This window comes from Rhineura floridana, chromosome 15 (assembly GCF_030035675.1).
Source record: "Rhineura floridana isolate rRhiFlo1 chromosome 15, rRhiFlo1.hap2, whole genome shotgun sequence".
Taxonomy (NCBI): Eukaryota; Metazoa; Chordata; class Lepidosauria; order Squamata; family Rhineuridae; genus Rhineura; species Rhineura floridana.
The window spans coordinates 12,194,210-12,338,388 of NC_084494.1; the positions used below are offsets into that span (position 1 = coordinate 12,194,210).

At 44.9% G+C, this 144,179-nt stretch overlaps 1 protein-coding gene and 1 non-coding gene across 3 annotated transcripts; both read right to left on the reverse strand.

The window, feature by feature from the left end:
* Nucleotides 1–1,952: 1,952 nt before the first annotated feature.
* Nucleotides 1,953–114,346, reverse strand: TFAP2E (transcription factor AP-2 epsilon). 2 transcript variants are annotated; one of them, XM_061596876.1, is made up of 7 exons: nucleotides 113,949–114,346; nucleotides 112,437–112,889; nucleotides 109,272–109,323; nucleotides 23,347–23,575; nucleotides 20,429–20,547; nucleotides 5,687–5,828; nucleotides 1,953–3,205 (listed from the first exon to the last, which is right to left on the reverse strand). In XM_061596876.1, exons 1-7 carry the CDS (start codon nucleotides 113,973–113,975, stop codon nucleotides 2,917–2,919), a joined length of 1,311 nt encoding a protein of 436 aa, XP_061452860.1. In that variant the 5' UTR covers nucleotides 113,976–114,346; the 3' UTR covers nucleotides 1,953–2,916. The 2 variants fall into 2 exon arrangements, with proteins under 2 accessions (XP_061452860.1, XP_061452859.1); XM_061596875.1 differs by lacking the exon at nucleotides 113,949–114,346 and adding an exon at nucleotides 112,991–113,146.
* On the reverse strand, nucleotides 23,993–24,111 carry LOC133371076 (5S ribosomal RNA). The gene has a single exon (XR_009759257.1). It is a non-coding gene; the product is annotated as a 5S ribosomal RNA (ribosomal RNA).
* Nucleotides 114,347–144,179: the final 29,833 nt, after the last annotated feature.

A 144,179-nucleotide genomic window follows, 5' to 3' on the forward strand; every position in this document is an offset into this window, starting at 1 on the left:
TTTTGTCTTTATTGGTATTATGATTGTTTATTTCTATTATGTTTTGAATCGTTAAGCTTATTGTTCATTGGATAGGTCATGAACAACTTTGGACACAATTTCGTGGGACGGTGACATACAAATAAACAGATGATGACGTTGACGATAACTGTGAAAATGGAAAACAAACAATTCTATTGCATCGTTTCTCTCACAGTAAAGGGGTGAAGTTGTTCACATATGCTTCCCTGTTGCTTCTCTATGGACAGGAAAGTTTTTGTATCCATGCCATTAATAATGGCCAGGCAGGCCTGTTAGGTGTAGCGAGATGCCCATTAAATGGTAGAAATTTGAATTCTGCAGCAAGGTATAACTCAGGATTTTAGAACATGCAAACTGGGGCAAGGATGGTGTGAGAGGATACTCATGTCAATTTCAGTTTCTGTCAATTTCCTATTTCCCCCCAGTTCATTTCTCTACATTTCCGCAGCAATTTCTGATTTCAAAAAATGCTCATGAAAATTTGTCAGCATTTTAGTGCAAATTCCTTCTAATAAACACATTTCTGTTTGCAGTTTTGACTAATGCACACTTTTATGCAAGTATTTCCCCCTAAAATGATGAATTCCTAAATGTTTTTCCCCAAAATGATGCATTTTTATGCATGGATTTTCCTAATATATGCATTTTTGTACATATTGGCTGGTTGGAGAACTGGGGAAGGGTGGATGCCAAAGAATAGTTGTGCTTCAGTTCGCATTTTCCTTTGAGAAGTGTGAACTTCTCATTAAACCGCAAACGCAATTCTATTTCTTCCCCCATCCTTACTGATGTCACAATAGCCATTAACGCTGCCTTGAGAGAGCCTTTCCCTTCCTGCTGACTGGTCCAAATGGGATGAGGCCATTTGGGAGGTTTCCATCCTAGGCCAAAACTTAAGATTCACAAACACAACAGATTGTATACCTTTCCCTCTTTCCTGTCTGTTTCCTGTGGGCACCAGTGAAGTTGTTCATAAGGAGAAGGAAGCAGATGGATGCGGCTATGTTTGCAGGTATCTCAGACATCTGGGAGCATAGTGGCAAATCCAGAAGTGCAGGACCCCTTCATGATAGTCATGCCATGCCCCTTTCCCCATTTCCCCTCATCTCTCTTCCTCTCTCTGTCATCTTACGAGTCCACACTCCACTGCGACAGACACCCCTAGGAGCCAATCAGCATGAAAGGGGAGATTGTGTGTTAGCTACTAAGAAGAGTCTTCTCAGTGGCTAACTCACCTCCTTTCACTCTGATTGGCTCCAATCAGCACAAAAGGACAAGGACTCTTCTCAGTGGCTAGCACACTCCCTTTTCATGCTGATTGGCTCATATACATGGACCTGGCTGTAACCCTGTTCCCAAAAGAGGAATGGGCTTACGACCCCCCCCATGACCCTGGATGACTACACCCCTGCAGATATCTCTGTAGAGATTTGAGTCCAAAGAATGTAGACATCATCTTTATAATCAAATAGATACTGTAAATATTTCCCCCCAAATATCAACTCACTCCAGAACACATTTTCTACCCTTGTGCTTTCAGATTTCCTTGAATTTTAATGTTTCGATTTTTGCTCTAGCAGATCCAACTCTCAGAGACTTTGACTGTATTCCATCATCAATATTACAAACACAGGGCTGGGGGTTTGTTTCGAAATAAAAAGAGGTTTTATTAAGATAATGACTGACATTTTTGTTGTGGTGGCATTGTACATCTATTGCAGCTTTTAAAGAGAAACAGCAGCAAGTACAAAAGGGGGGGGGACGGGTTAAATGTCTCTAATGATGAGCATCACAGGCTATCATCCATGCTACCAAGTTGTGTGTCCAAAACTTCATTCCAGAAAATTCCAAAGACCGTCTTATCTTTCAAAAAGAATTTTTTTTTTTAAGAAGTCCCAACTTAATTGGATATAAATAACGCGTACTGGACATTTTTAAACTTTTTGATTTAATTACACATAAATAAATATATACAGATTTCAAAACAGTTCGGTTTGGCCTCCTTCAAGTTCTGCTTCTTGTGCTTTAATCGTTTATTAATTTATTATTATTATTTATTCATTATTTAATATTATTACTAAGATTTTTGAAAACTTGGGGGTGGAGGCTGGCTGTATCATTTCATTCATCTTGGGTCAAGGTCAGCTGAAAGACACTTCGACAGAACAGAGAGTTTGCAGGGACTCTCTTCCTTTTCAGAAAACTGCCAAACATACTTATTGGTGCACCTGCCTCTTGTGTAAATTGTATGGAGAAAATGCACAGTGAGTTCCAATTGGTTGGAATGCATAAAAGAAGTCACAGAGCTGCTCAGTGACAGCATAACAGGTAAGCTCCCTCTTTCCTTGACCACAGGACTGTGACAGAGGTGAGCATCAGTAGACACCTCTCTCTCTCTTTCTGCCTTCTGTTTCCAGGCCTGTCTCATTAGACAATTTAAATAAAAAATCCTCTAGCCCTTTGACTCTTAAGCAGTTCTTGATTCCACTAAGATCTCTTCATTTTTTTGTTGCACGGTCTCTTGAAACAGCTCAATGTTTTATGATTGTGGACTTTACAAAAAAGTTTTTTAAAAAAGTAATTGCACATGTAACCTGATTTCCGGGTGGTATCCACTACTGAATATCGAAAGTGACAACAGAAACCCCCAACAGCTCATGATTTACTTCAGTCTCTGTCAGGTCCATATCAATGTTCTTTCTTCTGCAGTCTTCTTCATTTTTTGTAGACTTGGTTTCCGAGATACATCGGTCACAGTTCAGAAAACGTGGCGGGAGAGAGAGAGGGTCTGAACTGCTTTGTTCTTTTCCCAACGTTGATCAGACCAGGCCTCCTATCTCATAAACTGGGAAGGGGAAGAGCCCTCTTAGTGGGCAGGATGGGGAACTGTGGGGGTCATTTCCGATGTTTCACTTCTTTTTCTGATGTTTTGGAGTCACCGACTGAGTGGCCATTGCCTGTGCTGTTCATGAACATTTTATCGAGGCCTTTGAGTGACTCCACCAAGTAGTTCTGGAACGCTGTGAGTGCTGCACAGATTGCCGGCCCCCCAAAACCATGAGTTATTAAGCTGAAGTGGGTCAAGCAACTCTGAACTCCAGGTTCCAAGATGAGTGATGGGCGGCTGTTTCCGAGTGGAGAGCGATCTTGGGCCATCAAATCAGCAAACTCTTTGCAGATTTGCCTAGAATTAAAAAAAGGGGAGGTGTGCTCTTAAACAAAACCAACAGAATGACATGAAGAATGAACATTCCAAAAGCAATATAGTCAAAAGGATGAATTATAGCAGGAATGGCATCTGGGAAAGAGCTCCTACTTATAAGGCTTGTTGGAAGAGAAGGTCTTCAGTAGGCACTGAGAAGACAACAGGCATCATCTTTGTCATCTTTTTAGTGGCTACTGAAGACTTTCCTCTTCCAACAAGCCTTTTAAGTAGAGACCTTATCCCAGCCTGTGTCTGTATTGGAATTATTTTTTTAGTTATTTTAATTGTTTTATCGTTTATGCATTTGCCACCCTGGGCTCCTTTGGGAGAAGGGTGGGTTATAAATTTAATTAACAACCACCGCCACCCCTTGGACTTGTGGTCCGCTTCATTTTTCAGCCAGTGGTCTGGGTAGGTTAAGAGTTTAGGGCAGCCTTCCCCAACCCGGTGCTCTCCGTTGTCTTGGAGTCCAGCTCGCATGATCATTGGTCACGCTGGCTGGAGCTGATGGGAGTTGGAGTCCAGCAACATCTGGAGGACTACAGTTCGGGGAAGGATGGTTTAAGTTAATTGGCTATATGTTGATGAGCACATGATGACTCTATGGATGTGATCCAAGCACATTTATACTAAAATGTACTTAGATCATATCCATAGATTTGTCATACACACATCTACAAATATATGTTTACTCAAAAGTCAGTGAGTGCTGTGCTTCAGACTGCAGCCTTCAAGTTCCATTGATTCCAGTGGGAGAGAAATAAGCATATGCTTAGCTCGCTCTCATTGAAATGAATAGGATTTTAAGGCTGCAATCCTATCCATACTTACCTGTGTGGGCATAAGGTGTAACTTGCTTCTGAGAAGACATGTGTAGGAGGATGCTGAAAGGCTGCAGTCTTATGCGCTCTTAAACCCCATTGAACTTGGTGGAAATTACTTTTGAGAAAACCTGCATCGTCCTATTAAATTCAGTGGGATTTTCTTTCCAGTAAGCATACATAGGATTCTGCTTCAGTGTGCTTACTTTTAGAGAAGAGATAGGCAGAAGGTAGATTCGGATCTACTGCTAGATCTCCAGGTGAGTTGCACTAGATCAGCAAGGGTTTCTGACTCCCAGTGGCTCATCAGTCTCAACAACAAAATGCCTTTTCCCCACCCAAATTAGGCTGCTGAAATCCAGAAAGCTTAGGGCAGGGGTTGGGGAACCTCAGGCCCCCGAGTGAAATCCTGCCCTCCAGGCCTCTCTGTTTGGCCCTCAGAACTCTGCCTAGGCCACATCCCTCACTGGCCCTGCTTCACCAGAGCTTGGAAAAGTTACTTTTTTAAACTACAACTCCCATCAGCCCCAGCCAGCATGGCCACTGGATTGGGCTGATGCGAGTTGTAGTTTTAAAAAGTAACTTTTCCAAGCTTCACCCCAAGTGTTTTTGTCTGGCTAGAATGCATCCTTGAACTCTGGTAATGCCTGCTGCTTGACTGGCTGGAGGAAACAAGAGGGGTGGGTGCAGAAACTAGCCCACTGAGCAGAGGTAAAATCTGCATGCAGTGCCCCACCCATCTTTGCCTCTAGCCCCTCCTACCACTGGCATGGCATGTCACCCTTAGAAGGGTGCCCAGAAGGAAATGTGTCTCTCTGGCTGAAAAGGGTTCCCTGCTCTCAGCTTAGGGGAAACCAGGAGTACATATGTGAGCGAAAGGATGTGTTTCTGTTCTGCAGTTCTCTGCCCACCTTCCTGGACCACTATTTTGCACATGACTCCCACTGGTGAACCTCAAGGTTCCAGCGGAAAACAAACTAGATCTCAGAAGTCTAAAGTCTGCTCTTCTCTGCCTCAGAGAGCAAATAGGCTGGGCTCTTCACGAAGTATGTTTTGTGCACTTGTAAGAAATATAATTCATAGCTGGTGAACCTGGCCTCTGTTACAGGACAGCCTGAAAGTTTATAATTTGCACCCTGCCATATGTTTCACAGTTCTGTGAAATGATGCTTTCCTGATGGGTTTGGACATTAAACAGAGTTTGATGGGGAGAGAGAGAAATCTGAACTCCGGGACCGAACCGGTCTTACAGAATTTGGAAGACCAAGCAAAACACTAAAATACACATGTGCCTAGCAAATCGTTGAGCCCATTTAGGGACGTTTCCACTTGGGAGTCTGTACACAATGGAGGCAGACAGAGAGGTGTGCTTGGTGGCTGGGTGAGAACACACAGCTTCTTTCCCAGGAGACTCACCAGACTATATATATATCTATATATTTAAAGCATTGTAAAATGTTCTTTTCAATACTAAATCACTGCTCAATCCACAGCCGTGCTGGCTGGGGCTGAAGGGGGTTGTAGCCCCAAACATCTGGAGGGTCCCAGGCTGGCAAAGGCTGGTATAAGCTTTACTTTTCTGGAGACTCTCGTTCTAAGGGGAAAAGGCCAAAAAGCGTTTAATGGGTTTTATACTCACTTGGTCGCTAACAGCATGTTCTTCCGGGCATGGAGTTCGCCAGGGTCAGAGTGTTGGCGGCAGAGGTACTCTGCTGCAGCCTTCGCTGGAAACTCTGTTTCACACACATAACCAAAATCTCGAGCAAGGTGAACAGCTTCCCCTGCAAAAGGAATATATTTGTGAGCATGTGTGGACTTATCCGTTACTGATGCTCAACATAGTCAGCTCTGGGTGCGATGAGCCATAGAGATGGGCAAATTGGTCCATTTTAGTTTCTCTCTGTTTCTCATCTTCACAGGCCTAAGTTCAGTTCTCCACATTTCCACATCAGTTCGTTATTTAAAAAAAAAAGGCTGCATTAAAATTCATCAGCATTTTATTATTATGATTATTAAATTTATTTATACCCCACCTTTTGGCCAAAGGCCCTCAAGGTGGCTTACAAAGAAAAATAAACACAAGTATAAAAATTAAAGCAATACAATTTACAAAAATTAAAATAAATAACAAATAACAAATTGTAGTGCAAATTTCTCCTAATCTACAGTTTTGTATACAATTTTCCCAGATATACTTACTTTTGCAAAGCAGTATTCCTGAATATAATTCTCACTCGTGTTTGCACTGATTATATGCATTTCTGTGCACTTTCTTGGCTGGAGAACAACATTCCAAAATTCATAGAAGTATGAATTTCAAAGGATGGCTGCATTTCAGTTCACAAATTGTATTGCAAAGCATGGATTAGGTAAGTTTGCCTTTAAATGGGCGCTGAATCAAATATCTCCCCCATTCCTAGCTCTCTGATCTTCAAACAGCATGAATTAGCGACTCTACCAAACACCTATAAATCATCTGCCTTTTGATTGATCTAATTGAACAAATCAATTTGTACATCACCAAACCTCAACACAGGTGCCTTCAGAAGAAATGAAGTACGTACGAGACAAGTCACAATTTAGTACATAGAAGTTACTGCTCGTTAATAGAACTGTCTTTAATAGTTTTATATCATATACAGTATACCAACAAGGATCTCAATTCTCTGAGTGAGTCCAATGACCACTGAGCATGCTCAGTGATCATAAGGGAAACCGGTGATGGGGTAAAATGGAATGGAGTGTCTGGAACCCTGAACACAGAATCCTAGAACAGAATCATAGAATCGTAGAGTTGGAAGGGGCCTATAAAGCCACTGAGTCCAAACCCGATTCAATGCAGGAATCCAAGTTAAAGCATACCCAACAGGTGGCCGTTCAGATGCCTCTTGAATGCCTCCAGTGTTAGAGAGCACACCACCTCCCTAGGTCATTCGTTCCATTGTCGTATGGCTCTAACAGTTAGGTTTTCCTGATGTCCAGTCGAAATCTGGCTTCCTGCAACTTGAGCCCATTATTCCATGTCCTGCACTCTGGGACGATTGAGAAGAGATCCTGGTCATCCTCTGTGTGCCAACCTTTCAAGTACTTGAAGAGTGCTATCATATCTCCCTCAGTCTTCCCTTCTCCAGGCTAAACATGCCCAGTTCTTTCAGTCTCTCCTCATAGGACTTTGTTTCTAGTCCCCTGATCATCCTTGTTGCCCCCCCTCTGAACCTGTTCCAGTTTGTCTGCATCCTTCTTAAAGTGTGGTGTCCAGAACTGGACACAGTACTCAAGGTGAGGCCTAACCATTGCTGAACAGAGGGGAACTAATACTTCATGTGATTTGGAAACTGTACTTCTTTTGATGCAGCCTAAAACACCATTTGCCTTTTTTGCAGCGACATTGCTCTGTTCGCTCATACTCAGTTTGTGATCAACTACAATCTGAAGATCCTTCTCACATGTAGTATGCTGAGCCAAGTATCTTATAAATGTGCATTTGGTTTCTTTTTCCTAGCTGTAGAACTTTGCACTTATCCCTGTTAAATTTCATTCTGTTGTTTTCAGCCCAATGCTCCAGCCTATCAAGATCCCTTTGAATTTTGTTTTCTATTTTCCAGGGTATTAGCTATCCCTCCCAATTTTGCATCATTTGCAGATTTGATAAGCATTCCTTGCACCTCCTCATCCAAGTCATTAATAAAAATATTGAAGAGCACTGGGCCCAGGACCAAGCCCTGCAGTACCCCACTTGTTATCTTCCCCCAGTTTGTGAAGGAACCATTGATAAGCACTCTTTTGAATACAATTCGGTAGCCAACTGTGGATTCCATCCAGCCCACATTCAGCTAGCTTGCTAATTGTCAAAAGCTTTGCTGGAGTTGAGATACATTATGTCCACAGCATTCCCACAGTCTACCAGAGAGGTTACCCAATCAAAAAACGAGATAAGCGTCTGGCACAATTTGTTCTTGATAAATCCATGTTGGCTCCTAGTAATCACTGCATTGTTTTTCAAGGTGCTTACAGTCTGACCGCTTTATAATCTGCTCAAGAATTTTCCCAGGGATTGATGTCAGGCTGACTGGTCTGTAGTTTCCCGGTTCCTCCTTTTTGCCCTTTTCGAAGATAGGGACAACATTAGCCCTCCTCCAGTCAGCTGGCACTTCACCTGTCCTATACAATTTTGCAAAGATAATAGAGAATGGTTCTGAGAGTTCTTCAGACAGTTCCTTTAATACTCTAGGAAGCAATGCTTGCAGATCTGAACTCATTCAAAGTGATTAGGTATTCCTTGATCATTTGTCTATCAATCTCAAGCTGCAATCTTGAACAGAAGCAACCCACACTGCAACACTTTGTTGCAGGTCACACTTGTGAATTAAATATTAATTCCCAGTCACAGTAACACAGAGATGGATTGGCTTCTGCCTTACATGGTCATTAAATCACTCATTGAGCTTTCACTCTCTAGATCCGTTTTGGTCCACTGATGCATTTCAAATTTACAAAGCAAGAAATTCTCACTCAGGATTATTTAAACAGGGAAGGCATAATGAACGATCCCTGTGTGTTTCTGCATAGGCACTCTTGCTTAAGAACATGCCGGGCTGGAGCACACTAAGATCCACCCAGCAAGCACTATGCCAGGGGTGGTGGGGAATCTTTTTCAACCAGAGGGCCGCATTCCCTTCTATACAACCTCCTGAGGGCCACATTCTGGGTGGGCAGGGACAGAAGCAAGAGTCAGCAGAGCAACAAATGTTAATTTTACCTTTGAACAGTAGACTAGTTCCTCCACCCAGGCAAGTGAGAAGCATTATCAGAGTTCAAGGGTGCATTCTAGTCAGGCAGAAATATTCAAGGAAGGTGCAAAGCAGAGCCAGTAAGGGGGGGTGGGCTGGAGACAATCCCAAGGGCTAGACAGACCTAGAGAGCAGCATTCACCACCTAGGCCTGAGGTTCTCCAGCTCAGCATTAGGTGATTCACTGGAAATTAGCCAGTGGTTTACAGACTTTTTTTTTTAAATCCTCATCAGGGCCAGCACCAGAGGGCAGCCAGATTGGGCCATGGCTAAGGGCCCTAAAGGGCCCATCCTTGGGGAGGGGTAGCATTCCCTTCGGCAATCTGCGGCAGCATCGGCTCCTGACCCTGCTGCGGATTGCAGAGAGGGAGCTTCTAGGCACCCCCCTACTACCGCGCAGACCTGCAACGCCTGCCTGTACACCCCACCTACCTTTCCCTTGAAGTAAATGCTGGCTGCACTGTGGGCGCATGCCTGCCATCAACCAGGATGGTGGGTAAGGCTTCCCTAAGGGGCTGATGCCCCTGCCGCCATCAAAGATGGTGATAGGGCCTGGGGCAGGCTGGTGCTCAAGGGCCCCAGCATGCCTGGTGCCGCCCCTGATCCTCATTAACATCATTTTTGTGATTTTTTAAAAAATCATAACAGTTTAGTGGGAATTTCTCCATAGATATATATGTGAAATTTTGCCTAATATACACATTTTGCAAAGCAATTTCCCCTAGTATATTGCATTTTTGTATGTTCTTTTCACAAATGTGTGCACTGTTATGCACAGTTTACCCTGGTATGTGCATTTTGGTACATCTTGCCTGGCTGGAGAACTGCACTGCAAAATTTGGAGAAGGTGAATTTCAAAGGATGGCTGTGTTTTATTATTGTTTCAGTTTACTATTGTTTTGGAAAGTGCAAGCTAGGTAGGTCTGACTTTAAACGTGATCTGAAACGTGATTTACCTGCAATCCCTATCTATGGCCCATAAGCAGAGACCACTGGCCAATTTCTAGCCGGCCAACCCTCACCTGATGTTTGTTAGGGTTCTTGTGATGAATGCTGGAGTAAGGTGAGCCTTGGTCCAACTGCCGCAAGGGCTCTTTTATACTCCGAAGCAAGACTCTGGATCACTACATAACCCTGATGAGTAATGCCTTCACTTTTTACAAATTTTGAATATGCATTCAGGCTTTATCCATACAAAATACATTGGTGGACCAACGGGATGTTAGTTAAAACAAAAATGAGACAAGAGCCGTTAGCCTACCCCTGATCTAAAGTATTAGCAGGAGTGTTTGACACAATTAAAAAAAAGAACAGGATGGAGTCTGCAAGAGCTACATCATTGCTGAGCTCCTTGCAATTGCTCAACTTCTCTGCAAACTAGTTAATACAGAGTGATCGACATCAGCAAGGTAAATAAGTTAGTTTTTACAGAGCTGCTAGGCCTTACAGACAGAAGAGGACAGCAGTAGAACCCAGAGCAGCAGGGCTACACCAACAGATATTTCAAGCTCATGCAAAGCACCCTTTTGCTCCACCTTTTTCTCACCTTCCCCCCAAAAATATCCTATAGTTGAAAAATGGAAATGGACTCCCTTCAAGTCGATCCTGACTTATGGCGACCCTATGAATAGGGTTTTCATGGTAAGTGGTATTCAGAGGTGGTTTCACCATTGCCTTCCTCTGAGGCTGAGAGGCAGTGACTGGCCCAAGGTCACCCAGTGAGCTTCATGGCTGTGTGGGGATTCGAACCCTGGTCTCCCAGGTCATAGTCCAACACCTTAACCACTACACCACACTGGTTCTCTAATCCTATAGTTAGTGCCACAAAAATGGCCTTGCACAGGAGCTTAGATAAAACCCTGGCACATTAGCACTGACAGGCTGCAAGTTGAACTAGCTGAAAAGGGGTGCACTCAGCTCTCAGCACTGATAGAGAACATTCCCTTTGGGATGCTGGGGATCTTAGGCCCTATACCAAGCACTGCATCTCTGCAGTGGACTATTTATTTTTATTATTTTTAACCCGCTCTTCATAAGATATCAGAGCAGGGCATATTACACAAAATAACCAACCAAGTAATAAAGCAATACGAAATTCCAAAAGTACAGTGAAAATAGAAATGGATTGCCTTCAAGTCAATTTCAATTTATGGCGACCCTATGAACAGGGTTTTCATGGTAAGCGGTATTCAGAGGTGGTTTACCATTGCCTTCCTCTGAGGCTGAGAGGCAGTAACTGGCCCAAGGTCACCCAGTGAGCTTCATGGCTGTGTGGGGATTCGAACCCTTGTCTCCCAGGTCATAGTCCAACACCTTAACCACTACACCACACTGGCTCTACTTGACTGATAAGCTTCCTTTTTTGGCTCAAATGATGGTAGGAATAAATGTGTGTACAGCCATGAGAACTAGAAACTTGTTTCTTTTCAAACAACTTAAACACTGGTTTTGTTTGGCTATCCACCAGCAGATTCTGCTCAGAATTGCTAAGGAGCAGCCTAGCTTCCCACAAGGAAGGTGAAAGCAACACTGTGGCAACTAGGTTAATACACTTGGGATGGATGGCCTAATCCAGCAATCAGCAGGGGAGCTGAGATGAATTAACTCTGTCTGTCTAAGCAGGGTTTCAGGGGGCCGAACGTGATCGATTGCCATCAGCTCTGATTACTTCCGCAGGGATGCCTGAAGATGGATCAATTTCACTGATGAGAGGACATTTCTATGGAATGATGGATACATGGCCTGAGCACTATGCCCTGAGGAAGATTCGGTGCTCTGCACAGAGACAATAAGGACAGGGTGGTTTCTCTCTCTCTCTCTCGTAATCCTCTTCCATGTGAAAAGTCATCAGGTATGTACCCTCCTAGCCACCACCCAACCACAGTAAAAAAATAAAAATAAAAAATGCACTATTCTATGGCTCATTTGGGTTTACTCTATTTACTCATTTGGGGGTGGAGTAGCTGCTTATGGATTGCCACAACAGAGCAAAAGCGTCACCACAAAAAGAGGATAAAGATTTGCAGAACCTTTGCATATGTTCATTTGCATGTATAGATGCAAATTTAGAAACAGTGGGTCATATTATTTTACCTAATTAGTTATGTACTTGTACATTTATATACCACCTTTCCTCCAAGGAGTTCACAGTGGTTTCCCCCTCTCCGTTTCATCCTCACAGCAACCGTGTGAGGTAGGTTAGGCTGAGGAACAGTGACTGGCCCAAGGTGGCCCAGTGTGTTTGATGGCTGAGTGGGGACTCGAACCCTGGTCGCCCAGGTCCTAGTCCAACACTCTAACCATTATGCATGGCTCTCTTGTAGCCAACTAAGCACAACTCAGAGTAGACCCATTAAAATGTATTGCCCCTAAGTTAGTCATGTCCATTACTTTCAGTGGGTCTCCTCCAGAGCTTGGAAGTAACTAGTTACAAATAACAAATTGTAATTTATTACTTTTTTGAGTAATGAGTGGGTAACTTCATTACATTTTGCTGGTAATAGAAAGATTAGTAACTTCATTACTTTTGAGCCGTAACTGTAATGTTTCCAGAGTTACTTTGCGGCGTTACTTGCGGGGGGAGCAGGGGAAGTCTTCTGCTCCTCTGATTTGTGGATAAAAATCATGTGCTTTAAACTGGGCTTCTGTGCAGCATTGCTCGTCCCTCGTGCTCTATGAGTGCTTAGGAGGCAACGACGGAGGAGGTGGAGAGCGAGATTGGGTGGAGAAAACAATTGTTTAAAAAAGGACAGGAGTGGAGGGGGAAAAGAGCAAGAGGGCAAGGAGGCAGCAGGAAAATGGACATGAAGAACTGGCTGCGGAAGTGAGCGACGATGACGTGCAAAGCTCGAGGTGGCTTCTGCCTCCCTCCTCACCTCTCCTCTCTTACCAGCGGAGAGATAAAGTATAGCCCCTGAAATGCTGAAATGTATTCTGGTGGAGTCCAGTCCTATATATGTCTACTCCAAATTAAGCCTCATTGAGTTATAGGATTGCAGATTAATTTTTACCTCTGAAAGGAACGCACTGTCAGACATAGAATTTAAGAGACATACTTTTCTGGATGTGTTTGAAACACATTCCCGCTGGATGGGTAGGTCGGAAGAGAGTTGTGTTAATCTAATTGGGTCTTCAACATAGTGCCCTCCAGATGTTGTTGGACTACAACGCGCACCAGTCTCAGATAACATAATGAGGCTGAAGTTGGTTCCTAGTTCCCAGTTCCTTATTTGCTTGAAAGTTAAAAACACTAAAAAAAGAATGTTCACAGCTACAGTAACTTCAAGCCAAAGTTAACACGTCTCTGAACCCCAAAATGGGGTGTGCCCACGCCACAGTCTGTTCTGGGCCAGGAAAACTCATACACCCCAGGGAAGGGGAGGGTGTGCTCTACGAGATGCCAGTACGTCCTGCCTGGCCCACAACTTTTGCTGGGTGCAGGGCAGGGATAAGGGCATCTATGTACAACCCAAAGTGACAAAAATATGCAGAAAACAATAAGAAACTGGGGGTGCCCACCCAAAAATCTGCACTGTGCCAGGCAGTAGTGTAGTGGCAAATTGAGAAGTGCAGGGTCCCTTCATGATAGTCTCAGCCACAGCTAGACTCCCCCCTCCTTATTTTGCTCCTGGGTTGAGAATGAGGTCCTTGTTAATGCCTTCTCCCACAACTGATGTCCCTAGGAGACTATCAGTATGAAAGGGAAGAGTATTAGCTACTGAAAAGAGTCTTCTCAGTGGGTGACTCACCTCCTTTCACTCTGATTGGCTCCAATCAGCAGGAAAGGACAAGGAAGCATATTAGAAGGCTCTTCTCAGTGGCTAACGCACTCCCCCTTCATGCGATCATACGATGCTGGAGACATAGGGGCACTGTTCCCCAAAAGGTAAGGGGTCTAGGACTCCCTGAGCCCCTGGACAACTACACCCCTGCTGCCAGGACAAATCATACATTCCAGAAAGGGGGAGGGTGGCCTCTACAATATGCCAGTACTTCCCACCTGGCATATAGTTTCTGCTGGGTGCAGGGCGCTCATAAGGTCATCTGTGCAGAACTAAAATAATGAAGAGTAAGTAGAGAAAAATATGGGATTTGGGGTGACCACTCCAAAATCTGCTGTGGGCCATGAAACATCATTCACCTGAGTGTCCTCAACGAGATGCCACCGCATCCTGCCTGGAATGGATTTTCTTGTGGACACACAAAACGGATACGTACATCTATGCACAAGCAATGAAGAACGTATATAAGGAACTGCGGGTTCCCACCCCAAAACATGCGTTGGGCACCACAAGTCATACATCCATGTATGCAGGAGAGGGTCCCCACCCAATTCAGAGCTTCTTTTGTATGCAGGACCTGAGTGCATGAGCCGCACTCTCCTCACTTGTATTTCCAGCAACTGATATTCAGAAGCATATTGTCTCTTACAGTGGAAGCGGAACACAGCCATCATTGCTAGGTGCCGCTGATAGCTTCCTTATCGCTGAGTGGCCCTGTTCTGCTCCTGTACTGGTTTGCTATTATCTATATATCATGGTTGGGGAACCTTTTTATTAAAAAGTTGAAGACAGCTGTGGGCATGGCCAAAGCCAAGTGGGTGGGACATACACACCCCATTCACACCATCACTTAAATCACCCCCCCCCGGTTCTCTCTCCCTCCGCTCACTCTTCCTCACCTTACCTCCGGGGCTGCACTTTTCTTGGGGAGGGGAGGGAGGCAGCATGGGGTGGTGGTTAACCGTTCCCTCTGCAGTAGCCACTTCTTGAAATCACCACACACACACACACACACACACACGCACACACACACACACACACACACACACACACACCAATTAGACCTAAGAGAATAAGTCCTGTTTAAACAAATGGAATCTTTTTCAGTAAACTTAATTGCTGGGGGTGGGGGGAAAGGAGGGGAGACCATGGGCCAAATCCAAAAGCTCTCTGGGATGCATCTCGGTGGTGAGCCACCAGTTTCCCACCCATGACCTATATATTGATGTTGATCGCTGTTTTTAATTGTATTGTGTTTTATATGCTGTAACCCACCCTGGGACCTTCTGTTGAAAGGTGGATAAGAAATACAAAACAATCATCATCATCTAATAAAATTATAATCATGTCAACTATGTCATACATTCTCAAATATAGCTGGTTTCATCCTCTTAGAATTACAACCTCAACCAGCTTCTAGTTGATGAGAGGCTGCTATAGATGATGATGATGATTCTCAGCGTTGTTTTCTCTCCTTTGAAACTGGGAGGCACACTTGACTTTCGCAGCCCAAATGGAAGGAGGCAAACCAAAACCAGAGATTCATGCAGAGATACAAAGGGAAGACTCCTTTGGGAGTGGACATTTCCTCTGCACCTCTACATCAGGAGTGATTTAATGGTATCTTTGCACACTCGGTACAGAGATACACAGAAGTGGGGGAAGCTGATAGGGAAAGATCCAAGTGCAGAACACTGACTTTATTGCTAATAGTAAACTAATGTGCCCAAATCTGTCATCTGGGAATTATGTTCATCAAAATCAGCACTGTTTCCATTCCAGTACACTTCAGCTTCTGCTAAAATCTACATTATTTATCTTGCAGAATATAATACAGAAAATAATAACATTGTTTATATAATGTTTGCAGGCTTAAAAAAGATATTTGGCTTGTATTCGCTTGCGTGATTTTCGTTCCTGACCTCCGATGAACATGCAAATTGCTGCTCCTGTTTCTGTTTCCCAAAGAGTTCTCTGACATCCTTATGCATGACTGATCTTTATTCTTTATTCTGAACTACTCAGACCTCATCTGGAGTTACTGAATCCAGTTCTAGGAGCTATATTAAGAAGGACACAGAAAATGCCGCCCTGGGAGGAAGGACAGGATATAATAAATAAATAAATAAAATTGGAACTGGATCAGAGGAAGGCAACATAAATGGTCAGGGGTATGGAAAACATGTCCTACGAGGAAAGGGAGAAGGAACCAGGTATGCCGAGACTGGAGAAGACTGAGGGGTGCAGACTGAAGAGAAGACTGAGGCTATGGTCTGAAGGCACATGAGGCCAGCACCCTGCTGAAGCTAAGCAGGGTCAGGTCTGGATGGGAGACCGCCTGGGAGCCATATGTAAGCCACCTTGGGTTTCTCTCATGAAAAGAAAGGCGGGGTATAAATGTAATAAATAAATAAATCGTGCTCCTATCTTTGCCCTTTAGGGATGCCTGGCTAGTTATCATTCTTGAGCCCCTCTCCTGGAATCTGGGAAGTTTATGCATGGGGGAGGACCATAAATGGCTGCCTTATACCAGGTCAGACTGTCTATCCCCTTGGCCCACTTCTGACTGGTAGCATCTCTCCAGGGTCCCAGACAGAGAGGCATCTTCCCTATCACCTGATAACTAACCCTTGTAACCGGAGATGCTGGGCATTGAACCTGGGACCTTCTGCACGCAACGCTCTGGTACTGAGCTATGGAGGACACATCATGTTGTCTGTAGCACACATCCATGTATACTAAGGACCCTTGTCATTTTACCCTTTGTAGCTGCAGAGATGGATTTTGATCTGCCAGTAATGTAGTACAGAACAATGGTATTTTCCTAGTATATGTTTAACCCAAAGAGCAACCTTCCTTCTTGGCTTTTTAATCAGTGGGGGGCAGAGTGTCGCAGTTTAATAATAAACAACATGATAGCACTCTTCAAATACCTGAAAGGCTGCATGATAGAACAGGGCAAAAATGTGTTCTCTGCTACTTCAGAAGGCAGGACCAGATCTAATGACCACAAGTTACAGGCAGGCACGAAGGAGAAATCTGATTCAGTTCTCATTTAAAACTCAAAAACTACCTCATTCACACTTTCCGAAACAATACGAGAACCAAAACACGGCTGTCCTTCAAAATTCACACATCTCTGAATTTTGCACTGCTCTTCTCCAGCCAAGAAATATGCACAGAAATGCGTATCCTAAGATAAAATGTGCATAAACATGCATATCTTCATAAAAATAACATACAAAAATGCATTATATTAGGGAAACTGCTTTGTTAAAATGTGCATGTTAGGCAAAATTGCATAGAAATGTGTATGCTAGGAAATATTTACAGTAAAATGATGATGGATGTTCATGAGGACTTTTTTTTTTAAAAAAAGGTAAACTGATATGCAAATATGGAGAACTAAATTTAAGATCAGAAAAATGAGAAACAGAGAAATCAAGTCATTACGAGAGGGTACAGTTTGATTGAACATTAGGAGAAAATTCTTTATGGGAAGAGCAGCTCAGCAAGTACCTAGGGAGTGGGCTGTCTCTTGCTGGAGGTCTTCAAGCAGAGGCTAGGCAGCCATGTGTTGAGGACCCTCTAGTGCTGGTCCACCAATGAGCAGGGGGTGGACTAGATGGCCTTCAAGCACCCACTAACTCCTGTCTTTTAAAAAAATAAATAAAAGCAGCTGGTTGTGCTGCTAATTTAAAACTATTTTTGCTGTTTCATGAGATGTCTGTAAATTGCCTTCAGATGTATTTAAAAGGCAATTAATTAATTAATAATTTGATCAAGGAAACATAGTATTTGACTGCCTTTCCAAACTGTGTGCCTGACTAAAAATGTGCCCCTCCAAACTGCTACCTGTTCTGCAGGGCAGAAGGGATACATGCGCCTGTGTTCTGTCTATTATGTTCTCCCCACCAGCAAAGAGTGTTGGTGTTGGACAGCTTTTATTATCAAACTAGCAGTCTCTCCAGAGCTGCATTTAATTATTTTTTTTTAAAGAAGATTCTGATCTCTGATCTCCTGGAGTAACTTATAGTTTGGTCTTTATACCAGTCAACATGGTGCCCTCCAGGTGCTGTTGGACTCCAACTCCCAGAAGCCTCAGCCAGCCTGGCCAATAGTCAGGGTTGATAGGGTTGCAGTCCAACAACATCTGGACAGTATCATGTTGGCTACCCATGCTTTATACTGTCCGTGTCTTAACTGCTATCCGAAGCAAGTGAAGTCTTGGAACATCCCATATACATACATGCATGTGTGCATCTCTTAATTACTCAAAACGTGGTAACTCAGAGTCAGAGCTTAAAAAGTGAATTGACCCACTGTATTGGAAAGTCGTGAAAATTCATCCGAGTTTTGGTGCTAATTTCTCCTGATCTATACATTTTTGTATGCTATTTTGCCTAATCCACACATTTTTGCAAAACAATCCCCTAATATAAAGCATTGGTGCATGTTCTTTTCAAAAATATATGCATTTTTATGCACACTTTGTCCTAGCATATACATTTTTTGTACACATGACTTGGCTGGAGATTACTGGGCTGCATTGAAAAATTCAGAGAAGTGTGTGTCTGAAAGATGGCTATGTTTGCCTACTTTTTTGGAAAGCGTGAATTAGGTGAGTTCACCTTTAAATGTGAACTGATTCTTATTTGTCCCTTATCTCTACAGTTATTAGGATATTCCAGAGCTGAGAGCTTGTGCCATTGAAACCAAGACGCTGACAAGCCTCGGCTGAAAAGTAAACCCTTTCTGGGCACTCCACTGTCTATACAGTTCGCCTTGTTCTTTGGTCAAACATGCCATCGTCTGTAGTTTATTCAGTGAGAGTTCCCAGCTGTCTGAATCAGAAACGTGTCTTTTCACCATCCTCCTTTTCTTCTGATGCTAATCAACCATTCAAAGGAGCCTGGCCCAAGTGCCTCAGGAGCAACCGCTGCCTCCCAGACCTGTTCGTTTCATTTGCTGCCAAGAAAAGAGATGGGCTTCCTCTTCTATGCCTCCCTGGCAGCTGCTTTTTTGGCCACAATGAATTTCAGAGCGAAGGAAAAGCATGGCTCCAAAAACTCCCTGTGCTCTGGGCGTGCGTGCGTGTTGGCTTCTCACATCGAGGTTGCCGGGATGACATCTTCTTTTGTTTTGCATGAAGGCCAGAGAATAACCCTTCCCCTCCTCCCTGCTCCAAGCGCCTGGTAATTAATCTTTTCCCCAGATTAATCACAGATGGGCTTGGCCTCAAGGCCTATTTCTGTGCAGGACAGTGATGTCACAGGCCTCCCCCCCCCAAATCTCTGGCAAGGTGTGTGAAGCCAGGGAAGGGGGTAATAGCCACTTACACATTGCCAAAACAAAAAGGACAAATGAAGACACAGATTCACATAAAATTGGCATGAGCTAATGTATCCGTGCAAATGTAAGGGGGAAATGACTATAATTTAAATATAACCTCTGGGGCTGCTCAGGCTGGTGTGTGTTTTTTAATTACATTTATATCCCTCCCTCCCAAAGGAACCCAGGACGGCAAACAGTAAAAACATCTAAAAACAATTCCAACACAGTTGCAGATTGGGATAAGGTCTCCACTTAAAAGGCTTGTTGGAGAAGGAAGGTCTTCAGCAGGCACCGGAAAGATAACAGAGACTATGTTGAAGTGCTAAATATTGATGGGCGACTTCAAGACCCCTCCTGCTCTCTCTTCTGACAGTTCTTTATCTTTTAACTGGCCTTGGCCCTCACAAAGAGAGGACTGTCTTCTGTAAAGTAAAGACACAAGACCTCCTTATGGCCAGGTGGATCCAGCCCACACTGGGAGAGATAGAGGGTGTACAGCAGGCTTGGCCAACCTGATGCTCCCCAGATGTTTTGGACTACAACTACCATCAGCCCCAAAGCCTAGGATAGATAGGCCTAGGCCTCAACATTCCACCATTGATGTCACTGGGATCACACCAGGGCCTATTCAAGCTTGCTTCAGCCTTCCTGGCATAGATCAGATCCTCCCCACTGCCTAGGCCACCCCTCAGGGAATCTTTCTAGAGACAATGGTGGTGTGGAGAACCTGATCTTCACTGGAAGCAGGGTCCAGTCAGCTCACAGGCCTCGGGGCCTTGTTACCCTTCCCATACCATAAGTGGAGGAGGTATGCCAGAACATAGAGGTCTTGGAGAAGGTCCTGGTTTTTTTTGTGACCTTTTCAGAGTCATTTCAGAATCTGGGCATTTCAGATGAACTCCAAAACCGACTTCCAAGCCCCTTCCAGGCACAATTCAAACTTCTGGTTATTATCTACCAATCCCTAAACAGTGTATCTGAGGGACCGTCTTCTCCCACAAGAACAGCCCACCAATTGCATTTGTCTTTCTTGCTTCATTGTCCCGTAGTCTTCCAAGGCTCAGCTGGCTGGGACGCTGGACAGGGCTTTTTCGGTTGTGGCACCCAGATTTTGGAGCTCCCTCTCTAGACAGGCCCGCTTGGCTCCCTTTTTATTGACCTTTAGGCAAATGGTGAATTTTTATTTCACCAGGTCTTTGACCTTAATTGAGCCTGCTTTTTGAGGTTTGTTATTTTTGTGCTTTCACCTATTTTTATATTACATTTTAATTCTTGTTGTAAGCCACCTTGGGGGCTCTCTAATGCCTAAAGGCAGGATGAAGTATTTAAACAAACCTCTCAGATCCCACAGATAGGTAATGCAATATACCTGAGATGCAACCCTCTCATTTCCAATGGAAAGATAGGATAATTTGAGTGCTAAACATCCCATCCTCAAAAGAATCTGCTGTGTCCCCAAACCAAAAGATGCCTTACCTTCCACCAGTGATGTTAGCAAGGTGACATTTGCTGCTTTGCGTCTCCCAGCAGGTAGATTTAATCCTATCTTCTCCAATCTTTCCCTTAAACACCTTCCACCATTTTTAGATTTCGCCCTAAGAGACAAAAGCAGAGAGATAAGGCAATGGGTGGGAAAAAAACACGTTATTTTCACAAATTTCATTTGCCCACCCTGACATATGTATTTTTGTAAACATTGTTTGGTTGGCGAACTGCTAGGTTGGCAAAGTGCATCGCAAGATTAGAATAAGTGTGAAATTCATCGGTTGGCTGTGTTTCAGTTCTCATATTGTTTTGGAAAGTGTGAATTGGATAGATTCAGCTTGAAATGCAAACTGAATTTAATTCCTCGCCCATTCCTACCACTAACAGCTGTGCTGGCTCAGGCTGATCGGAGAGGTAGCCCAAAATATGCAGAGGGCACTACGGTAACTATCCTCATTTTCTGAATATTGTCAGAAAGGTGGTGGCTCACAATCCGGATATGCATCAGGGACCTGTTGGAACTGGGATATTTGGAAGCATTAGCCCGTCTTCCCTCAAGAAGTGACTGTCAGGGAACCAAAGGCTTGAACTTTGGGGAATGGCCACAGCTTGATAGTGGAGCATCTGCGTTAGGGTTGCCAGGTCCATGGCCTGAGACTGATTCTGTATCTTTAGGAGAAGAGAAAGTCAGCCAAGTGCTGTGTTCTTGCAACACTAATGGGAAAAACCACAAGGTGGAATTCTCCCTTCCCCCTGCACAACTTTTAAAGATACAGAAGACCTCTGGGAGGCTGGGCCTGGCAACCAAGAGTTCTTCTGTATCTTCAAAAGTTGTGCAGAGGGAAGGGAGGATTCCACCTTGTGGTTTTTCCCATTACAGAGTACACCTGCACTTGGCTGACTTTCCCTTCTCCTAAAGATCCAGGATCTGTCTCAGGCCATGGACCTGGCAACCCTAATCTGCCTTGCATGCACAAGGTCCCAGGTTTAATCCCCGCCATCTGGGAATGACCCCGTCTGAAACTCTGGAAAGCCACTACCAGTCAGCGTAGATAATACCGAACTAGAAGATCCAATAGCCTAGCTTGGTATTTCCTGTGTGCTTAAGAACCAGCAACCTTTTGATAACTGTGGCTCAGGCCTAGCCTAAACTGGTTTGGGAGTGCGCAATCCCAGACCTCAGAGCCCTCTTCAGGCCCCAAAGGGAATACAGCTGTGCATACAGTGGCTGCGTGTGGTACTTCGGAGTGCTCTGTTTGAAGGAGTTCTCTATCTGAAGGGCTGTCTGGTGCAAGACCAGTTTAGAGATAAGGGACCTTAAGAGCTGAGAGCAGGAGGGCCTGTAAGTTGCCCATCAACAAGTCAGCGCTCGGGCAACAGGCTGAACTGGCTTCCCCATTATGGTGGGATGTACTGTATTCCTATTTAAAGTAAACAAATCGTTTCGAAATGTGTATCATAGGGATGGGATCCGTCGGCCAGTGCGCACACAAAAGCATTCCATTGACCTAATAGACCTCTGTTGATTCGAATTTGCTCATTGCCTGCTACCTGCTGCTTTTACCAATCCAGGTTTTTTCCTTCCCCAAAAATATTGATATTGATACTTTAAAACGAACCATCGATAATTTTAAAAGAACTATAAATATATCTTTAAAGGATATATCAATAAATGAACGGAAATATCAGTAAATGAAAGGAAATATCAATATGATTTTCCTTCTTAATATCGATATTTTAGAGATGGAGTTGTTTTTTAAAAAAATCTTAAGATAGCCGTGGAAAATCCAATGTGCAACAATAGAGAATAAGCAAATTCATGGAAAATTCAGTACCAAATCCAAACTGGGTGGAGTTCTAACACATCTCTAGCGTATCTACACACTATGTATAGTGTATACACTATGTTTGCCGTCATTTGTCCTTTTCTGGCAGAAATATTTCTTCCTTTATGGCAATGTGTATGTGGCCACCCTAGGTGTTGCAACATCAGCCACCGTGATTGGCTGGCGGTATGAAGCCTGGTCAGGAAGTTACAATTACTCCATCTAGCTCAGCACTGTCTATGCTCACTGGAAGCAGCTCTCCAGAGTTTCAGAAAGGAGACGTTCCCAGGCCTACTTGGAGATGCCGGGAATTGAACCAGGACCTTGTGCATGCAAAGCAGACACTCTACCACAGCTTCTTGTTCTACTGCAGCCTGTAGAACAGTACTTTTTGGCTGCTGTACTTTACTTCCACTTCCAGGCACCCCAGATTACAGCTTCAGCCTGCAGCAAATGCCTTCAGACATCTTGGGCTGGAGAACAGGCCCTCAGGCCTAGTGTACTAACATCTCCACTTGGGCCTGCTTTTTTGAGGGGTTTTTGAGGGTTTATTGAAAATATTCCTCCCAAAACGTTCCTTATACAGTTCATGGAAGGGGGAGGGGTGGGAAAAGAGACAGAAACTAGGATGGGTTGTGGGTTGTTTAGTTGCCTGTAAAGTGGGTACCCTTTGTCCAATCCATCTGGAATTTTGCAGGTCTGATCCTTCAAAAACATAATAGAATTCTTGAACACACTGTGCCAACTGGATGAAAAACACAGACGTTACAAGCAGAGGAGAGCTGAGTCTCAAAGCAAAGGGAAGCTTATAGGATGTGTGTCTTTTAAAATTGCCTATAAAATGGTGAACCCTTGCCATATCTGTCTGAAAAATGGCAGGGCTGTTCATTTTGAAAGGAAGTTGTATGCCTGAAAACTTCATGGCAATAGGTTGGAAAACACTGATGTTACAGGCAGCAGAAGACTGGGGTGTGTGTCTGCTATTGAAATCAATTATAAAAAAAAATGAATGGGAGTGGCAGAAATGAATGAACTTTTTCCAAATCAGTTAACAAAACGAAATTGATCTCCTTGGTTTCTCACCTCCGGAGGACTCCACCGAGAAGGGAAGCATTTAGACATTCAGGGGGTGAGAGCCGTCTCTGGACCTCCCCAACAGTCACTTTGTATTTTGAGGTGGAACTGAGGAGAGAGAGGCGCCCAGGCACAGAGCAGAAGATTTCGTTGGGGTTTGTCACCCCTCCAATCAGGGTGTCCTTGCTCATCGTGAGGCCAGAGATGGTGGTGCCATTTGCTTTCGAGGGGATGGGCACTAGAAGGAAGAAATAAAAACACCGAGTGACCAGAGTGAAGAGGCGTGAAGCCACAAAACAAGGATTATATTGCTTTATTTTAGTAGATTTGTTTATATATTTGTTAATTTTCTATCCCACTCTTCCTCCCAAAGGAGCCCACGATGGCAAACACACAAACAATTAAAACAACTAAAACTAATTCCAGTACAGATGTAGACTGGGAAAGATCTCTACTTAAAAGGCTTGCTGAGAGAGGAAGGTCTTTAGGGGCCAAAAAGAATACAGAGAGGGCACCTGCTGAATATCTGTTGTTGTTGTTATATGCCTTCAAGTCGATTACGACTTATGGCAACCCTATGAATCTTTTTTGGATATACTGATAGGGTTTTCATGGTAAGAGGTATTCAGAGGTGGTTTACCATTGCCTTCCTCTCAACCTACGGCACCCGGTATTCCCAGGGGGTCTCCTATCCAAGTACTAACCAGGTCTGACCCTGCTTAGCTTCCGAGATCAGACAAGATCGGGCGTGTTCAGGGTAGTATGGCCGTAGGCATTGAATATTTAACAGGAGGGCATTCCAAAGGTTAGGTGCCACCACATTAAAGGCCCAATTTCTATATTGTACAGAACCAACCTCCTGATAAGATGGTATCTGCAGGAGACCCTCACCTGCAAAGCACAGTGATCAACTAGAGGTGAGGCAGTCTTTCAAGAATCCTGGACCTAACCTGTATAGGTCTTTATACACCAAAACTAGCACCTTGAACATAGCCTGGTAAGGGGCAGCCAGCAGTGGGGTAACATGGTGCTAATACCCTGCCCCAGTGAGCAGCTGAACTGATACATTTTGCACTAGCTGGAGTTTCCAGACCAACCCCAAGGGCAGCCCCACATATAGCAGACTGCAGTCTATCTCAGGAGTCGCTCTTATAATATGTGACCGGTTCCAGAGCAGCAGCCATCAGGGCCAGCACCCAGTATCCTCAGGGCACTGGATAGGACCCAGCACTGATGCTAGCTCTGGGCTCTCCATGCCAAGTGATCAGGTCTGTGAGCAGAGCTCGGAAAAGTTACTTTTTTGAACTACAACTCCCATCAGCCCCAGCCAGCATGGCCACTGGATAGGGCTGATGGGAGTTGTAGTTCAAAAAAGTAACTTTTCCAAGCTCTGTCTGTGAGCCATCTACCATTTTAATGATCTACAATGCTATGGATCCAGACTATTCTGAGGGCATTGTGGGTGATGAAAATGGCAGGCAACTCACAACTACTTGCCACATACTACAGTGCTGCTGCTTGCCACTTCCAGCAGCAGAAACATCCACCCTGGGGTCGTAGCGATGTGGGAAAAGGTCAACAGAGGACATGAGGGGGCGTCTTGAACCCAGAGCAAGCCCTAGAAGTCATATGAATGAGTTGCAGCAAAAATAAAGGCTAAGAGAGATTTGTTGTGATAGACGTTTTTATGGGCTACAGTCTACTTTTGTCGGGTGCATCATGAAGCATTGTTTTTTGTGAGCAGATCAAGATATATAGGCACTGGTACAAAGGAAAGCATTCTAAACAGTGGGGCCAAAAGGCCACGAAATGCAAGGGTATATATATATCTACCATTTGAGACTGAGACTTCATGCATCAGACAAAGCAGGTTCTAGTTCAAAAAACCCTTAACGCCATAAAAGTGGTTATTAGTCTTTAAGATGCCACAGTGAGTTTCCTCGTTTTTGCAGATGTGGCGATGTTGAAAAATAAACAAAGAGTGCAGAGAGACAGAGGTGTTGTACTATCTTCCTCTGAATGTGCGGAGACTACATTATCATCGGCATATTGAAGTTCTATGACAGAGGTTGTAATTACCTTACTTTTTGCTTTCAGCCTACTGAGATTAAAAAGCTTTCCATCTGTTCGATATGTGATTTCCACGCCAGTGGGAAGTTTCCCCTCAACAAGGTGTAGAATCATGGCGATGAAAATAGCAAATAAGGTCAGAGCAATGACACATCCCTGTTTGACGCCTGATCCCACTTTGAATGGATCACTTTGAGAGCCATTGTTATCCAAAATTGTTGCCATCATGTTGTCATGGAGAGTTGCAAAACATTCACAAATTTATTAGGGCATCCAATTTTCAGAAGGATGGTCCAGAGAGCAGTTCAATTTACAGTATCAAAGTATTCAGAGGTCGGTTTTGCTCCCTCCATTTTTCTTGAAGCTGTTGTGCAGTGAAGATCATGTCCACTGTCCCCCTGGAAGGGCAGAAACCATTTTGGGATTCAGGGAGGATGTCTTCTGAGATAGGTAGGAGGTGATTTGTGAGCGTCCTTGCAAGGATTTTACCTGTGGTAGCTAGAAGAAAGATGCCTCGGTAGTTCCCACAATCTGTTCTATCACCCTTCTTGAAAAGAGTGATAATTATGGCATCCCTAAAGTCTTCTGGGATCTCCTCCCTCATCCAGATTTTTTCGATGAGTTTATGAAGTTGTTGTGTAAGTTCAGGCCCACCTTCTTTAAAGACTTCAGCAGGAATCCCATCAGGTCCACTAGCTTTGTTGTTCTTCATTTGATTGATGGCTTTACTGACTTCATCCAAATTAGGGGATACTGCAAGCTCATCTCTAATTTGTTGTTGCGGGATTTGCAAGAAGACCTCATCAGCCACAATAGAGTTACGATTAAGGAGGTCGTGGTAATGCTCTTTCCAACGCAGTGCAATAGACTCTTTGTCCTTTAGAAGTTTGGTACCATCTATTGAACGTAAGGGATTTGTACCATAATTTGTTGGTCCATATATGGCCTTTGTGGCATTAAAAAAGCCCCGTGCATCATGGGCATCTGCAAAATGCTGGATTTCTTGAGCTTTCTTTATCCATCAGGCGTTCTTAAGTTCTCTAGTTCTTCTTTGGACCTCAGCCTTTGCACTGGTGTAGATTTTTTTATTAGCAGCACAGTTAATGTCTTTTTGCCATATCTGGAAGGCTTTCCTTTTCTTGTCAATGATATGTTCAATCTCATTATCATTCTCTCAGTCCTGATGTTTCTTAGTTTGGTATCCAATAGTTTGTTCACATGCTGCAATAATGGAAGTCTTTAGTTTAATCCAGTGTTCCTCAACGTTTTCAGGGAGTTCCGTAGGTAGATGTTTCTTGAGAGTTGTTTGAAAGCAAGCTCGCTTAATTGGATCTTGAAGGGCATGGATGTTCATTTTATGCCTTGGTTTTCTTCCTTGGAGCCTATGTTGAGGAACAATATTAATGGCCATAGTGGATCGAATTAATTGGTGATCTGTCCAGCAGTCATCGGCAATTGTCATGGCCCTGGTGAGGAGTGCATCATGATGATCTCTGGCACAGACAATTAAGTAATCCAGGAGATGCCAGTGCTTCGACTGAGGGTGCTTCCATGATGTTTTAAGTTTATCTTTCTGGCAAAAGAGTGTGTTTGTAATAGCAAGATTATGCTCTGCACATTTAGCCAGAAGAAAATTCCATTCAGGTTGCTATTGCCAACTCCTTCTTTCCCAATGGTTTCTGGCCATAAATCAAAATCACACCCAACTCTTGCATTGAAATCACCCAGGAGGATAATTTTATCCTCCTTAGGTATCTCTGATAAGATGGTGTCCAGATGGGTATAAAAAATTTCCTTGATGTCTTCATCAGCATCTAATGATGGTGCATAAGCACTTACAATAGTTGCCTGCTGGTTTTGGGCAAGTTTTAATCGAAGAGTTGAGAGTCATTCATTAATGCCAGTAGGAACTTCTGACAAGAGCTTCACAAGATCATTTTTAATAGCAAAGCCTACTCCATGTATTCATCGTTCTTGTTCAGGCAGTCCTTTCCAGAAGAAGGTGTAACCTCCTTTTTCTTCCTTCAGTTGTCCCTCTCCTGCTCTTTGAGTTTCTTGGAGTGCTGCTATGTCAATATTAAAACTCCTTCCTGCAATGATGCATTGACCACACCCTGGATCCACTCGGTCAAACCCCCAGAGCAAGCTTTAATAAGCCAAGAAGGGCAAGGGTCTAGAGTCAGGACATGTTGCTGGCCACATAATCACAAGCCCTTTTTCTATGTCATCAGGCTGCATTGACTGAAACCGTTCCCAAGAAGTTCAGCAGACGTTGCACTGGACACCTCACTGGGGACTACAGTAGATGTGGAGGGAGCATCAAGACTCCTACGGAGGCGAGCAACTTTACCCTCAAAGTGTCCTGCAAACAATTCACAGTGGGCCTCCAAAGGGTCTAAGACTCCATTTTCTGCAGTTGATGTCAACAGACCCCTGAAAATATGGAAAGGCTCCACCAGACGGCGACTTGAGGATGCCATGGAGGCAGAGAAGTGGGCCTTCTTTGCCTCCCTCACTGCCGCACAGTAGGCATGGTTATGATCTTTTATTCATGCCCAATCAGCCTCACAGCACGTCTTTCGCCACTTGCACTCTAGCCGTCGTCCAGCCTGTTTCGTTGCCCTTAGCTCACTGGTGTACCAAGGTGCAAACCGGGCTCCACAATGCACTCGGGGGAAACTGTATCAAGAGCCCGACGTGCCTCGCTGTTCCACAGCGCGACAAGGGCTTCAACAGGGTCATCTGCTCTATCTACTGCGAACTCCCCCAGGGCATTCAGGAATCCAGTGGATTCCATTAGTCTCCGGGGGCAGACCATCTTAATCAACACCCGTCAGGTAGGTTAGGTTGAGAGACAGTGACTGGCCCGAGGTAACCCAGCAAGCTTCATGGCTGAATAGGGATTTGAACCCTGGTCTCCCAGTCTGACGCTCTGACCAAGACCATTCTAATTCCCAGTTTGCAAATGGGGGAAGGGAAAATGAAGTGACAATTTAAATCCAGCTCTCCCAGGTCTACAGGAAAAAGTGGGTCACACTGAATCAATTGCCATTCTTCAGCTGATGGTTAACTTTCTCACACTTCTGTCTCTTTGACCTTTGTGGTTTTCACTTTTGAGAAAAAATCACAAGCCTTGCCGTTAAACTGCAAGATTTGGCAGCTGAGAGTTGCACACGTGATGACACTCACTCATTGCTTTCTTCTTTTTCTTGTCTTTTCTTTTTAAAAAAGCCTTTTCAGACACCATCAAGGATTGTTAGTTACAGCCAGCAAATTAGATTGACACCAAGATCTGTTTGGAACTCAGGCCCAGCTCTTCAGTGCAGGTTTTCAAAAGCATCCTTGCTCTTGACAAACGAAGCCTTGGCATTTGTTACAGTTTGCTGAGTACAGTAGCACAGCAGCAAATTCAGAAGTGCAGGGTCCCTTCATGTTAGTCACAGCCACAAATCCCCCTGTTTTGCTGCTGAGTTGAGAATGAGATCCTTGTTAATGTCTTCTCTCATAACAACAGAGCCAATAAGCATAAAAGGGGAGAGTGTTAGCTACTGAGAAGACTCATCTCCTTTCATACTGAGAAGGCTCGTCTCCTTTCACTCTGATTGGCTCCAAACAGCCAGAAAGACGAGGAAGCATGTTAGAAGACTCTTCTCAGTGGCTAACACAGTCCCATTTCATGCTGATTGGCTTGCAGGATGTTGGAGACATTGGGACCCTGCTCCCAAAAAAGTAAAGGGTCTAAGACTCCCCGAGACCCTGGACGACTACACCCCTGGCTGAATAGCAACTGCTCCAGAAGGTACCTTCTTTTCAATGGTGCACCTGGCTTTTATGGGCAGATCAACAAATTGCCACATTTTATAAAGGAAATGCCCATGCCCAAATTGGAAAGAGTAGCCTCAAAACTCAGTCAGACAAGACAAAGCAGCGGAAACCCGTTAAGAGGGCCATGACAGTCAGTACATTGTGAAGAACTGGCCGCTCCCCATCTTGTTAGCAGCACTATAAAAAGCCACCACGTGTTACATAAAAACGACTTAGCTTTCAGGGCTAAGAGATGAATGCAAGTAAGCTGAGGGGCAGGGAGTTCTTACTCAGCAGGAGACCCCACCAAAGGGTAGAGCTGCTGGCAGAGGGAGCCAAGAGCAGCTGGTGGCCATAGCGTCCCCTTCCAAATTCAAGGGCCCAGATCACAACCATGAGGCCTATGTTCCTGCTGCATCTGGGTAATAGGTGCTGAAGCGGCGGAGAGAGGGTCCAGAGCTCTGCCTAAAGAGTTGGTGCAGTGTAGTTGGAGTTAGGAAATCAAATAACCCCTCAACCCATCTTGAATCTGGCTGCATGGTGTGTACCCCAAGTGGTGGAATATTTCTGGGTAAGGAGGATGGGCATCTGTAGCCTGCTCTTCCGTGTCTGCAAACACTTCTGCAAAAAGCAGCCTCTGGGCAGGGGGGCTGGACCAGGCTGCTGGGGTAGGGGAGGCTGATCATTTCCCCCTTCTGCTGTTTTATTGGAAATGCTTCCCCTCCCAAGATGCTTTCTCTATCACGGCGTTTAGCAAGAGGTTCCTTGGAAAAACTGCAGAGGGGAAAGGCTTAACCCTTCCCTCTTCCCTAGTCTGTATTTACTATTTGTATTTTATGTGTTGACTTTACTGTACCCTGCCTAGATACATCAAGTTGAAGGGGTATATAAATACAGCAGCAGCAAAACAAATATAGTAATAAGGAGGGGGAAAAAACCCAATTAGATATCTCAGCAGTATTTTCTGTCTCGACTTACACCCATTTCTGCAATATGGGGATAATAAAAATAGCCTACCTTGCAGGGTTGTTGCAAAAATTACTCTGGTGATATATGTGATGTACTCTGATCATTCTTATATGCTATTTAAATGATCATTATCATAGCTCAATAGTGGAGTATTTAACTTCACACATAAATGGTTTTGGATTAAATTCCCTGGGGTTTCCATTTAAAGGATCTCAGGTAACAGGGCAGGGAAGAATTTCTTCCTGTGACCTTGGAGAGTTGCTGCTTATCAGAATCAACCTTTATATCATGCCTGGCCAACCTAAGGCATAATAGTATCAGACAATCAAAGGCGCTGATGTTGCATATGCCTATTTCCTTCTGTTCCTGCAGAGGGCTCTGAGACTTGAGCACACACAGTCCCAGGATTAGAGCTTAGTGGTTCAAATTTCTGGGAATGAGTAGAGATATCATTATCATCGTTTGTATGCTGCCTTTCCATAGCAATCTATGCTCAAGGTGGCTCACAGCATGAATAAGAAACATTATGCAATGTCATTGAGATTTGGATTTCCAAGCATGGAAATATGAGTCCTGGAAGCTCACAATGGTCATCAACTACAGGGTAGCATCATGACCTCCAAATTCTTCTAAGACTTGGATGTTAACCTGAGCCAAAGAAAATTTTCACTCCTTCCCCAAATCCCCACCCTTATTCCTCCCCAAATCCTCCCCAGTTCTTTCTACTGACACACCTAGATACTGCTACTGCTGCTGCAACAGCAGAAAGTGGGAAGGAGTTCTCTTCCTTTTATTTGCCCTCGGGCACTTGGCAGGTAGACCTAGGAAATGTAATATTCCCAAGGGGTATGGACATCTAGAAGCCCATGGGAAAATTACATTTCCCAAGTCTACTTTCTAGAAGGGAGAGCGCTTCCTGTCATTCGAGGAGCATCATCAGGTAACTGGATGCGGAGGAAAGGATTTGGGGGCTGGACCTAACTGGCTGGGAGGATGATATGAATGATACTAAGTTGTGTGGATCAGAAGCACAGCAGGATCTGAACTGATTCAGATTGGCTCAGGCTAAGCCAAGCAGTTTTCTGATGGCAGTGGTGGGGAATAATTTGGCTTAATCCATGGCAATCTGATTCGAGCCACCAGTTCGTGGCATGGTCTCTGCATCGTCCCATTCACACATGCACATGCAGATGATCACTGGGATGCTGCAGTCATTATAATATACATATGAACTGATTCAGAATCATGTTACCAGCTGGTTGACCCGGAAAGGTCAGGCCTTGCCATAAAGAACAGTCCAGGCCTGCTGCTATGACTCACTCTCTGCTACTACTAATACAATCAATCAGAATAGAAAAGAAATTGAAAACGGCATTGTGTGGGCAGGCAGGGTCCTCCCTGAATGTTTAATTCATCAATCATTATTCATTAGGAGCTCATGAATTCACAATTGACTGTTTTGGTGGCTGCAAATGGGCAATTCTGGTTAGTCATGGACTCATCAGTTGCCAGTTGCGGTCCATGAACTCTTATGTAAGTTGTTTTTGTCATGGCTGTTTGGATGCCTGGGTGTCACATGTGCCCGGATAGCTGTGGAAACAACTTTCATTTCAGTTTCAAGTTGTCAAAGTCCAGGATCATAGAATCACAGAATGGTAGAGTTGGAAGGGGCCCCCTTGTCATGGTCAGACCACTACTTGGTGAGGATGGACTTTTCGGTGCCACAAACCCTCCGTGGGGGTGGAGGACCTATTAAAATGGTCTGCCCCAGGCATCTGATGGATCCTGATGGATTCCTGAATGCGCTTGGGGACTCTTTGGAGCATGCACACAGCCACTCGGCTGAGACCCTGGTGGAGGGGTGGAATACCACAATCGCCAGGGCATTAGACCGGTTGGCTCCGAAACGCCCTCTCCCCCTGAATAGAGCTCAGACGGCACCATGGTTCACCCCACGGTTGCGAACTCTGAGGCAGGAGGTGAGACGGCTAGAGCGCCAGTGGCGGAAATCTCGCTGTGACGACGATCGGACACATGTTAGAGCGGCTGTGGCAGCCTATCATGTGGCAATAAGGGCAGCAAAAAAAGATTTTTATGCTGCCTCTATTGCATCTGCAGAGTGTTGTCCCAGGAGACTGTTCCAAGTGGTCCGGAGCCTGGTCGGTCCAGTTGCTCCGGAACCAATGGAACATGCTAAGGTCTCCTGTGACGAGTTTGCTAAACACTTTGCGGAGAAAATCGATCGTATTAAGAGTGTTGTTCCATGCGCTGTGGACACAGTGAGCAAGCCAGAGGTGACCAGTGGTGCTCTGGTGGCGTGGGATCGGTTCCAGCTTCTTCCATCTGATGAAGTGGACAAGGTGCTTTCAACCTTAAAGCCAACCACTTGCTTACTCGATCCTTGCCCATCGTGGCTCATTATGAGCTGCAAAGATAGACTGGGTGAGGGGATCAAGATGGTGGTAAATGCATCCCTCGAAGAGGGAGTAATGCCATCACCGCTCAAGGAGGCAGTAATAAAACCAATCTTAAAGAAGCCCTCCTTGGATCCCCAAGATCTGAACAACTTTCGCCCAGTCTCAAATTTGCCATTCTTAGGCAAGGCGATTGAGCGGGTGGTGGCAAAACAGTTGCAAGCGCACTTGGAGGAAGCGAATTATCTGGATCCATTTCAATCGGGCTTCAGGCCTGGACATGGGACTGAAACAGCCCTGGTCACCTTGGTAGATGATATGAGGAGGGCGTGGGATAGGGGTGAATGCACCTTCCTTATCCTCCTTGATCTCTCAGCGGCTTTCGATACCGTTGACCATGTTATCCTCTTGGACCACCTGGAGAGGTTAGGTATGGGGGGCACTGTATTGCAGTGGTTCCATTCCTTCCTCTCTGGTAGGTACCAAAGACTGGCATTGGAGGATGAGGTTTCGGATCCTTGGCCTCTCACTTGTGGGGTGCCACAGGGTTCCATCCTCTCCCCAATGCTGTTTAACATCTATATAAAGCTGCTGGGGGCAATCATCAGGAGATTTGGGCTGCAATGTCATCAGTATGCGGATGACACGCAGCTCTATCTCTCATTTAAATCTGCACCGAGGTTGGCTGTAGAAACCCTGTCCAAGTGCCTGGAGTCGGTGAGTGGCTGGATGGGAAGGAATAAACTGAAGCTGAACCCTGACAATACCGAGGTACTGTTTGTGGGAGACAAGGGAAGGCTGGGGGATGTGGACCTGGTGCTCAACGGGGTACGATTGCCCCTGAAAGACCAGGTCCGCAGCCTGGGGGTCATTCTTGACTCCCAGCTGACCATGGAAGCTCAAGTCTTTGCTGCTCCACGAGCTAGAGGGAGCCCCAGCTGACGAAGCGTCAAGGCGAGTTAAGCAGCAGAGCGAGCGTCAAGGCCCCAGCTGACAAAGCGTCAAGGCGAGTTAAGCAGCAGAGCGAGCGTCAAGGCCCCAGCTGACAAAGCGTCAAGGCGAGTTAAGCAGCAGAGCGAGCGTCAAGGCCCCAGCTGACAAAGCGTCAAGGCGAGTTAAGCAGCAGAGCGAGTTCGGCAGCAGGGCGAGGAGGCCAGGGCCCCCCACTCTGCCCTTCTGTTCCCTGACCTCAACTAAACCACAGTCTCCAACCTATTGACGTAATAAACCTCAAACAAAACTATGCAGGTAAGAAGCCAGCAGGCGTGTGGGGGCTTTCCAGTGTTTTGCACAGCCTGCAGCATGTACGACTGTCTGCCTGTTGGACAGCAGTCGTGGGTGTGCTCTTGGTGCAATGAGCTCCTGGCTCTCCGGGAACGACTTCATTTCCTTGAGGCCAAGGTGGCAGACCTGGAAAAGCTGAGAGAGGCAGAGAGGTGTGTGGAGGAGGCCTTCAGGGACGTTATAGCTGTGTCCCACTCCAGCGATGATAGCTCTCCTGCTATCATGGAGAACGATGGTCTCGGGGAAGGAGACCATCCAGCTGAGGAAGAGGGAAACGATCCCTTAGAAGGGACCCATTCCTTGGGGGATGAGCAGCTATCCTCTCGTGCCGAGGATATATCTCCAGGGGGTGGAGGGATCCTTGTAGTGGGTGATTCGATCATTAGGAACATAGACAGTGGGGTGTGTGATGGGCGTGTAGACCGCAAGGTGTTTTGCCTGCCTGGTGCGAAGGTTGCGGATATCGCCCGTTGTTTAGATAGTTTGGTAGACAGTGCTGGGGAGGAGTCAGTGGTTGTGGTGCACGTTGGCACCAACGACATGGGGAAATGCAGCCGTGAGGTCCTGGAAGCAAAATTTAGGTTGCTAGGTAGGATGCTGAAAGCCAGGACCTCCAAGGTGGCTTTCTCTGAAATGCTACCGGTTCCATGCGCAGGACCAGCCAGACAGGCCCAGCTTTGCAGTCTCAATGCGTGGATGAGACGATGGTGTCGGGTGGAAGGGTTTAGATTTGTTAGGCACTGGGGAACATTTTGGGACAAGCCGGGCCTGTACAAAAGGGACGGGCTCCACTTGAACCAGAATAGAACCAGACTGCTGGTACTTAAAATTAAAAAGGTAGCAGAGCAGTTTTTAAACTGACTGAGGGGGGAAACCCGACAGGAGCTGAGAAAGGTCCGGTTCGGAATAAACCTCCCCCCTGGGATAAAAACCAAAGAAATGATGAAATTTTAAAAGGGGTAGGCCTAGAAGCAGGCATTGTGAGAGCAGGGGCACAGGATATAAATTCAGAAGAGCAAAATTACCACAGGCCAAACCACAAGTGCCAAAGACACTTGAAGAGAGACGCTGCTTACAAGTGCCTGTACGCTAATGCTAGGAGCCTCCGAACCAAGATGGGAGAACTGGAGTGCTTGGTCTTAGAGGAGAGCATTGATATAGTGAGCATAACAGAGACCTGGTGGAATGGAGAAAACCAGTGGGATACGGTTATCCCTGGATATAAACTATATCGGAAGGACAGGGAAGGACGTATTGGTGGCGGAGTCGCTCTATACGTGAAAGAAGGCATTGAATCCAGCAAGCTCGAAACCCCAAAAGAGGCAGACTCCTCCACAGAATTGTTGTGGGTGGTGATACCATGCCGCAGGAGGGACTTAATACTGGGAATGATCTATCGTCCCCCTGATCAAAATGCTCAGGGAGACCTTGAGATGAGATATGAAATTGAGGAAGCATCCAAACTAGGAAATGTGGTAGTAATGGGTGACTTCAACCCGGACATAGACTGGCCGCATATGTGTTCCAGTCATGACAAAGAAGCAAAGTTTCTAGATATTCTAAATAACTATTCCCTAGACCAGTTGGTCATGGAACCGACCAGAGGGACGGCAACCCTGGACTTAATCCTCAGTGGGGACCGGGACCTGGTGCGAGATGTAAGTGTTGTTGAACCTATTGGGAGCAGTGACCACAGTGCTATTAAATTAAACATACATGTAAATGGCCAATTGCCAAGAAAATCCAACACGGTCACATTTGACTTCAAAAGAGGAAACTTCACAAAAATGAGGGGATTGGTAAAAAGAAAGCTGAAAAACAAAGTCCAGAGGGTCACATCACTTGAAAATGCTTGGAAGTTGTTTCAAAACACTATATTAGAAGCTCAACTGGAGTGCATACCGCAGATCAGAAAACGTACCGTCAGGGCCAAGAAGATGCCAGCATGGTTAACGAGCAAAGTCAAGGAAGCTCTTAGAGGCAAAAAGTCTTCCTTCAGAAAATGGAAGTCTTGTCCGAATGAAGAAAATAAAAAAGAACACAAACTCTGGCAAAAGAAATGCAAGAAGACAATAAGGGATGCTAAAAAAGAATTTGAGGAGCACATTGCTAAGAACATAAAAACCAACAACAAAAAATTCTATAAATACATTCAAAGCAGGAGACCATCTAGGGAGGCGATTGGACCCTTGGATGATAAGGGAGTCAAAGGTGTACTAAAGAACGATAAGGAGATTGCAGAGAAGCTAAATGAATTCTTTGCATCTGTCTTCACAGTGGAAGATATAGGGCAGATCCCTGAACCTGAACTAACATTTGCAGGAAGGGATTCTGAGGAACTGAGACAAATAGTGGTAACGAGAGAGGAAGTTCTAGGCTTAATGGACAATATAAAAACTGACAAATCACCGGGCCCGGATGGCATCCACCCGAGAGTTCTCAAAGAACTCAAATGTGAAATTGCTGATCTGCTGACTAAAATATGTAACTTGTCCCTCGGGTCCTCCTCCGTGCCTGAGGACTGGAAAGTGGCAAATGTAACACCAATATTCAAAAAGGGATCCAGAGGGGATCCCGGAAATTACAGGCCAGTTAGCTTAACTTCTGTCCCTGGAAAACTGGTAGAAAGTATTATTAAAGCTAGATTAACTAAGCACATAGAAGAACAAGCCTTGCTGAAGCAGAGCCAGCATGGCTTCTGCAGGGGAAAGTCCTGTCTCAGTAACCTATTAGAATTCTTTGAGAGTGTCAACAAGCATATAGATAGAGGTGATCCAGTGGACACAGTGTACTTAGACTTTCAAAAAGCGTTTGACAAGGTACCTCACCAAAGACTTCTGAGGAAGCTTAGCAGTCATGGAATAAGAGGAGAGGTCCTCTTGTGGATAAGGAATTGGTTAAGAAGCAGAAAGCAGAGAGTAGGAATAAACGGACAGTTCTCCCAATGGAGGGCTGTAGAAAGTGGAGTCCCTCAAGGATCGGTATTGGGACCTGTACTTTTCAACTGGTTCATTAATGACCTAGAATTAGGAGTGAGCAGTGAAGTGGCCAAGTTTGCTGACGACACTAAATTGTTCAGGGTTGTTAAAACAAAAAGGGATTGTGAAGAGCTCCAAAAAGATCTCTCCAAACTGAGTGAATGGGCGGAAAAATGGCAAATGCAATTCAATATAAACAAGTGTAAAATTATGCATATTGGAGCAAAACATCTTAATTTCACATATACGCTCATGGGGTCTGAACTGGCAGTGACCGACCAGGAGAGAGACCTCGGGGTTGTAGTGGACAGCACGATGAAAATGTCGACCCAGTGTGCGGCAGCTGTGAAAAAGGCAAATTCCATGCTAGCGATAATTAGGAAAGGTACTGAAAATAAAACAGCCGATATCATAATGCCGTTGTATAAATCTATGGTGCGGCCGCATTTGGAATACTGTGTACAGTTCTGGTCGCCTCATCTCAAAAAGGATATTATAGAGTTGGAAAAGGTTCAGAAGAGGGCAACCAGAATGATCAAGGGGATGGAGCGACTCCCTTACGAGGAAAGGTTGCAGCATTTGGGGCTTTTTAGTTTAGAGAAAAGGCGGGTCAGAGGAGACATGATAGAAGTGTATAAAATTATGCATGGCATTGAGAAAGTGGATAGAGAAAAGTTCTTCTCCCTCTCTCATAATACTAGAACTCGTGGACATTCAAAGAAGCTGAATGTTGGAAGATTCAGGACAGACAAAAGGAAGTACTTCTTTACTCAGCGCATAGTTAAACTATGGAATTTGCTCCCACAAGATGCAGTAATGGCCACCAGCTTGGACGGCTTTAAAAGAAGATTAGACAAATTCATGGAGGACAGGGCTATCAATGGCTACTAGCCGTGATGGCTGTGCTGTGCCACCCTAGTCAGAGGCAGCATGCTTCTGAAAACCAGTTGCCGGAAGCCTCAGGAGGGGAGAGTGTTCTTGCACTCGGGTCCTGCTTGTGGGCTTCCCCCAGGCACCTGGTTGGCCACTGTGAGAACAGGATGCTGGACTAGATGGGCCACTGGCCTGATCCAGCAGGCTCTTCTTAAGTCTCGGCTGTGAGCCGGGCGGCGCTGTATCAACTCCATCTGATACGGAGGCTGCACCCCTACCTTCCCAACCATCTGCTCCCACCGGTAGTACATGCCCTGGTCACCTCTCGCCTAGATTACTGTAATGCATTGTACGTGGGGTTACCCTTGAAAACGGTCCGGAAGCTGCAACTGGTACAGAATGCGGCGGCTCGTCTGATTAAAGGCAGCCGCCGGCAAGATCACATCACTCCAATGCTGAAGGAGTTGCACAGGCTACCGGTTGTTTACCGGGCCCAATTCAAGGTGTTGGTTTTGACCTTTAAAACCCTATACGGTTTTAGCCCAGTCTATCTGAAGGAGCGCCTCCAGCATCGTCAGGGATGCCGCTCAACAAGATCAGCCTCAGAAGACCTTCTCTTGATCCCACTGGTTAAAACAGCTAGACTGGTGAGGACTAGAGAGAGGGCTTTTTCAATAGTGGCCCCCACCCTGTGGAACTCTCTCCCAAATGATCTCCGCCATGCCCCTTCTATGATGAGCTTCCGCCGGGCCTTGACGACCTGGCTCTTCAGGCAGGCTTTTGGGGTGGGTTAGGTTTTTATTGTTATGGTTTTAAATGTTAACGTTTTAATGTATTGTTTTTATCTTGTACGTCGCCCAGAGTGGCTGGACATCCAGCCAGATGGGCGACTAATAAATTTATTATTATTATTATTATTATTATTATTATTATTATTATTATTATTATTATTATTATTATTATTATTATTATAAGGCCATCTAGTCCAACCCCCGTGCTCAATGCAAGAATCTCATTTAACACATCCCTGATAGGCAGCTGTCCAGCTGCCTCTTGAAGGCCTCCAGTATTGGAGAGCCCACCGCCTCCCGAGGTCATTGTCGTACTGCTCTAACAGTTAGGCTTCTCCTTTTCTTTATAAAAAGAAAGAAGTTGGATGGCCCTTCTTTCATAAAGACATAGAAACAAGATGCAATAAATAAATGTGGGGTACCCCAAACCACTGAGCTATGTACAGCCTGTCCCTTGTGCTTTCTGTGGATATTCCTAATGCAAAGAACGTAACTGGCATCCAGTGTCCAACACAGGAAACTGCCTTATACCAAGTCAGACCATTGGTCCATCTAACTTGGTAGTGTCCACACTGACTGGCAGTGGCTCTCCAGGATTTCAGGCAGAGGACATTCCCAGGCCTATCTGGAGATGCCGGCAATTGAACCTGGGACCATCTGCACGCAAACCTCTGATGCTCTACCACTGAGCTACAGCCCTTCCCCGTACATTTTCTATTGGAAAAGACAGAGACAGAGATCTTATTAACAGTCACTAGAGGGGGGTTGCAGTTGTAGGGCTGGAGTGAACAGAAACAAATGCCTGGTTCAGGGGCTGGTTAGCACAGCCCTTGGGATAGCACTTGTTAGCAGTGGACAAACTCCCCCAAGCTCGAATGTGCACACAGTCTGTATTTATTGATTAATTAATATACCACTCAATTAAAAAACAGTGCATTAGGCAATGCATTGCAACAATGTCGACAACAAAACTATTTACTGAGATGCATTTTAAAAAAAACACCAGCCCATAATCTCAAAACAACACTGAGATAATACTTCCATAGTCATCCTACTGCAATGGATGCAATATAGAGTGCTCAGCAAAACATCAAGAGGTCCTGAAGACCAGAATTTATATGTACGTCTAAGCAGATGGCGAAATTGGACTACTGATTTTCCAGAGCTTGGAAAAGTTACTTTTTTGAACTACAACTCCCATCAGCCCAATCCAGGGGCCATGCTGGCTGGGGCTGATGGGAGTTGTAGTTCAAAAAAAGTAACTTTTCCAAACTCAGGGGTGGTGACAGAGAGCCATAAGCAAGAAGCCCAGTCCTGGGTCACCACTCATTCGGCCTTGTCCACAGGAAGGGCCCCCTCTGCAGATCTTAGTGGCTGGGGTTGCACATACCAGGCAAAGTGGTCCTTCAGGTATTTGGGCCCCAAGCCATTTAGGGTCTTATCAGTCAACATCAACACCTTGAACTGGATTTGGAAGTTGATAGCAATCAAGTGTACAGAAACCAGGCAAAGCACATGGAGGTGTAAACCAACACTCTGATGGTGCTTTGTCATAACTTGACCTGTAGGCCCTGAGGGGTAAGTGAGAATGCACCTTCCAGTGACACAGATCTCAACACATTCATGAACCTCGAGGCCATAATACACATTACACAGAAGAACCAGGACCCACATCCCTATAAGTCCCAAGGGGGGGGGACAAGCCATCATAAAACCTAACTATCTAGGGTAGCTAGCACATTGTGTTTTTAAATTGTTTTTATATTGTTTTGAATTTTAAAATTGTGTTTTAAATTGTTTTTAAAATATGTTTTTAAATTGTATATTTGTTTTAATGTTTTTGATTGCTGTAAACCGCCCAGAGAGCTTCGGCTATGGGGCGGTATACAAGTGCAATAAATAAATAAATAAATTGTCCCTTTTCTCCAAAATTAACATTATTCATTCATTCAATTATTACAGGAAATCCAGACAATATCAAGGCCAAACTGTTGCATTCCAGGGTTTCCCCTGTTGCCCTCCCATCTTTAGGATTTGACCCCCTTCCCAAGGCTTCCAGAAGAAGGCATACAATCTCAGGATGTGAAACCAATATCAATTGGAAGGCAGCACTATTTTCTGATTGCCTGGAGATCCCATTTCTGATTTGCCCCACCCCATTAGGCTCAGCCCTGGAGCCACCAGCCATAGCCTAGTGGTTCTTCCCACAACTCCACCAGGCATGACAAGGCTCTGCCACATCCTATTAGGCTCCATCCCCTGAAGTGCGAAGAGCCACCCCTTAGTTCTTATGCTCCGCTCCCTGCTTCTCAACCATAACTCTGGCAACCCCTAACACTAACTCTAGTAACCCCTAATACATTGAAAGCCCATCCAATGCACATTTAAAGCACATAACTTCTCCCAAAGAATCCTGGGAACGGTGGTTTCCCCCTCACAGAGCTACAAATTCCCAGCACCCTTAACAAATAACACTTCCTATTCCTACTGATATTAGCTTTGCCTGTAGAATTTCCACCTGGTTTTCCACAACTAAGAACCCTGTCAGGAAAAATCAAAGTGGTATTCCTAATCGGAGGGCATCCCCAAAACTACTGAACATCAGTTTCACACTTGTTAGTTCATCCATGACACTTGCAGTCCAAACCACAATCAAAATATTTAGATGGAGAAGCTGGTTTCCCCCCTCTTCTCATAGGAAGGATGTATAGGAGATCTGTTTAAATTCCATGTGGTCTCAAGCCTATGAAGACTCATGCCATAATAAATGCATCATCTTTTAAGGCACTCCAAGACACTTTTGTTGCTATGCCACAACAAACCTAACTTGAGTACTCAGACAGAATTTACAAATTCTGGCCAGATGCAAAGTGAGGAAACAGATGCAACTAGATTTTTCAAAGTGCTTCTCATACATTATCTTGGTCATCCATACAACAAACAAGGTAGATGAGAATCATATCATGTGAACCTACCTGCTCACTTGGATCATCTTCAGGAGCCTTACCATCTGATACACAGTGGGTAGCTACAAGAAACGGGCTTTTCAGTGGTGGCTCCTAAACTGCTGAACTTCCTTCAAGGGGAAACTTGCCTGGCTTCTTCATTAATGGACTTCAGAAGTAAGTTTTAGACTCTGCTGAGTTAGAGGGTATGTGGATGACAGCAGGTAATGAAAAGAACTGGAAGAAAGAGCACTGCAAAGCCAAACAGGACACTGTCATCACAGTGTCCTGTTTGGCTTGCCAGTACTGTTTCTTCCTGTTCTTTTTATGATGATTTTGTCCTGTCATGTTTTTAATTATAGCGTTTTATGGTTTGGTTCAGCAGACTTGTGGATTGTAAGGAGTGGAATGGCAGGGTATAATTATGAATAAATAAACAAACAAATATGGCGAGGTATAGATATTTTAAATAAATAAATATTATAAAACTGCATGACTCTTTCAATCTCTCTTCCTCTTCCTCTCTCATTCCTCCCCCAACCGTTCTCTATTTAAAATGATAATGAAATTATGTGCAATGGGATGCTACTGGTGCAACTCTTCGGATGTCAGGACTCAATCTATTTCACCCCAATGAAAGATCAACAGTTTGTAGGGCTCTTCCATCAGGCCGTAGGAGAGGGAGAAGACCGCAGGGCCTAGTCCACCAGTTCTGCTAAAAGGCCAACACCTTTTTGGCTCCCCCTGTCCTTAGAATATTCCCATTCCAGCTGGTTGTTACAAGACCTGCATAACTAAGAAATAGTACCCACGTTTTCTTTTTTTCCCTCCCTCCCAATCGCCTTTCCTTTTGTGTTGTGACTTTTAGATTGCAAGCCTGAAGGCAGGTCCTGTCTTCTCACTGATAGCTGTAAGTCTCTCTGAGGATACAAACGCCAACTATACTCTAGCTGAACAGCTATTCTGTATTATTAATTAATCCAGTTTCTCTCAAAAATGATGTTTCGTACGGCTTTTTAATTTTCAGTCTGATGGAAAGTCAGTGTAAATCTTGTTTCTTTTCTGCCTGCCAGTACAAAACTGACTGGATTTTGCGATTAGGACTGCATCCCTTCCCTTGCACAACAGTTCTTGGTGATAGACGTCTTTGTTCACATCCCATTTGCAAATAAGGAGTTGTTTTTTAACTAAGACGTCCTAAGGGGACTAACAGCATGTCACACACACAAACACATACGAGAGCCACAGTGTCGTTTTACAAAACGAAAAGGTGCTTTGGGAGAGGTGAATGTAGAACACAGAGATGCAGCATGGAGGGCGGTAGGCAACCTCCCCTCTGCCCACAGTCCTTTCTCCACTCCAAATCTCTTCCTGGGATGGCTTTTGCTGCACCTCTGCGGTAGAGCATCTGCATAGCATACAGAAGGTCCCAGGTGCAATCTCTGGCATCTCCAGGGAGGATCCCTAACTGAAACCCTGGAAAGCTGCTGCCAGTCAGTGTAGACAATACTGAGCTAGATGGACCACTGTTCTGACTTGGGTCAAGTTCAAGGTTCTGGTTTTTTGAATGATCATCTTATTCCTTATATACCCAGTCGATCACTGTGCTCTGCAGGTGAGGGCCTCTTGCAGATACCATCTTATCAGGAGGTCCGTTCTGTACAACATAGGAAGCGGATCTTTAGTGTAATGTAATGCTTTTGTTTGCTGTCCTGAGCTCCTTCTGGGAAGTAGGGCAGGATATAATAATAATAATAATAATAATAATAATAATAATAATAATAATAATGCTTCCCATGTTCCTGGGAAACAGTAACCCCTTGGGGGCAGTCTTGAGTAGGCAAGGGGTGAGTGTCTGCTCCCTTGGGTCAGGAAGGCTGGAGCTTGGAGCTGGGATGAGAACTGTTGCTTGAAGCAGCTCAGACTGGGAACCCATATAAGTACAAATAGTGGAGAGTGGTGGCTCCGATGCCAGTGGAGCAGTGAATCCGCTCCAGGATTTACTCTGAACTCTCAAGGGGTTGTCTAAGATGCTGAAACCTATTCCCTTGAACGTTCAGACTGAAACCCAGAGCAGGTTTGCTGCCCTACTGACTTTGGAGCCACCAGTCTTCACTGGGTACATAAGAACATGGCTGCGTAAAGCACATTGAAAGCACATCCCCCTCCACAAGAATCCTGAGAACTGTATTTTACCCCTCAGAGCTACCATTCCCAGCACCCTTAACAAACTACAGTTCCCAGGATTCGATATGTAAGGTGTGTACACAGCCCATTAGAAGAGTGCTGGATCTCTGGTGAGTCCCCTCCTCCTGTTGGGCATACCTGGCAGCGGTGAGGAACCACTATACTCCATGTTGTGTCAAGCAGCTGGGTTGAACTGCGGATTTAATTTCCCATAATTCTCCAGGTTGACATTATGTAGGGGCAGTGCTTTTTTGGTCAAAGCATGAGGTGTCAGTACCCACATCTTGATAAAAGTGCTGTGGATGCCAGCACACAATAGTTGCCATGGACAGCAAAAAAAGAGGTGTCAGTACTCCATACTGGTGAGTACTGTCACACACACAAAAGCACTGTGTAGGGGCATTGTGTGAAATTTAAATGGCTGTTAGACAGCCTGATGTCACTCAGAGCTCTGAGCTGGAATAAAATATGTAAAGGGATGGGTTAGGGCAGGGGCCATCAGTGGACCCTGCCAGATGCTAGTGCCCTGGCAGGTGCCCAAGGCTGCCAGGTGCTGATGCCAACCATGAGTGAGAAATAAGTTTTACGTCCAGCCACTAAATGCCTCCTCCCCCGCATTATTTCTTGGCTCAAAATTTCCTTCTCCCAAAGCACTTTAGCATTCAAACCAAAATCCAGAGTGACTTTCTTTCATGTTGTGTGCTTAGTTAGCCCCTCCGTCACTAATATTCTTTCATCCAGAGAAAATCCCCCTTCCTTGCAAAAGGCCACTTTGCACTTCCCACCACAGCTGAGGTGAAACGTGGAGGGGGGTGGAGGGAGAAATGAGGGCTAGCCAGGACCATTAAAGAAGTGCCATTAGAAGGTGCCAAGGATTCCCCACAGGGCATCTCTTTCTCCTATAACTCCTCAAGCTTCTCTTTTTGATCCAAAGGTGCCTCAGAGTTCAAATTGTTCCATCCAGCTTGTGATCCAGCGGGGAAGGTATTTATGGCTGCACCCGCAGAGCAGGTCAGAGCCCTCAGCTATATTTCAAAGGTGTCCTCTGTCATTAGCCTTTATTTCCCCTGAAGGGATTTCTCAGGTATTCTGTCTTATCTTGAATGTGCAACCTGAGCACGGCTTTTGTGTCCAAGAGACCTCTTAGGTACCACAAGCCTTTGAAATGGAAGGGACAGCTCAGAATCTTCCGGAATCTTTCAAACCGCCCCGGATTCTATGCGTCATTCAGGTTTATGCAGTGGGGAGAAAACAAAATGTAAGACAAATGTCACCAGGTGAAGGAGGGAGTGTGCAAAGTGGCTTGCTTCATGCCAGATTACAAAATTCCTCCATAACAATGGCTTCTGTGTAGGAATCAAGTTCTTGCACACATGTGGATCATAAAGTGCAATGACCCAACAGATGTGTAAATAGTGAGCATGCAAAATGCTGGGAAACTGTGATTGGCACCCTCTGGGCTGTTTTCAAAATTCTGTTCCTAAGCATCCTGAGATATTTTGCTACCTGAGAAGGACAAGATGATCACACAAACACACACACACACCACCCTGAGATTCCATGTACTGAAGCTGACTGGATTGACAGCTCAGTCTTCTTTCAATACAGGTGGCTAAGGATGGATAAATCTGCCAGTTTGGGTTTCTCTCCATTTCACATTCTTCCAAGTTCAAGTTCAGTTTTCCACATTTCCACCTGTTTGTGATTTTTTTAAAAGTCCTCATGAAAATTCATTTCTGTGTGAATTTCTCCTAATATACACACTTTATATACAGTTTTGCCTAATCTACACATTTTTGCAAATTTACACAATTTTGCCTAATCTACACATTTTCCCCAAAGAATCCTGGGAACTGTGTTTTTCCCTTCACAGAGCTAACAACCTATACTTCCCATGATTCTTTGGGAGTAGTCGGGTGCTTTTGATGAGCGTTGGATGTGCTTTTAAATGTATGGGGAGGACCTGACAGTCAGTGAGTGCACTCATCCTGTTCTATGCCTTTGGTGATCCCAGCTACTGATTCTCAAGCCTTCCCCTTAATATGCTTAGCAAAGTGGCTGTATTGATTAGGTGCCTCTGGATCTTATCCCTGACTTGTTTAGAAGACTGACGATCGTGCCTGCTCCTGTAGCTGAGGAATGAAATATCTGTTTTGTGAACTCACCAGCATAGGTTCAAATCCTACCTGCTCCTTTTTGTTTTTAGGGAAAGGGACCACAGCCAGTAAACATTCAGAAGGTCCCAGGTTCAATATCAAGTTAAGAGGAAAGTTTTGAGAAAAGGTTACAACACTGGGGGCTTTTTAGTTGAGAGAAACAGCAAGTAAGAGATGACATGACAGAGGTGTATAAAATTATACATGGCACGGAGAAAGTGGACAGGCAAAAGTTTTTCTTCCTCTCCTACAACACTAGAACACGTGGACCTCCAATTAAGCTGAATGTTTCAAGATTCAGGACAGACAAAAGAAAGTGCTTCTTCACGCAGCACATAGTTAAGCTATGGAACTCACTCCCACAAGAGGCAGTGATGGCCACCAACTCGGATGGCTTTAAAAGAGAATTAGACATGGGGGAAAAAGCTATCGGCTACAAGCCACAATGGCTATGTCCTGCCTCCACAGTCGGAGGCAGCATGCTTCTGACACCACAGAAATTGTTGCTGGAAACTGCAAGAGGGGTGAGTGCTGTTGCGCTCAGGTCCTGCCTGTGGGCTTCCCATAGGCATCTGGTTGGCCACTGTGAGAACAGGATGCTGGACTAGGTGGGCCACTGATCCAGCAGGCAAAATGTAGGTTCTTTCGTAATTCTTCTTTGGCACCAGAAATAATCACAACTGGTCTGGACACACAATTATCAGATGGAGAAGACTTGTGTAAAAGAGCAAGGGGGAATTTTCCCAAGGGGGGGGACTTGTCAAACTTGTTTTGCTACCTTTCTCAGGGGCTGATCACTCTGTTTAGGGCTGAGAAGGAATTTTCCCTCAGGTCAAGCTAGCCATTTATTTATTCATTCGTTATGCTTCTATCTGGTCTATCTCCAATGAATTGGACTCAAGGTGAACTAGCACTGATGCTATGGAGTTGTTTTTGCCTACCTGCGCAGCACATTTGCTCAGCTTGTGTGTTTAATCTATCTGCTTTTTACCATATAAAAACCTGGGTCTATATATAAATCAATTCATTTATTTTGCGATATGGAAAATCAATTTCTGCTGGCTTCTTGCAATAAGATGACCCTATTAGCGGTGGCAGGTTTTGCCTTGGCAACTTCTAAAGTTTGATGCAATTTTCTACCTTCTCATGTTACTAGTATGATAAGTGAGATTACATTGCTATTGTGAACATTTTCTTTTGCTGCAATGATTGCTACTTTCTTTGTTCTCTGTTGTGACCCAAGGGTGAAAAAATAAAGTCTATTTGGAAGTAATGTTTTTCTAACTCTTTCCTGATTTATATATTGCAGATATTGCCTTCCTTATGCTGGCTGGGGCAGATGGGAGTTGTAGTCCAAAAGATCTGGAGGCTGGGATAGGGGAGAAATTCAGTTCATATCTAAAGGTGAACCTACCAAATTTGCACTTTCTGAAACTTTTGGAGGGTAGATATGAGAAGGTACCGAGAAATCAAAGATATTGCCTTTGTGGTATATGTGGAGTCGATTCTGCATGTCCTTTTTAAATGTAAATTGTACGCTCAAGTTAGAAATGATCTTTTATCTCCCATTACTCATGCTCTTTTACTAATTCTCCTCCAGGGTCTGGATAAAGATATCACCTTATCTGTAGCCAAATTTCTGAACCAGGCCATGACGATAAGAAAGAATCTGATCAAGTATAACCCTTGATTTGTGATTTTGATAACCTTTGCTTAAGCTCATATATCCATTGTCACTCTGCTATGTGATTATTGTTGTTATGTATATGATATGTTTGTGATGGTCTGTGGACTATGCAATAAAGATTGATTGATTGAAACAATATGGGAACACAACCAACCTTTGTAATTCGCAAATCTCCGAATTTTGCAATGCAGTTCTCCAGCCAGGTAATGTGTACAAAAATGCATTTATTCATGAACACAGCATACAATAATGCATCGTATTTGGGAAAATTGCTTTGCCAAAATGTGTTTATTAGGAAAACTGCATAGAAACGTGTATATTAGGAGAAATTTGCACTAAAATGCCAGCAAATTTTCTTTTTTTTTTCAATAATTTTTATTCAGATTTTCATAAAACATACAAGACGAAATCATAAAACATTCAAAGACAAAAAACAAAATCAAAAATAGTTAAACAAAAAGAAAAAAAGAAAAAAAAAACAAAAATAAAAAATAAAGAGTAAAATATTGACTTCCCATTTGTCAAAGATCAAATCAGTTATAAGTCTATAATATATAACAATCCTGTCTCTTAAGTCATATTATAAAATCACTTTCCTCCAGTAGTTATCTTACTTAATCATCAAATCTCATAAACATTACTTTATTCTTTCCACAAAAAGTCAAAGAGAGGTTTCAATTCTTTAAGAAATATATCTATCAATTTTTTTTTCCAGATAAGCATATCGATTAATCCATCTCATTACTAATTATGATAATCTTATTGTCATAACCATAGTCAAAATAAACATTTCAATTAATCCATCACATCAGAATCTGTTAGGTTCAGTAATTTCAGTAGCCATTGTTCTATTATCCCTATTAGTTCCATTTTCCATCTTCCATCTTCAGTAGTCTTGTTAAGTCCAGTAATTTCAGTACATTACTAATTATGATAATCTTATTGTCATAACCATAGTCAAAATAAACATTTCAATTAATCCATCACATCAGAATCTGTTAGGTTCAGTAATTTCAGTAGCCATTGTTCTATTATCCCTATTAGTTCCATTTTCCATCTTCCATCTTCAGTAGTCTTGTTAAGTCCAGTAATTTCAATATCCAATCTTCCATTATCAGTATTCCATAATAATCTTGCTGTCAAAGCCATAGTCATATAGTAAGAGTCTGATGGGAATTACCTCTATCCCAAATATTTTCTTGCCATCCATTCTGAATAGGTTGCTGAAATACTGCTGTAAAATCATATCTCTGTTCTTTTTTTCAAAATACACTGGGTCATCTCTTGAAAGTTTTTCCATTGTCACATGGCTGCAGTTAATTCCATAGATTTTCTCTATATTGGGCTCCATCACATCATTCCAGTCCAGAAGATTATCCATGCCATTGATAACTTTATCTCTAGAATCTTCATTAATTTCTTCAGAGATAACATTGAGTTCCAAACAATAGATTTTATTTCTAAAGTCCATAGACTCCAAATCTTGTTCCTGTTCCACGTTTGTTCCAATCTCCGGGATCTCCTCTCTCACAGGGACCCCTGTTCCAGTCTCCAGGGTCTCCTCTCTCACAGGGACCCCTGTTCCAGTCTCCAGGGTCTCCTCTCTCACAAGGACCCCTATGTCTTTAATCTCCTGTGTCTCCAAACAATAGATTTTGTTTCTAAAGTCCATAGACTCCAAATCTTTTTCCTGTTCCACGTTTGTTCCAATCTCCGGGGTCTCCTCTCTCACAGGGACCCCTTCCAGGGTCACCTCTCTCACAGGGACCCCTATATCTTTAATCTCCTGCTTCATTTTACTCAATTCAATTTTCAGCTCCTTACAACCCTGTCGCAGGTTTTGTTTTGTTATCTCAATCTCATCCATTATTTTCTGAAACATAGTTATTTCCAGCTTCTCAGCCACTTTCTTAATTGCCATTTTAAAAGAAAAATATAGGAAAACCACTTCTTATTTCAGCAACAATTGGGTTAATACTCCAAACTTGGTGACATCACAGTATAAACAGAGCAGACAGCCTTATCTCTCCATGCTTAAATAAACAAAATGCAGTTCCCAGGATCGAAACAATTAATGGCGGTCGTCAGGAAACAGATTCGTCAAAATAAAATAGACCAAAAAAAGAGTAGTCTCAGACAATATAATATTCTTCAAAATAAAAATCTGGAATAGAAATCCCTCTTCTGTGTATATCTTTAGAATGCAAATCCAGGACAGCTTTTTGCAACAAAAACAGAGATAAGCTATTAATTAGTGAGTAGCAGAGAGAAGTTATGGCTCCCCAGTGAGATGTCAAAAACCGATCAATCTGGCAAATCTCTTTTAAACAGCAACAATTTAAGTCAAGTAAAAGAAAAATATAGAAAGAAGGGTGCTTGCCTGTTAGTGCGTTCTCTCTTAGAAGATAAGATGAACGTTCGCTTTTCCAGATAGAGCTTGTTGTTAAAAATCCGTCCCACCTTCGTCGGCTGGACCTCGTCCCATAAATTAATGAGATCTGGTCGTCCCAACAAAAATAGGCTTTGAGGTTAATCTCTTCGTTTCTCCCTACCCGGGAGAAGTTTAATCAGTCAAAAAAAGAAAAAATCTGACTGATATATCTGAATAAGCTTCTTTTGAGGCAGGAGCCCGTCTCAAAAGCAGGCACAGGCTAAGTCACCCTTCCCGGAAGTCCTAAAATGCCAGCAAATTTTCATGAGGACTTTTTTTTTAAAAAAAATCACAATTTGCTGCAGAAATGTGGAAAACAATATAAGATTGGAAAAATGAGAAAGTGAGAGAAATGAAACAGATAGATCCATATATCCCTATCTGGGACGGGCACCAGGTTGGGGAAGGCTGGCATAGAGCTTAAGTATTGTTGTTACGCACTGGAACCCTTTTAAGAGTCAAGCCACCATGTAGGACCCCTCCTCCCTTGTATCAAATGTGATGGAGAGAATTTAATATAGCCTTAATATTAATATTGTATATTAATTTTTCTATAATTTGCAATGAGCTTAGGAAACTGAACCAAATGAAAACAAGCCTAAATGTACACCCAGATAAGGAACTATAAACCACCCAGACCGTAAAATTGTATGTCTAAAGCAAACAACAGAAACCTCTAACACAACTGTGATCCCCACCCCCTGCAACAAATCTCATTTTCCAAGTCTGTAATATTGAACACAGGCTATAGAGCTGCTTTCCAAACTTTTCCACATCATCCCTTCCTCTCTTGGTTGTGTGAGTATGTGTAGAAAAGTGCGCCTGTAGACATTTTTCTTAATTAAGTAGTGATTCTAAGGACATGTTTTCTCAATTGGCTGTTTATTTATTTAATGATTAAAAGGTTAAACACTTGCATATTGACTGGCTTACTTAATGATTCCCTTTTACAAACTTACAAATGTCTCTCTCTTTTTGCATTTGGTCCTTTTTAGGGCTAAATATGCACACTCATTTTGTATTCACTTTTTTTATAACAATTTAAAAAAATATATAAAAAGGTAAAGGTAAAGGTGTCCCCGCACTTATAGTGCGAGTCATTTCCGACTCTTAGGGTGGCGTCTTGCGGCGTTTACTAGGTAGACCGTATATATGGGGTGGGATTGCCAGTTCCTTCCCCGGCCTTTCTTTACCCCCCAGCATATGCAGAGTATTCATTTTATCGACCACAGATGGATGAAAGGCTGAGTGGATCTCGACCCCTTTTACCGGAGATTCGACTTCCTCCTTCCATTGGAATCGAACTCCAGCTGTGAGCAGAGCTCCGGCTGCGTTACCGCCGCTTACCACTCTGCACCATGGAGCCCATCGGTTTCCCATCATTTCCCTCAGTTCTACACTCCTGAAAACATAAGAAGACCTTTGCTGCTGGAACAAGCCCATCTGGTCAGCAGCCTGTTCTCAGAGTGGCCAAACAGATAAGTTCAGGCAACCTCAAGGGTGGTTGTGCCACAGCTGTTTTGTATCCAGTCAGGGTGCTTCCAGTCAACCTGCATTCATTCTCATTGGTTTGCGGGGAGGTTAGATGGCTTTGTGTCGAATCGAGTGTAATCCCACACTTTCCAGGGCATTTCCCTATCACTTTCCTTATCGCAAAATGTCTGGTATTTTGTGGAAGTGTGTTTGTTGCGCAAGACACCCCCCCCCCATTAACTATAATTGCACAACCTGAATTTGCTGGTATGTGACTGAATGAAAATAGTGAAGTTGAAAACAGCAACAGTCTGGGAGTGCCTTCAGTCACCCAAGCATTATTGTTTCGACCATGAGTCACAAGGTAGAAAACAGGTTACAACTCTCAAGGAAAAGTCCATTTTAATTGTGATATGTTTTTGTTTTTTTAAAAAACCCTAGCGCTATTCATTGAAAGGTGTGCTATAAGTACAAATCATAAATAAAGTCTGGAGATTATCCATTTCAGGATGACCTACTTTACAAACATCTCATAAATTTAAAACCAACTTGAATTGAGAGTTGTTTCAACTGAAGTCTCATATTTGGTTGTGTTGTTACATGGTGGCTTCTGGGGCCTCCTCTCCAGTTGTTCCTGTAGCTGTCTTCTTTGCACACACACCCTGCTATCATTTCAAACACTGGGTCTGCATGCACATTAAACATTTCAAGCTCATCCCCACCCCCCAAAAAAGAATCCTGGGAACTGCAATTTGTTAAGGGTGCTGGGAATTGTAGCTCTGTTGGGGGTAAACTATAGTTCCCAGGATTCTTGGGGGAACAGGGGAATGTGCATTAATTTAATGTACGGTCTGTATGCAGCCTGGGTCTACTTTCTTTACAGGCCAAAGGAAATACTTCTTCACCTGGCCCATAGTTAACCTATGGAATTCACTATCACAAGATGCAATAAATGGCTAGCAATCTGGGCAGCTTTAAAAAGGGACTAGACCAGCCTTTCCCAACCAGTGGGCCACCAGATGTTGTTGGACCACAACTCCCATCAGCCTCAGCCAGCAATGCCAATGGTCAGGAAAGATGGGAATTGTGGTCCAACAACATCTGGTGGCCCACTAGTTGGGAAACGCTGCACTAGACAAACTCATAGAGTAGAGGGCTATCAATGGCTACTAGCCATGATGGCTGTATACCTTTTCTAGTATCAGAGCCAGTATACCTCTGAACCAGTGGTGGCTGGTGGCTCCATGTCAGTGGGGCAGTAGAATCCACTCTGGGTTTTTGTCCGAACTTTCAAGGACCTGCTGGACAGCTTGATAGCTCGGACTAAAACCCAGCGTGGATCCCACTGCCCCACTGACATGGAGCTACCAGACGCCACTGCTCTGAATGCTAGCTGCGGAACGTGAGCAGGGCCTGCTTGTGGGTTTTCCATAGTCAGCTGTGTTTGGCCACTGTGGGAACAGGATGCAACACTAGATGGGCCTTTGCTCTGATCCAGCTGGGCTCTTCTTACATTTCTCTCCTGGAGCTTCCAGTTTGCCTTGTTCAGTCATTCAGCCTTGCAAAACCTCCAGGTGCATCTGGCAAGGTATATAGAGGAGGAGTCTTTATGTGGTTTTTCAAAAATATAATCCATTTTACAAACAGCACACTCAAGTCATAGATTCTGTTTTCTTTGCAGAAAGGCCTAGTTTTGCGTGGCTTTGCACGTACATGAACCCCAACAGCAAAGTCCCACTGTTCTGTGGGAGAAGGTGTTGTGTTCTGAGTAAACCATGGTAGTTTTGCTCTCTCCATTTGTTCAATGTATTTTGATCTCCTGGGGCCAAGAGGCCCTTCAGCTGAGATTATGCTTGGCGAATAATACTGACAACACTCGTAATAATCCTTACCCATGTACAGAGCTAGCTGCCAATCCAAAGGGAAACAGTTACAGTGATATTAGAACAGCAAACCCCAGAATGTAAAATACAACTTTTCACCTGCCATCTGGCCATTCTTGGCTAAAATTATTTGAAGCAAAATGTACCAGCATCTAACCGTGCCATGTACAAAGACCCTGAACAAAAGATGCAAAACCATTTGGATGGCAATCCTCAACTTTCTTTTTCCAGGACTGTACCTGAGTTGTGTTGACGACTTTGGTGAGATTACTCTGGAATAAGCAAGTTGTGAGGAATGTTATCCAAAGGTTTGTTTATACCACCAGAGATTGATTGCTTGTTTTCAAACCAGGGATGAGTTTTGATATGCTGGAGTTAATGTAACTTGAACAGAGAATGCATATAAACACATAGGCAATTATGCACAGTCACCGGATATCACAGATAATGCACACACACACACAAAAAGAACAGCGTCAACAAATGATTTTGCATATTGCCCGGTCAACCATTCCGTCAGGCTGCAGCTGCAGCAGACAGGGAGGACTGAAGCAGATCCTTTTGCCGCATCCTGTCTGAATTGTTTCCATCCAAGTTGGTCCTTACAAGAGCATTGTACCTTTAAGAACTGGTGCCTGAGTTGGTTTTATTTTCTTCTCCCTCCCCATGCCTTTGTCCTTTTGTGTCTTTTAGATTGTACTCTTGAGTGCAGAGGTGGTTTTGGCTTTTAAAATAATCTGTACCCTCTTCTGGGGGCCTTATTGGCTGACTGACCAGGAAATAAATCTCAGGGTTGTGGTGGATAGCTCAATGAAAACATTGACCCAGTGTGTTCAGCTGTGAAAAAGCTAAACCCCATGTTAGAGACCATTAGGAAAGGCACTGAAAATAAAACCACCAGTATCATAATACCTGTATACAAATCCGTGTTGTGTCTACACTTGGAATCAAGGGTGTAGTCATCCAGGGTCTCGGGGGGGGGATGTCTTAGACCCTTTAGTTTTTTGGGAGCAGGATCCCAGCAGGCTCCCTGTGTCTCCAGCATCCTGTGAGCCAATCAGCACAAAGGGGGAGTGTCTTAGCCACTGAGAAAAATCTTCTAACATGCTTCCTTGACCTTTCCAGCTGATTGGAGCCAATCAGAGTGAAAGAAGGGTGAGTCAGCCATTGAGAATACTCTTCTCAGCAGCTCTCTCCCCTTTCACGCTTATTGGCTCCTAAGGATGTCTAATGTGGGTGAAGGCATTAACAAGGATCTCATTCTCAACCCTGAAACAAAAACGGGGAGGGGGCGTGGCTTGGATTAATATGAAGGGACCTGCACTTCTGACTCTGCCACCACACTGCTGCTTGGAATACTAGGTACAGTCCTGGACGCCTTTGGAAACAGTTCTGAAAAGGGCAACCAGAATGATCGTGGGGCTGGAACAAGTCCCACATGAGGAAAGATTACAACATTGAAGCGGGGGGTAGTTTTGAAAAAAGGCAAGTAAGGAGGGGACATGTTAGAGGTATATAAAATTATGCATGGTGTGAAGGAAGTGGAGAAGAAGAACTTTGTCTCCTCTCAAAATACTAGAAGCTGCATGTGAAAGATAGAGAAAAGGATGGTCTATGGCAGGGCTTCCCAACCTGGGGGTCATTAAGAAATTTAGTTCTGAGCAGACATGTATATCTTGTACTATAAGTTAGCTACGCAGTAAATTGTTAAGGAGGGCCCAAGTGCGCATTTGTGAGCGGACGCTACAGTACTTGGTCCCGTTACTTTTTTTGGCAATGGCCACGGATGATGGAAGTTGTAGTCCAACAACCCTCTGGGGACCCAAGTGAATTCTGTGGAATGATGAGGAAAGACTACGTCGTGATCGCCACCAACTTGGATGGTTTTAAAAGAGGAGTAGACAAATTCATGGAGGATAACACTATCAACTAATGCAAGTATGATGGCTGGGTTCTGCCCCTCCAGTATCAGGATGCTTCTATCTGAATACCAGTTACAGGGCTGGCTGCAGGAATGCCGGGGCCCTTGGGCATCAGCTTGCCCTGGGCCCCAGCGTGTGCGTGCGTTTGCGCTCGCATTCACATTTGCATTTGCACACGTGCGTGCGCGCAGCCCACCCCACCCCACCTACCTGTCTCCTGTCTTTTACTATTGCCATTAACCAAGATGGCGTGCGCATCTCTGCCATCAACTAAGATGGTGGCAGGGGCTTCAGTACCTTAGGGAAACCGCGGCTGCCATCTTTGTTAAGGGCAACAGTAAAAGACAGCAGACAGGTAAGTGGGGAGACGTGGGGGGACGTGCAGGGGCCACGGATCATGGAAAGGGAGAGGAGGGGCGGCTGAGGGACTCCCTGTAGCTCCAGGGGCCATTGGGCCAGTGCCCAACCTGGCCACCCTTTAGAACCAGCCCTGACCAGTTCCTAGGGAACTCAAGTGGGGAGAGTTGCTGCTGTCCTCAGATCCTCCTTGTGGGCTTCCCAGAGGGGCATCTGCTTGGCCACTCTGAGAGCAGGATGTTGGACTAGATGGGCCTCTGGCCTGATCCAGCTATAGGGCTCTTCTTACACTCTTACAGATGTACGATCAAGCTCTGAGCTCTGCTGCTGGGACTCACCGTCTGGCTCCAGACAAAAGTCTTGCTGCTTCAGATCTATGGCTGTGAAATGGGAGCCACAGAGGCGAGGCAAATGCACAGAGACTTGCAAACACCTTCTCAAATTAAAAATGGTAAGTAGCAATATAAACAGCAGCAAGGCAGGCTAGTTCAGACAGCCTGACACCAAAGGCAAACAGGTATGTCAAAGGGCACGCACGGTGGCTTCCAGTAGCTGAAGGGAGTTCCCCGGGGTTGAAGCTTGTTTCTGGATGAGCCTCATTCCTCAGAGCGGCACCAGAGGCTGGGAACCGGTCAGTCGTGCCTCTTGTAGCTACAATGACAGTGCAGATGCTTTGTTGGATCGTCAGTTTTAATAGGACGATTCGCCAAATGTGTGAAAAGATCTGTCTCTACATAACTCTTAGACGTGATTGGTCAATGGAACCTCCATTTTCAGAGGCAGTCCACCACTGAATACAGTTGCCGGGCAGCAACAGAAGGAGAAGGCTGTTGCTTTTATGCCTTTTCTGGGAAGCGTTGGAAGGGAGACCCTAATGAATCCCATTTGCTGGAAACTGCAGGATGGGAGAGTGCTCTTGCAGGCTTCCCAGAGGGATCTAGTTGGCCACTGTGAGAACAGGATGCCAGGCTAGATGGGCCACTGGCTTGATCCAGCAGGGGCTCTTCTTATATTCATACACAATGCTGACACAATACCACACATTCTTATGGGTAGAATTTTCTTGCACTTCAGCTTGCCAAGACAAATGTTCTGATATTAACAAGAAAAAGGAGGAACATTTCAGAGTTCTAGTTTGCAACAAAGCTGGCACGGTGTTCAAGTGAGAATCGCTCATTCAGGTAACACATATCTGAAAAGTTACAAGGGCTTCTGGCACCAGGGCAAATCCGTCAGTTTTGGTTTCTCCCCATTTCTCATTCTTCCAGTCTAAAGTTCCATTTTCCCCATTTCCAAATCAGTTTGGGATTTATTTTTTTAAAAAAGTCCTCATGAAAACTCATCAGCATTTTGGTGCAAACTTTTCCTACTATACCCATTTTTGCATGCAATTTGCCTCATCAACCCATTCTGGCCAAAGGCCAAAGCAATTTCTCCTAATATAATGCAATTTTTTTTGGTATGTTATTTTCACTGATATATGCATTAGTATGCACCCTTCACCCTAGCATATGCATTTCTGTGCACATTGCTTGGCTGGAGAGCTGCCCAGCAAAACTCAGAGAGATGTGAGTGTCAACGGATGGCTGCGTTTCTGTTCTCATGTGGTTTCAAAAGTGTGAATTAGATAGGTTCATCTCTAAATGTGAACTGAATCGAATTTCTCCCCCATCCCTCGTGGCATCTTTGTTGTGAACCGAAGAGAGTGCATTCATCGTATTTGAATCCCACCCTTCCTTCAAGGTGTGCCTGCTGCTCCGTAGTGGACATCATTGTCCACTAGTGGACCCTAGTGACATCATTAAACATGATACATTGTATCAACCACAGTTGCTTGGAGCATACCATTCAAAAAAAAATTCTCTGGAGATTAAAATAGAAATCTTATCTAAAATAGGGTGTTCCTAGGTCCATCTGAAGTGACAAGGTCATTCTTTCTCACAAGCTTAGGGTGATGCAAAATGGAAATGGACTGCCTTCAAGTTGATCCCAGATAGGATCTTCATGGTAAGCAGTATTCAGACAGAGGTGGTTTACTATTGCCTTCCTCTGAGTCTGAGAGGCAGTGACTGGCCCAAGGTCACCCAGGGAGCTTCATGGCTGGGTGGGGATTCGAACCCTGGTCTCCCAGGTCATAGTCCAACACTTTTAGGGAACATTTAATCTAGCTTACTTGCTTCTGGCTTTATAAAGTACACAATGTCACCTACATATATTTTCAGGGGACTATTTATATACCATTTCATTGTTCTAAAATAACGCAGAGGTGTGTGTTCTCTCTCCCCCACCCCCCATTTAGGACTTGCCTCATTAAAAGATAAAGAATATGCATATATGTGTATCACTTATGTTTCCTGCCAGTAGCATACTATCGTCATTATCTGTGGGCTCGTGCTGACTGGCCAGCAAAGAGGAGTATCCACAGTCCTCCTTTCCATTGTCCATTTCACTAGCATTCCCAGCATGCCTCCACAAAATTTGTTGTTTTTCTTTGTTATTATGTAGAGGTTTTCCTTCACTTTTGATGTCAACACTCTTGGGGCTTCCATAGTGCTGGTCACTATACAATAGCTTCTCTGATACTCTTTAGTGCAGTCTTTACAAAACTCCTTATTATAATTAGCAATACAGAGCTCTTCTGATCTTTTTTCTGTTCCAAATGGTTTTAACGGTGAAAGTCCACAGTGAACAGTGTGTCCTTCCCTGTCCACTTTGGAACCCGTTTCTTCACTTTCGTGTTATGTCTGGCCCCGAGATCTCCCTCGCCTCCCCCATCGCTTCTCCCTTTCTCTCTCCGCCCGCCCCCTTTCCCTGGTAATAACGACATGTATGCCCTCCTGCCCACATTCTAGCAACCGGGAATGTGCCAAGCGCCGCAGCAGGCAGCTACTGCCACCCACTCGCCTTGCCTTGCCTTGCCTTGCCCTGCCCCCTCACGCAATGCAACGGACCCCCACCCCGGAATCCTGTGCCCCCTCCTCTTTCCCTTGGGAAAAAGGGGTGAGCCGGCGAGGAAGGGGGCTCTCTTTCAGCCTCCCCCCCTCAATTCAGAGCTCACAAAGGCTCCCGGTCTCCTCTCCCCGCCTGCCAAGCTCCCGATCGGGGGGGCAAGGCTGGCATCAGCCGGCCTCCCTTCCCTTCCCCTCGCCTGCTGGTCCCCGGCCGGCCCGTGCGGTGCCTGGGGTGCGCGCCTCCGCCGCCTGCGATGCAGCCACTTGCGGCTGTCAACCTCTCACTCAGCCCCTCCCTGCCGATTGCAGCTCTCACACACTCACACGCACCCGCTCTCACACACACAGCGCCAGGAGGGAGCACGGCGGCACAGTCAGGGCTCCCAAAGGCTCCCGGTCTCCTCTCCCCGCCCGCCAAGCCCCCGATCGGGGGGGGCAAGGCTGGCATCGGCCGGCCAGCCAGCAAGCTACCCATGCCACCCTCCCAGAGCATGCTGCTCAGAGAAGCTGCAGCTGCAGCTCCCGCTCGGACTATAGCAGCGGCTCGGGCTGCCTCGCTCGGTGTGTGGGCACGCACGCATGCGCGGTGACAGCTCCGGGCGTGAGTGTTCGCCCACCAGCTTCGCCGAGTCCGGCTCCGCCTGTCTGACTGTGCCGCCGCGCTCCCTCCCGGCGCCGTGTGTGTGAGAGCGGGTGCGTGTGAGTGTGTGAGAGTTGCAATCGGCAGGAAGGGGCTGAGCGAGAGGTTGACAGCTGCAAGTGGCTGCATCGCAGGCGGCGGAGGCGCGCACCCCAGGCACCGCACGGGCCGGCCGGGAACCAGCAAGCGAGGGGAAGGGAAGGGAGGCCGGCCAATGCCAGCTTTGCCCCCCCCTCGATCAGGGGCTTGGTGGGCAGGGAGAGGAGACCGGGAGCCTTTGGGAGCCCTGAATTGAGGGGGGGAGGCTGAAAGAGAGCCCCCTTCCTCGCTGGCTCACCCCATTTTCCCAAGGGAAAGAGGAGGGGGCGCAGGATTCTGGGGTGGGGGTCCGTTGCATTGCGCGAGGGGGCAGGGCAAGGCAAGGCAAGGCGAGTGGGTGGCAGCAGCTGCCTGCTGCGGCGCTTGGCACATTCCCGGTTGCTAGAATGTGGGCAGGAGGGCATACATGTCGTTATTACCAGGGAAAGGGGGCGGGCGGAGAGAGAAAGGGAGAAGCGACGGGGGAGGGGACAGGGGAGGGAGATCTCGGGGCCAGACATAACACGAAAGCGAGGAAACGGGTTCCAAAGTGGACAGGGCTAAATCAAGGCAGCCTCACCTTGAACAGTTTCCTGTGCATTTGGGCTCCGCTAGCCGAAGCAATTGGGGTCTCTGAATCCAGGCGAGAGTCGCTGCCTTCTCTCCACCGGGCGAGCCAGCTCTGCAGGGCTGCTAAGCTTGAGCTGCCACCGGAAAGAGTTCTTTTCCTTTCCAGAGCAGGGGAACTGCCTAAGGAGGAGCCAGCCCAGCCTGGCCTCCACAGCCACCGCCTCTTCACGCATGCGTGGTTGAGGGGGCCGCTACAAAGCCGGAGATCCACCAGTTTGACTGACATATGGCCGGAGGCCGGAGACGGCCCCCTTTTCCCTGAGACTCCGGCAGAAAACCAGAGACCTGGCAACCCTAGTGGAGACTCATGGCATCTGGCCGAAGGTCACCAGATGACCATTGTATGTCTGAGCAGGGATTTGTACCCAGGGATCCCTGGTTCGAAGTCTGACAATCTATCCAAGAGATGGGTAATGGGAGGCCCAAAGCCAAATCCAATCCTGAAAGGCTTGCTGTCTGGCCCCTGCTGCACCCCCAAATCCTGTGTCCTTGGGCTCAAAATAGGATCCCTGTTTAAAAGAATCTGCCAAGCAGGGACTCACCCTGTTGATGACACTGCCACATCTTGCTGGTGACAGAGTAGAACAGCCTTCCCCAACCTGGTTTGGTGTTTTGGTCTACAGTTCCCATCAGCGCCAGCCAGCCAGCCACCTGGAGGGCACCAGGTTGGATAAGGCTGGGGCAGGAGCATTGGGCAGAGAAATATGGGCATGGGATGGAGATGGGGGGCTATAGAATATGATGCACCAGTAGGTTCCCCAAGGCCTTCAGTAATCTCTTTCAGCCTCCCCCCCTCAATTCAGAGCTCACAAAGGCTCCCGGTCTCCTCTCCCCGCCCGCCAAGCTCCCGATCGGGGGGGCAAGGCTGGCATCAGCCGGCCTCCCTTCCCTTCCCCTCGCCTGCTGGTCCCCGGCCGGCCCGTGCGGTGCCTGGGGTGCGCGCCTATAGAATAGAATATGATGCACCAGAAGGTTCCCCAAGGCCTTCAGTAATCCATTTGGCAGTACGAGCCATGTCTGCTAGGGTGTGGCCCCACATTGTATCTGGTTTCTGGGAGATCTGGTTTCAAGTCCCACTTCTGCTATAGGCTCAGGCTAGATTTTAAAAGTGATGCCAGGCATGCGCAGAACATCTTACCTGTGCAGAGTCCACCATTCTGAAATCTAAACCAGGTTACTGGGACAGCCTTAGCATGCCACAGAGTTGTGGTATGGGCAGATGCAGGGGTGAGGGAGAATTTTTATGCTGTTTGCACTGAAAGGTGAACCTCCCTAATTCAGTTTCCAAAACAATACTTGAACTGAAAACACAGCCACCCTTCAAAATTCACACATCTCTGAGTTGTGCAGTGCAGTTCTCCAGTCAGGTAACGTGGACAAGGGTGCAAGTGGGTGGCCAGGTCGGGCACTGGCTGAGGGTCCCTGAGGCTGGCCAAGGGTCCCTGCAGCATTGGGTCATAGGGCATGATCACAAATTGTAACCAACTGATGTCACATATTGTAGAATAGGAAATGACACCAGCTCTGCATGTGCACACAGCCGACATGCACTTAAATACTCCTGGCTGCACCACCTCTGTGTTGCCACATCTGCACACTGATGCAATGACACAAGTGGTGGCACGACTGGGTCTTATTTAAGCACAAGCCCACACAGGGGGACAGAGGTCCACTGTGGTCTAATGTCCAAGGCCCCACAGCAGTCCGGTGCTGGCCCTGGGCTTTCAAACTGTGGTGCCTGCACCGCTAGAGGTGTGCGAGCCTCAGTCACGGGGTCTGCAGCATGTCCCCATTAAACATTCATATTGATTTTAATTGTATTTTAATTGTTTCTCTCATTTCTTATATTTTATTGTATTTCAATATGAATTCTATGGAATAAAATAGAATACAGTATATAAGATATAAAAGAATCAATATAAATACAATTAAAAGTCATACAGCATCTAGCACAGTGCATTACAATTGTTGCAACAGGCAGAAAGATTGTTAAGTGGTCTGCCAAGACCCTTAGCAATTTTAAAGTGGTCCCGGGGGGGGGATTGGGAACCACAGTTCTAGGACAAAATGTGCATAAAATTGCATTATATTCAGGAAATTGCTTTGCAAAAATATGTATATTAGGCAAAACTGCATGCAAACATGTACACAGTATTAGGAAAACTTTGCACTAAAACACTGATCAATTTTCATTTAAAAAATTGCAAACGTGGAAATGTGGAGAACTGGACTTAAGAAAAATGAGAAACAAAGAGAAATAAAAGCGGACAGATTCACCCATCCTTAGGCAGGTGTACTCCTTGTGTGCCAATGGCAACGTTGCATATGACTGCAGCAGTCGGCAACGTGGCATAGACATGATGCCAAGCACATGGAACTCTGCACCGATAAGTTTTTTTACTCACACTGCAGCATCACATTTAAATCAGGGCTCACATTTAAACTAGGACCTCAGGCTGTTCTTATCTGCAAAATGACAACAAGATTAACCTGATCACAGGGTTGTTTTGAGGGCAAATGCAATAAAGAGGATAACACAGTTTGCAAAAGGTTATGACCTATACAGAGTGCTCAGCCATTTTCTGGATGCTGTAGCCATTTCCTTCTTTATGGTCCATCTCTCCTCTCTAGGACTCAACTCTTTCATTTCCAAATGCCATGCCTTAAAATCCCAATTTTCTTCCCCACTTCACCCTGCTCATAAATTGCATCAGGGGGCGGGGGGAGGAAATCATGATCCAGCGTGCAGAGATGGGTCAAAGGAATCTATCTCCACACGCAATGGTTCCAGGGCAAATTACCACCCCCCCAACATCTGGGGCTGATGAAAGACGAATTGACCACTTGTCTACAGCAGAGGTTCCCAAACTGTGGTCCATGGACCACCAGCAGCCCTCAAGCTTAGATGATCCACGGTGTGTCTGTGGATTTGTGGTTGAAGGTGGGAGATTCATATTGATTTTTTAAATTGTATTTTAATGGCGTCTTTTATTTCTTATACTGTATTGCAATTTGAATCCTATGGAATACAATAAAATACAATAAATAAATGAAGCAATAAATCTACAATTAAAAAAATCATACAGCACCTAGCACAGCGCATTAGAATTGCTGCGACAGGCAAAAGAATAATTAAGCAGTTCACCAAGGCTCTCAGCAATTTTTAAGAGAAATTTTTCAGGAGAAAACCACTGGTCTGCAGAGTATTAAAAGTTTGTAAGCAGAATAGCTATTCCACGTCCGCTTTAAAAGAGAACAGCAATGATTTGGTACTGCTGAATCCATGCTGAGAAGCCCCATCAGATTTTTTATGATTTGGATAAATCAATCAATCTCCTGCACTTCCCATTGTGTCCTTTGTGTGGAACAGACCCTTACCCTTGGTCAAATATTCCCCCTCTTGTCAAGGCCCTCCTCAAGATCATCTCCTTTTCTTTTAGATATGAGGTCAAAGATGTCCTGATCACCTCCTGTTTATGCTAATGTTGGATTAATACTTCAGTCCTAGGGATGGGGGAGAAATTAGATTCAGTTTGAATCTATCAAATTTGCATATTCCAAAAGAATAGGAGGACCAAAACATAGCCATCCCTTGAAATTCGCACTTATCCGAATTTTGCTATGTACTTTTCCAACCAAAAAAAGTTTACAAAAAGGCATATATTAGGAGGAAATATGCATGAAAATGAATATATTAGCATACAAAATGCATACACTTATGAGAACCTGCTTGCAAAAAGTGCACATTCCTCAACAGTGCATACAAAAATGTGTTTAGTAGGAGAAGTTTACACTAAAATGCTGAAGAAGTTTCATGAGATTTTTATTTTTTTTTAAACATATTGCTGCAGAACTGAATTTAAGCCTGGAAAATGAGAGAGAACCAAAACTGACAAATCTTTCCATCCCTAACACCAGCCTTGCAATCTGATGCCCTCTAGCCATTTCAGGCTACAACTTCCATCAACCGCAGAATCACAGCTGTGATCTACTATTGTCTTTCCCAACTTTTGGATCCCCAGATGTTGCTGGACTACAACTTCCATAAGTGCCTGCCAAAGGTCAGGAATTATGCAAATAATCTTGAAGACTCAACAGTAGACAGTGGACCTAGAGCTACCATTAGGTACGATGGAAACCTGGGGAAGGGTTTGGCAGCATGCTTTGGCCCCCAACTTTTGACCATTCACTAGACCATCTGTGGGGAGCCCCTGTCTGGCCATCCGCCTGCTTCCCACCTCCGTCCCCACACATAATGGACCTGAGAAGGGCTTCCAGCACTGTACAGCAGTTAGATGAATTTTTTTTTGCCATCCACAGAATTTGGCCCAATGTTCTCTCTCTCTCGCACATGCACACACACACACACACAGAGTTCATTGGCAAAACTCACACAGGTACAGACAAAAGGAAAGAATGGAACTGTTGGGATTTTTGCCCCTCACCAACAAAACATGTTCTCCTCCCCTCGAGCACAACGACAACTTCAGAGGCCCTGTTGTGAAAAACAGATGAAAACCGCCTACATCGCACAAATGAAAGCCATGCAAATGAGAGCCCATCCCCCAAAAAACAAAACAAAAACGTGTTGTTGTTTTAAAAAAAATCATACCTACAGCAAAACTCCCACAAAATACCAAAACAGATTCGTTGCTACACATGCCTCTAATTAGACAAGTTGTAACAAAGTATGTTGGAACTTTGTGATGAAGTCTTGCAGGCGTGTCAGTGGCAGAGGGAAGGCTGAAGGCCTTCCACATGGCCTAGAGTGCTTTCTCTTATGTACACGCACCCATATGCATGCACACCTTGATTCTGCAGTCTTCTTAATTAAGCATTATAAGTATCATATTAAAGAAAGGGACAGCTATTGGGGCTTAGCCCTGGAGGAGAAAACTCTCTTTTAAGTGTTCCTTTGTTTTGCTGATTAGGTATCTTTATGCAGCGTTACAGCAGTGAAATACACAATGAAAGAGAGACAAAGGGAGTTGCATTACATTTGGAAAATGCTGAATTTGGAATGAAAACACGGCAACTCACAATTAAGCCTTTTAACATCACCCACCTACCCATTTCCCTTCGTGCCATAGGTAGCCAACAACTGAGACTGAGCCATCACTTTTTCCCTACCAAGAGCTGCTGCTGAGGTTCAAAGAGTTGTTCCTTGTGCCTCCAAATTGCTCACCCATAAACACATATTCGTGGGGGCTGGTTGTGGGTAGTAGTGTTATTCATAGGGTCGCCATAAGTCCAGATTGACTTGAAGGCAGTCCAATTCCAATTATTTATTTGTTTGTTTGTTTATATAATTTATATCCTGCCCTTCCGCCCAAAGGAGCCCAGGGTGGCAGACAAGTCTGCAATAAAAATAAAATAAAAACATTTTAAAACTCTTAAAAACTTCTAAACACACACACACACACACACACTAAAACAGGTGAACTGAATCAAATTTCTCTTCCATCTCTGCCCCAAACTGAGCTCTGGAAGTGAATCTAGATAGGAAAGAAGAATGCTGGAATAACACAGTCTTCAAGCAGGAAGCTGTGGAAAGGAATACTTTAGCCTTGAAATCAGGGTTGGCCTTGCAGGGAGTAAGCTGAGCAGTTGGCCGGGGTGCGGAGCTGGGCTCACTGGCTGTGTTGTTTTAATGCACTCTCTGCAGTGAGCTAGGGTGGCAAATAGCAAGTGTCTGTAACCTTTTTTTCAAGGTTCTACTGGGTGTTTGGGTACTAACGAGAAAAATGATATTCCTTCCATTAGCTTTAAAGCATGTTTGCTTTTCAGTGTCCACTTTGATGTCCTATGCGGTAGGTAGAAATCAGTGGCACAGAGCTTTACCTTGAGGCAACGTTATTCATCACTTAGCACTTCAAATACTGTAAACACTGCAAGCACCACATAAATAAAAATAAAATAAACCCATAAGCCCTGCAGTGCTGACCATGGGGGGAGGTGCTGAAGGCACTCCTTGCCCAGGGTGCTATTTATCCTGGGGTTAGCCCTCCTTGAGATGAAATCTCCGCCCTCCGTTCACTACGAAGAAGTCCCTGCTTTATCCATAACTCAGGGAGATCCCGTTCTGCTTCTGCCATGTCTAGCTTGAGCCGAAATGAAAGAAAATTAGTCACAAGTGGGGTAGCAAGCAAATTGAATATAGGAAGATGCATTATGCTGAATCAGACCATTGGCTGGACTAGCTCAGAATTGTCTAAAATGACTGGCAGCGGCTCTCTGGGATTTGAGGCATGGGGCTCTCCTAGCCCTAAATGGATATGTCAGGGATTAAATCTGGGACCTGGGGAGACTGGTGGCTCCAGTGCCAGCGGGGCAGTGAATCCACTCCAGGAAGAATGGAAATGGACTGCCTTCAAGTTGATCCCGACTTATGGCGACCCTATGAATAGGGTGTTCATGGTAAGCATTCAGAGGGGTTTACCATTGCCTCCCTCTGCGGCTAGTCCTCCCCAGCTGGCTAGGGCCTGCTCAGCTTGCCACAGCTGCACAAGCCAGCCCCTTCCTTGTCCGCAACTGCCAGCTGGGGGGCAACTGGGCTCCTTGGGACTATGCAGCTTGCCCACAGCTGCACAGGTGGCAGGGCACGTAACCCCTGAGCCACTCACCGTGGGGGTGATCCTTAGCTGGCCCTTGACACCCAGGAGACACGAGCGGGGATTTGAACTCACAGACTCTGGACTCCTAGCAAGGCTCTCCTCCTCAGTGTGCCAAATTTTCAAGGAGCTATCCAAGGTGCTGAGATCCAGGCCCAAAATAGGGTCAGCACTTTGGATAGCTCCTTGGAGGTTCAGGCCAAAACCCGGAGCAGATTCACTACCCCACTGACATCGCAGCCACTGGCCTCAAATGCCTAGGCCCTTCTGTGTGCCAAGTAGATGCTTTCCCACTGAGCTATAGCTCTTACCCTATTGCTTCACCAAGCTCCCTCTCCAAGGGAGCTGTGTTGCGGGCACAACCCCGTGAGAGAAACCTTCAAAAGATAATGTTTCTTCACCTCCCATAAAACTCGCACATTACGATAGCAAAGATCTGTACAGGTTTGGAAACGTGAAGAGTTTTGTAATGGCCAAGGGCTAAACAATAAAAACTAACTGAAGAAAATGTGAATATTGTGAAATCCCAGATTTGGAGTTGTTGGGGTGGTACTACCAAATTACGGGATGGTGCAAAAATACATTTCAGTTTGGTAATTCTAGCAATGCTACAACGAGGTTTTACTGCAGATTAGAATATGCTCCATGATTAGGTACAAGGTCAAGATTACAGGCACCAGCAATCTGTATGAAGAGCTGAGAAAACAGGCATCATATTTAGGAACTAGGGGCAGCTGTGGTGGTGATCTACAACAGACCTCAGCATGTTGAAAGGCCTGGAAACAAATTTCCTGTTACAGGGTCTTTAAGCAAGTTGTTGGCAACTCACCTCCTCAGCCTTCCACTGCTGCCTCACAGTTCAATTACTCCATCACTAAACAGATTGTGTTAAATACTCACTGACTCAGTGTAAGTATCAATTTGTGCAATGGGAATATGGATCCACTCCAACCAGATCTATAATTACAGCACTGTACTAAAGAGACGGGGAATAATATACCCCAGGGACTCGCAGGCAGGCAGATCTTCTTGTTTACAAGCTCGCTCGGAGGTCAGTAATGGAGAGTTTCCTTTTCTTCCTAGCTTGGGTTTGCTGTTACCCAAATAAATGCCTCCCTGGCTTGAAAAGCAGCCATCTTTCACGCACATCAGTTACCAGGCAGGCGAGAGAGGGGCAGCAGCCTTAAAAAAAAAAGCCTTAGGATTTCCAGAATCAGCAATTCTGAACTGCAAGGCTGGCTTAAAAGATGGCAAGATTGTTACTAAAATGACATAGATCCCACCCTCCATTTCTTTCTTGCTTTGGAGCCCCACTCTCGTGAGATTGCTTGCCTCCTCCCGCTTATGCAGAAACAAAAATTAATTAATGATACATAATTCATCCCTGGCGGATATTTATCCACCCTTTAAAATAAAAGTCCTCAGCTTGCTTGGCAAAAGGTTGGAACAAGTACGGGCGGGAGGGGAGCTTGTTTTTCCTTTTTCCTGTCAGCAATCAGCACAGAAAAGGTGAAGCTGTAGAGACACAAGAAAGGCGGGCTGTTTTTTCATCACAAGGGACTCCGACTTATTTTGTAACGTTTCCCACATCTGTAATTGAAATGTCAAGTCTGTAAAATGACTGGGATTGCAGGTTTCAAACCTCTTCCCTCCACCCCAGGACCCTTTTCTGCAGTCATTTATCTGCTGAAGTGCCCCTGCTCACTGCCTACAGATAAGGACGGGAGAATTTGTTGTTTTCATTCAGTTTCTCATTTTTCCAGTCTTAAGTTACCCAACACCAGAGGTCTTCAGGAGGCAGCTGGACAGCCACCTGTCAGGGATGCTTTAATTGGGAATCCTGCATTGAGCGGGGATTGGACTCGATGGCCTTATAGGCCCCTCTAACTCTATGATTCTAAGTTGAGTTCTCCACGTTTCCACACCAGTTTGTGACTTTTTAAAATAAATAAATAAATAAAGTCTTCATGAAAATTCATCAGCATTTTAGGGCAAATGTATCCTAACATACACATGTTTGTAGGCAACGTTGCCTAATACATACATTTGCAAAGCAACCTTCCACATTATAATTCATCTTTGTATGTTGTTATCATGAATATATACCTTTTTATGGACATTTCCCCCCTGGTATATGCACACTTGTACACATTTCTTGGCTGGAGAACCGTCTTCCAAAATTCGTAGAAGAGCCAGTTTTGAAAGACGGCTGTGTTTCGATTGGTGCATTGCTTCGGAAAGTGCAAATCAGGTAGGTTCGCCTTTCAATGTGAACTGAATTGAATTTCTCCCCTGCAGAACTCTTCCTGCAAACCCTCTAACATTTCACAAGAATAGGGAGATGTGTGTAGCACTTTCTATACCGAGGATCACTCCCTCTCCCTGAAGCCACCATTACCTACTGGAGAAAAAACTCTGACTTCTGCATGTGCCCTCTGCATTTACTCTGCAATAATCTCTCTAAGCTGCGGGCATTCTTTTTTGCCAAAGAGATCTACTGGAAAAACAAAATTGTCTGTAATAAACCATCAACAGGTTCAAAATATACTTCAGCAGCTGCGACATGTGAAAGACTGAGGACTGCCTGGTGCCCAAGGTCCATTCTAAATAGGACAGGATACATGCAGGCAGCCACTGCGTGCATGATATGTGTTTTTAAAAGTAAAAATAATGGGGGTCCCAGTCCAGATCAGGGCCCTGTGGAGGAGAGGAATGTGGCAGGGAGGCTTTAGCAAGTCCTGTCAGCTGATCGGTGGGGCCTGTCGACCCCCTTTCAGCTCAGCTGCATCTTTACCTGCCCCATACCTGACATCAGATGTAGGGCAGATGGGGCTTGGCTGAAGTGCCTTCGTAGGCCAAATGGGGAGGCCTGGCAGGTGCAACAAGGTCCACAGGCCTGAAGGTCCCCCTCTGCTGCTTTAGCCTATGGATGGGGAAACTGTTGCCATTGATGAAGGCCACTTTTCCTCTCTCTCCCCAGCCAGTGGGAGGGGCAGAGCACTCTGCCCACCTCTGTTCGAACCCTCAGACCACTGCTCCAGTCTAGTGGCAGCTGGAGGCTCCATGTCAGTGGGGCAGTAGAATCCGCACCGGGTTTTAGTCCAAACTTTCCAGGAGCTATCCAAAGCAACATCTGGAGGGCCAAGTGTTCCTCACTCCTGATATAACCCAACACTGTCTACTTCAGGGATGGAGAACTTGGGACTCACCAGATGGTCCCAGGCTATGGTCTGAAGGCACATGAGGCCGGCACCCTGCTGAAGCTAAGCAGGGTCAGGTCTGGTCAGTGCCTGGATGGGAGACCGCCTGGGAACCATATGTAAGCCGCCTTGGGTTTCTATCATGAAACGAAAGGCAGCGTATAAATGTAATTAATTAATTGACAATGTTGCTGAAATACAACTTCCTTGATCCCTGACCATTGGTCATGCTGGCTCAGGAAGAGGGGAGTTGGAGTCCAACAACATCTGCAGGGTTACAGCTTCCCACCATCCCTAAGCTAAGCAGCCTTGCTTACTGAGTCTTTTCCTTTCCATAATGGAGCCACCACTGGCCCTTCTTTCCTCCCTCCCTCCTAGTCTGACTTAACGGATTTGATCTACATGTAAAACACCATTAATATTTGAAATCTCAATATCACAAGAGTAGTAATAAATTTATTTATTTATTTATTACATTTATATCCCACCCTTCCTCCTGGAAGGAGCCCAGGGCGGCAAACAAAAACACTAAAAACCACTCTTAAGACATTTTAAAAACAAAAGACTTTAAAAATGTTTTAAAAAGCAATTCCAGACGCAGACTGGGATAAAGTTCTCTACTGAAAAGGCTTGTTGAATGAGGAAGGTCTTCAGTAGGCACCGAAAAGACAACAGAGATGGCGCCTGTCTAATATTTAAGGGGAGAGAATTCCACAGGGTAGGTGCTGCCACACTAAAGGTCTGTTTCCTATGCTGTGCAGAACAGACCTCCTGATCAGATGGTATCTGCAGGAGGCCCTCACCTGCAGAGCGCAGTGATCGACTGGGTATATAAGGGGTAAGACAGTCTTTCAGGTAAATTGGTAAATTTAAAATGTGTAAATCTGAATTTGGATACTGCAAGAGTTTAAAAGCAAGCATTTTCGGTGTGCTTTCTGTCTTAATAGGGATGTGGCTTTTCCCAGTCTACAGAAACAATCAGCTTTCCAGCCCCCCAACACAAGAGGATTGTCTCACTGGAGTCTGACAGGCAGCAGCCCCTCTGGGCTGCAGTCGCGCTCAATTAATTGCTCATCTGCCCATGACTTCTTCTGAACCGACCGATCCACCCAAATCCCTTCCAGGATAGCTTCTATCTCTTTAAAGAAGGGCTGTTCCTCTTGCAGCAGCAACATCTCTTTAGGCGAGCAATATGTAGGTGGAGATAAGCAGAGAAGGGAAGGATGATGCAATCATACACAAAAATAAACGTGGCTGCAAGGGAATTAATTCTGCTAGATGCCAATTAAGGGTCCAAATGTTTTCATTAATATTTTTAGGAGCCCAGGCTGGACATGCAACATAACAAAGCATTTCAGCCCAGATAAAGGGCCTTCCAGATTTAATCAGAATTGTGTTTTCTCCTGATGCAAGAGCTATGCTTGGGATAGGTTGATTGGGGCAGGTGTCTTGCTACAGGAGGGCTTTGACAATTAAATGAAAACATGCAGAAAAACAGCAAGGGGTTCCACTATTCCTCCCCTGCCCCCTTGCAAGGCCTCATATTGGGCAAAGGGTGTGTATGTTTATTTAGAAAGATTTATAAACCACTTAATCAAAGAGCTCTCTAAGTGGCGTGCAACAAAAACTGCAGACAAAGAAAGCACAGCTAAAATCCATAAAAAGTTTTAATCCTCTGATGTTTAATTTATGTTTTAAATGTTTTATACTGCATGTTTTTAATTTGTAAGCCGCTTTGACCCCGATGGGGTGCAAAGCAGGCTATAATTTTTTAAATAAATAAATAACCTGTATTAATTAATTAATAATTTAATAATTGAAATAAAGCAATTTAAAAAACAAGTGTACCTAAATTAATGATAATTGATAAACTCAGTAAAACTTTTAAAATGGCACTTTGAGAGAAGCAGGGAGCAGGGAAGAGAGAAGAGGGCTAACTAAGTCTGATAAAGTGTTCTTTCTTTCAGAAAGAAATTATGTTCATTTCGTTACAAGGCTGCCACTTTTTGAGTATTATGAAAGGCTTATTAACAATCACTTTTGTAACTGTTTCTAACTCTCACACGCAGGACATGACGGTAGGGTGTCCATGTGTTCAGCTTTACAGAGGACAGGCCTTTATTTGGAGGAGTCCTCTGTTTGAAGGGTTGTCCCCCCAAAAACCGTTTTAAAGATGAAGAAGCCTAAGATGGGGGAGCAGCAGCAGCCTTGCAGTTATTCTTTTGTACTTGGAGAGCCAGTGTGGTGTAGCGGTTAGAGCGTTGGACTGGGATCTGGGAGACCAGTGTTCAATTCCCTACTCGGCCATAAAGCTCACTGAGTGACCTTGGGCCAGTCACTGTCTCTCAGTCTAACCTACCTCACAGGGTTGTTGTGAGGATACAGTCAGAAGGGGAAGAACCAAGTTTTAATGGCCCCTTGAATTCCTTGGAGGAAAGGTGGGATATAATTGTGCCCTATTGTAGAGTAGAAGGGCGGGATAGAAATATTTTAAATAAATAAATGTAATAATAATAAAATAAATAATAACGCAGAAAGCTGCCTTACGCAATCACACCATTGGCCCATCTAGCTCAGTACTGCCAACACTGACTGGCAGCAGCTCTGCAGCATTTTAGGCAGGACACATTCCCAGTCCTACCTGAAGATGCTGGGGGTTGAACCTAGGACCTTCTGCTACCCCTGAGCGACTGCCCATCCCCAAAAGCTGTTAGCAGCTGGACAGCAGACTGAGCAGGAACATAAAACACCTCATCACAGACTTGCTATCTCAATGAGTTGTTATTTAGAAATTTTCCCTCTATGAGCTTGCATGATCCTTAAAGCTACCACCAAAGCTCACATGGAAGAAAAATGCAAGGATTTCCTTTCCAAATTCCCTTGGAGATTTAATATTGCTCATCCTAAATCTCAGTGTGTGTGTGTCCGCGTGTGCACACATGCTGAGGAGTTTGGGTGGTAATCAATGCTATTCCTACCCAGAGTAGACCCACTGAAGCTAATAAACATGATTAACAAGTTCATTAATTTCAATGGGTCTATTTTGAGTGGGACTTGAATACAGTCCTTTAGCCCAGGACTGGGGAACCTTCAACCCTCCAGTTTAGGGATGGGGGGGAAATTTGATTCAGTTCACATGTAAAGCCAATTTTATCAAATTTGTACTTTACAAAACAACACAAGAACAAAACACAGCCATCCTTCAAAATTCGCACTTATCCAAATTTTGCAGTGCAGGTCTGCAACCAAGTAATGTACAAAAATGCATGTATTAGGGGAAAGTGCTAGAGAGCCAGTGTGGTGTAGTGGTTAGAGTGTTGGACTACGACCTGGGAGACCAGGGTTCGAATCCCCACCCAGCCACGAAGCTCACTGGGTGACCTTGGGCTGGTCACTGCCTCTCATCCTCAGAGGAAGGCAATGGGAAACCTCCTCTGAATACCGCTTACCATGAAAATCCAATTCTTAAGGTCGCCATATGTTGGGATCTACTTGAAGGCAATCCATTTCCATTTTCCAGGGGAAAGTGTGCACAAAAATGAATATATTGGTGAAAATAACATACAAAAATGCATTATATGGCAAGAAATGGCTTGCAAAAATGTGTACATTAGTTCATACTCCCTACAAAAATGTTTTTATTCAGAGAAATTTGCACTAAAATGCTGGAGACTTTTCATGAGGATTAAAAATCCACAAATTTAGTTATTTATTTATTACATTTATATACCGCCCCATAGCCGAAGCTCTCTGGGCGGTTTACAGCAATTAAAAACATTAAAAACAAATATACAAATTTTAAAAAACAATTTAAAAACACAATTTAAACAAATTTAAAAACAATTACATGAATTGAACCCTGTGCTTGCAGGCTCTGATTCCCTTTCACTACCAATTTAGTGGTAAGCTATAGTTTGCCTTTACATCTAAGTTGGATAAACTGTGATTAGTTGTGGCAGAAATGTGGAGAACTGAATTTAAGATTAGCAAAATGAAGATCTGAGGGAACCAAAATTGGCAGATCTTTCCATTCCTACACCAGATGTTGCTGAACTACATCAACCCAAGCCAGCATGGCCAATAGTCAAGGCTGATGGGAACTGTAGCCCAAGAGCTTCTGGAGGGCCAAAGTTTCCCCACCCTGCTTTAGCCTGAAAACCGCAATAGTTTAAAAGGCACAGAAATGGCAGACAAATCAAATGGGCAATCACCCTTGAGCTTCCTCAACATGCATTTCTTTAAACAAAGACTGCAAAAAAATAAATAAATCCTTGACACATGTCATAAGGGATCATAACTCCATGTGATGGAATAAAGGGTGGGTTGATTTTCTACATAATCATGAATTTTGACAAGGATTTGAACCAAAAACAAACCCCATCATTGTGATTACAGCCAAATTTTCCAGTCTTGTAATAAAAAATAAATAAATTGCTGAAGCATGTTATCTACATATTATCTCTTGCTTGCTTGGCGTGCTTGCAGAAAAAAGCAAATGGATGCAAGTAATGAATGCACAAACCACACACTGTGTACCCGGCTGGTAAACCATTTCTTATTCAGCAGTATTTAATGAAAAGCCTGTTCTAATTAAAGCAAAAAAAGTCATTACGGTTGTTCGTGCTCAGCTCGCTTTTTTGTTTCTGCTTTTTTTTTGTAACGTAATGGATTTTTTTATTTGCAAGAAAAACAATTTCCCTGCAGAAAGAGGTTACAAGATTGCTGGTTCCTTGTGGAACCAGAAAAGGCTGAGTAAAATGACAATGACAATAACAGCTGCATCTTATTTATATGTGCTTTCAACTTCTATCATTATAAGTCTTTAAAAAAAAAAGTGAATAGGGAACAGGAGATGTTTTGATGCTTTTCCCTTCCTGGTGCGAAAATGCCTTTGGCTGGGCGTGAAGGTGCAGGCCGTAATAGCTAAGCAGAAGCTCCGTAAGAACATAAGAAGAGCCTTTCTGCTGGGATCAAGCTACTGGCCCATCTAGTCCAGCATCCTGCTCTCCCAGTGGCCAACCAGATGTCTATGGAATGCCCAAAAGCAGGGCATAAGTGCAATCTTCCCCTCCCCAGCAGCGACTCCCAGTAATTGGTCTTCAGAGGCTTACTGCCTCCGACAGTGGAGGTACAGCATGGCCATCATGGCTAGTAGCCAGGGCTGACATATCCATTAGGCACAGTAGGCACAGTAGGCACAGTAGGCACAGTGCCTAGGGCCCACAATTCTTTTAGGGGCCCACAAAAATGTTTTAATTTCTTTTAAAATCAGAAGGAAAAAAATGAGCTTTTAGGGTCGAAGAAAATCTTTTTCTCACATCAGAAAAAAATGAAATTTTCAGGGCCCACGAAAATCTATTAAATTTTGCCTAAAACAGAAAATAAAATAAAATGTTGAAGTATTTAAAATTATATCAAAAATAATGTTTAATATTGATATTATAATGGAGGAAGGGGCCCACGAAAGTCATAATGCGGCCCTGCTAGTAGCCACTCATAGCCTTACCCTCCATGAATTGACCTAATCCTCATTTAAAGCCATTCAAGTCAGTGGCCATCACTCCAGACAGGGGACGTGCTAATTCAGATATGGTCCTGAATTTTCCATTAATTCGCTTATTCTCTATCATTGTAGGTCGGATTTTTATGTAGCAATTTTCCACAGCGATTTTCAAAAAATGATTTTAAAAAAATCCACCTCTAAAATCTCGATATTAAGAATGATACTTTTATCTTTATTTCCTTAAATCTATCGACATTTCCTTTCAAAATATCTATATTTCCTTTAAAATTATTTTTATTTCCTTCCAAAATATTGATACTAATACCAAAAGTTGTTGTTGTGGGGGGGAAATGGATTGGTAAAGCAGCAGCTAGCAGACAAAAAACAAACTCAAACTGATACTGGCCTGTTAGGTTAACGGAATGCTTTCGAGCTGGCACTGGCCAACAGATCCCATCCCTGCCCCACATAGAGAAGCAGTGTACCTGTGAAGACCAGGGGTTGTATTCAACTAAGTACGATTCAGAGTAGACCCACTGAAATTAATGTACATAAGTCATGCCTATTCACTTCAACAGGTCTACTCTGGATAAGATTAGCATTGAATACCACACTAGATTCTGGAGAGAAGCAAGATCTGGAGAGAGGGCATTTTCGATTGTGGCCCCCACCCTCTGGAATTCCCTTCCTTTCGACCTTCGCCATGCCCCCTCCCTGATAGGCTTCCGCCGGGCCTTGAAGACCTGGCTGTTCAGGCAGGCCTATGGGATCTCTGGGATGGGTTAGTTTTAATGTGGTTATTAATTGGAAGAGTTAAATTGAGCTGAATTACAGTCCTCATTCATGGATTTTATTGTATGTATGTATGTATGTATGTACGTCGCCTAGAGTGGCCGTTAACTCGGCCAGATTGGCGGCTCAAAAATAAAATTTTATTTATTTATTATTATTATCATTGTCATAAATATCATCTCTGGGCCATGCTTGTGGGCCTCTGGAAAAAGCTTTCTCGACTGGATGGACTTTGGCCTCATCTGGCATAGCAGTTCTCTGGACCCATGGAAGGCCTTTCTCAGGGCCTGTTCCTACATTATGGAGAAGTAGGGAATTCAATTTTCTAAAGTAAATGTGTTAACAGGCATCCACAGTCTAGATCAGGATTTGACTGGGAAAGCCCTGCATGATTGACAGCAGAGCAAAAGGAGTTTCTGATATCCACACACACTGTATTAGGCTGCTGGAATGAAGGGCACTGTTCCACACAACCTGTTTATTTGAACATGCATTCTGATTTGTTTGTGTGGAGGTTATATTACGCCGTCCTTACTCCCACATGTTCCAGGGCATTTTCCCATCGCTTTTCTTACCACAAAAATTCTGCTTGTTTGTTTTGGAAAGTGGGCCTTATTGCACAAGAGCCCCCAAACCCACTTTAATGGCACAACCCAAATGTGCCGGTATACAGCTGAAGCATCCCCACATAGTAGTGAAGGGTTAGGGTGCAGCCAAAGGAAGTGGGAGGAGGAATGCCAGGAGTGGAGTTTTGCGCAGAAAGACTGTCAACTCAGGTCTGGTACCAAACACCAATTCCTAGGCGGAAAATGCGCTCCGAGTACGGATGGGAAGATACGTTCATTTCAGTTTTTCTCCATTTCTCATTTTTCCCGTCATAAGTTCAGTTCTTCACATGTGTACATCAGTTTGCAATTTTTGTAAAGTCCTCACGAAAATTCATCAGCTTTTTTGTGCAAATTTCTCCTCGTATACACAGTCTTGCAAAGCAGTCCCCCCTAATTCCTAACAGAAGGCATTTGTGAATTGTTATTTGCAGAAACACATGCACACTTTGCCCACATTACTTGACTGGAGAACTGCACTGCAAAATTCAGAGAAGTGCGCATATTGTTTTGGGAAGGGCAGATTTGGTAGGTACACCTTTATTTAAGACATCTATATTCCTGTTTAATTATTAGCATTTCTAAGCGAGCTGAATCAAATTACTTCCTCCACCTCTAGCTCCAAGGCTCCCTACCCCTTAATTCTGAATTTTAATCCATCACCTTTGACTCAGGGTGCTTCCAGATTTGCAGGCCATCCCTGTGTGTATGGTTCATGAGGTGCAGAAGGTAATTGACTCTTTCCCGTTGAGTCACCATTTTTTGTCTGCCTCCGGTCAGTGGATCTTGGGTTCTAGCAAAGACAACAACAGTGAAGGAAATCCTGCTAGCTCGAAGCCAGCTTAGCCCTCATCTAAATATGTCAAGGGCTGTCACTCCATCACATACATGATGGAGCAAGACCTGAAACAACAGGTTCCAATTAAATGAAAGGGGATTTTGACTGAAGGAAGAACATCCTCATGATATGAGCTGCTTGAGAGTGGAGCAAACTGCCTCGGAAGGTTGGGCACTCTCTTTCCTTACAAGTTTCTCACTAGAGGCTAGATGGCTGCAGCAGCGGATTTCCTGTATCAACAGTGGGGTTGAGCTAGAATGAGGTTTCAGGTCCTTCCAAACCGATGATTCTACCATCCCCAGGTGAGATAGGTCACATCCACATGTCCCCTGGGGGCTCATAAGAACATTAAGGAGAGCCTGCTTGATCTAGTCCAGCATCTCGTTCCCACAGTGGCCAACCAGATGCCTACAGGAAGCCCACAAGCAGGACCTGAGTGCACCAACACGCTCCCCCTTCTGTGGTTTCCAGCAACTGGTATTCAGAAGCATATTGCCTCTGACAGTGGAGGTAGAACATAGCCATCAGGGTTAGCAGCCTTGATAGCCTTATCCTCCATGAATTGATCCAATCCTCTTTTAAAGCCATCCACGTTGGTGACCATCACTGTCTCTTGTGTAGTGAATTCCATAGTTTCAGTATGTTCATTCCAGGTAAGTTACATGGGTTCAATTTGGCACACTGCAATGGAAACTAGGAATGCTGCTGGCACGAAGGAAGACATGGGCTTTGAAGTAATGCAACCTTTGGACAAGACTCAGGTGCTTTCTTTGCAGCAAAACCCAGGCACCAAAATCCTGCACGAAAGCCATGCAAATTTTGCATCCGGACAGGCGGAAGCCTGCATCCTGGCTAAATTATGCAAACTAAGCTAATTTGAATGTTTTTACCCTCCCCTCACAAATCAACTAGAACACAGTGATTTTCAAGCTATGTTTAGAAATTTAGAAATAACTGTTCTAATTTAAACAGAAATTACAATCAATCTCTCACCATAGCGGGGAAGACTAGGGTCAGGTGACCTGTTCAGTTTCCTGTTCAGGTTCTTACTATTGATAGGCAACTACTCCAAGCCCCTCCTCTGCCTCCATTTAAATACTGTTTGTCTTTAAAGCAGATTCAGACAGGACAGACCTTCAAAAAGAAGGCACCTTCAAACAGAGTGGGACGTTCTGCCATCCTAGCACAAATACAACTCTGAGTGAAGGACACTTCTAGATTTCTGGTGGTGGGGTTTTTTGGGGGGTGGAGGGATTCATGCAGAAAGGGACCAGCTGATAAACATAAGAAGTAGGGTTGCCAGGTTCATGTCCTGAGACTGATCCTGTATCTTTAGGAGAAGAGAGAGTCAGCCAAGTGCAGGTGTTCTTGCAACACTAATGGGAAAAACCACAAGGTGGAATTGTCCCTTCTCCCTGCACAACTTTTAAAGATACAGAAGACCTCTTGGAGGCTGGGCCTGGCAACCAAGAGGTCTTCTGTATCTTTAAAAGTTGTGTAGGGGGAAGAGAGAGAATTCCACCTTGTGGTTTTTCCCATTACAGGGTTGCAAGAACACCTGCCCTTGGCTGACTTTCTCTTCTCCTAAAGATACAGGATCAGGATCAGCCCAAGAACCTGGCAACCCTAATAAGAAGAGCCTTTGTGCTGGATCAGGCCACTAAAGGCCTATCTAGTCCAGCATCCTGGTCCTCACAGTGGCCAACCAGATGCCTCTGGGAATCCTGCCAGAAGGTCCTCCAAGCAGCACCAAGGCCCCACACTTGTGAACCTCAGCAAGTGGTGTTCAGAGGCATGCCACCTCTAAGAGTGGAGCTGGCTGCCCATGTGCTACCAGGCCAGGTTCAAGGTTCTTGTATTAATTTACCAGCCCTTTAACAACTGGAGTCCAAGATATCTTAAGGAGCGCCTGATTCCTCATATGCCGACCCAATCACTAAGATCAGTTAGTGGTTACCCGTGGCCCAGATGCACGGTTTGGAACTACTAGAAGCCATGCATTCACTGTTTTGTGGGCTCAGGCCTGTGGAACATCCTCCCAACTGAAGCTCCATCTGCACAATATATTTAAAGCAGTATTATACCACTTAAACAGTCATGGGTTCCCTCAAGGAATCCTAGGAACTGTCATTTGTTAAGGATGCTGAGAGTTGTTAGAAGACTCCTATTCGCCTCACAGAGGTATTTCTTTGTTTATTTGATTTATATCCACCCCTTCCTCCCAGTAGGAGCCCATGATGGCAATTTGCAAAGTTTCCTGGGAAAAAGGGATTGTTAAACCACTCTGAGACCTGGAACTGTGTAAGGGGAATCAGGGTCTCCTCTCAGCACCCTTAACAAACTACAGTTCCCAGGATTCTTTGGAGGAAGCCCTGATTGTTTAAGGTGGTATGATACTGCTTTAAATGCAGAGTGCAGATGGCTGCTGAGATTAGAAAGGCACTCTCCTTGTTCAACTTCAGGCGCATGACTAAGGCTTTCTTGTTCCAGCAGGCATTTTAAGGTAGTGTTTGGTTTTGGGATACATTTTTGTTGTTTTATTTTCTGGATGGTTTTGCTCGTGATTAAGTGGTCTGCAAGTGTTTTAAATAAATAAATAATAGCACATAGCCATCGTGGCTAGTAGTAGCCACAGATATCCTTTTCATCCATGAAAATCCAGTGCACCACTTGACACTGACTGCACACATTGGAAGAGGTGTTGTTGCCATGTGGCTTACTTGTTCCATCATTTCAAGGTCAGCCAGAGGGCAACTCTAGGCAGTACCGAGGCTGGAAAGGGAGCAAGGGAGGAGGATCCCCTCAATTCCTCCCCACTGCAACCACCACTGGCATGCAAAGTGTCATGATGCTGCTGAGCTCCCCCCCCCCAGGTTTTCTGAAGAAATGCTTCCGAGTTGTCAGTCTTGCATGAGCATGTGTAACATATGACCTGCTTCAGTCATATTGCCCGGAGGGACATCCAAAATATTAAACTCATCTTTCTCTCCCTCTGCAAGAATCACAGAGCTTGTGCAGGCTCCACAATGACTCCCCATCATTCACTCTTCTTAGCTTGGAGCTTCAGGCCCTTCTGCTATAAAACTCCCCATCCTTCTCTGGGGCTCCCGCCTTGCGCGCGTCTGTTCCTCCCCCACCCACTCAAAGGTCTGGGAGTCTTAGGAAAAAGAATGCAGTTGCAGAATATGCTTAAGCAAATGTAGACTTTAATATTCAGATTCTCTCCCTGCATACCACAACAACTCCCGCTCTTTCTTCTAGAATGACTGCTGTCCTCCCCAGGGCCCCTCCAGACTGGTGGGTGGGTGTATTCTGCAACTTTGGCCCCATCTGCATTATAATTTAAAGCATTTTTATACCACTTTAAACAGTCATGGCTTCCCCCAAAGAATCCTGGGAACTGTAGCGTGTTAAGGGTGTTGAAGATTGTTAGGCACAGACCTGGCGGGCAGCCAGCTCAGGCACTGGCCTGATGGCCCAGGAGTTCATAGGGCCCACCACCCACCAGCGCTGAGCCTGGCTCTCCTCCTACTGCCTGTCTTCATTGCTACAGGGAGCCACCAATATTGCTACCACCTTCACAGAGCTTGGAAAAGTTACTTTTTTTAACTACAACTCCCATCAGCCCAATCCAGTGACTGGGGCTGATGGGAGTTGTAGTTCAAAAAAGTAACTTTTCCAAGCTCTACACCTTCACAATCACTTGCCCATCCCCTTCAGCAGCTGGAGGCTCCGGGTGCTCCACCGCAAGCCCTTCCACAGCCACTGCCACCAGAAACAAGTCAGGCCCCACCCCGTCAGAAGCAGCTTCCACGGCACGGGAAACTTTGACTTGCGGACACTGTAGCCACTGCGTGAGGCACCATGGGAAAGCAAGGAGAAATTTCCCATGCCACGGAAGCTGCTTCTGAGGGGACAGGGCCTGATGTGTTTCTGGCGGTGGTGGCTGTAAAGGATCGCAGCCGAGCACCCAGAGCTTCCAACCGCTGAAAGGATGGGCAAGCAAGTGCAGAGGAGGAAGAGGAGGTGACAGCGGTAGCAGTAGCGGCGGGGCCCCACAGCACTGAAGACAGTGATTATATCCAGCTCTGTTTCTCTGTAATATGGATCAGGAGGGAATAAACAGTGGAGATTGGTGACTCCACTGTCAGTGGGGCAGTGGATCTGCTCCATGTTTTAGTCTGAACTTTCAAGGAGCTCTCCAAGGTCCTTGAAAGTTCAGACTATAACCCGGAGTGGATTCACTGCCCCATTGATATTGGAGCCACTCGTCTCCACTAGGGACTAAGCAAGTCCTAAACATGTGCCTGGATCCAGTCATGGGCTGGATCAGGAATGATCAACTGCGACCAAATCATGACAAGACAGAGACTCTGTGGATGGATGGTTTCCCTTTCCAGGAATGGGGTTGTGTACCAGCTCTGGACTGGGTTGTACTCCCTGTGAAGAAACAGGTGAGAGACAGCCTCAAATCACCACACAGCCATGAAGCTCACTCTGTGACCTTGGGCCAGTCACTGCCTCTCAGCCTCAGAGGAAGGCAATCACCATACCTGATGGCATGCCTCTCCTGACAGGAATCCACCCATACACTATGCTCAACATCCAAAGCCCTCCTCCAGGTGCCTACTCCGAGGGAAGCTCGGAGGATGGCAACAAGGGAGAGGGCCTTCTCAGTGGCGGCCCCCAAATTATGGAATAATCTTTCTGATGAGGTGCGCCTGATGCCAACACTGTTATCTTTTTGGCACCAGGTCAAGACTTTCCTCTTCTCCCAGGCATTTTAGCATGTGTTTTAAATTTTTTTAAAAAAATGTGTTTTTAAATTTGTATATTTGTTTTTAATTGTTTTTTAAAGGTTTTAATTGTTGTGAACAGCCCAGAGAGCTTCAGCTATGGAGCGGTATATAAATGTAATAAATAAATAATACTGTACGGGACACTCCTAGATCCCTTGCCATCACTAGAGGCCCAGGTGACCTCAGTGGCTCAGATCACCCATTACGAACTTTAGTTACTGTGCCAACTATGACTGTTCCTGGACAGACAGAGATAGCTTTGCCACAATGGTCCCTACACTGACAACCTCACAATTAGGCTACTGTAATGCAGTGTATGTGGGGCCTGATTCAGAAGTTGCAATTAGTGGAAAATGCAGCTGCTAGGGTGCTTAGTGGGACCTCCATCTTCATACATATTACACCAGTGTTGAAAGATCTGCACTGGCTGCCAATTAGCTACAGGTTCAAGGTTTTGTGTTGACATTTAAAGCCCTAAACAACTTGGGATCAGGCAGAGCTTGGAAAAGTTACTTTTTTAACTATAACTCCCATCAGCCCAATCCAGTGGCCATGCTGGCTGGGGCTGACGGGAGTTGTAGTTTAAAAAAGTAACTTTTCCAAGCTCTGGGATCAGGATACCTAGCAGACCGCCTCCTCCAATACAGACCAAATTGATCTTTAAGATCTTCTGAGGGGACCCGGCTAGTTGTTTCATGACCAAGTTGGTGACAGTGTGGAACCAGGCCTTTGCGTTGATATCACCCACCATCTGAATACCCTTCCCCAGTAAATTGGTTAGGTGGAGGTGGTAATGATCTTTAAACTCCTCTTAAAAATGTGTATGTTTAGCCAAGCTTTTCTGGACTCTGACCCTTACTTTTTTTTGTTTTCTTTTGTATACTGATTGCTTTTATTTGGGATATACAGTTGCATTTTCTTTTTATCTCATTTTCATCTAGTTGTTGGGAAATTGTATTGAATGTTGTTGTACTTTCATTGTTTTAATGTAAACTGCTCAAGAGATTTCATCATATTAAGCTGTATAATTTTTAAAAGCAAAAAGAAACAGATATCCGGCATCACTTCATTAAATAACAGGTGCCTTTTTTTTACCCTGGGACTTTACCCTGTTTAGGGAGCGGGGGCACAAATGAAGCCCCAAGTGAATAGCAAGCAAAGCTTCAGTCAGTCAAGGTGATATCCATGGTACATAAATGAAAAATAACACTAAACTAAATTACCAAGCTGTCCTAAGGTAAGAAGAGCCCTATAGCGGGATCAGGCCAGAGGCCCATCTAGTCCTGCATCCTGTTCTCACAGTGGCCCACCTGATGCCCCAATAGAAAGCCACCAGGCAGGGCCTGAGGGCAACAGCAACTCTCCCCACTTGTGGATCCCAGCAACTGGTATTCAGAGGTGTACTGCCTCCCACTGTGGAGGGAGAGCAGAGCCGTTGTGGCTAGTCTCAGGGTATGGTCTGAAAGTACATAAGGCCAACTCCCTGCTGAAGCAGGGTCAGGTCTGGGCAGTGCCTGGATGGGAGACCGGGTGGGAGCCATATGTAAGCCGCCTTGGGTTTCTATCATGAAAAGAAAGGCGGGGATATAAATGTAATAATAATAATAATAATTAGTAATCACTGAAGCCTTATACTCCACATTGTCTAATTCCCCTTTTACAGCCATCCACTGTTGAAAGGATGATGCCTTTGGGGGGTTGTATGAACCAAACCATCCTACCCAACTACTGGGCACTTCAGTCTTTTAGTAAAAATTCACTTGTTTCCTCAGGATTTCCTTGGCCATGTTAGCACTGGACCAATTGCTCTCTGTTGCTGATATTTGGAATATGAGCTTCTCTCTCTCTTTTTGTATCAGTTGGTTTTAATCTGTTTTAATATTTTTAATCTTGAAAACCCCTTTGAGATTCTTCATTAACGCTAAGCGGTGTATAACTATTACCCAAAACTTAAAATTAAAACAAAAGCCAGCCTCTGGCTGTAGTAACAGCCTCTTCACTCAGCTTTCGCCCAACTGCATCGGAGGGTTTGTGATTTTGCTTTGGGCTTGAGACAAATTGGAAAACGTTCAAAGGAGGATGATTAAAAGGTCTGGAAGGCATGGCCCTATGAGGCAAAGAAGAATTCAGTGCGTTCAGCCCAGAGGTGTGGGGGGGATGTACAAAAGAATTTGGGAAGGAGGCATGTTGACAGTTATGAAATATTTAAAAGAATGTCAGAAAGAAGAAAGAGAGCTATCTTTTACTGGATCCACTAGGGATCACAGGACATAGAGCCTGGGGTTTAAATGACAGGATGATGTGTTTAGGAGAGGAGAAAACTTCCTAGCTGCAGAGCAGTTCAAGAACAGAGCTGGCTGTTATAAAAGGCCTTGTAGATACAGTCATGCCTGTGTCACTGTTATTCAGGAGAGCAGAACATGAGACTGGCCCCGAGTTTCATCTTCCTGAGAATCTCAGCTGTCTACCCTCCCCCAAACAAAAGAGTCCCACAAGTTTCTAGCCCTTATGGTAGCAGAAGTATGCTCGAAACCTCCAGAGCCAGAGCCAGAGCAGGTGGCTGATGACCAGAGGTCCAAGGATGGGGCTTCAGCTCCTTGCTCTGCACTTTCTGCCTGGCTAGGAAGCAGGAATAAATTATGCAAAACAGAACAAATCATGCAAATTTATTCAATGTTCAAAATGTATACAGGTGACAGAATTCAGGATTTCTTGACATCAAATCCTGATAACAGACAATTGTCAGGGATGCTTAAGAGAAAATCCATGTTTTGGGGGGTGAAAAACATTTTTGGTCCATACGCAATGGTGTTTCAACACAGTAAACTGCAAAAAGAAAGAGATGCTTATTTGTAAAAACACAGCTGTGTGCATGCCAGGTAGCTGTGGCTAATAGTGGTTCCCCTGGGCACACCCAGTGCCTGTTCCGCCTTACACTTCTGCCCTTCACACATTATGAAATTCCCTGGGAGACATGCCACAGACATATCTAAGAACATAAGAACATAAGAAGAGCCTGCTGGATCAGGCCAGTGGCCCATCTAGTCCAGCATCCTGTTCTCACAGTGGCCAACCAGGTGCCTGGGGGAAGCCCGCAAGCAGGACAAGAGTGCAAGAACACTCTCCCCTCCTGAGGCTTCCGGCAACTGGTTTTCAGAAGCATGCTGCCTCTGACTAGGGTGGCACAGCACAGCCATCATGGCTAGTAGCCATTGATAGCCCTGTCCTCCATGAATTTGTCTAATCTTCTTTTAAAGCCGTCCAAGCTGGTGGCCATTACTGCATCTTGTGGGAGCAAATTCCATAGTTTAACTATGCGCTGAGTAAAGAAGTACTTCCTTTTGTCTGTCCTGAATCTTCCAACATTCAGCTTCTTTGAATGTCCACGAGTTCTAGTATTATGAGAGAGGGAGAAGAACTTTTCTCTATCCACTTTCTCAATGCCATGCATAATTTTATACACTTCTATCATGTCTCCTCTGACCCGCCTTTTCTCTAAACTAAAAAGCCCTAAATGCTGCAACCTTTCCTCGTAAGGGAGTCGCTCCATCCCCTTGATCATTCTGGTTGCCCTCTTCTGAACCTTTTCCAACTCTAGAATATCCTTTTTGAGATGAGGCGACCAGAATTGTACACAGTATTCCAAATGCGGCTGCACCATAGATTTATACAACGGCATTATGATATCGGCTGTTTTATTTTCAATACCTTTCCTAATTATCCCTAGCATGGAATTTGCCTTTTTCACAGCTGCCACACACTGGGTCGACATTTTCATCGTGCTGTCCACTACAACCCCGAGGTCTCTCTCCTGGTCGGTCACCGCCAGTTCAGACCCCATGAGCGTATATGTGAAATTAAGATTTTTTGCTCCAATATGCATAATTTTACACTTGTTTATATTGAATTGCATTTGCCATTTTTCCGCCCATTCACTCAGTTTGGAGAGATCTTTTTGGAGCTCTTCGCAATCCCTTTTTGTTTTAACAACCTTGAACAATTTAGTGTCGTCAGCAAACTTGGCCACTTCACTGCTCACTCCTAATTCTAGGTCATTAATGAACGTTGAAAAGTACAGGTCCCAATACCGATCCTTGAGGGACTCCACTTTCTACAGCCCTCCATTGGGAGAACTGTCCGTTTATTCCTACTCTCTGCTTTCTGCTTCTTAACCAATTCCTTATCCACAAGAGGACTTCTCCTCTTATTCCATGACTGCTAAGCTTCCTCAGAAGTCTTTGGTGAGGTACCTTGTCAAACGCTTTTTGAAAGTCTAAGTACACTATGTCCACTGGATCACCTCTATCTATATGCTTGTTGACAAGCATCTATCTATATCTATATCTATCTATATGCTTGTTGATATCTAACATATCAAGTGTGGACTTGTAGCCTGCGGTGGCACAAGGTGATCCTTTCCACAAAGGAACAGATGTATTCTATGTTTCTTTACTCCTTTCCAACAAAAACACATCTACATCTTTTAGTCTTGCCAAATTTTGCACTGCAGCAAGCAAAACTCGCCAGGAATTGAGCCTAGCCATCTTGTAAATTTCTTCTTTTCCTTTTGGAATGTTATAATGTTCATGTTTTAACAATCTTATCTTATCCCATTTTATCCTGTTTTACTGCATTTTATTCTCCTGTATATTTGGATTACTGTCTCTTTTGAGAGTTTTATGCCTTTGTTTTATGCTGGTCATTGACTGTGTCCAGTTCTGTGATAAGTACAGTTTTGTTTTGCTTTAAGACTTTAATGCCTCTGTTAAGTTAGTCACTTTCATAAATATACGGTTACAGTGATTGACTGTATCCTTCTGGGATCCACCACAAATTTGTCTTAAGTGCAGTTTGATGCTTTAAAAAGTTGGAGTGATTGCATTAATATCCCACCTTTTCTCCAAGGAGCTCAAGGTGGCAGACATAGTTCTCCCTCTCCCCATTTTATCTTCACAACCACCCTGTGAGGTAGGTTGGGCTAAGAATAGGGATGAGGGAGAAATTTGCTTCAGTTCACATTTAAAGGCAAATTTATATTATTCACACTTTCTGAAACAATCTGAAACACAGCCATCCTTTGGAAGTCATACATCCCCTTATTTTGCACTGCAGTTCTCCAGCGGTCATGTGTACAAAGGTGCATATGCTGGGGTTAGCGTGCATAAAATGCATATATTAGTGAAAATAACACACAAAAATGCATTATACTCTGAGAAATCGTTTTGCAAAAATGTGGATATTAGGCAAAATTGTATATGTGTATATTATGAGAAATTTGCAATAAAATACTGATACATTTTGATGAGGACTTGGACAACAACAACAAAAGCAAACTGACGTGGGGATGTATAGAACTGAATGAAAGATTGGAAACCTGAAAATCTGGGAGAAACCAAAATGGACAGATTTGCCCATCCCTAACTGACAGCGACTAGCCCAAGGCCACCCAGCAGTAGTGTGGTGGCAAATTCAGAAGTGTGGGATCCCTTCATGTCAGTCACAGGCATGCCCCTCCCCCTTTTTGCTACTGGATTGAGAATAAGATCCTTGTTAACGCCTTCTCCCACAACAACAGAAGTCCCTAAGAGCTAATAAGCAAGAAAGGGGAGAGTGTTAGCTGCTGAGAAGAGTCTTCTCAGTGGCTGACTTACCTCCTTTCACTCTGACTGGCTCCAATCAGCAGGAAAGGGCAAGGAAGAATGTTCTCGGTGGTAACACTCTACCCTTTCTTGCTTATTGGCTGAAGGATGCTGGACAACAGGGACCCTGCTAGGACCCTTCTCCCGAAAAGGTAGGGGGTCTAAGACCCCTTGAGACCCTGGATGACTACACCCCTACTGCCCAGTGAGCTTCATTGCCTTCTCTCCCAGGTCCTAGTTCAGTATCCTAACCACTAACCGCTATCCTAACCACACTGGCTCATTATGGATAGGTGTCTGTGTGCATTTGCTATCTTCAAAGCTGCAGCTCAGGGAGACCCTAGACAGGACTTGAATATTTCATGCCTGCTATTATCCTCACACAGCAGCATAAACCAATCATCTGCCTTAACTCCCTCCCAATGATCCGCGAATAAACATTTTTTATTGGGAAGATATTTTACATGGAGCCGAGCTGTTCCAACAAGAGGTCTTGGCACAGCTTTAAGCAGATGGCCTCATAACAGGCAGGGAGCAGTGTAGAGGGTAAATCGGGGCACGCAGTGATGCCCCAGATGCTCATCCTGCTTTCTTTCCCTGTGCTGCATGTTGTCCCTTGGAATTCTTGCACGACAGCAAATGTTTATGACTTGCTGGCAGTGGCAATCGAGGTCTGTTTTCCGAAGCATCTCAGAAAGCAAATGAGCTAATGGGGGTGTGTGTGTTGCACTTTAGATGGTAAGCCTGACAACTACTGCTGCATCTAACCATTCCCGGTTTTCATTTTACAGGATGAAGCTAGCAGAGTTTTTTTCTAAAACCCAAACCAGATTGTGTGAAAATATTCCGCTTCTCCCACTCCTGTTTGGTACTGTTGTTTCCCTGGCTGCTGTTGTGGTGTTGATGTCATTTTATTCCATTTGCTGCTCCTTTATTATTATTATTATTATTATTATTATTATTATTATTAACTGCCCTTCACCAAACAATCCCGGGGCAGGTTACAACCATTTTAAAATACAGCCTTCAGAACATTTTAGGTGACATACACCCCATTGAAATCGCATCTCCTCTCCTCCAAAGAACCCTGGAAACCTTAGTTTACCCTTCACAAAGCTACAGTTCCCAGCACCTTTAACAAACTACAGCCAGGAGACAATTCCTACATTAATTCATGGAGAAACTACCTGGAGGACAAGGCTATTTTGGCTATTACAAAATTCCTCCTTGGAAAGCATAGACATGTAAAACTGTAAAATGAAATCCACATGCAGACCACCCTGCCTTACATTCTTGCTCATAGGATTGTAATGTGTAAAGTGGCACGGGCCATGGGGAATGGCTCTTGCACACATTGCACTGACGTGGCTGGAAACTGCATGAGAGTGTGGATATGCAGGTGCCACTCGTGTTAGTGGGGTGTGTGCAGGAAACACTGGGCTGGGTCCAGACTGTTCCCCCCCAAAATCCCACTCATTTCAGTGGGACTAAGTTGTCCCATTGATTTCCATAGCACCTAAGTTCAACTAACTCACTTGGGGGAATCCACTAAAATCTTGGGCGCAGTGTCCAAAGGAGCCCTGCATTCAAATTCTACTTTCAACCTCTTGTAGTAAATTATCAGGTCAAAGGCTGGCCTGGCCTGAGACATTTTGCTGCCTGAGGCAAAGCACGATAAGCTTCCCCATACAGAAGGCAACTGACCTGGCATTTGATTTAGAATGCAACACAGGTGATGGGAGAGCGGCGTCCTCCACCTAGGGATGGGCGAGAAATTCTACTCCGTTTGCACTTCAAGCCAAATCTATCCAATCCACACTTTCTAAAACAGTTTGAAAACTGAAATGAAGCCATCCCTTGACATCCACGTTGTTGAATTTTGCAACGCAGTTCACCAACCAAAGTTTACAAAAATGCTTATGTTAGGGGGAAATGTGGATCTATGAGTGAAAACAACATACAAATATGTCTTCCATGAGGAGAAGTTGCTTTCCAAAATGTCTGTCTTAGTCAAAACTGCCTACAACACGTGCATCATAGGAAACATTTGCACTACGTTGCTAGAGAAATTTCATGACGATTTTTTCCAAGAAAAAGTTGCAAATTGCTGCAGAAATCTGGAGAGCTGAATTTACAATTGGAAAAATGGTAAGCTGAGTGACAGAACTCTCCATTTCTACCTCCACCACACCTGTGGCAGCAGGCGCAGGGTGGGGGGGGGGAGGACGTGCCATATTGCAAACAGAGCTCTGTCCTCCAGCAGAGGGGAATAGCAGGGGTGGGTAGGGGGGCTTAGCTAAGAGGAGGAACAGCAAGGGAGCTACTGCTGCCACCCCCCAGCATCTCACACCTGCAGTGGTCACCGCCCTTTGCCTAATAGTAGGACTGGCCCTGATAAAATATTACAATATTTGGAAACAGATTTCCCACCAGAAACTCATGGACTCGTTTGTGGGGGAGTTGTATATTCCTCCCCATACACACGTGCCCCAAACAATTGTCCTGAAACTCCAAAAGCATTAGTGTGCATACTCAGTCAAGCCATTAGCATCTCAAGTAGCATCTAGTGGGGTTGGGCAAAATCATTTATTCATCCGTTCACTGAAGATATTTATATCCTGTTCCTTTTGCAACCAGGGTGTTTTCCTACATACATAAAACATCAAGCTCATATTAAGCATAATTAGAAATCAACAATCTATGACTTGCAGAGGGTGCAACAGAGAACAGGATTAAACGGCAGCAGAGACATGAGGATTTGGGTAGATGATGTGCAATTTAGTTTCGCCAGACCAGCGGTAGGGCAACAAGCTGTGTTTGCCATTGTAGTGCAGTGGTTACAGTGCCAGTTTAGGACTGGAGAAAAAATGAAACGGACTGCCTTCAAGTCTATTTTGACTTATGGCGACCCTATGAATACGGCTTTCATGGTAAGCGGTGGTTTTACCATTGCCTTCCTCTCAGGCTGAGAGGCAGTGACTGGCTCAAGATCACTCAGTGAGCTTCATGGCTGTGTGGGGATTTGAACCCTGGTCTCCCAGGTCACAGTCCAACACCTTAACCACTACACCACACTGGAGAAAGCCAGGCTCAAATCCCCAATCAGCTAGTCACCCTCTCTTGTCCTAACCTGCCTCACAGGGTTGTTGTAAGGAAGAAATTGGGAAATAACTATGTGTCCCACTCTCAGTCTAACCTCCTTGGAGTGTAGGCAGGATTATGTAATCATAATTAAATAAATATGTGGAAAGCCTCTCCTCTACACAACTTTTAATGGCATGGAGACCTGTCTACTCTTGCATCTAGAATTCTAGATAAAAAACCAGGGGTGTAGTCATCCAGGGTCTCAGGGGGTCTTAGACCCCTTACTTTTTTCAGAACTGGGTCCCTATGTCTCCAGCATCTTGTGAGACAATCAGCACGAAAGGGGAGTGTGTTAGTGACTGAGAAGAGTCTTCTAACATAATTCCTTGTCCTTTCCTGCTGGTTGGAGCCAATCAGAGTGAAAGGAGGTGAGTCAGCCACTGAGAAGACTCTTCTCAGCAGCTAACACTCTCCCCTTTGGGGCTTATTGGCTGCTAGGGATATCTGTCGTTGTGGGCAAAGGTTTAAAAGAGATCTCATTCTTAACCCAACAGCAAAAAAAGAGGGGTGGTGGTGGCTGTGGCTAACCTGAAGGGACCCTGAACTTCTGAACTTGCCACTACACTACTGTACAAAACAGTTGGCAGATTAGCCAATATGGCCAGTGGAATCCATTGAAAATACTTTTTTCTTGGACTGTACCACTTCAAGATAGAGGTGGGTGCTCCCCTACAGATAAAATGCTTTGCACATGTAAAACTAATGGGTCAGATCAGACAAGAATTCACCTTCCTGCAGGGAGGACTTTTCTCCCCATGGGAGGTGGAGTATTCAAACGTGTGGCTATGTCCCCCCATTCACCCACCCCCCTGAACCTGAAGTGGTACGGTACTCATAAAACCTCACCACTTGTTTCTGCTGGTTGTATAAAACAGCACTCTTGGAGGTGCAGTGGTCAATTCAGCTGTATTCTATATTAGCACCTAGCACACAACTGACTTGTAACAGCTAAATAATAGTCTCTTCTCTGCCTGGAAAGATGAGAGAATCCTGATGATAGCATCCCATCCACATCATCAAGCAGTTTGGTAACAGCAGGAGATAAACATGTAGATGCTGAATCAAGTGATTCAAGCAGTATCTCTTAACAGTGAGAAAGGGCAGTCAAATGGTAACCATGAGTGACAAAGAAGCAGAAAGCAGTGTTCAAGACTGGCCAGATTTTTCTATCGTTTCAGAAGGTTGTATAATCTTAGAAGGGGGAGTGGCTGTGACTATTATGAAGCGACCCTTCACTTCTGAATTTGCCACTACACTACTGCATTTAAGTGGCACTGTCACCCTGTTAGAGACTCTCTTTCTATTTTGATGCTGCTTGGAAATCTACCTCCATTAGACCCTCAAGCACTGCACCTTCCATCTAGGTTCCCCATACTGTGAGCAGAATCCAGCATTGTCTCAGCGGACTGTCAGTTGTGCAACAGGACTTCACTTTGCTCTCCGCTCAAATGCATTTTCCCATCTGAAAAATCTGCTGTGGAGGGTCTTCCCCAACTCCCCAGAGCAGATTTGGAAGGCACTCAGGGGAGCACAGGAGAGAAAGGAAGGCGAAATCTTGTTGCACAAGCAGAAATCCGTTCTGCTTGTGCACAGATAGCACTGGAAACACCCCTGTATGTGTGATGCTATATATGTCTGTGCATACAATCGTTTAACACATGCATTTGATGTATGCACCTGTATGGGAGTTGTGTCCTATTCTAAAGATCCTCCCATACCTTGTGTGTGTGTGCATGCGCTGGGATGACTGTGGGAATCTGCTGCGCAAACACCCAACATGCAAATTACATTGCATGTGCAATAGAAGCCATATTGATTACATGGTGCTTTGACATTTTTGCAACTTTGTGATGTGAACCGGCCTTTGCCTAATCCGCCCGAAGTAAGTTATTCAAGTTTTACACAAGCGATTGCAGCCAGTGTGACGATGACCAAAGCCTATCAACTGCAAGCACACCTGGATGAAAGGGATTCTGTAGTCTAGTTTAATCCAGCTTCAGGCCTGGATATGGCACTGAAACACCCTTAGTCGTCCTCATTGATGGTTGGGAGTGAGACAGGGGGAGTGCTGCCCTGTTGATTCTGGTCAACCTAATACCATCAATCTGGGATATCTCCAATGTGTTGGAGAGGCTGTTATCCACACTTATCCACCTTTGGTGGTCACGTAATCATATAAAAGATTTCTGGGATACGTTTTTTTCAGATCTACCAGTCAAATTGTGCAACAGTCCCAACATTAGCTATCCTATCTATAACCAGGGGAGAAAATAATGCCACCATTACGAACAAGGATTTGGTTCAGCCATTGGTCATAGCAACCAGACATGCAATATTTGCTCACTGGAACGATCTCGTCGCACTGTCAGTTAATACCTGAAAGCAAAAATATGGCAGCTGGCACTCCACGAAAAATTGACTCAGGAATGTAGGAAAGCCAGGAGTGAAATCTCAGAAGCCAAGTTCTCAGCTGTTTGGTTTCACTTTGTTACATATGTAAACTCTTTGGATAAGACAATCTGCCCACCAATAACCCACTTTTCCTTCTGGTGTGACTCCATAAACACTGAATAACTAACATGTTATGTGGGGGTGCAATATGTACTGATGTTTTATTTGTAATCTGCGCATTGATGCTAATCTACGTGACACTGTAATAAGGTGTGTTCTAATGTTAATGTTATTGAAAAATCAATATAATTTTTTTTTAAAATATACCATTGACCATTCTTCTACAGTAGCTCTGCAGGAAGGAACGTGAAGAGATTACATTTTGGATTTGGAACATGGTCTCTTCAATATGCAGATGACTCATATCTCCCTCTCCCTATTCTACTTGAATCAGGAGAGGCTATGGGCATGGCAGGGGAGAAATTGGAAACAGTTGGCATTTCAAGCCACACCTATCCAATTTGCCCTTTCTGAAATGATCCAAGAACTGAAACACAGCCATCCTTTGAAATTTGCACATATCCTAATTTTGCGATGCAGTTCTTTAACCAAACAATCTTTGCAAAAATGTGTATATCAGGGGGATGTGGGCATAAAAATGGGTATATTAGTAGTCACTACCCTAGCAGTGGACCAGCCATGTGCCAGAGAGACAGTCACAAGCAGGACCCATAATGACTGTGTCAGTCTCAGGATGGATTCCCAGTATTTGGTAGTCTGAGAGAGATGCTCTTTCATATGTTAGCTTTGATTCCCGCAAAGGCAATTAAATCTGGGTTATACATATGACCTGGAAATAAGTAGCTGAATATTCAGGAAGGAGGCTTGGGATATTCGAAAGGAGGGCCAGGGTCCCAAAACACACTCACAAAGGAGTAAGGATGGACAAATCTTTCAGTTTTGGTTCCTCTCCATTTCTCATTTTTCCAATCTCAAGTTCAGTTCTCCAGATCAGTTGACGAATTCTTTTTTTAAAAAGTCCTCATACAAATTCATCAGCATTTCAATGCGAATTGTTCCTATTGTTTTGCTATTTACCCTAATAACATACATTTTTGTATCTCATTATCATGAACATGCATTTTCATGCACATTTACCTAGTATATGCATTTTTGCATACATGACATGGCTGGAGAAGTGTGTTGCAAAATTTGGAGATGTGCAAATTTCAGAAGATGGTTGTGTTTCAATTCACGTATTGTTTTGGAAAGTGTGAATTAGGCAGATTTGCCTTTAAATGCAAACTGAGGACAGGACAGAACTACATTTGTTGAACACAACAACACAATGAAAATCATTTCAAAGTCAGCTGTGGGAGATGGCAAGCGATACCCTACGCAGACAAACTGTAGCCTGGACACTGTGTGAGATCTTGAATTTTATGTAGAGAGATGTAGCATAATGGCTAAGAGGCTGAGCTATGAATTGGGAAGCCCAGGTTCAAATCTCATCTCTGCCATAACTCACTAGGTGGCCTTAGGAAAGTAATTCCATCTCTAATATGGAGGATAATAATGCCGGCTTACCTTACAAGGTTGTTGTAAGGATTACTGCCAGACCATGCACGTGAAGTATTTTGAACACTTGAAAGTACTATACACCTTTTAATAAGGATTAATCTTGGGTGGGTGGAGGTATTCAACCAGTGGATAACTACCTTGAAATGTTGGACAATCAAATCTGGCAACGGGGTGACTAATATGAATGTTGTCTTTTGGGGGGAATTTAACTACATAAGCAGAAATATTAACTTGAACATTGCTTCTTTTTTAATTGTGCCTTTAAAACAGAGTTATTGACAGAGGTAAAACGTTTGGGTCCTTTGCACGGAAACAAAGATGTATTACATGCGGATACATAGAGAGCCTGCTCATCTTTGGTAAACTGCTGTCAACAAAAAGCTAATCTACTTTCTCTCTCTAGTAGCCTCCAATCCTTTCAAAAGAGCAGTGTATGCAAGCAGCCACCCCAGATACCCTGTGGCAAGAAGTTCCAAAGATTAATTGCACAAATTGTTAATCTAGGCATTCTCTTTGTATTTGGCTTAAACCTGTTGCCTGTCCATACATTAAAAAGTGGAGGAGTATGCCTTCACCATGTCTTCACTCCATTCTTGAACTTGCAATCCTTTATCCTGTCTCTCCTGTAGTCTTTTAAGATTAGAGTCTGTATCTATATAAGCCTTTCTTTATAATGAAGATTATTTTGCACAGACACAGAAGCCTGCCACACCAGTTTTATTTATGTTTTCTCTCCACTTTCACTTGCTACTATTTCCAATTTTGTTTACCCAGGGTGGCTAAAATCCCTAGTTAAGTGTGCAGGTCCTGTTCAGATAGAGCATACCTAGGACTACAGTCCTGACCTGTACACAGTTACCTATAAAGCACATTCTCTCATAAGAAAAGAATAAAGCTAGGCTGCTTTGTATGATATATACAGTAGCACTGACTTTCTCTCCACCTCTTTTTTTGCAGTTTTCATAATCTGGCAATCCTACAACATAACTTATTTTTATTACCCACGTGCAAGCTATTTTTAAAACATGGGATAAATAGACAAATATTCCCTGTGTCCATTTTTTAAAAGTACCACTTAACACATGTCACATTTCAAATGCAGTCAACCGCCCCCTACAAATAAACCCTTGAGTTACTTCTTTCCAAGAATCAAGCAACCAACTGCTGTGCAAAAAGCTATTCAATATGAATCGCTTGTGGTTAACCACTCGCGGGTACATCCCTTTGAGTCCTCCAGAACATTTTCAATTAATTTTTCTCCATGATGAGTTTTTCAGTTATACAGTGAAAGGCTGCTTCAATCAAGCTAAGAAGACCAATTTACACACATACACACAAACCTAAAAAAAAGTATTTTATCTTTCAAAAATTATATTCCATCTCTCAGCCAAAATTTCTGAGGCAACGCACACAATGAATTTTTTTTATTAAAAAAACCACCAATATCAGCTACCATGACGGAAGCCTTGTCTTCCTATCCCCCTACTCCCTGTAGGAAGGGGAAAACAGATATTTTATGCTGCACCCAATCTGGACAGGGATGGTTTTGGGTGCTTAGCGGGAGGGGGTGTCTTTAAAATGCAAGGAAGTAGATCCATTTGAAATATGATTTGAGACTGGGGAGGAACCATGCACCCCTGTATAACAGAGACAAGGATAAAGGGATGACGAAAGAAAGATTGCAACAGTCTCAATATATTCAGTGATTACTTCTGCAAAATAATGTTTATTCAAGGGGCTTGGCTTTGACTGGGCGGTAGGGTAGACCGGGCTGACTAAGACTGAGGTCCCAATCCAGGAACTGCCCAAATCAAAGCAGGTTTGCTCAGAAGCAAGCCACATTTACTTCAATGGAGTTTACCCCCAAGCAAAGGTACATGGGGCTGGTGCCTGATTTTAGCCACAGTTGACAATGCAGTCCTATGCACTAGAGTCAGGCATGTGGGTACTGGATTCTAAACGTACTTGCCCCGTCGGTATGGCTAGACTTGTAGGCAATTATAGAATGGGAGTTGTCCCTCACTGAAGTCAGTGGGACAACTTACCCTGGAGTAAACAAGCCTACAATCTCTGGATCCTGGTCTCCATTTAACAAATAGGATTGGTTCTAATGAGAGTTAATCATAAGCCCCCTCCTAGACTGGGATCTCTGTGTTGATTGGAACGGAAGAGATCCTGAAAACATTTGTTGGAAAGAAAGAAAGAAAGAAAGAAAGAAAGAAAGAAAGAAAGAAAGAAAGAAAGAAAGAAAGAAAGAAAGAAAGAAAGAAAGAAACTGAAAATCTATAGGCACACTTACATGGAATTCTATATAACTCAATGAGACTTCTGAGTATGTGTGTATACGGTAAAGGGTGTGTCCAGCTAAATTGCCCCATTAATGAACCTAAGTTAGTCCTATTCACTCCTTTCAATGGGTCTACTCTGGATATGACCAGAGTTGCAGTGTAATTCCAATAATGCCTACTCAGAAGTAAGTCTAATGGCTGCCTATTAGCTACCTGGCTAAGTTCAAGGTTCTAGTTTTGGTGTACAAAGCCCTATACAGCTTGGGACCAGGATGCCTGAAATATCATCTTACCCCAGGCAATCGCTGCGCTCTGCAGGTGAGGGCCTCCTGCAGATATCATCTCATCAGAAGGTCTGTTCTGCTCAACACAGGAAGTGGACCTTTAGTGCAGTGGCACCTACCCTTTGGAATTCCCTCCCCTTAAATATTAGACAGCCACCATCCCTGTTATCTTTTGGGTGCCTACTGAAGCCTTTTAGAGACAGTCTGCGTCTGAGTTGGAATTGCTTTTTCATATGTTTTTAAAACTTTTTTTAAAAAGGTGTTTTTAAAGTTGTTTTGTTTTAATATATGTTAATGTCTGTTTTTATGTTTTATAGTGTTTTTAGTGTTTTTGTTTGCCGCCCTGGGCTCCTACTGGGAGGAAGGATGGGCTATAAATTTACTACTAATACTAATGCTAATACTCATGGACTTAGGACTCCCATATAAGTGGGGTTAGGCTTGCAGCCTTCCTTGGGAGAAAGCCCCGTTGAACGTAAATGGCGCCTCCCTCTGGAGCGGCAGCCAATTTAGGGCGTCCCCTCCCTCCGTGCATTCCGATCAGACTTTCTGCTGCTGCTTCGAGAAGCAGAAGGCCGACAAGCGACCTCCTACCGCGCTCTACGGAGCCAGAGCATAACTGCGCTCGGGTTGCGCTTGCAAGGAGGAACCGAGCGTGCAGTCTTCGCTCGCCTCGCCGCCGCAATCGTCAACACCGTTCGTCAATTTCACCCTATGTTTAAATCCGTTCCACTGCTACCATGTTGTCTGGTTTTGTTTGATTCCCTTTTAACAGATCCATCAACCCGCAGCAGAAAGAGAGAAATTCCAAGGCTGTCTCACACACACTCACACACCAGGCATCCTTCCTTGCGAGAAAGCCCCGTGGAAACCAGAGATTTCGAGAGATTTAATGGTTTTCTCGGAACTTTGAACGGGAATTTTCTTGTTGGCAGTCAGATTTTCGGATTTCTTCTTTTTTTCTCTCTCCTTATCTATTAGGTGTCATACTCAGAGTAACCCCAATGAAATCAATGGGCTTAAATTAAGGCTGCAATGCGATACACACTTACCTGGGAGTAAGTCCCATTGAACCCAATGGAGCTTACTTCTGAGTAGGCATGTATTGGATTGCAACCTAATTCACGTCCACCGATTTCACTTCGTCTATTCCTAGTCTTTACTTATTTTCTTGCCGGGACTCTGAATGTAGATTCTCCTGCGAATTTTGAACTAAACTTTCATTCTTTGTTCAGAACTGTCTTCTTTTCAACCATTTCCAACCATATCTATCCTGTGCTTTTAGAAAGAAACACGCGCGCGCACACGAAACATTCCGAAGGTTTTGGACGTCTCAAAGACAGTCCTGAGAAATCGTTTAGACTTCCCGAAGATGCCTCTTTCTCAGTTAAACAAGCAAAAATAAAATAAAATTTTGGATATTTCTTTATTTTTGCTTCAGATACGTGCGACTCCTGAGTGCCCTGAGACGGATGTCTCTAGACGAATACGATCGCACCCTCGCCGCGCAATTCCAAGACATGCATACTCTAAAGTAAGTCCTATCAAGGGCAATAGGCCTTGCTCCCAGGTAAGCGTGCATAGGACTGAAGCCTTCTAACATTCACCCATTTCCAAAGAATGACTACGATCCTGTGCACACTTACTCGGGAGTAAGGTTGGACAGAGCGGAAGAAAACACGGACAGTTTTGGAACTTCACGGCCAGACTCGAAGAGGCTAAGTTTTATTTATAAAAGCAGTGGGGTGGTATTCTTTGCTTCCCGGCATGGTGAAGCCGTTTAAAGGCGCTGTCATCTTCGATTTTCCTTTTCAAAACCATGTCCCCTTCGGCTACAAATTGCTTAGCGAACACCTGGACGCGCCAAGAAAATTGTTTCTCTGATGGGGGGGCGGCAGGTACTTTTTTTTTCTGGGGCATTGTTGGACTTTGGAAAGGAGGTGAGCCATAGGAAAAATCTGGGCTGGGGGGGGGGGTCCTATTTCACCCTAAGAGGCTATGGCTTGCAATCTAGTGATGGCACGCTTAACACAACCTTGGTGTCCTGCAGATGTTTTGGACCACAACTCCCATCAAGGCCAGGTGTGTAGGGGCACCTTACTTAGACCCCTTACTTTTTTGGGAGCAGGGTCCCAATGTCTGCAGCGTCCTATGAGCCAATCAGCATGAAAGGGGAGTGTGTTAGCCACTGAGAATCACCTTCTAACATGCTTCCTTGTGGTTTCCTGCTGATTGGAGCCAGTCAGAGTGAAAGGAGGTGAGTCAGCCACTGAGAAGACTCTTCTCAGTAGCTAACACTTCCCTTTCTTGCTTATTGGCTCCTAGGGACATCTCTTGTTATGGGAGAAGGCATTAACAAGGATCTCATTCTCAACCCAGCAGCAAAAAAAGAGGGAGGGGCATGGCTGTGACTATCATGAAGGGAGCCTGCACTTCTGAATTTGCCACTGTGCTACTGATCAGGTCTGATGGGAGTTGAGGCCCAGCACCTCTGGAGGGCACCAGGTTGGCAAATGCTGTGTTAACATGATGAGCTGCAACACATTTACTAGGAAACCAGAGGCAGCATTTCTGTTGCAATTAAACAATCTGTCCAAATTTACACTGCAATCCTATACAGGTCTATTCAGATTGCAACTCTAGCCCCCACGTACCTGGGAATAAGCCCCATTGAACGGAGTGGGGCTGACTTCTCTCAAGTAAGATGTGGCTGGGATTGCACAGTCAAGTCTAGTTGGTGTCAGTAGAGCTTGCTCTCAGGTTGAGTGTGTGCAGGATTGCAGCCTCAGCCACTTAGGAGGCTCATTCATGTCAATGGGGCAATCAGTGTGCTTTCAAAAGCGCTTAATTGTGGCTGGATCCTGCCTTATTCTTCTAAGGGCCTTCCATTAAGGGTACTCTGTAGTCTGACTATTTGGAAAAGTGTTGTCCATTGATTGATGCTGCAACGGAAGGGGGCAGGGGGACCCTTTGAGCTGGATCCAGGCTGTGCTTCTTAAATTTAGTTCTCACTGAAATAAATGGGACTGAAGCCAATACTAAGTCACCCCATTGCTTTCCATAGGCCCAAACTCACTGGAGCCTCGATCCAACCAGCTTATTTCCTCTTCACCCCAAGTGTGTTTATGTTGGAAGTGGGGCAAGAGCAACTCCTGTTTTGTTCTTTTGTTTATGTTCCAGAAGGGAGGTAGAACGAGGGTCCTCCAGATGGATAGGCTTGATTACCTTTACCTGTGATGCTCTGACTGACTTCCTTCCATTGTTAGACTGATAAGTCTTAAGGAAGCTTATCTGCCCCTCCTCCTTGTGCCCTTTCCTCCTCTTCTCTTCTCCGACTGGACTGTCCCAGAGAGAGGAGACGCCTTTGTCTCTGCTCTCTCTCTCTCCTAGCCATGAGGGCAATTTCCAAGCCTGGGTGTTGCGCCTCCAACTTAGTTAGAACTAGGTATGCCTTTCTATCTACTATGTATTTCTATAAATAAAGTAGCTCTTCTTATTTTACTAAGTCTGAAGTCTTAGTGATCTCAATGTAGGGTAAAAGCCTGCTTTCTTAGGTAAACACACACACACTGGCACCCACCCACCCACCCACGGGTTTAATCAGAAGAGGAGAGAGCTATGGCCCTCCAGATGTTGCTGGACCCTCTCATCTCTGACCATGGGCCACCGTAGCTGGGGCAGATGGGAGTTGTAGCCCAACAACTTCAGGAAGCTGCCTTATACAGACTCAGACTATGGGTCCCACCAGCTCAGTAGCATCTCCACCGACTGGCAGAAACTCTCCACATTTCCAGCCCTACCCGAAAAAGGCAGGGATTTAACTTGGGACCTGGCACATGCAAAGCAGAGCATCTACCACTGAGCCACAGGGTCCCCACCCATAACTTTGTGTTGCTGTTTTTTTTTAAAAAATCCCTTATATTTATATCCCTCCTTTCTGCTGTCATGGAACCCCAAATCAGCATACAGGTGGCTCCTCTAGTGATCCCCCATCCAGACACGGAGCAGGCACAGGCCTGCTTAGCTTCAGCCAGGTGGTGGCCCCATGTGCCTTCAGACCATAAGAAATACTATGCTAAAAATGCACCCATTTTGCTCCTGCTCCAGTTCTGCTACTGCCATGCTACTGGGAGTAAAGCCATGATTTGGCTCACTACTTCATGCTCATTGTTTGCCTCATTCCAAACAAACCATGAGCTGTCACCAAGGGTTGTTCTTGGCTTACTACTGTTGGTTTGTTTGTGGGAAACAAAAACACAAGCCTGGATTCAGACATAATACCAAGCCAGACCATGGCTTAGTTCCTAGCTGTGGGGAAAGAGTGGAGTGGACACCATTTTTACCCTATGCACCAGCACACTTGCTTGTTATTTAACTTTTGGAAATTGTATTTTGTAAATTGTATTGTTTTATTGAAGTATTTTATATTGTATTTTTATATTTGTGTTTTTTGTAAGCCACCTTGAGGGCCTTTGGCCGAAAGGCGGGGTATGCATGTATGCATGTATGCATGTATTATTATTATTATTATTATTAATACTAATACTAATACTAATACTAATAATAATAAATGCAGAGATGTAGTGGTCCAGGGTCTCAGGGGATCTTAGATCCCTTCCTTTTTTGGGGAGCAGGTTCCCAGCAGGGTCCCTATGTCTCCAGCATCCTATGAGACCTTCAGCCTGAAAAGGGAGTGTGTTAGCCTCTGAGAAGAGTCTCCTAACACACTTCCTTGTCCTTTCCTGCTGATTGGAGGCAATCAGAGTGAAATGAGGCAAGTTAGCCACTAAGAAGATCTTCTCAGTAGGTAACCCTTTAATGCTTATTGACTCCTAGGGATGTCTGTTGTTGTGGGTGAAGGCATCAACAGGGATTTCATTCTCAACCCAGCACCAAAAAGAAGGGGAGGGCTTGGCTGTGACTGTCATGAAAGGACCCTGGGCTTCTCAATCTGCCACTAAATGGTACTTATTTGTGGGCTGGGAGGAGACAAGTTGTACACACCATCATCACAAACATCTTCCAGGAGATACTGCTTAGACCAGGGGTTCCCAACTTTTTCCCTCATGGACCACTTGAAAACCGATGAGGGTCTTGGTGGACAGCTTCATGAGGGTTTTTTCTGCCCTAGAAGCTTGCTGACCACAGTTTGGGAGCTCCTGGTTTACACCACATTGATCCACGGAGGAGTGACGGTGAAATTCTTTGTGTTTTGTAACTATACAGAGGGTGCGAGGGTTGCACTGCCAATTCTGATGTTGGAGTGTGGCAAAGTCCATTTTCATGGGAAGCAGGAGATGGGGCTTTAATCCTGCCTAAAAGCATTTTGAATATACTCTGTTTTCGATGGCAAATTCTTTGGGACAAAGACCCAAGGCCAGTAGGCTTATGCTGTAAAGCTTAATCTTATGCTGTAAAGCACATCTTACACAGCTGGCCACCAGAATAATCTCATCTGCACCCATAGAAGCCTGATAGCACAGATGACTAATCATTCTCATTTTATAGACAGGGAACTTGACCGATGCCTACCAGTGAAGCAGTAGCATGAGCAAGGAATTTGAACTCAGACATCCCAGCCCCAAGCCACTAGGCAGAGTTTTTAAAGTGGAGCCAGGTAGCCCCAGAAATGTGTAGGCATCAGGCAACTGCCTTAAGTGATGTCATGATAGCAACATAGTTAGCACATGCCAGCTGTCCCCCAACCTGATACTGTCCAGATATTTTGGGCCACAGCCGTGCTGACTAGAGCTGATAGGAGCTGTAGTCCATACCATCTGGAGGGCAGCAGGTTGGGGAAAGTTGGCATGTGCAAAGTGTTTTTGTCTCTCACCGCTGCAACCAGGTCACAGGAGCCAACAAAGGGAAAGAGCTCCTAGATCAGAATAGTAGGGCCCAGGAGACCGGGGTTCAAATCACCACTTGGTCATGAAGCTCACTGGGTGGCCTCAGGCCATGCACTGTCTCTCAGCCTAACCTACCTCACAGGGTTGTTGTGATAAAATGGGGAGGGGGAGAACCATGTCTGTACACCACCTTGAGCTCCTTGGGAGGAAAGGTGGGATATAAACGTAATATATAAACATGTAAGGATTTGAGTGGACTGCACCCCTGTGTGCACCCAGGAAGGATTCTAAGTGTTCCTGAGGTAAGGAACACTCCCTCCTGGGAGGAAGGGTAGGATATCAGTCAATCAATCAAATAAATAAGGGATTAAGCACACCACTCAGGCCAAGGCTTATTTCAGTTACAAACTTCTTTGCCTTTGCTTGCTCCAGGACCTACCTGTAGCTCGAGGACCTACCTGGCTTACGACAGTCCACAGTCCACAGTCCACAGTCCACAGTCCACACGGGGATGGGGAACCTTTTTGCTACCCAAGGACCACATTCCCTTCTGGGCAACCTTCCAGGGGCCACATGCCAGTGGTGGGCAGGGCCAGAAGCAAAAGTGGGCAGTGGGCAGAGCAACACATGGGAAGTTTGCCTTTGTACAGTCTGCTAATTTCTGGACACCCCTCCCTGCGTCCACCCAGGAAACAAAAGGCATGAACAGAATTCAAGGACACTTTTGCACCCTCCTGAAGTGTTTTTGCCTGCCTGGAAGCAGGGATGGCGAGGGTGGTGGCTCCGAAGGGTGTACAGCCTGGGGAGAGACCTGGGGTCCAGATGGGGCTACATTTGGCCCCTGTGGCTGAGGCTCCCCATCTCTGCCATACATTCTCCTTATCCAGGCTTGAAATAAATTGCATCTCCAAGAAAAATAAATAAACGCTTTCTGTCAGGGTGGAGAAAAGTGCATTGGCTTGGATCCTGGCTGCCAAAAGCCAAGCTAAATGGAGTTTGCCCAGAGAACCATTTTCAAGCCAAGCTCATTCCACAGCTTAGACTGCAGCTCTCTGGCGGGCAATACAGAGAGAACACTCTCTCCGGCTTCCTCCCCCCCTTCCGCCAAATGTAATCTACTTCTTGACAACGGATTGCATTTTCCTTCATTTGGAATGGACTCTTATCTATCATTCCTGCTTTTGAATAGGCAGATTTCATGCCACAGTGTTTTTAGGAAGAGGCCTCGCTTTTACTCTTGAGTAGCAGCAATTGGGGAGGAAATAGGTTTCAGTTTGGGCTGCACCATTTAATCACTTAGAAGCCTTAGATGGATGGATGGGGAGGTAGGAAAACACTTCTGATTCACTAAAAAGGTGCTCAGATGAACTGAGCAGCAATTGATTATTACATTTCAATACAACTACTGCTAAAAGCTGCAGATGGCAATCACAAACTTCACTCTCCCACAACCGGTAAATGGCTTGTGCATGATCTGAAACAAAGGAAGCATGCTTTTTCTCTGCTTCAGAGCTCTTATTGTCTTTACAAGCATGCAAATTTAATAAATTGATTAATCAATCAACAAAGATTGGTGTAGTCAGGCAACAGCCCTCGTTCTGCTACAGTGGACTATTTAATTGTGGGGCAGGGGGCATGTCTGTATTTTGCCATCTCTCCAGCTTAGATTAAAAGTTCAGAACAGGAGTTTAAAGCCAGGAAGAGAAATACTTGTACATTCTTTTTAATATAGAACTAGTTCTTTGCATGGCTTGTACATACACTTTTCTTCTGCCCCAATAATATCTCCTGGGGTTGGGATTTTTTTTGGGGGGGGGGACATTCTAGCAATTATATAATTTTTAATTGATTAGTTACCTGCCTTTTAACCAACTGATTAAATGTAAACAAATTTCCTTATAGCTAGATCCTAACCATAAATGAGAGATATTTTGCAAGTTAACAAAAATTGCCACACATTCCTAGACAGAAAGTTGGTTTCTTGTTTTTCTTTTCCTCATTCCCTTTGACAATACAGTAGAAACAAAGGTCCTCAAAAGGCACCTCTCAGCCCCACCTATTCAAAGGGGTTCTGACCAATCAGTCAGCTATAACTTTACCACTTGATTAACGTACCAATGGAAATGATTAAAGCTTTATTAAAACTGGTGGTTTGCTGTTGCTGCTTCCTACCAGCTGCAATTAAAATGCAATCCCATCATCAGCTAAAGTGGAAATTCAGGTTTGAAAAAGGTCTCCCATCGGCTTTCTGTACAACATCCACAAGTGCACAACAAAAAGCACAAGAGGCTCATGTGATGCTTCATTTCTGGGGACAAGAATACACTTGTGTAGCATGAAACAACATTATGAAGGTCACACCTTTCCCCTTTAAAAGACACAGGCCTGGTTTGCAGAGAAAACAATTAAACAATGGTTTATTAAGCCATAGCCTAGCATGTTGTGTGACCCCAGTGCTCTTCCCTCACCATGGCTTTTTTGACAACCCCACCCAAGATACTCAAAAAGCCGCAAAGGCACAAGGCAACTGGAAAACAAACAGGAACCGGTGGGTCGGTTTGCCTGTGGGGCAACTCTTGACAAACTCATGGTTTTTCAACAAACCATGACTTAAACAAACCATGGCTTGGTGTTATGTGTGAACCAAACCCATATAGAATGGGAAAGGATTAGCCTGCTTCTTCCATGGACTTTAAAAGAGAAATCTGCCCTAGAAACACAACTCTTCCCTCCCTAATTTATGCTGTGTAAACATGAGTCTTCCTATCCAAAGACAGTCATATCTTGTGATAATAACTCCACAGATTTACAGTGTTCTCCCCACCCCAAGAGCTCAATGTGCATTGAGCAATCCATCTCATTTTTGTCCTTCTGCCAAGGCGTTCAAGGCAGCATCTGTTGACTGATCCTCATGTGGTCCTCACAACAACCCTGTGAGGTATATTAGGCTGAGACAAAAGAATGACCAAATCGGCAGTCAAAGAGCTTCATGGCATGACAGAGATTTCCAGAGCCAGTCCTCTATGCATTACACATGTCAAGTCTGCTCATAGTATTATCATAATCCCAGTATTACTGATCTTTGTGGCAGACGTAAGATAAGAATGCAGGACTTTCCAGCTTGCTCACTTAGCCACTATACTACACCATCAACTGGGCCATCATAAAAACATTTTCCCCAACCTGCTACCCTCCTGATGTTTTCGTTTACAACTCCCAACGGGCTGGGGCTGTTGGGAGTTGTAGTCCAAAACTAAACTTGGAGGGCACCAGCTTAGCAAAACCTGTTCTAAGAGTTTAGAGTGACGTCTGCCGGAAGCAGGACTTTTTGGGGGGCTGCACCCTTCCTGACAGACTTGATCCTTTCCAGAATCTGGCAACTGCACTTTGGATAGCTGTCAAGTTGATTTTACCACAGAGCCTCCATTTGCGGTTAGCAACAATGCTGAATGTTTTTTTTGTTTTAAGAATAAAATGTGGCAGTTGTTTCAATCTACTGGTTGAATTTTACACTATTTTATTGCAAAGCTGTGTGTTGGTGGCCACACCAACATTCAGTAGGCCATTGAATGGTGGGACAGATAAATAAACAAGCAAGCAAGCAAGCTATAGATCAGTATTATTAAAAGGGGAGGTAATCACACACACGTGCAAAGGTTGGAAGACTTTGTAAAATAACACCGCAACCATTCAGTAATAATGACAAAAGAGGAGGGTGGGTTGGTGTTAACAATAACACAACTCTTATTTCACCTTCTGCAGATTCTGATCTGCTTTCGTAAGTGATCTGTGTGTGTGTTACAGAAGAACTGGGCAGAGATTTTTATCTACTCACTTCATGTCTGCTTTGATGAGACTTTGATTGGAATATTAACTAATTTTCTCTCTCTCATTCCCCCCCCCCCGGGTCTTGCCTCCCTCCCAGCAAACCACACCATCCCAGGAGGTTGAGTACCTTAGAAGCAACTTATATCACCATGCAGTTATGGCTTCCTAATAGCATTTTCCTAGAACATCAAACATTCCAGCCTGTATAGCACATGGAGGATGCCATATCCTGCCCCTGCTATGTGCTAGAAATGAATAGGTGGAGAACAACAGATATTTATCTTGGGCCTTTTGAGAAACACCAAGCAAATACAATGATCACTCAATTTCATCATCAGCTTTCTAGTCAAGAGTAGCAAGCATTCTGACTCTCCTCATCACCCGGGGGGGGGGGGAACAGCAGCACTCATACTCAGTGACAAAAATGTTCAACCCCTCACTCTCCCCTGCTTTTCAGTTTACCTTTTCTGCAGCCTGACTTTAGGCATGGTTGCTCAAAAGCTCCCACTATTGACAAGTGGGGTTCTAGGTATCACTACATTCCAAACAAACATATAAGATTCCATCTCAGTCTCATTAAGTCACCAAAGTTGATCCATTAGAATGGTCATTGGTTTTCGCTAGTACATCAGGGACCCACTACCAAGTCTAAAGCGGGCCACAACAGCAGCACCCAAATGTACGGTTAAAAATCTAGTAAGTAGTGGGTCCCCCAATGCATCTTTGGACTAAAGGGGAGTCCCATGATCTGCAAAGGGGGTTATTTATTTATTGGTTTTATATCCTGTCCCCCCTCCCAATGGAGCCCAGGGTGGCAAACAAGAAGCAATAAAACAACAACAAAAAATATTAAAAACAATTCCAGTACAGATGTAGGCTGGAGCTGGAGACTATTTCACAAGGCTATTGCAAGATACAGGTCAGATGTCATTGCACCAGTTGGAGACTATTGCACTAGATACTGAGTGGCATCTACTTGGACAATTATTTTGACAGGTTGTGCTGGGCGCTATACAATTGCAATATTTTTACACAAATGCGTATGTACATGCAATCCCACTGACTTTAAACATCATCTCTGCTGCAAACTCAAGACAGGTCTACAGCTTGTTTTACAATTTGGAGAGGAACAAACCTTTGCATAAGCAAAATGAGCAAACTGTTTGGGGAATAAGCTCTGCAATATATCTGAGATGAGCATTCAGGAAGAGCCTGGGAAATGTGCACAGACCAGCTGGGAAGACCAGAGAGATTAGCTTGCTTGTTCCCTACCCCTAAACTGTTTTGACTCTGTGACTGTGACACATTTAGATCTTCTGGTGGAGGGAGCATTAAAGGGGGAAAAACCAAACAGAGGCAAGGCAAAAAAAACCTTGAGGAGAAAAAACAGAGACCAAACCTTAAAACCACCACCTTCGCCATAGAGCCCTTATCTCCCACATAGCCACAGAGATAGGGGTAAATCAATACCGCTCAAGTTCTGATCTCTTCTGGAGCTCCCCCAAATCTGAAAACTGGCATCCCCATTATAAGTGCATAAGCTGGCCTCTGTGTGGAAATATGGGTAAAAGGAAAAGTGTGGCGAGATTCTATACACACTCACACCCCTGTATTTCTGTCACCCTCCACAACCCCATCATAAGTTCACACATTTTTTAAAAAAAGAAATCTAGAAGCATGTAAGAGTGTATTTGATTGCAGGTCAAGGCTCCCCTAAGTGATTGCTTTTGTTAAGGAGAAAAGGTGGAGGTCCCCCAGTATGCTCCGGGAAATCAGAGTTTCAATCATATCTAAATCTGCATAAAGTGATAGGCAAATGGGCTTATGCCTAAGAGCAGAGATGGAGCGGATATCAGGCCAGAGGCTTAGGGGATGGGCTCAATTGCCTGGATTCTTTCACATTCAAAAACAAGCACTCACTGGCTATGCCAAAGCACCCCATTCTGTTTGAATGCCGATTCCCATGTTCAAGCTTCTCGTGTTAACCCACCTCATCAAAATAATAATAATAATAACAATAATAACCCACAAATCCAGCACCCAATGAGATGAAATCCCTTACCTTTCTTGATCACAGACTGGTCCAAGAGATTCATGCCAGTTTCATCCACAGCCTGAAAGAACAAAGGGGAAAGACAATTAATTTGGCCTACCATACAGAGTTGTTGTGTATGAATTACTGAGGTGCTTTTAACCTTCAAAGCACTAAATCGTAATATAAATAAATAATCAAAATGAAAGAAAGGTGGGGCTTGGCAAGGGAGTGGAGAGAGAAGATGACGTGCATGTTAATAAAGTATGGGACTTTCATAGAGAAATTTAAAAGATCTGTAGGAGGAAAGAAAATCCTCTCCTTACAATGTCCCATTCCTGAATCAGGAGGTTTAAACAGGAGTTAAATCATTAAAGAACTTTATTCCATACTTTGCAGAGAGAGAGAGAAAAAAAAAACCTAGCATGGCCCTTTTCACTTACTACTCACAAGCAAGCAAGTAACCAACCAAGCTAAGAAGGTGTTTATTTCTGGAGGGGAAAAAACCTCAACAGAATCCAGGGCAGCATTTTAAAGATATATGGTATAATTCAGAGGAAGACAAGCACTTTTAAGCCTCATCGAGCCCGCATTGGGAAAGAGTTATGCATCTGTTTTAACTCTTCTGGAAACCTCTGGGACCCAAGGCTGCAATTCATACTTGGGAGTGAGCCCTATTGAATAAACTGGAACTTACTTCAATAAGAACATTTGGAATGTTTATTTTTGCTGGATCAGGACCCAAGTTATTGCTATATTTGGGAGAGGAACAAAAATTCAAGAATCCCCTGCTCCCATTCCTAGGGTTGTTGGGTTTTTCCCCTTGCATTTTTTTCAGTATTTTCAAAACTCATAAAGTGACTGTTTATTAAAAACAAGCAATTATGGCTTTAGTTTGCTTGCTTGCTTGTTTTTTTAAAAAAAAAAAAACCAAAAGATTTTTAGTTTTAGTTCCCTAAAAAGCCCCACAACATCATTTTACTATTTTTGGTTCTGGACAAGTTGTTTCAAACTGGTTCCTAGCAGGAAAAGTTCAATCGCCTTGATGAAACCAGCTGCTCCATTTTGCAAGCTGTGATGATATGTACCAGAAATGGCTCAGGGGCTCTGAACCTTTACTGCCATCTTTCCTTGTAAACAGTTTTGAGAGGGCTTAATCAGTAGCCCAAAAGGATAACAAAAACAGACAGGGAGGACTATTGAAAATAATACTGTAATGGCAAATACAAATGATCAGGGAAAGTTCCAATTTTTAAGAGTATTTAAAGTCTATTTTCACCTACTTTTAAAAAAAAAATCAAGAAACAATAGATTGTATCTAACATTGTGATTAATTATTACTATTAATTTAATTTGTTACCTGCCCTTCACCCTGAGGTCCCAGGGTGGATTACAACAATTTAAAATAATCCTTAAACACAATTTTAAAAACATACAACCATAAATGAGTGGTTCTACTTAGAGCAGAGCCATTGAAATGAATGGACATGACTAACTTAGACCTATTAAATTCAACGGGGGGGGGGAGGGAGAGAGAGAAACCCCATTTTTCACTCAAGCCTCCCACTGAAATTCGTGGGTTTTAAAACAACTCTGGCTGGATCGTGCCCTTTGTTGGGCTTGAAGGTACACAAAGGCCCTGATTCTGCTTTCCTCCGACCATAATCCCCGTCTCCTGGATTCTCGGCCTCCTTTTGAGGAATGGGAACGAAACTGGGGGGAAGGTGGCAGGGCTGGGCAGGTAAAAAGTTAGCTCCCATTGAGAGAAAGGGAGGGATATAAATCTAATAAGTAAATAAATTAATTAAAATAATAAAAAGTTAGACGGCATGTTCAGGTTCGAGATCATGGGTGGGAAAGAAAGAAAGAAAGAAAGAAAGAAAAAAGAAAGAAAGAAAGAAAGAAAGAAAGAAAGAAAGAAAGAAAGAATTTGAACTAATCTCGATGACGCGAGCTGAAGATTCGTGGTGGCCCACTAGAGTCTTCTGGATTTGATTCAAGGAGAGCAAAACAAATTCATCTGAGAAGACAAAGAAAGAGGCTCGGAGGTTCTGAAAACTGGCCCATCCGTGCAAACACAGGGATCCTAACTATGACCTCCTCGAAAGTCAGCCCCACTGATTTCATTCGACTAGGGCTGCCATCCAATATGTGTCTACTCAGAGGTAAACTCCGCTGGGTTCAATAGGACTTACTCCCAGGTGAGTGTTCGTTGGATTGCAGCCTAGGACTGCAGCGTTAGAGAATGCAGTGTTTGCTCAGGGCATCCCCCCATCTTCTCCAACTTAAAAAAAAAAAAAGAACTGAAAAAGTTTTTAAAAGTTATGTCCTTTCGCCTTATTTTTTAAAAATAGAATTAAAATAAATCGCATCTAATCAGGAAAACTGACATAATGTGTTAGAATTGCCGTAGACACAGAGGAATGAAGTTTACTTCGTTTGTTTATTTATTGGGAGTTAGTAAAATCGGGCGTGTGGTTTTTAAAGAAAGGAATCGGCCGATTTGCCGCCGCTGCTGAAGCCGGCTGGGTTTTGGGAAGAAAGAAACCGAGCAATGCACTGCTACTACGGTGGGTTTTTTTCCCCTTCTCTTTTTTTTGGGGGGGGGGACTTTAAGGGGGGAAATTCCCCAAGAAGACGTTTAAGATCAAGACACGCTTCACATTTCTCCTTCGATTCTTCGCCGTTTGGAGCCGGCTCGGCGGCGGCCAGGCGTTTGATCGCTTTCACTCGAAAATATATTCCATCTAAACGCAAAGTAGCGCGTGCGTGGAGGATGGCGGCCCTCAACGCGGGGGGGGGTCAGTTTCTTTTCTCGGTCCGTTTACCCTGCCTTTATCTTTCCCCGGGGGAGCTTCCAAGGGGACTGACAACCCAACCACGGACACAGATCCACACACGGGAGGGAGGGGAATTGCCTTGAACTCAATGGGATTTCTTTTTGCACAAACGGACAGAACCTGGCTTGGGTTTAGAATAGCCCGCCATCTCTTCTAGAGAAAGGACTTGAAAACAGGTGGTCGCTGCTTTTCCGAGGACAGACGCCCTGAGGGCAGAACACCAGTGCCACCGGCCGCCCCTTGGAGACAAGGAACTCTTTCCCCAAAACCTCTTCCCTTTCCCAAAGCCGAGGGGCAGACGGGGAGAGAGGCCGCAAGAACGCATCCAAGAACGCCATTCCAAAAGCTCCCGTACCTGGATGTCCTCGATGCTGTGGTGGCCCAGGGCGTGGAGTCCCAGCGGCCCGTCGCTCAAGGCGTGCGCCCCGTCGGCCAAGCCGTGGAGCAAGCGCGGCACGCCCGGGTAGTCCCTGCGCGGATCCAGGCCAAGCGCGCGGTGCGTCTGCGAGAGGAGCCCGGCCGCTTCCTCCTGGCGCGCCCGCTGGGAGTGCCAGCCGCTCTGCTGGTGCTGGTGGATGGGGTTGATGGCGGTGTAGGGGTCGCCCAGGTGCGGGTAGCCGCCCTCCTGGCTCTGGGAGTAGGGTAGCGGCGGCTGCGGGTAAGGCGGAGGGAAGTAAGGCGGCTGGAAGTCCGAGGCCGGCGTGTGGCACAGAGGGGGAGCCGCGGAATACGCCGCCGCCTGGTTGAGGGAGGAGAGCTGAGAGAGGCGGCCTCCGGTGGAGCTCCCGTTCAGCCCATCGGAACGGTCCTAGAGAGGGGAGAGAGACGGAAAAAGGGGGTCACCGGAGAGAACGGTAAGGGGTGCCAGCCCTCCCTCCTAGCCTAGACCGCACGGCTCCTCACGAGGACCTGAGCGTCGCCGAACCTCCAAATTGCCGCCCCCCGAGCGGGAACACCTGAGCCTAAGGCCAGGCGCATGGCTCCGGCCAGCTGAGCCCGACTCCGCTTCTCTGCCCGGCAAGCCGAGGAGCGCCCCGCGCCAAAACGCACGTCCCCGCCTTCTCCCAAAAGCGCACCGCTTTGGGCCTGGGCTGGTCGTGGCGTCGAGGGCGCGGAGGGGGAGAGGAGCATCTGACAAACTCTTCAACCCCCCCCCCTTCTCTGACTGTTCCGCTTAGAGCCAAACGGAACTTTTTAAAGTCGTGCAGAGGGGAAAAAAGCCAGCCAAGAGAAAACAAAAACGCCGCGTTTGCAAAGGGAAAGGGACCGTCGGTCCTTCTGGCTGCTCGCTGGGGAGATCGACCTTGCTTTGTTTACTGTATTCTTCCCTCTCTTCCCCCCCCCCCGTACTGAACCTTTCCCTGCCTGGTTTGCTTTATGTGGGGAGACAAAACAGTAAAACCCAAACGGGGGGCGGTGGAATCCACCACCACCACCAAAAACGCAAACAAAATTCCAGACGCAACACTCGCGGCACTTGCAAAAACAAGCGTAATTTGTTTTAAAGCCTTTTCTGGTTTTTGTTTTTGCTAGTTGCAAACTACCAGAAGAACCACGTTTGCAACGTGTCCTTCGCTTCTTTCCTCTCTCTCTCTCTCTCTCTCACCCCCTTTTGTAATTGACTATACCTTCTCTACGCGCCCCCTCCTTCTCCTCCCCCTCCTCCCAATTCTCCATAGGAAAAAAATTAAAGCATCAACAAGGGACGCGAGGGAGCCCCTGACATCTGGGCGACATTAAAGGGTGAAATCTCTCTTAATTTGGAGGTATAGGGTTGCTTCAATTAACTTTCTCGTTGAGAAAGCGGAAGGCGTCTTCTCTCTCTCTCTCTTCCCCCCCCCAAATGCACACGCAAAGTCCAACTCACCATGGTGGAATACGTGTGCACCAACATTTGGACGGCAGCCAACCCCCCCAATCTCTTAGGAAAATGCCCCCAAACGCGGGGCGGGGGTAGATGGCTTTGATGAGAACAGCAGTCCCAGCCACAAAAGGAGCCCCCACCCCCGGCGACAGAATCCGTTAAAACCGAGCGACGAGCGGCTCTTCTATGGAGGGTCTCCCCGGTAAGCAGCCAAGCGCTCGACGGGGTGGGACGAGACAGGACGGTGTCGGCGGGTTCTTTAAAAGCGACTCTTTCCCTTTAAAAGCCTGCGCTTGGCTCCTTGGTCCTGTTCCCTCTGAGCCCAATGCAATTCCATGGGCGCCAGTTATAGAGGCGGGAGCGCGCGCCGGGCGCCGGGAGCGCGCGTTAAAGAGACAGAGCGCCCGGTCGCCGCCCGGGGTGTTTCGAGGACAGGCTGACCTTCTCCTTCGGGAGGGACTTCAGAGCGACGGCGGCTCCACGGGGGAGATGAAGAGAAATCCAGCGCTTTGCAGCCTAAAACTTGGCGACAGATGAGGCCAGGGCTGAGATCCAGGAGCCCCTTACCGCGGAACAAGACCCGCTGAACAGAGTGGAGATGGACTCCAGAGGAACCATCTCAGGATTGGGCTGCGATCCTATCCACACTTAGCTCCATATTGAAGATAGCGGGACTTAATTCTGAACTAAAGCGCGTAGGATCGAGGCGCAGGACTGTATTCCTGGGCATAATTACTTGAAAGCAAACCCCAGGCAATGCCGTGGTATTGAGTCCCGTGGGAGCATTCTTTGATTCGAGGTGTATCTTCCTGGTTAGGGCCGTAGCCTCAATGTATCCCTCAGCACTAATATAAATTAATCGCTTAAAGCCGCGATCCGATGCCTATGCTTACTCGAGAGTATGTCCTATTGAACTTAATGGTGTTTAGGTGCTAGTAGACACGTTACAGAATTAAAAACATGAGAACTACAATGGGTCTATCTAGCCATCTCTGGGGTATAATTGTCTGCCACAAATTTAAACTCTGCTTTTGATTCTTGTTCTTAGCTTTTAATCCCATGCTCGGAAAAAAGATTCATATTGAATATGATGTGAAACTTCAAGATCTTCCTTCCGCCTCCTCTGTCCTCCCCGCGCATCCCTGACAATCTCCCCACCACCGATGCGTTCTCCTAAATATCTAAATGAGGGGAGAGGTGAATGCCGTTTTCATAAACAGCCACTCGTTCTTCCTTAAAGGGTGGTGGTGGTTGTCGTTTAATTTATTTATTTTTACAGCCCTGTCTTTTCGTTTTCCTTCAATCCACTTCTGCATTTGTAAGGGAGGTCTGGACTTTTGATGACTGGCCTGCAAGAGATCGACTTAAATTGAAGAAAGGGGGAGATCAGAGGAGGAGGATCTGAGCCCCGCCAGTGTCTACTGCGTCCCGGGTGGGTTTGTCTCCGGAGAAAGCGCGTCGCCTGGGAATCGCAGCTGTTTCTGCCCAAAGGCTCTGGGGGGTGGTTGAGGGCGAGGGAGTTCAGAGCGGGCAGCTTTTTCCCCGTCGTCACTCTTGGGCTGAATTTTATTAGCCCAAACAAGGTGCTAATTCTGCCCCCCTCCTCCCTTCCTGCTTCTTCTTGCGTATCAGAGACAGAAAGCAAAGCCAAGGCCCCTGCAGGGATGGGAACCCATCGATCCGCCCAGCGCGTTCGGTGTAACTCCAAAGCAAAGCGGGGCCGCAGCGCTACTTCCGCCACACGTGAAATTGACAAGATCTTCGCGGCGCGCAGTTCTCCTTTGGGAAAACGCTCCGGTTTCGGTCGCTATCGGAAGGCCGGCTCCCTCTTTGGAACTGGCGGCGACGGGTAAACGGAGATAAGGGTATCAGCGCCCACTTTCCATCTCGATTCCATCCAGTCTGAACTTGCTGGTGTTGGGCTTGCATGTGTTTGAATTAGACAGTATATCTTTTTACAGTTCTTCCGCCCCGGTCAGAATTGGAAAGAAACTCGCATCGGAGTCCTCATCACATTATGTTTGAGGGTGAGCGCCAACTGGTTTTCACGGGGCGTATTTTCAGCCCCACGGACAGCTGAGGTGGGACTACATCCGTAAGCGACATCACCCCCGACTTCGGCGTCATGAAACGGAGAAAGGGACTGCTGTTGGGTATTTAGGATCGTAGCCTTGCAGCAAATTTCCTCCAAAGTAAACCCCACGAGGACAGCCTCTGAGAGAGCTGTTTCCGTAGATACACAACGCATGCCCCGAATTTGGAGTTTTAGACGTGCCTGCTGTAAGGATTTTATGGATTGTAATCCTCCCTCGCTGCTTCTCCACTTTCGGATATTAATTTTCGCATCGTTTTGTCTTCCTTTCTCAAATTTTCAGCCAGGTGGGCGCAAAGGAAGAGGGGGAAATGGTGCGAGGGGAGCACAGCAATTCGTCCCAAAGTCAAAACAGTTATCTAGAACGCTCTCTTGCAAGGGCCGAGTCTAGGGTCCAGGTAAAATGTACATAGGCCTTCTACTCCCGTCGATTTCACTGGGGGAGTTAAGCATGTGCTTAAATCTCTCCCATAAAATCTAGGAAAATCTGCCGTGTTGTTTTAGGATTCTGGAGTTGGTGCTCCACAGGACGGCAATCCTGCACGTCTAAACTCAGAAGTAAGCCCGCTGAACCCAGTGGGACTTACTTCCAGGTATGTGTGCATGGGACTGCAGCCTTAAATAGTTCTGAGTTGAGTATGGATCTTGTCCTTAAGTTTGTGATAGATATCTGTAAAGAAAAAATGTTCTTTTGAAAATCTGTCTGCCGAGAATTCCGAAAGCAGTATTTACATTTCTCACAGAAAGAAAATAGAAATAGAATAAAAATTAAAGCTACAGCTCCAAGGACAGCCTTCGCTGACTTGGTGCCCTTCATATGTTTTGGGTGACACTGCTGGCTGGGGCGGATGGGAGTGGTCCTCCAAAACATCTTGAGGGCACCAGGTTGGTGAAGGGTGTCCTAGTATAAGATGCTCGTATGGTTCTTGTCTCTTTATCAGAAGCCTTCAGAAAAACCAGAAACCAGAGTGGCTGGTAGAACTGGATCTGCATCAGAAAACTCTGGAGGACTTAGTTGCAGATCCCAGAGTTATCAACTAGTAAATTATCTTGGGCTATAAATGAGTTCATTCCAAGCACTTTGGCATGGAATGCCAGGTGTGCAGTTTACAGGTGTGATGTGTTCCCCATTTACTTTTTATTACAGATAGAGCAACAAATGGTAACAGCCATACAACAGTCTGCCACAGGTGGGTGGGTTGGTGGGTTGGTTCTTAAATCCTGGAGAACATCTGAGAAAGCCCAAATAGCAGAGACAGGATTTTACCCCTGATGGTTGAGGAGTGGGAAGGGGAGGGAAGGAGAGTCTGCCTTGAAACATTACTATTACAAAACATGTATCACAGCATGCAGAAGTGACCTCTGCACAGAACAATCTGGTCCCAAATTCCAGAGTCCTTGGGTGCATTTCCCCTCCCTGTAGAATATGTGAAGTTTCAGTTAGACACACTAATATGCACTGTATTTTTACAATACATTTAAACCACACACACACAGAATCCTGGGAACTATACTTTGTTAAGGATGCTGGGAATTATAGCTCTGTGAGAGGTAGACTACAGTTCCCAGGATTCTTGGGGGGCGGCGACAGAATGTGTTTCAACTGTACAGTGTGTATGCAGCCACACACATACACACAAGGGGTGTTCACACTGTATATTTTTATTATTTATTTTATTTATTTATTATTTTATTTATACCCCACCCTTCCTTCCAGCAGGAGCCCAGGGCGGCAAGTGTACAATCTGTGTGCCTATCTTCATCAGTAGTTGAACTGCACAGTGATTGGCATGTAATGTTCGAGGAGTGTACAGCCTGTGTACCTCTTTATGCAACAGCTGTGCTGTACAAATCAAAGTGTACACTCTCTCACATAAACACTTGTACACATGTAGAGACAGCTTGTGCCTCTGTTCAGTGTACCGTACAAACCAGCCTATGTGTAACTGAACATGTGTGTAGACCCACTAATTAAGAGCTGGCCCCTGGCTAATATTTCTCACACATTCCAATGGAATCAATCTGCACGCCTGTGCATACTCACTTGGGAGTAAAGCCCCACTTATGACAGTGGGGCTTACTGCTGAGTAAACATGCATAGGATAGTGCTTCCAAGTGTACTTCAAATATACACAAACATTTCCCATCAGTCCAGAAAAAAAAAGTGTATCTATGTATGAAAGAGTGCCTGCCTACATTTAAAGCACATGGCTTCCCCCCAAAACTCCTGTTGTTGGGAACTGTTTACAGGATTCTTGGGGGGAAATAATGTGCTTTAAAAGGATGGGCTGTGCGTGTTAACTATGCGTTACACAGAGGGATGTTGTTGTTATGTGCCTTCAAGTAGATTATGACTTATGGCGACCCTGTGAATCAGCGACCTCCAACAGCATCTGTCATGAACCACCCTGTTCAGATCTTGTAAGTTCAGATCTGTGGCTTCCTTTATGGAATCAATCCATCTCTTGTTTGGCCTTCCTCTTTTTCTACTCCCTTCTGTTTTTCCCAGCATTATTGTCTTTTCTAGTGAATCATGGCTTCTCATTATGTGTCCAAAGTATGATAACCTCAGTTTCATCATTTTAGCTTCTAGTGACAGTTCTGATTTAATTTGTTCTAACACCCAATTGTTTGTCTTTTTCACAGTCCATGGGGTCCGCAAAGCTCCCTTCCAACACCACATTTCAAATGAGTTTATTTTTTTCTTATCCACTTTTTTCACTGTCCAACTTTCACATGCAACAGAGAGGGAAGAGGTAACAACAGGATGCATCCAGGAGGAACAAGAACATTGGAGGCTGCCTTATACTGAGTCAGAACATTGGTCCATCTAGCTCAGTATTGTCTACACTGACTGGTAGTGGCTCTTCAGGGTTCCAGGCAGGATTCCCTCCCAGCCCTGCCTGGAGGTGCCATGGGGGATTGAACTCTGGACCTTCTGCATGCAGGGCAGATGCTCCCCCACTGAGTTAGGGCCTTCTCCACTGAATCTGAAACAGACATACCAATATCCTCTCCATCAACCTGCCCTTCAAAATGTTGGAAGTGGGGCAAGAGCAACTCCTGTTTGGGTTCTTTTGTTTGTATTCCAGAAGAAAGATAGAGTTCGGGTCCTCCACGTGGCTAGGCTTGAATACCTTGACCTGTACTCTTCTCTACCTAACTTTCTTCCACTGTAAACTGATATGCTCAGGGAAGCTGACCTGCCCCTCCTTCCTTTGCCTTCTTCTTTGACTGCCCGAGAGAGAGGAGAAATCTTTGTCTTTGCTCTCTCTCCTGAGCCATGGGGGCAATACCCACGTCTGGGCACTAAGCCTCCAACTTGGTTAGTTAGCTAGAACTATGTATGCCTTTCCTATCTGCTATGTATTTCTATAAAGTAGCTTTTCTTATTTTACTAAGTCTTATGTCTCAGTGATCCTAATGCAGGGTAAAAGCCTGCTACTCAGGGAAATACACACACTGGAAAATCGCAGCTCAGACCGCTGACGATCTCTGCATATATACAAATTTCCATAACACAAAAGCCCCCCCCCCCGCTTTGATAAGTCACTTTTTCATTCTTGTTCAGGTTCTGTTTTTTTGTGCATAATCTTAACCGGCTCGTTGATTACTCTGTGACTGGTCATCTCGCTACAGGGTTGCCGAGTGCCCTCTCTGTGTTGGAAGCGGGGCAAGAGCAACGCCTGTTTTGTTCTTTTGTTCGTGCTCCAGAAGGGAGATAGAGCTAGGGTCCACCAGATGGAGAGGCTTGTTTACCTTTACCTGTGATGCTCTGACTGACTTCCTTCTGTCGCTAGACTGTTATGTCTTTAGGGAAGCTCACCTGCCCCTCCTCCTTCTGCCCTTTCCACTTCCTTCCTTCTCTGACTGTCCTGGAGACAGGAGACATCCCTTTGTCTCTGCTCTCTCCAAGCCATGAGGCTAACCCCTACACCTCCTCCAACTTAGTTAGTTAGTTAGAACTAGGTTTGCTTTTCTATCTACTATGTATTTCTATGAATAATGTAGCTTTTCTTATTTTACTAAGTCTCCAGTCTCAGTGATGCTGATGCAGGGTAAAAGCCTGCTTTCTTAGGTAAACGCACGCACACACTGGCACACTTGCATTTCAACATCTGCTGTTACTCTGCTGCTGTGGTGTTGCTTCAAATGAAATTAAGCACACACAAATACACACAGTGCAACAAGGGTTATGGGCCCAGCAAACTAAGTTGAATGCAAGTTGTAGCTGAAGCTAAAAGTACTTGTGTGTAATTTACAAGGGAGACCTTAAGTTAGAAAGAAAAGTAGAACAAAGATAGAAAGGATGGCTGACGTTTCAATGCTCGAGATATATGTTCCAAAGCTTTGAAAAGGATAAGTACGATCTATGGACTCTAAGGTTCACAGCCCTCCTGGACGGAGAAGAATTGGACGGAATCCTGACTGATCCTGAACCATCGGCTGAGGATGCAAACTCAATGGCTTCATGGAGATGTAAGCATGCAAAAGTAAAATCTCTGCTTATTTCTGCTCTATCAGATGAAGCATTAAATTTCTGTGTTGGGTGTGACAGTGTAAAGGAAATGTATCACAAACTTGGAGAAGTCTATAACAAGAAAACAAAGAGTCACATCATGTATCTTTACAAAGAGTTATTTTCTCTGAAAGAAACTGCTGAGAGAGGCAGTCTGAATAAATACACAGAAAAGTTTTCAGAACTTTTGGCAAAATTGGAAAGATGTGGCAGAGTCTTGGATGAAGAATTAAAGAAAGGATTGCTTTTAAGCTCTCTTAATCAGGACCATAAATTAATTTCCTGCATGCTAGAAAGTTCAGACCAAAGTCTGAGTCATCTTATATCGTATTTAAAAGACCAGGACTTTCAGGAAAGGCCGGAAATGGAGGCTGTGCCTGAGCAAGCAAACTTTACTGTGGGGAGAAACAAACAAACAAAAGGTAGCCACATGAGTAAGCGCCCCAATCCACAAAAAGGGGAAGATAAAAGGAATTTGTATTTTAAATGTGACTCTCCAAACCATTTTCAAAAGGAATGTGATAGGTGGCAGACGAGAGAAAAGCCTGACCTCAAACAAAGGCCGGATGAAGTCAGAGATGCCCCTAGGCAGAGAAAGCCAAAAACAGAGACTTCCAGCTATGTGCCTCATGAAGGCAAGAGTGATTGCAAAAACAGATTTTTAATTGACTCAGGATCCACCTCACATATTATAATTGATAGAAACCTGTTTAAAAGTTTTAAAAGTCACAAGCAAATGATAATAACAGTGTCTGGACAAGAAATGTTCTGTGAAGGAATTGGTACAGTGCAATTGTTATGCAATGTGCCAGGTGGGCAAAGAAAGATGGAACTTAAAAACTGTCTATATGTTCCAGATTTTAAAGACAATTTAATAAGTGTTACAAAAATAATGGGATTTGGAGGTGAACTTCATATGAGTGGAGAATCTTGCCACGTTCTAGATAAAGGAGGAATAAGTTGCACTGCAAAAGTGAAAAATGGACTTTTAATTCTAGAATACTTAGAAACCATGCATGCAAATGTGGTCAAGGAAACTAGTGATTCTGAATGCTTGCATATTTGGCATAGAAGGATGGGACATGCCAGCCTAACAAGAGTTACTGCCCTTGAAAGAGAGAATTCGGCAAGAGGCATTAAAATGAGACAGTGCAATTGTACACAGACTTGCGAGTGCTGTATTAAAACTAAAAGTGTGAAGCCAAAATTTCCTAAGAAAAGTGAGAGGAAAACCAACAAGCCTCTAGAGTTAATTCACACTTATCTTTGTGGGCCAATGAGAGTGCCCTCCCAAGGTGGAAATTTATACATGCTGACTTTTATAGATGACTACTCCAGGTATACTACCATGTATCTGATAAGGGAGAAAAGTCAAGAACTTCAAAAACTGAAGGACTGTATTAGGATTGTGTCCAACAAATTTGGCAGAAAGCCACAGATCAAAAGATCTGACAATGGAGGGGAGGATGTGTCTAGAGCTATGCGAGACTTTCTCCGTGAGGAAGGCATAGAGCACCAGACTACAGTCGCATACAACCCAGAGCAGAACGGGGTCTCGGAGAGAATGAACAGGACCCTTGAACAAATGATTCGTTCCCTGTTGCATGATGCACATTTACCAAAGCAGTACTGGGGAGAAGCTGTGGTTACTGCCACCTGCAGAGCCAGCTTCCTGCATCTGCAACCAACAAAACACCATTCGAACTGTGGCATGGTAGGACACCAAGTATATCTCACCTTCATGTATTTGGGTGCAAGGCCTTTGTGCACATCCCAAAGGAAAAGAGATCCAAACTTGACAACACTGCCAGGGAAGTAATATTTATTGGATATTCTCCAAAGCAAAAGGGATACAGAGTAATAGATCCCAAAACTGGCAAAGTTGAAGTATGCAGAGCTGTCCATTTTGATGAAAGAAAGTGCGCACACCGACGAGAAGGGGCACCACACCAAACAGATGACAGCGAAATGGAAGAAGAAGCTGAGTTATTCTTCCACCGCAGAAGGTATACCTGCAGAAGAAGGTGAGGGGTCTGAGCCAGAAGAGGCAACTGAGCCAGAAGGGGCATCAGAGCCAGAAGGGGCAGCTGCAGCACCAGCACCCAGACGCTCTGAACGCACCAACAGAGGTGTACCACCAGAGAGATTTGCTTACCTTGTGAGAGATGAACTTCCAGAGCCAGAGACCTGGAAAGAGATTGATGCCTTACCCAAAGCCAAAGCTGAGAGGTGGAGGCAGCCAGCCAAGCAAGAGCTGGAATCTCTACACCAAAGTGAAACCTGGACATCAACCAAGCTTCCTCAAGTAAGGAAAGCTGTAGGCTACAAGGGGAAATTCAAGAAAAAGCCAAATGCTAAAGAAAAGCCTGTATATGAGTATTGTTACCAAGCCAGATGTGGTGGTAGCTGTGGGATACCTGTGCTGAAAAACCAGCTCGCCAACCAAAAGGGACTGGGAAGCAAGCAAGGATGCAACAGACTGTTGGAGTCAGAAGGGGTGAGTTCACACACCAAGTACATAGACGTGAAGCACCCACCTACCACAGAGGACTACTCATGATGGAGTATTGTCCAACAGAAGACATGACTGCAGACGCTCTCACAAAGGCGTTGGGCAAAATCAGACATCGCAAGCTGCAAGACAAGATGAATCTCATGGACTGAACCACTCGTTGAGAAGGGGTGTTGGAAGTGGGGCAAGAGCAACTCCTGTTTTGTTCTTTTGTTCGTGCTCCACAAGGGAGATACAGCTAGGGTCCTCCAGATGGATAGGCTTGTTTACCTTTACCTGTGATGCTCTGACTGACTTCCTTCTGTCGCTAGACTGTTGGCTAGACTGTTGTGTCTTTAGGGAAGCTTACCTGCCCCTCCTCCTTCTGCCCTTTCCACTCCTTCCTTCTCTGACTGTCCGGGAGAGAGGAGACATCCCTTTGTCTCTGCTCTCTCCAAGCCATGAGGCTAACCCCTACACCTGGCCGTTATGCCTCCAACTTAGTTAGTTAGAACTAGGTTTGCTTTTCTATCTACTATGTATTTCTATAAATAATATAGCTTTTCTTATTTTAGTCTCATCTCAGTGATGCTGATGCAGGGTAGAAGCCTGCTTTCTTAGGTAAACACACACACTCGCTGGCACACTCGCATTTCAACACCTGCTGTTACTCTGCTTCTGTGGTGTTGCTTCAAATGAAATTAAGCACACACAAATACACACAGTGCAACACTCTGCAAGTCCATCCACCTCTCCCTCTGTTTAGCCTTCCCGCCCCCTAAACACATGCCCAGCGCCCCATGTTGCTTCAGGCACGCAAAGTGTTGGAATATGTGGTTCAACTCCAACTTGTGGGTTGAGGCTGCATGGGGTTAAAAAGGGTAGCTAGAGAGGAAACCTCCTGGTTGCTAGGCTATACCTGTCCTTTGATCTCCTGCTGTCTCTTCCTTCCTGCTGGACTGATATGCAAAGGATGTTGGTCACAGTTCCTTCCCTCCTTCCCTTCTTCTTTCTCTTGTGAGGGAGAGCAGACATATTCTCTGTCTCTCCTCCAAGCATGAGGGCAAACACTGGGCTCAGTGTTTGCAGCTCCAACTTAGCTAGTTAGTTAGATATAGGACTCTTTCCTATCAAGTATGTACTTCCAGAATAAAGTAGTTATTTCTTATTTTAAAGGTTAAAGTCTCTGTCTGACTAATTTGCAGGGACGGTATAATCTTTAGCAAAGATTCAAACGCACATATAGGCTCACTCAGAAATCTCCATTCCCAGTATCGCTACTCTCCCACAAAGTCGGCTTCATTCGGTCTCAAATCTTTACGATTCACGCAAGGTGACCCACCAGGGGTGGGTGGGGCGGAGATGGGAAGAAAAGACAGATTAGCCTTTCCCCGTAAGAATTTGCCTTTGCTAGATGAGACCGAAGACCCATTTAGTCGGCGTTGTTTCCAAGAGCGACCAGTCCCAGGGAAGCTTACAAAGAGGGTAACGAGAAATACTGGTCTCTTCTGTACTTTCTTCTTATCAGCGTCTGATATTCCGAGGTATACTGGTCCTATACATGCAGGTTCCAGTTAGGTATCATCGTCAACAGTCCTTTACAAACTTCTGTTCAAGTCAGGGATGAAAACGTGTGTGCTTCTCCCCTCGCCACCGGTGTACAGCTGTAACAGTGTAAACTGCCTTGTGTGCCTTGGCCAAAATGGCGGTATGTAAAATCCAATAAATAAACAAATATTGTTGGTCGGTGCTGGCTAGGGCTGACTGGAGCTGAAGGTGGAGGGCCTCAGTTTCCCGAGCTTTGGTCTGCAATCTAAACCCCACGTACCCTGGAGTAAGCCCCACTGAATTCAATAGGATTTACTTCCGAGTAGGCAGGGTTAGGCTTCCCCTGTCAGCCATCCACCTGTTTCTAAGCCAGCCCTCATCGCCGCATGACGTAGTTATTGTACACTCCGGAAGAAATCCTTTCTTCTGCCTGGACCCAGGGTCCTGGACCGACCACAACTAGTCAATTTCATTGATCCCTTGGAGAGGGCGAGGGAAGGCAAAAGGAGGTCCCTGCTGGATCAGACCGAAGGCCCATCCAGCATCCTATTCTCACAGGGGACAGGCAGATGGGAAGCCCACAAGCAGGACCTGAGCACTCTCTCCTCCTGCTTTTTCCAGCAACTGGTATTCCCAGGCTCACTGTCTCCGACGGCGGAGGGAGAAAAAGTTCTACCCCATCTACAGAGCCAGTCGAACCATATTTACTGAGACTTCAGTCCTACTGGAACTTATTTTCAGGTAAGTGTGCGAACTTACCTGGGACTAAGCCCACCTGCACTGAATATAGCAGGGCTTACTTTTCAGTAAACATGCTTAAAATTGTGCTGTTGAATCTTCAATTGTTTTTTTAAAAAAACTTAAAAGCTCCAAATAACAACAGCCCACCCTTAACCCAGAGGTCCCAGGGCAGGTGACAACCAATGTAAGGCACATAATTAACAACAGTTAAAAACAACCTAAACAACATCACAGAAAACAGGATGGGTCCTAAAAATACACATCTCATGTGTGGAAGAAATGCCAGGGTAAAGAGGTACTTCTTCAGCATTCCCCAAAAGTCGTACAATGAACTTACCAGAGACACCTCAGTAGGGAGGAAGTTCCACAGCTTAAGAGCCAACACAGAGAATGTCCTCTCCAGGGCCACTACCACCTGGAACTTCCGAGGGTGGTGGAACTACCAACAGGGGCCCCTTTGCTGATCCAGAGAAGGTTTTCAACACTCAAGCGAGCACCTTGAACTGGGTCTGAAAACGATTGGCAACCAAGGTTTATGATATATTAATCTTTCCTCCTAGGGGTGGCCTTCCAGTCCTTTGAAGGCCCTGGGCTGCTACTGGGAGGAAGGACGGGATATCAATGAGATAGATAGATAGATAGATAGATAGATAGATAGATAGATAGATAGATAGATAGATAGATAGATAGATAGATTAGATAGATTAGATAGATAGATAGATAGATAGATAGATAGATAGATAGATAGATAGATAGATAGATAGATAGATAGATAGATAGATAGATAGATAGATAGATAGATAGATAGATAGATAGATAGATAGATAGATAGATTTTTGTTTGCCCTTTCTCTGAACCTTTTCCAGCTCTTCGAATTCATCTCTCCACACTCATACACACACACAAATATGGAGCGATGAGGACCCCAGACTGTTGGAGGGAGTCAGCCACAAGCCATCTCAAGACCTGTGGTCAGTTTCACCTATCTCCCTTTCAACTGGAAAAATCGAGAGATCTAGGAATAGATTACTTTTTTTTAAAAGACAAACCATCATAAGCAAAACGTCTGAAAGAAAGGACTGCAACTATCTCTTTGCAAGTTTAAAGAGGAAGCGGGTGGAGGGAGGGGAATCCAGGCTATTTCCGTGAGGTGTAAAGTGTGGGAAAAGACGTCGTTGTATATATTCACTTATTATACAGATCTGCAGGAGAGATGGGGACGGGGACGGCATTTTATGATCAGTTTTATGTGGGGTGTGTGTTTGTGTGTATACGCATGAAATCGATCAAGGCTCTCTTCCAAGTCGCTGCAGTGAACCGTCTGGTCCAAAACGTCGGGACACGCGCTCCAGCCGAGGGTGACCACTTAAAAATCTCACCGACTTCATTAGAGGAGGAACGACGGCTGCAGTCCCATACGGGCTTACCTGGGAGTAAATCCCCAGCTGAACTCAGTGGGGACTGAGTAGACACCCATACTGGATGGCTGGGCACTGTCAAAGGCGTGCTGGCGGTTCTCCCATCCAAACCAAAGGGGGCCAAGCGAGGGAGCCGATGCGGGTCAAAGGCCCTTGCAGGGTAAGCGCGCCTCGGCAGGCTTTCTTGGAAGGAGATCCTATGGAAACCAAGGAAAGGCAACTTTCTCCTCATTTGTTTGACTGCATTCACACTGTACATTTATTCCACCATTATTCCACTTTAAACAGTCATGGTTTTTCCCAAAGAATTCTGAGAAGTGTAGTTTGTGAAGGATGCTGGGAGTTGTGAGGAGACCCCCATTTCCCTCGCAGACCTGCAGTTCCCGAGTTCCCTTGCAAGAGGGATTGATCCTAAACCACTTAAGAATTGTACCTCTCTGAGGGGAACAGATGCTTGCTAACAGCTCTCAGCACCCTTCACAAACTAGACTTCCCAGGATTCTTTGGGGGAAGCCACGACTGTCTAAAGTGGAAAAACAGTAGAATAAAGGTGTGATGTGAATGTTGCAAAGGTGCTTCATTATAGCCGCTAAAGGTAAGCCGAGCTCCCTCAGGCCACAGGCTCATCATCCAAAAATTACTTCCTAGCAATCATGCGCAGGGATCGGGCTGAACCCGTGCTTAGGATGGAGTTGCGCCCGCTCATCCTCAAAGGAGACCTATTTCTGTCTGAAGAAAAAAAGGGGGGCAGGAAAGCAAGCCCCTGCAGCAGGAACACCCTCCCCCTACTCTCTCTGCCGGTTGCCACTTAAAGTGGGCTTCGTTCATTTGATGTGGCTTTTGCATGTCTTCGAGACCGTTTCAATAAATCACTGCAAAGCCCTAGGACATGGTCGCGTGGCGTTTCTTGCAGCTGGTTCCTTTCATTTGGGTGGGGGTGGAGGAGAGGAAGGGGGGCAGGTGCACGGAGAGGGAGGCCAGGGGAGGGGGACAGCCTTCCAGAGCATCAGGGAAATATAATAATAATAATAATAATAATAATAATAATAATATCCAAACAAATTTGAAAACTCCTGTAACCAGGGTTGCAATCCTCTGCAAAGTTACTCAGAAAAAAAATAGAAGCCAGTGGGATTTTCTCTTTAGCATCCTTGTCTTATCATGCGGGACAAGGGTCCCGTTGATTTCACCGGGAGAGCTTTAAGCTCATGCATATCTTCGGGACTCAAAGGCTGCAATCTTAGGCATACTTCCTGGAATAAAACCCAGTGAGCAATGCGGGAGTTGTTCCCAAGTAAATAAAGGCAGGATCAGGATGAAGACCGTTGAGCTTGGGATCCTGGTCCGTAATGATATGCAAGGGCAGGAAACAAACCAATAAAACAAATCAATAATATTTATTGAGGGTCCAGTGTGCTGCCTCGAGAGTGTTAAGGGCGCTGAGTGGCCAGATGCAACTTTAAATGAATAATGCACATGCACAAAAAGAGGAATGTCTTTTTATTATTTAGACCAGCGTTTTTCAGAGTGGGAAATGTTTTCCATTTTAAAAAAAATCTCCTTTTATGTACCGTTTGGTTATTGCTACACAATAATCATGGGGTTCACTGCAAGGACAAATAATCTTATTTAAGAAAGAAAGAAAGAAAGAAAGAAAGAATCTGTCGTCGTCCTTTTATTAATGACTCGCCGTGCAGGAAAATCATCGTAAGGCCATTATTGCATTGGGAGGAGCAACGACGCTTCTCCTAAAGACAATCTCCGGGTTCACGCCGTTTGAAAGGGGAAACGCACAATTTTCGGACTGACACAAAAGTCCTGACCCAGACGGCGGTTGGCGATGAGGAGGAGGAAACGGATCCTGCCCCGATCGGACTCGGTTCCTTTTAGAAGAAATACTGAAGGGAACGGGAGAACGCCGAGGTCTGAAGAGGACCGCCGAAGGCAAGGTAAGCTTCAGGGCCCCTTGTCGGTTCGATTTCACAACCCTGAGCCTGTTGGCTCCCCGCCGATTCCTCCAGAGTAAAAGGCACGATCCAACCAAAGGCAAAAGGTGTTCTTTAGAAGCCTCGTGGAGTTCACCGGGGGAACTGAGCGCTTCCTTAAATCCTTCCGGTTGCATTCAACGGGTTGGATCGTGCCCTTTCAAGGAACTGCGGTTGCGACGGATAACCGGGGCATTTCTATAGTTCAGCTCCGGTATGCACGATCTCACCGTCTTAGCCCTGTGAATATGATTATGCCCATGTTACAGATGGGAAACTGAGGCGTAGAGAGATTGACTGGCCTAGCCGAAGACATTGCCTTGAAGGGAAAACACACACACATATCACCTTTGCAACTCTTATGCTACGCCGCTACACCAGCTGTCTTAGTCGTTTAATGGAAATCATAATTACAGAAATGAAATAAACATAGCATACTGTTTTAGCAACTCACAGCTTAACTCTCCACCTTCCTTACCAAATACAGAAGTGCAGTACTGTACTATTTTAGCAACTCACACAGCCTGCCACCGCACTGGAAACAGACGTGGACGGAATCGCCATCGACTCCTTTGTAGACTCGGGCCCCGGGCTGCCATCTTTTGAATCCACGGCAATCTCATACCTGCCGACTTGTGAGAAACTCCCATTGAGCTGAGGGAGAGTTACTCCCGAGGAAACATGCCTAGGCTTTGCGTTAACCCGATCCTAAGCATGCTTCCTTGGAAGGAAGTCCCACCGAGCTCAGAGGGAGTTACTCCCAAGTCATCCTGACTAGGCTTTGCAACAGGACGTGGAAAAAAGCCCCCCCACACACACACCGTGAACCTTGGGGGACCTGCCTCCCAGGTCAGATGCGGTGAAGTACGGAAGCAAAATAAAATATAATATAATAAAGCCAACAGTCCCGATCCTCTGGTTGTGCACGCTTGCGCGGATGCAAAAACCCCTTGCCTGCCAGCGGCGCTTTACTCCCGAGGAAGCATGCGCGCCGGAGGCTTTGCGTGCCGCGCCCCTGACTCGCGAGGAAACCGCTCGCCGCTCGGATCGGGCCTCAAGGCTCACCGACTCGCTGCGCTCAGCGGGCTGCGCCCCACCCGGATGGTGCCAGCTGCTAGCGGAGGAGAAAGAGGAGGATCTCCTTACCTGGAGGTAGTAGCGCTCCTCCTTAATGTTGCCCGTCTTCCAATGCATCCCTCCGGGGCAAAGGTGGGGAGGGGGAAAGCGGAGCAATGGAGACTGTCTGGAAAAAGCAGGATCACCCTCTCCCGCTTTTCTTTCTTAGCCCTCCTTTGCCTCCTTCCTCCAGCCTTCCCGCTCTTGCGAGAGGCGGGCAAGTCTCTGCCTCCCTCCCTGGGTCGGTCCACTCATATACGGAGTGGTCAGGAAAGTTGCAACTTGGAAGCGATTCGGAGGAGCCTCCCTCCCCCAAAGAGGTTCGGAGCGAAAGCGGCTGCGCCGAGCCCAGAAGGAACAGCTGCTGCTCTGGTATCCTCGGAGGCCTCCTAAACTGTTCCTTTCCTTTATGCTGCAGGGGATTTGTTCTTCCAGCCCACCTCTCCACCCACCCCCCCAAATTCGGAGCAAGACTGGGTAGAGAGTTCTGGCTGCGAGGAGCAGAGAGATGGGGGCGATCTTCACGGGTATCGCTCGGCCCAGGATTCCCCAATCCACCCCGCCCCCTCTCGGCTGCTCCTTTGAAAGTTGAAAACAAAATCCAAAAGAGCGAAACTGGAACGCTTCTGGGGGGTTTTTTTGAGGGGGGTTTCCCCCATCCAGTTTGAAAAGGTATTTTTTTAAAGGGGGGGTCCCTATGGTGCAGGGATGGGGAATCATTTACTTCTCCGGGGCCACCATTTCTTCTAGGCATCCTGGGGGACAGCACATGCCAATGGTGAGAAGGGCTGGAGGCAAAAATTGGCAGAGCAATCCGTGTGAATTCTACCTTGGCAATGTAGGCTAGTTTCTTCATGCCCCCCCCCAGGCAAGCAAGTGGCACGACCAGGCAAAAGCACCAGTGGCTGCGGCTGCCCATTGGGACTGAAGGCTTGTTGTTGTTATGTGCCTTCAAGTCAGTTATGACTTACAGCGACCCTATGAATCAGCGACCTCCAAGAGCATCTGTCGTCAACCACCCTGTTCAGATCCTGAAAGTTCAGGCCTGTGGCTTCCTTGATGGAATCAATCCATCTCTTGTTTGGCCTTCCTCTTTTTCTACTCCCTTCTGTCTTTCCCAGCATTACTGTCTTTTCTAGTGAATCATGTCTTCTCATGGTGTGTCCAAAGTATGACAACCTCAGTTTCATCATTTTAGCTTCTAGTGATAGTTCTGGTTTAATTTGTTCTAACACCCAATTATTTGTCTTTTTTCGTGGTCCATGGCATCCACACAGCTCTCCTCCAGCACCACATTTCAAAGGAATTGATTTTTCTCTTATCCACTTTTTTCACTGTCCAACTTTCACATCCATACATAGAAATTGGGAATATCATGGTATGAATGATCCTGACTTTAGTGTTCAGTGATACATCTTTGCATTTGAGGACCTTTTCTAGTTCTCTCATAGCTGCCCTCCCTAGTCCTAGCCTTCTTCTGATTTCTTGACTATTGTCTCCATTTTGGTTAATGACTGTCCTGAATTATTGATAATCCTTGACAAGTTCAATGTCCTCATTGTCAACTTTAAAGTTATATAAATCTTCTGTTGTCATTACTTTAGTCTTTTTGACGTTCAGCTGTGGTCCTGCTTTTGTGCTTTCCTCTTTAACTTTCATCAGCATTCGTTTCTGCTAGTAGTATGGTATCGTCTGCATATCTTAAATTATTGATATTTCTCCCTCCAGTTTTCATACCTCCTTCATCTTGGTCCAATCCTGCTTTCCGTATGATATGTTCTGCATATGGATTAAACAAATAGGGTGATAAAATACACCCCTGTCTCACACCCTTTCCGATTGGGAACCAGTAGGTTTCTCCATATTCTGTCCTCACAGTAGCCTCTTGTCCAGAGTATAGGTTATGCATCAGGACAATCAGATGCTGTAGCACCCCCATTTCTTTTAAAGCATTCCACAGTTTTTCATGATCTACACAGTCAAACGCTTTGCTGTAATCTAGAAAGCACAGGGTGATTTTCTTCTGAAATTCCTTCCATTATCCAACATATGTTTGCGATGTGATCTCTGGTGCCTCTTCCCTTTCTAAATCCAGCTTGGACATCTGGCATTTCTCGCTCCATATATGGGAAGAGACTTTGTTGTAGAATCTTGAGCATTACTTTACTTGCATGGGATGTTAAGGCAATAGTTTGATAATTACTGCATTCCCTGGGATCCCCTTTCTTTGGAACTGGGATGTATATGGAACGCTTCCAATCTGTGGGCCACTGTTTAGTCTTCCATATTTGTTGACAAATTTTTGTCAAAATTTGAACAGATTCAGTCTCAGTAGCTTGTAGCAACTCTATTGGTATGCCATCTGTTCCTGGTGATTTGTTTCTTCCAAGTACAGCTTTCACCTCACGTTCTAAAATTTCTGGTTCTTCATCATATGGTTCCTCCATGAATTAATCTGTCATCCTGGCATCTCTTTAATAGAGTTCGTCAGTGTATTGCTTCCACCTTCCTTTTATTTCATCTCAGTCAGTCAGTGTGTTCCCCTGTTGATTATTCAACATCCTTACTTGTGGTTTAAATTTCCCTTTAATTTCTCTAATCTTTTGGGATAGGGCTCTTGCTCTTCCCTTTTTGTTGTTCTATACAATAATTATTGTAATAGTTCTCTTTGTTCCTACGCACTAGCCACTGTATTGTTGTATTTAGGGTTCTGACCATGTTTCTGTCCCTTTGCTTTTGCTTTCCTTCTCTCTTTAACCTATTTGTTTATTTATTATTTATTATTATTTACTTTGTATCCAGCCCTTCCTCCCAGATGGAGCCCAGGGTGGCAAACAAAGCACTAAAAACACTTTAAAACATCATAAAAAAAAGATCTTAAAATACATTAAAACAAAACAGCGTTAAAACATTTTTTAAAAAAAACTTTAAAAAAGGGTTAAAAACATTAAAAAAAACATATCAAGTAATTCTAACACAGACACAGACTGAGATAGGTCTCAACCTAAAAGGCTTGTTGAAAGAGGAATGTCTTCAAAAGGCACCGAAAAGATAGCAGAGATGGCACCTGCCTAATATTCAAAGGGAGGGAATTCCACAGGGTAGGTGCTGCCACACAAAAGATCCGTTTCCTATATTGTGCAGAACGAACCTTCTGATAAGATGGTATCTGCAGGAGGCCCTCATCTGCAGAGTGCAGTGATCGACTGGGTATATAAGGGGGTAAGACAGTCTTTCAGGTATCCTGGTCCCAAGCTGTATAGGGCTTTGTATACCAAAACTAGAACCCTGAACTTGGCCTGGTAGCAAATTGGCAGCCAGTGCAATTCTTTCAGCAGCAGGGTAACATGTTGGCGATACCCTGCCCAGTGAGCAGTCTCACCACCGCATTTTGCACCAGCTGCAGCTTCCAGACCAACCTCAAGGGCAGCCCCACATAGAGCACATTACAGTAATCCAGCCAGGAGGTTACCAGTGCATGGACAACAGTGGTCAGGCTATCCTAGTCCAGAAACGGCTGCAGCTGTCTCACCAGCCAAAGCTGGTAGAAGGCACTCCAAGCCACTGAGGTCACCTGGGCCTCTAGCAACAAAGATGGATCCAGGAGCACCCCAGGCTATGGACCTGCTCTTCCAGAAGGAGTACGACCCCATCCAAAGCAGGCAACTGACCAATTATCCAAACTCGGGAACCACCAACCCACAGCACTTCTGTCTTGCTAGGATTCAGACTGTTTATTGGCCCTCATTCAGTCCACCACAGAGTCCAGGCAGCGGTCCAGGGCTTGGACGGCCTCTCCCAATTCAGATGTTACAGAGAAATAGAGCTGGGTAACATCAGCATACTGCTGACACCTTGCCCCAAAGCTCCTGATGACCGCTCCCAAGGGCTTCATATAGATGTTAAACAGCATGGGGGACAAGATGGTACCCTGCGGCACCCCACAGCACAGCTGCCAGGGGGCCAAAAGACAGTCACCCAATGCTATTCTCTGAGAGTGACCTTAGAGATAGGATCGGAACCACTGTAAAATAGTGCCTCCAATACCCAGCTCACCAAGTCGACCCAGAAGGATACCATGGCCAATGGTATCAAAAGCCACTGAGAGATTAAGAGTTTTAAGAGTTTCTTCAGTCATCCATTGAGGTCCTTCTCTCTTTTTAACGAGAGGTATTGTCTTTTTGCATTCTTCCCTGATAATGTCTCTGACTTCACTCCATAGCTCTTCTGGTTCTCTGTCAACTAAGTTTAAAGTCTCAAACCTGTTCCTTATTTGATCTTTATATTCTTCTGGGATGTTATTTAAATTGTATTTTGGCATTATGATTGCTTTGTTGTTCTTCTTTAGCTTTACTCTGATTTTCGATATGACCAGTTTATGATCTGTACTGCAGTCTGCTCCTGGTCTTGTTTTTCGCAGAAAGTATGGCACTTCTCCATCTTCTGCTACCAATTATATAAGTTTGATTCCTATATTAACCATTTGGTGATGTCCATGTGTACAGTCATCTTTTCGGTTGCTCAAAAAATGTGTTTGCAACAAATAAATTATTGGCTTCACAGAATTCAATAGGTCTTTCTCCTGCCTCATTTCTGTCTCCTAAGCCCTAGTTTTTCTCTGTTCCCTGCTTTTGCATTCCAGTTCCCCATGATTATCAGCACATCTCGTTTTGGTGTGTTATCAATTTCTTCTTGTACTTCTGCATAAAATCTCTCCAAGTCCTCTTCTGTGTTTGCCATTGGAGCATAGTTAGAGCATAAACGGAGCATAGACTTGAATAGGTTTCCCGTTTAATATCACTGATATCACTCTCTCAGACCTTGCATTATAGCTCCTAATTGCTTTTGCTACATCACACTATTAAAGCAACCCAATTTCTTCTTAATTTCTCATTTCCTGCATGAAATATTTTGTAGTTACCTGATTGAAAATGTCCCATTCCCAACCATTTTAATTCACTCACACCAAGTATTGTAATGTTGATACGTTCCATTTCTTGCTTGACAATTTCTAACTTTCCCTGGTTCATGCTTCTCACATTCCATGTTCCTATTGTGTGCGTCGTACAACTACGGACTCTCCTTTCGCATCTGTGCGCATCAGCCTTTGGGCTTTCTTTTGGCTTTGACCCAGCTGCGTCATTAATCACAGCGCTACTCAAATTTGTCCTTTGTTCTTCCCCAGTAGCTCGATGAGTGCCTTCTGACCTGGGGGTCTCATCTTCCAGCACTATCTCATGTTGCATTTTGGATACTCTGTTCATAGGGTTTTTGTGGTAAGGTATTCAGAGGTGGTTTCCCATTGTCTTCTTCTGAGTTTGGATGCATCTTAGTCTGGTGCCTCAGCTTTGAGCATTCTGCTCTGGGTGCCCCTGCTAGGAATCTAGCCTCTTGGTTTAGACTCCTGACAGCATTGCTCTCAGCTTCTTCAACAATCTCAAACCCCCTCACCACATTAAGGGGAGCCCAACAGTAGGTGGCGCCAATGACAGGTAGAGACAACTAATTCTAGTTTTGGCCCCATTCCCCCCCCCCGCTGAGTTCTACAGATTATGGAGGAAGAAGCCACCCCCTGGTCTCTCTGTAAGAAAGGAGGCAGGTAGGTGAGGGCTGACTGAGGTTGGTGGGACAGTGCCCCAGTTTTTCTAACGGGCCGGCCTCCACTGAAAAACACTCAAGGAGGGAGCAAAGCAGGGCTGGTGAAAGGTGCAGTTTGGGGAGGGTGTTTAGTTATTTATTTATTGCATTTGTATACCGCCCCATACCTGAAGCTCTCTGGGCGGTTTACAACAACCTTGTTTGGCCTGGAAAGTGTCCTGACAGCCACACAGAGAGGCCTGGAGGGCTACATTCCCCCCCCCCGGGCCTGAGGTTTCCCATCTCTGCTATGGGAGTTGATTAGGAAACAGCCTTCACTTGGAACGTTGGGTTGATTTTAGGGGCCATGGGTCAAAATGGTCTGGAAGAGACCCAGCCACCCACTTCTTAGCCCTGCCCACATATTCCCAATATGTGGGAGATGATGGTGGTTGCACTCAGTGGCAGGTATTTTGAGTATGCTCAGAAGCACTATTGTCTAAGAACATAAGAAGAGTCTGCTAAATCAGGCCAGTAGCCTATCTAGTACAGCATCCTGTTCTCACAGTGGCCAACCAGATGCCCATGAGAAGCCTGAAAACAGATCCAGAGTGCAAAAAGCACTTTTCCTTTCTGCTATTTCTGTTGCAGAGTAGCAAAATTATGCAGTTGAGCATCTGAGTGAGCTTTGTATGTTTGAATCCTTGCTAAAGATTACACCTTCCCTGGAATTAGTCAGGCTGAGACTTTAAGCTTTAAAATAAGAAATAGCTACTATATTCTGGAAGTACATACTTGATAGGAAAGAGTTCTACATCTAGCTAACTAGCTAAGTTGGAGATGCAGACACTGACCCTAGTGTTTGCCCTCATGCTGGGAGGAGAGAGAGAGATAAAGAGAAGATGTGTGCTCTCCCTCTCAAGAGAACGAAGAAGAAGCTGGAAGATGTGGTCAACATCCTGAGAATATCAATCTAACAGGAAGGAAGAGTCAGCAGGAGATCAAAGGATAGCTATAGCCTAGCAATCAGGAGGTCTCCTCTCTATCTACCATTTTTAACCCCATGCAGCCTCAACCCACAAGTTGGAGTTGAACCACATATTCCAACAGTTTCCAGTAACTGGTGTTCAGAAGCGTACTGTCTCCAACTGTGCAGGCACAGCATACCCATCATGGCTACTAGCCATGTACAGCTTTATCCTCCATGAATTTGTCTAACCCTCTTTTAAAGCCATCCAAGTTGGTAGCCATCACTGCCTCTTATGGGAGTGAATTCCATAGTTTAACTAGTGCTCTGTGAAGAAATCCTTTTTTTTTTGTCTATCCTGGATCTTCCCGTTATGTGAATTTGTATAGATGCGCACAGATCATCAATGGTCTGAGATGCGTGTGTGCCAGTGTGTGCATTTACCTAAGTGGCAGGCTTTTACTCTGCATTAGGATCACTGAGACTTAGTTAAATAAGAAAAGCTACTTTATTTATAGAAATACATAAAAGGCAAGGCATACCTAGTTCCAGAGCTTGGAAAAGTTATTTCTTTGAACTACAACTCCCATCAGCCCCAGCCATCATGGCTACTGGATTGGGCTGATGGGAGTTGTAGTTCAAAAAAGTAACTTTTCCAAGCTGTGCGCTAGTTCTAACTAAGTTGGAGGCACAATGCCCAGACATGGGTATTGCCCTCATGGCTCAGGAGAGAGAGCAGAGACAAAGATGTCTCCTCTCTCTCGGACAGCTGAAGAAGAGAAGAAGGAAAGGGTGGAAGGAGGAGGGGCAGATAAGCTTCCCTAAGCATATCCCTTGCGACACAAGGAAGTCAGTCATCGCAGGTAAAGGTAGTCAAGCCTAGCCATCTGGAGGACCTAACTCTATCTCCCTTCTGGAAAATAAACAAAAGAACAAAACAAGAATTGCTCTTGCCCCACTTCCAACACCCCTTCTCAACGAGTGTTTGGTTCAGCCCACAAGGTTCATCTTGTCTCACAGCTTGCAATGTCTGACTTTGCCCAACGCCTTCATGAGAGCATCTGCAGTCATGTCTTCTGTTGGACAATACTCCCTTTTGAGTAGTCCTCTGTGGTAGATATCTCTAATGAAATGGTGCTTCACATCCATGTGCTTGGTTCATGAACTCACCCCTTCTGACTCCATGAGTCTGATGCATCCTTTGTTGTCCTCATACATCACAACAGGCCCAGGTATAGAGATGCCTAAATCTTTGAACAATTCAAGTAGCCTTTGCATATCACACTAGTTTCGGATCTTGGGTAGTTGCTAGCTTCAGTTTCATGGTTGTAGCGCCCTTTAGATATCTCACCACTCTCTTTATTCCTTTCCAGTCCTTCTTGGTTGGCGAGCTGGTTTTTTTGGCACAGGTATCCCACTGCTGACGCCACATCTGGCCTGGTAACAGTGCTGATATTCAGAAGTTTTCCAATGGCTTCTCCTGTATCTCTCAACTTTTCCTTCAGCATCTGACTTTTTCTTGAATATCCACTTGCAGCCTACAGCTTTCCTTCATTGAGGAAGTGTAGTCAGTGTCCAAGTTTTACTCTTGTGTAGAGCTCCCAGGTCTTCCTTGGCTGCCTGCCTCCACCTCTCAGCTTCAGGTTTGTGTAAGGCGTCAATCTCTTTCCAGGTCTCTGGTTCTAGAAGTTCATGTCTCATGAGGTAAGCAAGACTTTATGGTGGTACACCTCTGTTGGTGCGTTCAGAGCGTCTGAGTGCTGGCGCTTCAGCTGCCCCTTCTGGCTCTGTTGCCTCTTCTGGCTCAGATTCCTCATCTTCCTCTGCAGGTGTATTATTATTATACCTTCTGCGGTGGAAGAATAACTCAGCTTCTTCTTCCATTTTGCTGTCATCTGTTTGGTGTGGCGCCCCTTCTGGTTGGTGTGCGCACTTTCCTTCATCAGAGTAGACAGCTCTGTATACTCCAACTTCTCCAGTTTTGGTATCTATTACTCGATATCCCTTCTGCATTGAAGAATATCCAATGAATATTACTTCCCTGGCAGTGTTGTCAAGTTTTGACCTCTTTTGTTTTGGGATGTGCACAAAGGCCTTGCACCCAAATACAAGAAGGTGAGAACACTTGATGTCCTATCATGCCATAGCTCAAATAGCGTTTTGTTGGTTGCAAATGCAGGAAGTCGGTTCTGCAGGTAGGTGGCAGTAACCACTACTTCTCCCCAGTACTTTTGTGGTAGCTGTGCATCTTCCAACAGGGAACAAATCATCTGTCCAAGAGTCCAGTTCATGTGTCCCACAACCCCATTTTGGTCTGGGTTGTAGACAATTGTAGTCTAGTGCTCTATGCCTTCCTCACAGAGAAAGTCTTGCATAGTCCTGGACACATATTCTCCTCCATTGTCAGATCTTATGATCTGTGGCGTTCTGCCAAATTTGTTGGACACAATCCTGACATAGTCCTTCAATTTTTGAAGTGCTTGACTTTTCTCTCTTAGCAGATACATTGTAGTATACCTTAAGTAGTCATCTATAAAAGTCATCATGTATAAATTTCCACCCTGGGATGGCACCTTCATTGGCCCACAAAGGTCAGTGTGAATTAATTCTAGAGGCTTTTTGGTTTTCCTTTCACTTTTCTTAGGAAATTTTGGTTTCACACTTTTTGTCTTTATACAGCACTGACATCTTTCTGTCCATTGGCATCGTCCCATTTTAATGCCTCTAGCCAAATTCTCTTTCTCTAGAGCAGTTACACTGGCTAAACTGGCATGTCCCATTGTTCTATGCCAAATATGCAAACATCCAGAATCACAGCTTTCTTTGGCTATATTTGCATGCATAGTTTCAAGATATTCTAAATGTAAAAGTCCATTTTTCAATTTTGCAGTGCAACATATTTCTCCATCTAGAATGTGGCAAAATTCTCCACTTATATAAAGTTCCCCTCCCAGTTCCATTATTCTAGTAGCACTTATTAAGTTGTCTTTAAATTCTGGAACATATAGGCAGTTTTTAAGTTCAAGCCGTCTTTCACCTTCTGGTATTTTGCAAAGCAGTTGCACTGTGCCTATTCGTTGAGAATGGAACGTGTCCCTAGATGCAGTTAACACATTCTGTGTATGGCTTTTAAAACTTTTAAACAAGCTTTTATCCTTTATTAGGTGAGTTGCGCATCCCAAAACAATTAAAAATCTGTTTTTATATTCATCATTCCTTTCATCAGATACATGGTAACTAGAATCCTTTGTTTTTGCCTGCCCCACTGTTTTTCTCCCTTCAGTTTGTCTTTTTTAAAATCAGACTTTTCTCCTGTCTGCCTTCTAGGGCAATCTCTTTGAAGGTGATTAGATATGCATGTGAAACAATTCTTTTGTCCTTCTGTGGCTTCGGGCAATGACTCATCCCTCTACTTTGCCTTTGTTTGCTGTTCCTGCCCATAGTGAAATTTTCTTTCTCAGATATAGCCTGTTCCTGTCTCTCTTTAAAATACTGGTCCTTCAAATATGATATAATCTGACTCAAATTCTGTTCTGTCTGTTCTAGCACATAAGCAGTTGATTGATGGCATTCGTGGAGAGAGGTTAGGAGCAATGCTTTTTGCATCTCATCATCAAATTTTCTTCCATACCTCTCCAGTTCATGGGGCAGTCCTGTGAATCTCTCTAGATGTGGTATTGAGACAGTCTGCCTCTCTCAGAGTAAACAATCCCTTGTAAAGGTACATTACATGATTTTTAGACTTTCTGTCATATTTCTTCTAGCTTCTGCCACATTTCCTTCACATTGTTACATCCTATGCAAACATTTAGTGCCTCATCTGATAATGCAGAAATAAGAAGAGATTTCACTTTTGCATGCTTAAGTCTCCAGGATGCTGTAGCAGTTTCTGTTGGAATATGTGGTTCAACTCCAACTTGTGGGTTGAAGCTGCATGGCGTTGAAAAGGGTAGCTAGAGAGAAGACCTCCTGATTGGTAGGCTAATACCTATCCTTTGATCTTCTGCTGTCTCTCCCTTCCTGCTAGACTGATATGCACAGGATATTGACCACATCTCCTTCTTCCTTCCTTCTTCTTCTTTCTCTTGAGAGGGACAGCAGACATCTTCGCTTTGTCTCTCCCTCTCCTCCTAGCATGAGGGCAAACACTAGGCTTAGTGTTTGCATCTTCAACTTAGCTAGTTAGCTAGATGTAGAACTCTTTCCTATCAAGTATGTACTTCCAGAATAAAGTAGTTATTTCTTATTTTCAAGCTTAAAGTCTCTGTCTGGCTAATTCCAGGGAAGGTGTAATCTTTAGCAAAGATTCAAACACACAAAGGCACACTCAGATGCTCCATTCCCAATTTCGCTACTCTGCAACACTTTCATCCTCTGCCGAGGGTTTAGGATTGGTCAGGATTCCATACAGATCTTTCCAGGAGTACAGTCATTCGAAGACTGCAAACTGCATAATTGTCCTTCTCCAGCCTCAGGACTCTTGTCTTAAGGGTTGATTCTTCAGCCATGGCTTTCCTATCTTTTGTTCTGCTTTTCTTTCTCTAGCCTAGTCTCCTTTTTAAATCACACACAGTACTTAGCCTTTTTAACTTTTAGGCACAACTTGCAATTCAACTTAGCTTACTGGACTGCCATAACCCTCGTTATGTAAATTTGTATAAATGAGCAGAGATCGTCAACGGTCTGAGATGCGTGTGTGCCAGTGTGTGCATTTACCTAAGTGGCAGGCTTTTACCCTGCATTAGGATCACTGAGACTTAAGACTTAGTAAAACAAGAAAAGCTACTTTATTTATAGAAATATATAGTATATAGGAAAGGTAAACCTAGTTCTAACTAACTAAGTTGGAGGCACAATGCCCAGATGTGGGTATTGCCCTCATGGCTCAGGAGAGAGAACAAAGACAAAGATGTCTCCTCTCTCTGGGACAGGCGAAGAAGAGAAGAAGGAAAGGGTGGAAGGAGGAGAGGCAGATAAGCTTCCCTAAGCATATCAGTCTGTGACACAAGGAAGTCAGTCAGAGCATCACAGGCAAAGGTAGTCAAGCCTAGCCATCTGGAGAACCCTAACTCTGTCTCCCTTTTGGAACATAAACAAAAGAACAAAACAGGAGTTGCTCTTGCCCCATTTCCAACACTTCCAGCATTCAGAGAGGCAGCAAATGCCATACTGGTCTGCTGCAGCACTACTCTGACACTCTAATTGTTAGAAGTGTGACAAGAACAACTCTTCTTGGGTCCTCTTTGCATGGGGGACAGAGAGAGATACTCCTCCTAGCTGGCTAGGCTGCCACTGACCTGTACTCATCTTTTCTGTCTTCCTTCAGTGTAAACTGATATATCTGAGGGAACAGTTCTCACCTCTGACTAGGGGTGTAGTTATCAGGGGATGCAGAGGGTCATAGACCCATTCCTTTTTGTGAGAGCAGGGTCCCAGCCAGATTCCTATGTATGAGCCAATCAGCATGAAAAGGAAGGATGTTAGCCACTGAGATGAGTCCTTGTGCTTTCATGCTGATTGGAGCCAATCAGGATGAAAGGAGGTGACCCAGCCACTGAGAAGACTCTCCTCAATAGCTAACACACAAAAGGGTGTGTGGCTGTGAGGGCATGGCTGTCATGACTATCATGAAAGGACCCTGCACTTCTGAATTTGCCTCTGACTTACCTTCCTTCCTTCCTACATCCAAGGGTTTTGGATGAAGTCTGGGTGACCTAAAGAGATGAACCAAACCACAAGCCACTCCCCAGCCTACATTTCATTTTTGAGGAACAATTGGAAGACGATGGAAGCCTATATTAAGGGAAATAAGATGGAGAGGTCCCTAGTTGCTTAAAAGAGGCAGTAGTGAGACCACTCCTGAAGAAACCTTCCCTGGACCCAGATAATTTGAACAACTATAGACCGGTAGCGAATGTTCCATTCCTGGGCAAGGTCTTAGAACGGGTGGTTGCCAGCCAGCTCCAGGTGCTCTTGGATGACACTGATTATCTAGATCCGTTTCAATCCAGTTTTAGGCCCGGTTTTGGCACTGAAACAGCCTTGGTCGCCCCGTATGATGACCTATGTCGGGAGAGGGACAGAGGGAGTGTTACTCTGTTGATTCTCCTTGATCTCTCAGCTGCTTTTGATACCATCGACCATGGTATCCTTCTGGAGAGGCTCACAGAGTTGGGAGTTGGAGGTACTGCTTGGTGGTGGCTCCGCTCCTACTTGGTGGATCGTCTCCAGAGGGTAGGGCTTGGGGAGCATGCATCGATACCCTGGACTCTCCATTGTGGAGTCCCGCAGGGATCGGTCTTGTCCCCTATGCTTTTTAACAACTACATGAAGCCGCTGGGTGCAGTCATCAGGAGTTTTGGAGTGCGTTGTCACCAGTATGCTGATGACACGCAACTCTATTTCTCCTTTTCATCTTCTTCAGGTGAGGCTGTTGATGTGCTGAACCGCTGCCTGGCCGCGATAACGGACTGGATGAGAGCTAATAAACTGAGGCTCAATCCTGACAAGACCGAGACACTGTTGGTGAGTGCCTTCTCTGACCAGATGGTGGATGTTCAACCTGTTCTAGATGGGGTTACACTCTCCCTGAAGGAACAGGTACGTAACTTGGGGGTTCTTTTTGATCCATTCCTGTCTCTCGAGGCGCAGGTGGCCTCGGTGGCACGGAATGTGTTCTACCACCTTCGGTTGGTAGCCCAGCTACGTCCCTATCTGGAAAGCGACGACCTCGCCTCAGTTGTGCACGCTCTGGTAACCTCTAGACTGGATTACTGCAATGCGCTCTACGTGGGGCTGCCTTTGAAGACAGTCCGGAAACTTCAGTTAGTGCAAAACGCTGCAGCCAGACTGCTGACGAAGACCAGGCGGTCGGCGCATATTACACCTGTGCTGGCGCGTTTGCACTGGCTGCCTATTTGTTTCCGGGCTAGATTCAAAGTGCTAGTTTTGACTTATAAAGCCTTACACGGTGCGGGACCACAGTACCTGGCGGAACGCCTCTCCCGATATGAACCTACCCGTTCACTACGTTCAACATCTAAGGCCCTCCTCCAAGTTCCGAATCACAGAGAGGCTCGGAGGGTCGTAACAAGATCTAGGGCCTTTTCAGTGGCTGCCCCCGAATTATGGAACAGTCTCCCCGATGAGGTCTGCCTGGCGCCTACACTTCTATCCTTTCGGCACCAGGTGAAAACCTTTTTATTCTCCCAGGCATTTTAATCTACCTTTTAAGCTTTTAATGTATATGAGGCTATTTATTGTTTATATTTATGTTCTATTGTTCTTGTGATGTTATTGTATTTTATCCTATGCTGTACACCGCCCTGAGAGCCTTTGGGCTGTGGGCGGTATATAAATTGAACAAAATAAATAAATAAATAAATATCACCAATAGGATTTGCTCATGAATATTCATAGACATGTGGAGTCCACTTTAGGATTTGTGTGGCTCTTATACACCAGTGTGGTGTAGTGGTTAAGGTGTTGGACTACGACCTGGGACACCAGGATTCGAATCCCCACATTGCCATGAAGCTCACTGGGTGACCCTGGGACAGTCACTGCCTCTCAGACTCATGAAAACCCTATAGGGTCGCCATAAGTCGGAATCAACTTGAAGGCAGTCCAGTAAGTAAGTAAGTATAAAATTAACTTTTGTGTTCTGTTTTTTTTAAAATCAATTTTGCAACAAGAAAATTCTGCAATCTTATGCATATTAATCTGTATGACCATATTTTGCATTATTTACACTGCTTCTATTTGTTATGGGCAGGAACAA

What these genes read in the sequence shown, in the direction of transcription:
- TFAP2E (XM_061596875.1), bottom strand. Translation starts at nt 113,059, where the DNA reads ATGCGCCTGGCCTTAGGCTCAGGTGTTCCCGCTCGGGGGGCGGCAATT. An exon ending in CCAGTCTGTGATCAAGAAAG is followed by an intron (nt 23,576 to 109,271) that starts GTAAGGGATTTC and finishes TCTTCCTTCTAG; the next exon opens with TGCCCATCCCCTCGAAAGCA. An exon ending in GCTAACATCACTGGTGGAAG is followed by an intron (nt 5,829 to 20,428) that starts GTAAGGCATCTT and finishes TTCCTTTTGCAG; the next exon opens with GGGAAGCTGTTCACCTTGCT.